At 41.6% G+C, this 144179-nt stretch overlaps 4 protein-coding genes, 1 long non-coding RNA gene and 4 other non-coding genes across 15 annotated transcripts; 8 read left to right on the top strand and 1 right to left on the bottom strand.

Annotated features, from left to right (window-relative positions):
- Nucleotides 1-1646: 1646 nt before the first annotated feature.
- On the top strand, nucleotides 1647-24653 carry LOC117400427 (nestin-like). 2 transcript variants are annotated; one of them, XM_034000382.3, is made up of 9 exons: nucleotides 1647-1996; nucleotides 12756-18512; nucleotides 19242-19517; nucleotides 20134-20219; nucleotides 20950-21033; nucleotides 22486-22632; nucleotides 22984-23115; nucleotides 23333-23455; nucleotides 24506-24653. In XM_034000382.3, the coding sequence occupies exons 1-9, from the start codon at nucleotides 1906-1908 to the stop codon at nucleotides 24518-24520; spliced, it is 6711 nt and encodes a 2236-aa protein (XP_033856273.2). In that variant the 5' UTR covers nucleotides 1647-1905; the 3' UTR covers nucleotides 24521-24653. The 2 variants fall into 2 exon arrangements, with proteins under 2 accessions (XP_033856273.2, XP_033856272.2); XM_034000381.3 differs by having other exon boundaries at nucleotides 20131-20219.
- Nucleotides 24654-34916: 10263 nt separating this feature from the next.
- On the top strand, nucleotides 34917-39651 carry LOC117399715 (uncharacterized). Of its 5 annotated transcripts, none has more exons than XR_004544140.2 (8): nucleotides 34917-35046; nucleotides 35900-35949; nucleotides 36574-36658; nucleotides 36764-36833; nucleotides 37039-37367; nucleotides 38238-38343; nucleotides 38809-38879; nucleotides 39490-39651. It is a non-coding gene; the product is annotated as an uncharacterized LOC117399715 (long non-coding RNA). The 5 variants fall into 5 exon arrangements; XR_004544139.2 differs by having other exon boundaries at nucleotides 34918-35046; nucleotides 37039-37287; XR_009328528.1 differs by lacking the exon at nucleotides 37039-37367 and adding an exon at nucleotides 36093-36282 and having other exon boundaries at nucleotides 34918-35046.
- On the top strand, nucleotides 36163-36299 carry LOC117400789 (small nucleolar RNA SNORA9). The gene has a single exon (XR_004544251.1). It is a non-coding gene; the product is annotated as a small nucleolar RNA SNORA9 (small nucleolar RNA).
- LOC117400788 (small nucleolar RNA SNORA9) lies at nucleotides 37168-37304 on the top strand. Its single transcript, XR_004544250.1, has one exon. It is a non-coding gene; the product is annotated as a small nucleolar RNA SNORA9 (small nucleolar RNA).
- LOC117400790 (small nucleolar RNA SNORA9) lies at nucleotides 38451-38585 on the top strand. Its single transcript, XR_004544252.1, has one exon. It is a non-coding gene; the product is annotated as a small nucleolar RNA SNORA9 (small nucleolar RNA).
- Nucleotides 39239-39373, top strand: LOC117400791 (small nucleolar RNA SNORA9). Its single transcript, XR_004544253.1, has one exon. It is a non-coding gene; the product is annotated as a small nucleolar RNA SNORA9 (small nucleolar RNA).
- Nucleotides 39652-42137: 2486 nt separating the features above from the next.
- Nucleotides 42138-53155, top strand: LOC117399979 (RNA-binding protein 43-like). The gene is made up of 4 exons (XM_033999443.3): nucleotides 42138-42271; nucleotides 43790-44009; nucleotides 45514-45611; nucleotides 48021-53155. Exons 2-4 carry the CDS (start codon nucleotides 43826-43828, stop codon nucleotides 49380-49382), a joined length of 1644 nt encoding a protein of 547 aa, XP_033855334.3. The 5' UTR covers nucleotides 42138-42271; nucleotides 43790-43825; the 3' UTR covers nucleotides 49383-53155.
- Nucleotides 53156-62892: 9737 nt separating this feature from the next.
- On the top strand, nucleotides 62893-134247 carry LOC117400541 (unconventional myosin-Ig-like). Its single transcript, XM_034000663.3, has 22 exons — nucleotides 62893-63049; nucleotides 67261-67469; nucleotides 72000-72093; nucleotides 72774-72939; nucleotides 74616-74669; nucleotides 75530-75733; nucleotides 76210-76416; nucleotides 76882-77027; nucleotides 77228-77342; nucleotides 77592-77762; nucleotides 81527-81597; nucleotides 85412-85486; nucleotides 88509-88641; nucleotides 92051-92217; nucleotides 93333-93540; nucleotides 94175-94398; nucleotides 94798-94942; nucleotides 96969-97073; nucleotides 97365-97478; nucleotides 99873-100030; nucleotides 131278-131443; nucleotides 131799-134247. Exons 1-21 carry the CDS (start codon nucleotides 62955-62957, stop codon nucleotides 131435-131437), a joined length of 3021 nt encoding a protein of 1006 aa, XP_033856554.3. The 5' UTR covers nucleotides 62893-62954; the 3' UTR covers nucleotides 131438-131443; nucleotides 131799-134247.
- Nucleotides 134248-137273: 3026 nt separating this feature from the next.
- LOC117399448 (cyclin-dependent kinase 5 activator 1-like) lies at nucleotides 137274-143254 on the bottom strand. Of its 2 annotated transcripts, XM_059022764.1 has the most exons (2): nucleotides 142370-143253; nucleotides 137274-141722 (listed from the first exon to the last, which is right to left on the bottom strand). In XM_059022764.1, the coding sequence occupies exon 2, from the start codon at nucleotides 141605-141607 to the stop codon at nucleotides 140843-140845; it is 765 nt and encodes a 254-aa protein (XP_058878747.1). In that variant the 5' UTR covers nucleotides 141608-141722; nucleotides 142370-143253; the 3' UTR covers nucleotides 137274-140842. The 2 variants fall into 2 exon arrangements, with proteins under 2 accessions (XP_058878747.1, XP_058878746.1); XM_059022763.1 differs by having other exon boundaries at nucleotides 137274-143254.
- Between the last annotated feature and the right edge of the window lie 925 nt (nucleotides 143255-144179).

Below are 144179 nucleotides of genomic sequence, written 5' to 3'. Positions count from 1 at the left end.
TTGTGCACATGTGTTTAAGGTTGCCAGGGAAGGGTTAATTGCCTTTTCTGTCAAAAGCAGTGCACATGCAGACTGTGTCTGATTGAATGATTAACAAGCAATCGAGGCCAGGCACAGCTGCATAAAACAGGCAAGGATCGCTCACTCTGGGTTGGAAGTTCAGGGAGGAAGAACGAGAAAAGTAAGAACTGAGATTAAAATAACAATTGCTACTCATGCTGGCTTTAAAACCAGCACGATACTTATTTTATTTAGTTTTGTGTTCTATCGTTTTGTTTCGTGTGTTCAGTGTTTGTTTTGTCAAAATATTTCATTTATAATCAATACGCGCACCAGCGCTTCCACCCACAGTACTGTTGTCTGTATTTCCTGGTCTGACAAGCCATCCGGGTGACACTTTTACATACAACACTAGTAGAAACACCTTTGTATACTACTATATAGAATACTACAGTCAATAGTCCTCATATATAATGAGCAATCTGCATATAGCAAGCAGAAATGTTACCAACATTAGTAAAAGGATGTGCGTTACATTCCTATAATTAAGGGTACTGTACTTGCACTTAACTTGAAATTGTATAAGCCATAATAATGAGATCTTACCTGTCCTGCACATCATTTTGCTGTATACAGTACATGTAGGTGTCAAATGAAATAAGCATGTGTTATTGCAAACATATATTTTCAATTTAAACTATGGTGTCTGGTACTGCACTTGACTAGAGAGAGCTCTCAATGTGTTTGCCTTGCTTTCAGGAAGTCAGGTCATTTCACCTCGGCAGTGTCTTCAGGGTCAAAAGCATGTCACTGGCCACATAGCATGTCAGTCAATTGTACTGTCCAGGTGAAATGACCACGGAAGTGCAAGACCAGCTGAAAATAAAGCAAGCTAACTGAGAACTAGTGTAGCACCAGATATCACATTTTAAAACAAAAATGCATGTTTATATGTTATTTATTTCAAAACTATTGAGACAGTTCTAGTAAAAGGTGCAATAAAAAGGCATATATATTTTTTTTTAACTTGAAAATGAATCCTAGTTGCTCAGAAGTATGGAACCAGAGAACTGGGTTCTAATGTCAACTCAGTGACTGACTAATTGCCCCCCTTTTCTAATTGCCCCTATTGATTAAAAAAACCTGGACCCAGTCCTCGTGGACACTGCACAAGTCCAGGGAGGCAGGGAGTGATGAACTTGGACATGTGCTGGGGAGTGGAAGTGGGGGTGGGGGTGCAAATCAAACTCTAACTACAAAGAAGGCCGCTTCTGACAGCAGCATACTGCAAGCAGCTGGTCTGCTTCCTAAGAGGGTAGTCGACTCCTGGTTGCTAGGAGAGGGAAGGGTTAAGGGAGGTGGATAACCAGAGTCAGGGGAGACATAGCAGGAGCTCTGCAGTATACTGTAGATGGGAAATGTAAGACATCACCCCATCTCTCTCTCTCTCTCTCTCTCTCTCTCTCTCTCTCTCTCTCTCTCTCTCTCTCTCTCTCTCTCTCCCTCCCCCCCTCTCTCTCTCTGCAGTGCTTAGCACACACCCGGCTTCATCCAGTATATATAAAAATCTGATGACATCATAGATCACGATCCAGCCTTCAGCCTCTCCTGCACAGCCTGGGAGATGCTCAGAGAGAGAGAGAGAGAGAGAGAGAGAGAGAGAGAGAGAATTACAAAGAATACTGCAGCTCCATCTCAGATTCCACACACAGACAGCAACGCAGCAGAAACTCAGTGGCAGCAAGACAGAGACAGACACAGAGACCTTGCCTTATAAATGTCTAGAAGCAGGCAGTGAACAAGGACCAGCTCCTAGTGCTGCTGCTGCTGCTGTGGCTCTATTTTTTATAGATACTCTTTTTATTTTGTATTCATCCATTGAGGTTTTTTTTGTGGGGGGGAACCATGCCAGGAGAGGCAGCCCAGAGCACAGCACCCTCACCGGGGCGATCAGGGCAGGAGGAGGAAGCTGAGAGAGGATGCATCCCTGGACCAGGTGAGTGAGGGAGAGAGGGGAGGGGACAGAGCTGCTGCCTGCCTGGCTCACAAGCTGAGTCAGGCCATAGAGTGGCCTTGAAACTAGGGAGAGTGAGAAAGGGAAAGGCTATAGAGGGAGGCAGGGGAAGAGAGAGCGGCAGGGGAAGAGAGGGAGGCAGGGGAAGAGAGGAAAGCACGGGAACAGAGGGAAGCAGGGGAAGAGAGGGAGGCAGGGGAAGACAGGGAGGCAGGGGAAGAGAGGGAGGCAGGGGAAGAGAGGGAAGCAGGGGAAGAGAGGGAGGCAGGGGAAGAGAGGAAAGCACGGGAAGAGAGGGAAGCAGGGGAAGAGAGGGGGGCAGGGGAAGAGAGGGAAGCAAGGGAAGAGAGGGAAGCAGGGGAAGACAGGGAGGCAGGGGAAGACAGGGAGGCAGAGGAAGAGAGGGAGGCAGGGGAAGGCTGGGCTGGCATTCTGGTGGGTTAGGAAGGGAGAGAGACTGGAAGAGGGCCAGGAAAGCATTAACAAACTTGCTGTACAGAGCTGCAGTTATTGATTTTTTCCTTTAAAAAGGAACATGAAACCAGAGTAGCAAGTGTAGACATGCTGTCTGTGAGTTCCAGTGGGCATGACACAGCATATACTGCAGAACTGTGATGATGTGCGTCACCTTCTGACATACTGAGTATCATTGTTCTGCTATTTGTTTTTTTGATGTATTTATTCATCATTTGGGAGGTTGAGAGGGGAAGAGTGTCCAAGAGATCTCTGGAAGAGAACCAGTGCTTCATGCAACCTGGTTGTTGCTGGTTGTTCTGGTGGTGGCTGAGGAAGGGGTTTGCGCTTACTGGTGTTGCAGTCCAGATGGTCATTGTAAGCCATGCCTCTGATTTGTCATAGCCAGGCCAGTGTAGCATGTTGCAGGTACATATTTGATTGTTTTTAAAACTGACATTGTGAAGCAGCTTCTCCAAGACTACATGAGGAGAGGCCCAGGTCTAATCCACTCACACTTCAAGTCCTGCCACGTGTGCAAAACAATAGTACATCATGAATCTTAATGGTCCTTCTATATAAATATATTGTACGGTATGTATGTATGGTAAGGTCATGCTATTTCCTATATGATGATCCACATTGGACAATACAGTGGCAGACGTTCCTGGTTCAAGATACTTTTAGTGTGAAGCAAGCTGCCATGGTACAGATATGACCAATCAGCTCATGTACTGTAACACCTCAGTTCATCTTACTGTAAATATCCTCAGTGACACAAGCCAGTGAAACCAGTTATTTGCAGTAATTTATTTAAAAGAAATAATAATAATCCCATAATTGCCTGACATGTCCCTCGGGGACCAAGTGTTAGATTAATGACAGAGCGGAGAGTTTTAAAATTTCAAAAATGTCTAATGCCTGAATTCGAACCTCGAGGCCATACTGCCTCCCAGTCCCTCAGCTCAAAGCAGTAGACCACACTGCTTCCCAGGCTCTTAGCTGTATTAACCACCAGACAATCTCATTTTATCATTAACAGCAATCTCCTCTACCCCACCAATGACATCACATTTCATTCATGTTGCTGATAGATTAGCTACCAACTTAGTTTTTCAATTAATTTGGTTATTTAAGTATATACATATACAGTGGCTGTATATAAGTATTCACCCCCCTTGGACTTTTTCATATTTTATTGTGTTACAACATGGAATCAAAATGGATTTAATTAGGAGTTTTTGCCACTGAGCAACACAAAAAAGTCCATAATGTCAAAGTAAAAAATAAATCTACAAATTGTTCTGAATTAATTACAAGTATAAAACAGAAAATACTTTTGAGAGCCACTGTATATATATATATATATATATATATATATATATATATATATAGCAAAGTGATTTGCTCCTACCTGTCATTAACCTGTCTAAACTTCAGCATCGCCCCTACAATTAAACAAGAAGTTGAAGCCCTATTGGGAGGGTGATAATGTTGCCTGTTAGGATCAGGAGGGACTCTGTTTTCAGCTTGCTTCGCTAGACAGTGAAAAACAAGAGCACACAAGGAGCATATTATTGCCTGCTGGGCACTGTGCAGTGGTGTAAAGATGACACATCTTTGTTGTTGCAGGTTCAGCTCTCTATCCTATCTGAGATGCTTTGTTTCATTCTGGGGGTGTTATTTCAACATCCCCACCTATTGTGAGTCCCTTTCTCATTGCAATGTAAAGTTGGTTCTGTTGGGTCCCCTATCCTAGAACATTCAGAACCACTGGAGTTCCAGTTGTAACAACATGGTGTTTCAAGGTGGGGGCTTTGTGAGGGTCACACACTTAACACACGGCCAGGTCTGCTGAGACATATCCCTCAGCAATACACTGCAATGGAGGTCAGGTTCTAGGAAATGGACCAATCACCTCCTCTCATTTGTAATGTTTCTTATGTTCTTATGTCTTCTCCACTTCTTTTGCATATGGTTCCTTATGAGTCTTGATTGGATTCTGGAGACCTGCTGTCAGGGAGGTGAAGACTGTGAAGAGGCTGTGTGTATGGGTCTCCTCTATTCTGTCAGGGTGGTGAAGTCTGTGAAGAGGCTGTGTGTGGGTCTTCTCTATTCTGTCAGTCCAGTAGCTGGGGATATTGGGACTCTTGTTGTTATACAGTGGTGACCAGAAGCATTAACACTCTCTGTTAATTTTAGTCCTACACCCCTGAATATCATTGTCCCCCGGAATATTGGATTTGAAGGACATTCAAATCCAATTTGCTGCATTGAATTGGTTGGTGAAAATAAGCGTTTTCAAGTGCTGAGCAGGGTATACTGATCTGTTGATGAAGTGGCAAAAATTTCCCCTTGACTTGTACAAAAAGCTTGACCATTCTAGGGAAAGTCGTCTAGAAGCTGTGATAAATCCAAACAAGGTCACATCAGATATTTATAAAGATGTACTGAAGACTTTTCTTTACATAGCAAATAATTGTTTGTTTTTACTTTGGACTAATGATATGTCTTTATTTGAATTGAAAGTTATGTCATTTGATAGTCAATAAAGTATTTATAAATAACTAGTGCCAGTACATGCAGACAGCTGCATGATTGATTGAGTATCTGAATCTAGAGACTGTAAGATTGCTTTGTACAGGCTGACACAATTGTGCTAATCAGGGTCTGTGAAACCATCACTAAATGCTCTCAGTTATAAAGAACCTTCAAAAGTAATTCCAGTGCATTCTTATAATTAACTGAGCAAAGCTGTGTTTATAAGACCTAGGGAGAGGTGGTCTGCACTACCTGCCAGCCTCCCAGCCAAACCTGCTGAGTTCAGCAGTCAATAGTTTGAATTCCAATTGCTGCTGCCTGAAAATGAACTCCTCAAATAAGGGAGGAGAGAGAGAGTTTCTGTGTGGTGCCTGAAACAAGAAAGCAGCTTTCTCTGCTATGGCTTCAGATATTATATAATCACTGCAATAAAAACAGCCCCTCCTGTCACAGACGTTTGAAATGTGCAGGTTTAGACATTTAAACCAGTGCTGTGTTAAACTTATAAAAAAAACTTTATTTTGCAGTCTGCTCTTTAGACAACTAAACATCACGATTAACACTGCTTTTGGAAAAATGTGGACTTTTGCACATTGAAACAACCGTAATTTTCAAATCTGTGTATAACACACGACTAAGCTGCCATGGATTACATCTCATACAACACAAACGTTTTGTTTAATGCACTCCTCTTGCATTCTAGCATACTAGTAGAATACTAAACCAAAGAGTACCGCACAGCTCCTATGTACTGCACATGCTGTATATAGAATGTAGAAATTCTTCAAAACATTTTTAAATGGTGCATGATATATTTTGAGTATTATGGTACACTATATCTATTTATCTCTATAGAGAATGGATTGTGCATGTATGCAGCTGTAGATTGCATAAGAAACCCATATTGTGGTGTCAAGGTAGTATCTCTCTTGTTCAGACTTGACTTGAAACAGCTGGTCCAGATAAGAGTCACATTTATACAGCAATGTGGACAGGCTGCAGCAGTGCACACTGAATACATCGTGGCTTGGGTGAATTATATAATGGACCCTTTCACAGACCAGTCTTAACAGCAGCAAAGACTGCCAACAGCACTTAGAAAGGAAAACAGTAGAAGAAAGAAAGAAAGAAAGAAAGAAAGAAAGAAAGAAAGAAAGAAAGAAAGCATTGATGCATTCAATTAACAAATACAACGGCTGTATTATTTAATAGTTTTTTGGCAACATTCAAACAATTAGTGACTTTTTTACCATATTTGCGAATGCCAAAACACACCAAAAAATAAGACCTAGGGAGCATTCAATAAAACTTTCCAAGGCGCTATGACTGTTTTTAATTAAAACTGGATCTTGAACACAAGTTTGCATTAGCATGGAAATAAGTGGATATGAATCTCGACTGGATTTTCTCAGCCTGGTCCCTGGTGGACAGATGGGCACACCGCTGACCTTGCACTCTCATTTGCTCTCAGACTTAGCTATCCTCCCATCCCAAAGCTGAGGCTCGTTGGAAAATGTGTGTGTGACAGTGAGGCTCCATGGAGCTGGTAGTTACTGTATTGCAGAATTATGAAGCAGGAATTATGACGTATCAATATACGATGTTCCTGTTGCTGTGTTGTTTGTGTTCTGCAGTTGTATTCTGTATTGCATGCACCTACTGCTACAGACTTCAGGCTCCACAGCTGCCAGTTCGACATCTTTAACTGCTGCTAGTTGCTAAGCAATGCCTTCTGTGATGCGATATGGCCTGCTTAATGGCAGCTGCTGTCATCATGCTGAGGGCAGCTCCAACACTGGTCCCTTGTGCCCCAACTGTTGTTAAAGCTACCCATCCCCCACCCCCAGGAGATAACCAAGGGAACAATTACATTCTCCCTAACATGCAAAATTAGTTTAAATGAACAAATTATGTTAGTGATGTGTAAAGCACAATTTGTATTCCGTCCCTAAACAATTTTATATCTCTAGGCCTGAGCTGCGTTTAAAGAGTATCAGGGTTCCGAAAAATACAGCATTACACGTCACCATGTGTTGCTACAACTGTTTAAATAAAGTACCTGTCATTTTTCTTTTCATTGTTAACATGCTGACAACTTTTTACACTTATAACTTTAAAGTCTGTTTCAAAGCTCTTTTCAAAATGGCATCTCTAGTGCACTTAAGTTTGAGATCTGTCCTCTAAATTACTAAAGGGTACAAAAAAACATAACAAGAAGTGCTCTAGCTTTTCTGTTCTGTACCATGGATCATTATTGTTTAACAATGTGGGCAATAATCCTTACATTATCAGTGCACTAGAGCGGCCATTTTAAAAAGAGCTTTGAAACAGACTTTAAAGTTATGTGTGTAAAAAGTTGTCAGCATGTTAACAATGAAAAGAAAAATGACAGGTACTTTATTTAAACAGTTGTAGCAACACGTGGTGACGTTAATTATCTTGCATCACCTTCCACAGTGCAGTATTAGCAGTGCAGCACTCTCTCTCCTCTCTCTCTCTCCTCTCTTTCTAGATCACCCTTTTCTGTTTCCTCTTTCACTCTTTCTCACACGCCTCTCCCCATCTCTTTTCATTTTCTAGCATCCCTTTCGCTCTTCATCACCTATTGCTGGTATTCTCATCTTCCCTCTCCCCTGCTACCCCATGCTCCTTGACACCCCCCACTGCCTCCCACTCTTGCTCTCTTCTTCTCTCCCCCTATACACCCCCACTCACTAAATCCCTCTCCCTCCTGTTTTTTAGTCTACCAAATCTCCCCCTGCTCTTTCTCTCCATTTCTACCCTCTACTCTGTCTCCCTCCCCCTAGTCCCCCCCCCACTAACTGTTCATGGTGCACTGCTCCCTCCCTGTCTCCTCCCCATCTCTCTTTTCTGCTTTCTCATGTGAGCTGACAGGTTCCCTGATCCCATTGAAAGCTGGTGACCCTGAGCTAATCTCCTATTTCTTCTCTCCTCTCTCCTCTCTTCTCCTCTCCTCTCTCCCCATCTCTCCTATATCCTCTCCTTTCTCCTCTTTTCTCCCCCTTCCTCTTTCTTCTCTCCTCTCTGCTCTCTCTCTCACTTTTCTCTCCACTCTCTCCTCAACCCCACACTTGCAACAAGACTTAGCTAGAGACTAACACATAACTTTCCAAAACCCTTCCCCATATCCCCTTAGGGCCATGGGTCTAATTGTGCAGCTCTCTCTGCTATGCTCCCCCCACCCCAGCAGATGTATTGAGGCCTCTAATCCGCACTTCCAATGAGGTGGGATGCTGCAATATACTCTCTTTCTTCTCCTCAAAAAAGATTAGCAGTTTCTCCTTATCCCCTTTCATGACGAATTCATATTCACAACAGTTTTTTTTCCATTAAGAAAGCAAAATATTGATGTTAAATAAGGATTATTTAAGAACTACATTAGGCACCTTACTTGGTTATTGCTTGCTCTATAGCATTAGCAGTTTTTTTCTTTGTTTTACAAAAAAGGGTACAAAGTGAGCATTACAGTAAAGGGTTTATAAATATGACTGTGTGTACAGTGCTGCACTGGAGGATGGGGTGGGACTCTGCTTGCTCACGCTGCTTCCCTGCTTGTTTAGTGCAAAGCAATTATGCAGTTTACAGTGCTTTCCCCATGTCTGCAATTTGCATTTACAGAGCTCTCTCTGTGCTTCACCATGCCTCTATCTGCTTTACCAAGCCTGCCTATGCTTGAACACTCTTTCTATACTCCACAGTACATTTTGTTAAGAACAGAGAATGTGTTGTCAAAAAAGCCGAGCCGAAAGTCTGCTACTGGCCACTAGAGACGTGCTATTGATCAATTTAAAGATAATTTCCTTGCTATTTTCAAAGGCATTGTAAGCAAATCAATGGCTTACATGAGATCCAGCTCCTTTGAACACTACATCCCCACAGTGATGAGTGTTGAGAAGGCATTATCCACACACAGGCTGCATGTGACTGTCATGCATTGCATTGAGCAATATCACAGGAAACATCACTCAGTATTACAAAGCTACCATAGAGTACACAGACGGATTTTCATTTTTTAATTGTATGAAAAATTATGAATTCATAAATACCAAAAAATATAAGCCACATTGTGTTTTTGTTCTTTTTTTTCTTATTTAATTAAAAAAATATATATATCTGAGTATTATTATTCTGCTTGGAGTAAAACCCCTGCATGAAATATATCATTTGCGTCTACATGAGTGATTGAGTGATTAATTATACAGCAGCAGTAACAATCATTCTTCACACTCATCGGTTGAAATGCGTTCTTTATGAATCTATATTATGGATATTTGATGACTGTGGAAGTGGAACTCTCTAAAGTCCCATCCTGACGGTTCATCATCATTTTCATGTCACTCCCTTCCCATTTTAAGAAGTAGCTTCAAATGCAATTCAGATAGATTTTCTGGGTTGTACAGTATACTGCAGAAACCCTAATACAAGTTTACCATACAGTCGTTTAGCAGTAGAAAGTAGAACAGCTCTACGTGTGTTGCTGAACTCTTTTTTTTAGCATTCATTTCATAAAGAAACTATCTGATTTTGTTGTTATTTTTAGTTTGTAATGCGGAAAGACAAGAAGTGAGATGTTTAGTTTCTGCAGTAGCAAGCTGCTGAACACAACATGTTACGAAGCACTGACTATTTGTTCTACGATGCACAGTAAAATACATTTTACAAAACAATTTTAAGGATTTGCTTCATGATTTTGTCAGGCTGGAAAAAGTATGGGCTTGTGCAGTGAAACACAGCACTGCTCGTTGTTGTGATGACTTGTCTGTGGCCTCGTACAGCATGGTTTACAATGAACCACCGTGGAGGAACCAATCATTAAGCAATAATACCTGACCCACATCAATGAAGTTATGGAACGAGGATTTTATTTCAGAAGTATTTTTATTTTTGATGGGGGGGAAAGGAATTATTTTCTTTGTGGTGCATAGAGATATTACTTCCAGCTTCTGTTGATGTCTCAGGTAGGTTATAACGGACTCCGTTTTTTTAGAGATTTCTGGAAGTTTTTCTGACTGATTACTGAATGGCAATGCTATGAACTGCCAATTCTATTCAGCCCTTGAGAAGTGACCTCTTAGTTTTCTTGGTCATTCCTCAATGGCAGAATCAAAGAGTTCATTGAAAATAATTTGGTGCAGTAACCCCTTAAGGGGCTCCTAAACTGCAAGAGAGAGAGAAGACAGGAGGTGAAATGACAGCTTGAGGACTGCAGATGACTCTCCAGACTGAATTACTGCCTGGTACTTTGCCCAGCCATCTGGTTTAGTTTTTTATAGTTCTTTTACTCTTTATGTTTCTCCTCCTCTCACTTCCCTGCTGGCTGGGCACCTGCAGGGCTGGCCTTTGTTCTCCAGAGGTCGATAGCTCGCCGACATCCGCTCTTGAGTTCAAGGGTGTAAAAGAGGACCATCGTAGTGTCGAAGGACGCTCACTGAACCTTCAGTTCTCCAGAGCTGCGTGGGGAATTGCTGCACTGAGAGGAAAAATAATGGACATTTCAAATTGTGGAGAAAATCGGGGGTAAAATAATTGGGCACATGAAATAAAAAAAGAGGTCGGCATGGGTACCCGGGACTTTTTCGGGTAATAATTTTAAAAAATGTTTTAAGTGCATGATACATATTTAAATACTATATAGTACACATACATTTAGTCCCTTCAGATCTGTAGATGTGTCTAGCCTTTTTAAGTAATGGAAACATCAAACTAATAATAATAATAATAATAATAATAATAATAATAATAATAATAATAATAATAATAATAATAATAATAATAATAATAATAATAATAATAATAATCTCCGTTTGGATACAGTTATTAATGTTGAATGTGCTACATGCTGTGGGATTCTTTGCGACTAGTGGCCGTATTCCGCTGTTGTTGTTTTAAAACATCCAAGCAAAGCAGCATTGTGTGGAATTTCTTTACCAAAGCAAGAAAAAACGGAATTTGCAAAATCTGCCAATGAAATATTTCATTCAAGGAGGAAGCACAAATGCTTTGCTAAAACATCTTCAAAACAAATATCCCATCCAACTTGGTGAGGCTGACATATTCGCTTCTAGAAACGAGCGGCACCATCAACTTTGGACTTTGGTAAAGGAAAGTTTATTATAATTATTTGTATGTATGTGTGTGTCAATTTCTGCACTTGTTTAATTATTCCTGCAGTTATAAAAAGACAATGTCGCTGTTCTGTGTTGCAACTTTTACGAAAACGTTTTCTTTTTTTATGTTTCTGTTCTGTTTTCTGGGGTACACCGCTCACAATAGTTTAGTTATTTGTTTGGTTATTTGTGTGTGTTCATCTTCGCCCTCCCGAGTCAGCGCAGGGGTGGTAGTGGTGAGCTGAGCTTAATAAAATAATTGGCGATTCCAAATTGGGAGAAAATAATAAAAACAATTGGCAACGACTAAATTTATTTAAAAAAAAAAGGGTACCCAGGGTAAAGGGTTTTGGGTCGGTCGGTCTCTCTCTCTCTCTCTCTCTCTCTCTCTCTCTCTCTCTCTCTCTCTCTCTCTCTCATAACGTCTACCATCAAGCTTGCAGTGGACACTAAATCTTTTGACCTTCCTAAACCAGCTTATAATTAACTCCAAGACAAGATAATAAAAATAGTGTGTTTTTTTTGGGCCTGTTCCCTGTGATGCTCAGTCCTTTAATGCACTGACATTTAGTTATTGCACATATTGGAAGACACAGCAGGGAGGAGAAATGGGAGGTAGTAAGGTTCTGGATGCCACCACCCAAGATATACAGAAAGTTGTTTTTCTTTCTGTTATGTAATTCCCCTCAAGAGCTGATTGTGAAAATAATGATGGAAAGAAAACAATATCTGTGATTCAGATTCAGAGTAATGAGTGAAGTATGCCTTTGTAATTAGAGCTGAGGCACTGGGACACAGTGCGATTTAGTAGTTAAAACTTAGGGACATGGAGACAATGTGGAATAATGGTTAAAGCTGAGGGACTGGAGGCAGTATTGTTGTGGCAGGACAGAAGCCCTGCTGCTGTAAATAGTGTGTGTGTGGGAATGTAAGATTGGCAGGGATGGGGTTACATCTGTCCGTGCCATGTGTGGCCATTCCTCAGTTAGGTATTTGGTGCTAAATGGGGAGTGGCCACATGTGTAAAAGGAACATCCCGCTCCAGGAACCTACTACACTACTAACCCTCACTGTACTTAGTTTGGGATTAAATCCCCTAAACTGACCTACTTTTGGGCTTCCGAAATCCTGGCATCTTCATGGTGACCGTCTCTTTCTGACGATCCCGGCTGGGCATAGCCTTCACAAGCACGTCTGGGAGGTGAGGGTTTCGTGTATTAGTTCTCTCCGTGGAGCGGACGCTCTCTTGCTTGATGTCAGCAAGCATGGTTTCGCTTAGCGCCCGCCTGTATAGCTATGGCGTTGCAATTGCCTTCACTACCAAGTTCTAAAAATCACACCCCAAACTCCCCCACCAGACAATGGATTTCTGGTTCCTATTATACATGTGGCCATTCCCCAATTAGCACCAATTAACTGACTGGAGAATGGCGACACCTGTGATTGCTTGCAGGGACAGATTTAACCCAATCCCTGCCAACCTTACATTCCCACACACACACTATTTAGAGCAACAGGGCTTCTGCCCTGCCACACAAATTAATTGTTTTAAAGCCTATTTTTTTCTTCTGTTTCTTTTGTCACATCTCTCTTACTTCCCTCTGTTTTCATCCTTGTAGACAAGTCCTGCCACACCTCCATTTCCTCCGCTTCAACCCCCAGCGACTGCGCTTCAACCCCCTCACCTCTCACTCCTTCCCAGCTCTCCCCGTCAGACAGCCCTGAATGTACCTCCCCCTTTGGCCCGAGGCTCCCCAGGAGACAGCAAAGTAGCTCAGGAGACCGACCCCAGCCAGAAGGAGCGAGCAATGACTGTGGCACTGATGTGAGGCCCAGCCCTGGAGCAGCATGCTCAGTGAACAAGTACACACAGGGACCCTGCAAGCATGGGTACCAGTCGGTCAAGATGGAGCGCATCAAAGTGCTCATTGGCACAGAGGTGGAAAGTGACTACAAGGAGCCAGAGACTCTAGACGCTAGAGTGGTGATGGGACAGGAAGCCTTGCTGAGAAACATAGAAGCACAAGTGGATGGCCGGATTGGCGGTTTGGGAGAAAAAGCAAAAAAGACTGAAGATGAAGGGTCTGCAGCCAACGAGTGCTCCCTGGGGGCCACAGCAACAAGCAACAAGGCAAGTGAGAGCCGAAAGAAAGAGGAAGAGGAAGAAGACACACAGCTCGACACAGGCCAAGAGCGTGACTCTGCTTCAGAGAAGTGTCTCCCAGCACATGATGAGGGACTGGTAAAGGAAATCCCACAGGAGTTGTCTGGCCTGGTTCAGGAATCTAAAGCCCCAGACTCTGCAGAGACAGATAGCCTAGACATTACTGCATCCCTTCCAGAAGATGAAGGGGAGACTGCCCAATCAGAATCACCACAAACTCAGGGTGAAGTGCCTTCCTTGTTGTTTTCAGAACCTTGCCGCACAAGCGGGTCCCAGGAAGCTGAACCACAGCGGATGGGTGTTACTCAAAGCCTGGAGCCTGACCTCTACTTTACTGCTCCGTCCACCCCCATCAAGATGGTCTACTACTCACACCTTAAGAACCACAGCTACTGTTCCACCAGCCCCAGCCCCCCTGCAGAGGAGCCCCCAGACCTCTCTGAAAGTGAGGGTCTCTGCTCTCCACCCACCTCCCCCTCTGGATCCTACATCACAGCCGAGGGCAGCAGTCGGACTTCATCTTGCAACTCTAACACCTCTCCTTCCTGCTCTCCAAACCTCATTGCTGAGGGAGAGCTGATGGAGGCCCCCACCTGTTACGTTGAATCTCTATCGGAGATTGGTGATGAAGAGAGACCCAACATGGACAAGGACCCCCTTGATCTCTTCAAACCTGGTGAGCCGCAGCTGGTGGAGAACATTGGCTTCATGGAGGAAGTTGTGAGCAGCCACAGAAGTAGCCGGGAGGTGGACAGAATAAAAAGGGAAACCTGCCGTCCTAGCTGGGTGACAGAAAGAGACAGAAATTCTCCCCAGAGGAGCAGTAGCAGCAGGAGTTCCTCTGAAGACGAATCAGAAGGTTCTCTGGAGACACCAGAGGAACTGGAGCCAAAGGAACTCACTGTGGACGAGGACCAAGACTTGGACTTGGAGGCTTGTGTTGCTGAACATTTCGCTGCCCTTAATGCACCTCTTAGTACAGAAGAAGACATTTCTCTAGAGTTGTCCTCTCCTTGCCCCTTTAGCCATCGATTAGCCACCATTGATGCCAGAAGCTTGACCCCAGCCACCTGCTCCTCTGAGATTTCTGATACAGAAAACAACAGCCCCCGTGGGGAGACTTTGTCCTCTGCCTCAGAATTCCCTGGCTTCTGTGTAGAGGAGATCATTGGAAGTGATTATATGATCCCTGCCTCATTGCTGCCCTTCCACGCCAACTTGGTCTTTCAGGTAGATTCCATGGAGATTACATTGTTCCCTACATCAGGAGAGCCAGGGAATGACATGGATGCCTACGCCGCAGGAGAAGAGGAGGGTGATGTAGACGAGGGGGAGGATGAAGGGGAAGATGAGGAGAAATGCAATGAGGACATCAATAAGGAAGACGCATCAGCATCCTTTGTGTACCAGGATGACACTGAGGAATCGTCAGACTCTGCATCCTACAACGAGGAAGAGGATGAAAGACTGCACAGCACTGAGAGACATGCTGTGATAGAAGAAAATGTCCCCGGCCCCAACAACCCTGCAGATTCAAAGGCACCCAAAGAGGACTCCTTAAACTCGAGGAGTAGAAGTGAGAGCGAGAGTGAGATGGAGATCTCCTCTGGCTTCTCTGACAATGGAGACGAACAGAAAGAGACCTGCACAGCTCCTAATTTGGTCCCTGGTGATGCCTTATCTCCCAAGAAAGTAGAAGAAATAGGCCAGGGGATAGAGCCTGGTTCTGCGACAGTGAAGCCAATCATGAACAATGAAGATCAAGAAGATGGCACAGGCGACAGGGAAGAAGAAGCACAAACATCATCTTTGGAGATGGAGACTGGAGAAAAATGTGCAGAAGTCTGTGTCTCCAGTGCTGAAGCTCCAGAGAGGTTAGCAGATGCAGCTTGCATTCAGGTGACCAAAAACCCTTTTCAGGTTAAAACACATCAATCAATTTTAACAGAACACAGTGAAATGAAGTTGCCTTCAGAAGAGTTGGTCCAAGCTCTAGAAAGCAGGGAACCTCCTGTTTCTGGAACAGAATGCCAGGTGTTAGAAAATGAAGTTGCTGCCTGTTGCGAAGAGATAGCCATTGAGGAAGTAAACACTTTAGAAGTAAAAAATTTTGATCAGCAAAATGCCAATAGCACAGAGGGCACTGAATTGAAAATAAACCTGGATGAAACTGCTACAAATGACCTCAATAAAGGAGTACCTCTGTTATCACACCCCAAAGATGATCAGAGATCAAGCAACATACCGGTCACTGTAATGTCAGAAATTCCTTCCAATATCACTAATAACCTGACTGTCATAGCATCTGATAACCTGACCCCAGAAGCTTCTCTGATCCAGGACAACCTGGCTGAAAACCAGCCTTGCACTGATGAAACCAGTTTGGGCCACCACTATGTATCCTATGATGCCTATAGCATGGTAGTAATTTCGCCAAAGAAAGAAAACTCTGAAACCAATCTCTCAGGAAAAGGTGCTTCTCTGGACTCGTGGGAGTCTGCAATCCCACTCCCCGCTGAACAGAGTTGTGAGTACGAGACAGAGAGCTTGTTGACATGTGAGATGACCTATCAGACACATACAGAGCCTACAGAGTCTCCAAACTTTGGTTCCATTGATGCTGCCACACATCAGGAGGGAAACACTGACCATAGTGTTGATTATAATGAACTTCAAGAAGAAGAGGTGGTACCCGATAATTCAAATTCCGAAACATGTGCCATGCAGTCCATTCTGTCTAACTGGAAATCTATTGAGGAGATATCTGAAGCAGGAGGAGGGGAAGATGGAAGCTCCCATTTTCTAGAGGATGAAGAAGACAACATTCATGGTGTTCAAGGTGCATCTCGCTGCAAGGCACTGCAAGCGACAGAAGTTAAGAAAGCTGAAGAGGAGAAATGCAAAAATGTCAGTTCAGAATACAGCTGTGCACTGAGCAAAGCTTCAGCTGGTCCTGAAAGCACAGGATTTTATATTCTTTCAAGGGATGAAAACAAAGAAGATGAAGCCTCTCCCACTTCAGGGCAGGAGAACCAGCTACTAGTTAGCCAGAAGGAATCTGTGATGAAGGTTATTGATCTTGTACCAGAACCTCTTGAAGTTGCAGGCAGGGATGGTGAAATTAGTCCTGAAACGCAGCCATCACAGGCTTTAGAAACAGCCCAGGAACTGGAAGAAAATAAAACAGTCTTTTCTGAATTTCCTCCAAAGCAAAGCTGTTCTGAGTCAGACCTTTCTGACACACAAGCAGCTGGACATAACATTGCAGCAGATGCACGTCAAGAGCAAATACCAGATGCCAAGCAATCAGCTGGAAGATGCTCCCTTAAGGAGGCTGTGGTTGATCAACCCGACCTAACTGAGGCTCCAATAGAAGCATATGTCAATAAAGATGATCAGTTATATCCACTAAACACTGAAGAATCTATTAAATCTGTTAAATCAGAAGCATCCTTCACTTTGGCTGGGGGTTCTTTTGGCTCTTTCAAACCCAGGCAAAACCCATGTGATAATAAAACTGATGAATCTGCTGTAAAAACGCCTGTTTCTGAAAGCATAGACACAGGGGAGAGCAGCATACAAAAGAGTGACTCTGGTTTTGAGAAAAAGGATATTAAACTAGTAAAGAGTGTTGCCCTCCTTCTGGAACAAGACATTGAACAAACAAACAGCAGTTCTGACTTTGTGAGAGAGGATACAGAAAAACCAAAGAGCGAAACTCCTCTTGACAAACAAGATTGTGGACCAGCAAAAGGAGACTCTAATCAGGAGACAGGAGATACAAAAGAAACAAAGAGTGGTCCTATATTTGAGGAGAAGATACAGGAACAATCACAGGCTGCTGTTTGCTTTGAACAAGAGGAAAAAGAGAACCCAAAGAATGAAAATCCCTTAACGAAACAAGATCCCGAAAATGCAAAAAGTGAAACTTACCTTGAGACAGTGGACAATAAACAAGCAAAGAGTGACTCTAGTTTTGACGAGCAGGAAAATGACCAAGCGAAGAATATTGCTCAACTGGAGAAAGCTGATAATGAAAAACTTAAGAGTGACACTCCCTATGGGAAACAAGACAAAGAACAAACTAAAAGTGATTCTCCCCTTGAGAATGAAGACATTGAACAAGGAAAGAGTGAAACTTCTTACAAAAATTATGAACAATCAAAGGATAACATTGTGTTCATGAAAACACGTGAAACTTGCTTTGAAGAGGAGCCTTATACACAGCAAGGAAAGAGTGATGCTTCCCTCAAGGAAGAGGATAACGGAAACACTAGTGAAGCAGTGAAATATCAGAGTGAGGAAGACCCAGGTCTTCAAAGCGATTCCATAGACACAGTTCCCAGCACTTCAAGCAGCATTTTGGATGCAGAAACCCACCTGGAGAGAAAAGATCAGGATCGAGAGGACTCTATGGTTCTGCAAGAGTCAGAGGAAGTAGCAGCAGATAGAGAAGTTGCCCTAGACAGGGAACTATCTGAATCTGCAGGAATAAACTACTCTGTAATTTACCAGTTGTCAACCAGTGAAGACCAGAATGACCACTTCTCTCGTGAGAGGTGTGGCAAGGTTGAACCATTTGATGGTGGCTATGTTACTGAGCAGCAGGGTGGGGTAGAAAAGATTTCAAAGACTTTAGAAGAGACATCTTACAATGAAGAATCACCAAACAAGGGAACCTCAGAGCTTGCTCAGCATAATAAACCTGACATCTTATTCAGAGCTGACATTTCTAAAAAACAGGCACATGGCAACAGAGAAGTAAAGTGGAATCTGGACGAAGGAGATGTTCAAGAAATCCCTCATCTAGAGGAAGCGATCCAGAGTTCATTCAATGCAGATAGTGCCACTGCAACAGCAGAGAAGCAGGATAACTTCAGCTCTGCACACCAGATCCACATAGAGGAGAGCCAAAGTGCTGATGAAGGATCAGATGAATTACCTAGAGCATTGCCTCTTCATTTCCCAGCAGATTTTTGCACCCCAATACAGGAACTCCAGTGCTCTCTCACTGCACTCACCCACACTGCTCCCTCCCACACTCCTTCACCTCCTGATACCCTGGCAGCTTCGCCTAACCAATCACATCCATCCGTGGACTCAGGGTCAGAACTAAGGGAGTCTGCTTTAGATACCGTCCAAGAGACACACCTGCCTGAAGATCTGGAGCATCATCTGCAGGAATCAGTGAACTCACAAAACAAGTCAAAAGGTATCTGTCTGTCTGTCTGTCTGTCTGTATGTCTGGTTTGCTGTATGTCTGAGTTTTTTATATGAATGCAACATAAGATGTTCAAAATGTGTTTACATACATAAAAATACACGATTGGTGTACATTGATGCAAATAATTTCCCTGTTTTCTGTGTAAATATTAGGGGTAATATTGGTGGATGGACAGGAAAACAGCACACTTGACTATTTGCTGTGAATGCTAAAAACTGTGTGACTGTGTAAAGCTACTGAAGTTAACTAGAGTCAGCACTACAGTATCTTAAAGAGACAGCCTCATATTGTAGTAAAATGAATTCATTATTTACACAAATGTATCTTTGGGATGTAAAGTCATGGATAAAGTCAGTATTTTAACATTATAGGCTGGACCACATTTCAGATGAAAATAGGTAAAAAAAACCTCTCTCTTTTGCAAAGGCTTGGACATTTTTGATAGAGACTGGTACATTTATTTTTAATAAAGAGCCTTGTATAAACTGTTTTTAGCAATGTAAATGTAGATAAGAGAAGATGCATATGCAAGCATGTTATTTCATATCATAATTAATGCATTCATTATTTTTGATGACAGCAAAAATGTCAATTGACACCTTATATTTTTATTCTGAAGGATTCTGTAAAATTTGTGGTTTGTGAATGACTATCATCAATGGCAGAAGCCTGATATCTCCATTTTGTTTCTAATCCAGTAAATCTGTTTCTTCTCAGCCAGTGCAAAGATGGAAAGTTTGGACCAAACAGACTATTGCACAGAGGAGCCACATGGCCACACCCAATCAAAGATTCCTCTGGAGTGCCGCATGGAGAAGCGCCTGGGATCCACCCAGACCGAGTCAAGCTCGTCCAGTGAGGCAGACCACCAGTTCCTCTGCAGGGACAGCCCCCAGGTCCTGCCGCAGAAACTACCTGCCAGTGTGGAGCAGCACAAGAGTGACAGAGGCTCTGCCAGACAGACTCGGTGGGATGTCTCCTTCAACCACAAAGGTAAATTGTCAATGTGTCTACAGGATAGAGCAAGGGGGAGATTTCATTAATCACATTTCCCATTCTTTAAATAATTATATGTTGCTGTCTTAGGTTTTATTTTGTTCAGGTCCCCTATTCCCTCTCATTAGCTTTTTGTATTTATGCACATGCTTATCATAAGATATTATAATCCCCCTTTTATTTGCAGGCGAGTACATTTTAATTCAGTTATTGTATATTAATTTAATCACTTTAATGTTTTCTGTACTGTATACAGTCTATGTGTTTGTCTTTCATCAGACGTAAAGGGGTTTACAGTATTCAGTAGTGCTAAAAATAACTTAACAAGAATGTCTTTCTCAATGTCAACATAAAAAACATTTATTAAAAAAAATGTCTAATTGTACATCTATCATCCTGCAGAGCTGCTTCTCTTATCCTTGGGCAGACAAACTTTAGCTTTAAAGAAGTTTTCGAAAAGCACACACAGTCAGCTGGGGTATTCGAAACAATGAATGTGAGACTAAGGCAAATGTGCTTTGCACAGAATAACTACAGTGAAAGAGTTATCTAAGGAGAAAACAGTGACTGGCATACCATATAAATGTGTTGGATTGATTCGTTCACCCAGCAGGCTCCTGCAATGATTCAGACAGTGATGGATCTGTGCCTGATCTAGAAGAACCTGAGATACAACCTCCTCGCCCCACACAGTCCCAGGTGAGTGCTGGGGTATTGAATACTCAAATGATGATGTTTTGCAATAGAAACATCCACTGTTATTGCATCTTATTAAAATAAACACTATTAAAATATTGGAGTGCCAACAATACGCTAGACAATGTGATACATTGCAACATAGGGTTACGTCTTTCAGATATTTCAGCACCATGAACAGTGCAATGACAGACATTGTATACTAATTATACTGAAGTACACTGTACCGAATTATCAGCACCATGGACAGCACACAGTCCCTGTATGGCTGGGCTCTGTGTAGCCTGCCTACTGCTTGTAGACACAAACAATACTGAGAGCTTTCATTTCTTACAGGGGGAAATAGAGGAATTGCTAGTTCAATGTGATAGATTCTACTTCTCTTTCCCTGCGATGTATTTCTTTATTGATTGCTTGTTTATTTATGTGTTTGTTTGTTTGAAAGACTTTTGAAATTACAGATGTTATCATTTTATTTATTTATTTATTTAATTTCAAAGTCGAATATAATATAACAGAGAACAATATTAAAAAAGGTGCCTGAGAAACGATGTATAGCCTTCACGTTCTGGAACGGAAAGACTGGAGTTTATAGATTACACCATCCATCCATTGTACAAGTCAGATAGTACAAGTAGAAGCATTCACATGTGCATGCCCTTATACAATGTTGTCAGACTTTGTGTGCATGTCGCCAGACTGTCCCTGACGTGCCCCCTCTCTCTCCATCCAGTCCCAGCTCTCACACTCCGTGGAGGCAGGAGACGAGTCCTTCAATAAAGCCAAGCAGAGCCGCAGTGAGAAAAAGGCACGCAAGGTGAGGCATGGACTATCACCAGACCCAGATATCTGGCACAATGCTTAAATCCTAATAAAAGCAAAGCAAAGTGTAATAATGCATAGTGAAAGCCTGGTAAATCACAGATAAACACTGTAAAGCCCATAGAGGTATGGTAAAGCATATTAAAAAGCATGGCAAAACATGGTAAAAATGGTAAATGCTTAGTATAACCAGAGGAAAAGCAAATGCTAATTTACAGTGATAACTTTTTTATAGGGAATGTTTATGAAGAGAACATGGCACAATTTTATTTATTTTATTAATTGAAACTTGGTGAATTCAGTTCTTGTTAATGCTGAGTGACAATAGCACTGGTGACAGTCATGCATGGGGCAATAGATTTTCGTCACTGCTCTAAATGTGATATTCTGGTATATACAGATAAATCTACAGTTTTTAACATTCCTATCTGTCAGGATGTGAGTGGTGCGGTAAGGATAACAATGTCCACAAAAGAAGGTGAATTTACAACGAGTCCTGTTTAATTAAATAACTATCCCTTCTACCAGCAATGGCATCGGGGATTAAACGGTGGGCTGGAAGTCTCAAAAATAATAAACAATAACTACAGTCCCAGGCTGCACAGCTGAGGGGGTGCTCAAGTGCAGGTGCAGGTGCTGGTGCTGAAACAGGTTGAGGTGAGGTGGCAGAGCAGGTGCTCCAGGTGGTAGTGATGGCTCCGAGGCTTCAGCTCCCAACCATTAATCGTCTACAAAAAATAAAACAACAGTGCTCAGGCTTCTTACTGTATCAGCGTAAGGGGCCGTACTCATGTAGCTGCGTCCCCTTTGTACTGCTAAACTCCTCCCTATCCAATCGCTGCACGCAACACAGCTGATGACATTAGATCTGTTCAGCAGTCTTACAGCTACGCCCTTTCACCAAGATGGCCGACTTCCGGTTCCGTCCTACCATCGCGTCGTCCCATCCCTGTGAAGGTGTACCACCAACCTTACTTAGTGCCCTTCCTGGTTGGGAGTTAGATTTACAGCTCAGATTCGTTCTCTCCCATTCACACTATCCAATGACATTTAATTGTGCATTACACCTTTCAAGTAGAAATACAGAACAAGTTTTATGAATACTGTTGTATATATCTAGAGAGAAATATACATACAAATGTTGTTATATGATCATGTAGTCTGTGAATAAATTACAGTATTTTAATTACTGCTGAGTATGGGAAGTTTGCATATATTTAAACCTAAAATGCACCCTGCCTACTGTGTGTTTGTCAAAATATTGATTGTATGAATTGAATGATTGATTGAATGAATACCAATGTCTTTATGTATAGCAGCCCTATATCAAAGGCAGTGATCTGAGAAAATATCCTAAGAGTGAGCATAGAGGAGTGGGTAGCAGTGTCAGAACAGCTGTATCAGACTGCTGGTTTCAAGGGCGGTGTTTTAACTCTCCTCTTCTCAGGCCATGTCCAAGCTGGGCCTGCGGCAGGTTCACGGCGTGACCCGCATCACCATTCGTAAATCCAAAAACATCCTGTTCGTCATCACCAAGCCTGACGTCTTCAAAAGTCCTGCATCTGACATCTACATCGTCTTTGGAGAGGCCAAGGTGAGGGGCCCTGAGCGCTCACAGCTGTCTGTGGGTGTCTGATTGTGCCTGTGTGACTGTGTGTGACTATGTGCATGTGATTATGTATGTGATCATGGTTGTAACTGTGTGTGTGTTTCTCAGTGTGACTGTACGTACATCTTGGTGACTGTGTATGTACATGTATATGCATGTCTGTGTGTGACTGTATGCATGACAATGTGTCTGTGTGTATGTGTGTGATTGTATGTGTGTTTGGGTGTGACTGTATGTTTGAATGTATTATTGTGACTGGGTGTGTAAGACTGCCTGTGTGTTTGTGTGAGTGTGTTTGTATCTTGTCTCTGAGTGTGCTGTGCTGTGTCTCTGTAGATAGAGGACCTATCGCAACAGGTGCACAAGGCAGCTGCAGAGAAGTTCAAGGTCCCAATGGAGCACTCGACCCTCATCACTGAGACCATGCCCACTCTGACCATCAAGGAGGAAAGCGAGGAGGAGGAGGAGGTAACGAAAGATCACCCAAACCAATAAAGTGGGGATTCTAAACTCTGTGTGAGAACAATGTTCTAACTGGAATCTCTGCTTCTCTCTCCTTCTCCCCCTCCCTCTCTCTCCCTCTCCTTCTCCCCCTCCCTCTCTCTCCCTCTCCTTCTCCCCCTCCCTCTCTCTCTCTCTCCTCTCCTTTTCCCCTTCCCTCTCTCCCTCTGTTTCTATCTCTCAGGTGGATGAGACGGGTCTGGAGATTCGTGATATCGAGCTGGTGATGGCTCAGGCTAATGTCTCCCGTGCAAAGGCAGTCAGAGCGCTGAGACACAACAAAAACGATATCGTCAATGCCATTATGGTACAACTTGATAACCTAATATTTATTTTTGTATGGAAGTATTATTTGAAATTTTTATTATTAATTTCTTAGCAGACGCCCTTATCCAGGATGACTTACAATTGTTACAAGATATCATATTATTTTTACATATAATTACCCATTTATACAGTTGGGTTTTTACTGGAGCAATCTAGGTAAAGTACCTTGCTCAAGGGTACAGCAGCAGTGTCCCCCACCTGGGATTGAACCCATGACCCTCCGGTCAAGAGTCCAGAGCCCTAACCACTACTCCACACTGCTAGTTGTTTAGTATCTGCCGGCTGGGTCTATGTTACACACTGACGGTACATACGATGATACTGTGCTGTACTCGTGATTCTGTTTTGGGAGTTATTCTTTCAGCACCAAGAAAGCGTGCTTGGGGAAGTGATTCGTTTTCTTTCGGTCCAAAACAACGATCATGATTGCAGCTTCCCTGTTTATTTTTTAAACATGTATTAAAACTAGTGATGGTGCTATCACAATCGTTCTTTTGAATATAATCATTATATAGATGTGGGCGGAACCTTGTATGATCGCTGGGTGTTTTTCATTGCTGTAGTACCTCGGAAAGTGCCTGCATTTCACTTCAGTTATTGGATGAGTGAGTGCAGAGTTAATGCTTGCCTTTTAAAAGCATTATTTTGTGCCTCGCAAAACTGGTTTTGTGCTTGGCACATAATTTCAAACATGGCAGGATCTCACAAATTGTAGGCCACACCTGCCAAATTGTACAATGCATACATTATATTTGTGCACAGCGCAAAACGGATTGTAGCACGCAAAAATAAATTTCGAATATGGCACATTTTGTGCATTTGCGTGTAACGGCCATTTGCGATGTGCATGATCCTCTGTGCAGTGTGCAAACCTTTCGAATATCTGGGCTGTGGTCTTTTCCTAAATCAAAGTAAAAAAAAAGATGTCTGTAAACAAAGCTGGTCCACAGCACAACACAACTACTGGAAGTTTTGTTATGAGAAGACCCTTGTTCCCCCTAACCCTCCCTCTCCCCCCTTGTCTTTGCAGGAGCTGACCATGTAGGCTTTCTGGAGGGTGAGGAGGCTATTTTTGTCCCTGCACAGTGACCCTCAGCTCATATATACTATAGAATGAACTGTATCGCTGCTACCTTGCATCCCTAATCCTGCTCAATAAAACTGTCTGTTATAACTAACCTGGCTCAGCGGTTTAACGTTTATTATACACCATTGCATCAGGTCTAACTTATCAGAACTTTCAATTGCAGTAGATTATCTCACAATATACATTACAGTACCAACAGAACCAATTTAATTTACAAACCAATACAATATACCATAACTACAGCGACTAAAGCAGAAGGGGGGGAAATTATATTTTTATTATTATTATTATTATTGTGACCTGAACTACCTCCTCCATTCACTACTTGGCCTCTCTCAAGCACAGACAAATGTGCTCGCTTAAGAAACTTTACGAATGAGAGGATACCATTCAGCCCATCGGATCTTGTCCGACTCTTAGTAGCTGGTTCATCCCAGGATTCTGCATCAACAACATGATTAGGTAAACGCTTCCATACCCTCAGCGCTCTCTGTGTAAATAAGTTTCTCATAGTCTCTGTCCTAGGTCTATGCTCACTTAATTTTCCAATTTGCCCTCGCTTGGGACTGGAAAATTGTGCCGGATTAGACAGTATGCTGGATTACATAATACTGATTTACGCGATGGGTATTATTTGGTTAGGGCTGTTTTGTATTGTACATATTATCTCTGAGACTGAATCTACTTCCTCTACAGGTTATACATTTATGGTATTTTGTCATGTATTATTTTTCAAGTACCAATTAGTTTGATGATAGCAGAATAACAGATATGCAAGTAAAATTCTATGCAAATTCCAACTTAATCTTGTCTAAGACTGAATGTCACTCTAAAGAGTGTCACATTAAACATATGAAACAGCATGATCCCGAAATTTGTATCTTTTTTTACTGCCAAGTGGGAATGTGGAATTAAGCCCATCTGACATTAATAAGCACAGTGGTTTAGGATTTGTCCAAGTTAACACTCAAATTTTATTACCAGTGGCAATTCTAGAGCATAGAACACAACATCATTATGGAGGGGTGCTCTTATTTTTTGGTCTAGTTTTTAGGGGGTCTACAGTGTTTCCCATATACCGTACAATAAAATGCTCCACAACGACAACTGTATATTAAAAAAAATAACAAACATGCAATGGCATAACCTGAAGCAAAACTCCATTGAAGTGAAAAAAAAGAAAAAAAACCCTGCAATTTAGGGAATTATGTAGTGCCTTGAACCCCCCTACTTTAGTATACACCTAGACACATATAGTATTTATTTGAAATTAACAGCAATAAAGAATAAAGTAAAATAAATATATAAATACCTTAAATTCTGGATGAGATTCAAGCTGATACAAGCTGGAGAAACTGACTTGGATTAGAGAAGCTGACTGACTGGACAAACTGACCTTGACTGGAGAAGCTGACAGTGACTGGAGAAGCTGTCAGTGACTGATATGTACACATTTAATTATGAAAACAAAATCTGATTATTACCTGTAGCTTACAACTAATAATACAAATGACCCATATACATTTTGGAAATGAGAAAAGCATTCAAGGTACTGATGTCTCATCAGTTTTGCCCCAACGGGTGACATTTAACGATTGCACTTATACTAAGAGTAAAAATATATCTGACTGTTTTACAAGCATTTTGTTAGGGCTAGTTTGACATTTGACAAATCTACTATACAAACATCAGGTTTTGTTAAAACCAGAGATCAATCTGATATGAATATCAGATTGTCGTCAGGTGTGGTGTGGGAAACAAAGTGAATGTCCAAACAGTATTTCTCCCAAAACGATCCGTGTTTTATTTTAACAAACAAAAGAATCCGCCCCTCTACCAGCAATGGTATTGGGGGATACACAGTGGGCTTCCAAACCCGAAATAATAATAATCCAAGGACTTTGTCTGTCGAGCATCCTCCGTGCACGAAAGTGTGCGTGCTCAACCCCGGGGGACCGTGGTGCGCGTGTGTGTTGTGCCGTGCAAGGAAGTGCCCAGGGTTGACGGCTGGGTGCTCACTCCTCCACTATAAAACACAAAAACATAAACGTAACAAAGCATAAACAATACAGGCTCCGGCCGTCTGTTACATTCTCAGCGCAAGGGGCTGTACTTGCATAGCTGCGTCCCCTTTGTACTACCCAACTCCTCCCTACAATCAGCTTGACGCCCCGGTGTAATAAATCGCTGCTTGGCCCACAGCTGATCGCATTTGAGTCGTTTCGTGTACTGACAGCTACGTGCCTCCACCAAGATGGCCGACATCCTGTTTCCGCCCACCGTCAAGTCGACCCATCTATGAGGAAGTGTACTACCAACATTATACAGCACCCGTTCTGATGGGGAGGGAGTTTTACAGTATCGATTCTTTCTCTCTTTATCACACAGATATAAGGGTTTGAATACGTTTTGGAGAATTATCTTTTGCATATCAACTACAGAAGACGTGGCACTGTTTTGCAGCATTTCAGTTTTTTCCTTGGTTAGAAGCACTCCCCCCCTCTGGTTCACATCTGAACCAGTTTCCCCTTTTTAAATACTGGGGATCATTTAGGAGGTCAATATCCTATACCATGCCATGCAATGTTCCCATTAAAGAGATGCTACTTCACAGCAGTCCAACCCTGTATCTTCAACCACACAGCCAGATCTTCCTCGTCACCATGCAGTGGAAGTGGTTTAGCTGTCATACGTCTGTTCCCAGAAGCAGCAGCAGCACTGAGACAGACTGCAAGACGAGCCCCAGGATATGGATGGCCTGGATACTGTACCAGTCCCAAATCTGTCATTGCAGGTTTCCATTCCTTTCACTCCACTGCTTCTTTCAAATGACTTTCTTTCTTTCTTTCTTTCTTTCTTTCTTTCTTTCTTTCCAGATTTAATAATGTTGTACAGTAAAATCTGAATTAGCAAGGTTTACAGCTCTGCTAGCTGTGTGTGGAAATATATTTTGGCCCATATTATTATTTGATATATTATGCACATAAGGAGAGGGCTTTTATGATTGTTTATTGTAAATACAAGTCTTGTGAAACAAAATGAATTGAATAAACTTGAATAAAATGCATTTACACTTAATACAATTACACACTGGAGCATACAGGCATTTTACTGTAAAGTGTATGGAACCCAAGCAAAAAAAGAATAGCATAGTGTGGTCCAGTGGTTAAAGTCCAGGGCTTGTATGCAGAAAGTCACTGGTTCAAATCCCATGTCTGCCACTGACTGACTCACTGTGTGACCCTGAGCAAGTCACTTAACCTTCTTGTGCTCCATCCTGTGGATGAGATGTTAAATCAATGTCCTATTGTAAGTGACTCTGCATATAATGCAGAGTTCACAGCCTACCTCTGTAAAGTGCTTTGCGCTGGTGGTCCACTCTGAAAGATGCTATATAAAGATGTTATTATTATTATTACCAAGCACTATGTACTGATACAGCAGCACTAAAACATGTATATATATATATATATATATATATATATATATATATATATATATATATATATATAAGGACGGAAGTGCCCATTCAAATCTGGTATGTTATACTGTTTTCTGTCTTTTTTAAATTAATTGATCATATTTTTCCAACATTAAGAAAATAGCATGTGAATATTTATCATATACAATACATTGGGTCTTGTACATGTTTTTACTTGTACAAATTTGCGGTGGACTTCTCATTTTGTCTTGTTCGTCGTGAATTTTGTTTTCTTTTTAGAGAAACTGATTTTCTATTTCCAGTCTAAGTCTGCAAATGTACCTCTGTTTGACAATAGGAAAACACATGACATCACAATTGATTGTTTGGAGAGTGGTGGGTGTGGTGTTTTGAAGTGTCAAGCACAAGCTAGTGTAGCTCTCGCTGTAGCGTTGCTGTTTAAGGGATAGCCACAGGATCAACTCATCTTCCTGACCGAAGCCCTGCCTGGACTAGGAGACCGTGAGTTTTTAACCAGCAGCCCTGCATCCTGTGATTTAAGCGTGCGGTTAGGAGTATACAGGGTCAAAAATTCCTGTAAGTATCTGGGTGCCAATCCATGGTTATCATGGAGTTTACGATGTCTGTGAAATGTACCCATTGCGGTGTAATATGTAGTTCCCCATGAAAACGTTTGCCTTATTGACGCACTACCTAGAACACTGCATTTAGGAACCTGGCAGCTTCCTGTAAGCGATTGAACACACTACATAGAACTGAAACCTATAAGAAAGACAACCAAAATAGGACACCTCCTGACAATCCCAGTAAGCTTTCAAGACGATTCAATAAAATGGTGTGGTCCACAGTTTCAAAAGCAGCACTTTGATCTAGGAGAATTAAAATGGAGAGAAAGCCCAAGTCAGATCTTATCAAAAGATCATTTACTACTCTAACAAGGGCTGTCTCTGTGCTATGTGCAGCACGAAATCCAGACTGACATTTTTTACATATGCTAATGATGAGCTAGAAATGTGTGTAATTGATTGGCAACAACTCTCTCTAGAATCTTAGCTAAAAATTGCAGATTTGAGAGTGGCCTATATATTTAAGATTTGGAGTCCAAGTTAGTTTTCTTTAGCAATGGCTTTACCTTAGCTACCTCAAGTGCTAAGGGAACTGTACCAGTGGAAAGTGATCTATTTATAATTTTTTAAATGTGAGTATTAATAACACACAAAATGTCTTTTAATAGTTTTATAGGAATGGGATCAAGAGCAGTGGGTCTCACAGGCAGGACTAGCTCTGTCAATTCTTGTAAGGTAATCAAGGAATAAACCTCTATAATAGCCTTAACGTGTCTAATTGGTACAATTATGGAAAAATCCTCCATAATAGAAGTCTGTAGAATCTATTGTCTAGAATTTTATTTTGAAAATAATTTAAGAAGTCATTGCAGCTATAAGAAGCCAATGTTACAGGGTGGGAGGATTAGGGGGAGAATTTATTAATGTATCTATGGAAGCAAAAGGAAATCTGGGATTGTTTTTATTGGTTTCAATTAGATTATAATAATATGATGATCCAGCCAATGCCAAAGCCTTCCTAGATTTCACCTGATGGCTTTTCCATGCAAAGTAATGAACATGCAGTTTAGTTTCCAATTTATGACCCTCACATTTCAATTAACAAGTGATATCATTAAACCAAGGAGAGCTTCTTCTAAAAGACACTCTCTGGAGCTACAGTATCTAAGACGCTAGTCAGGCAGGTGATGTAGGTGTTAACCAGCTCATCTAACGATAAAGTATGTGGCGATGAACTCAATGCCTCAGAAAACTTTACAGCAGGTGAAGAATTAACCTGAGTTTTAACTGTACGTTCCACACTCTTTGCAGTTAAAGGCGATTTAGCCTAAAAAAGAACAACAAAATGGTCAGAAATAGTGAGATCAATACTTACCAAATTTTGAACAACTAAGCCATGAGAAATTACTAGATCTAAAGTATGGCCACGATTATGAGTAGGACCTTTAGCATGCTGAACATGATCTAAGGAATCCAGTAACCTCAAAAATGCAGAAGAGTTAGAATTAGATTCAATGTCAACATGCATGTTAAAATCACCTAATAAAAGAAACCTTTCGTAATTGAGAGAAAATATAGATAAGAAATCATCAAATTCTGTCATGAGTAGCGAGTTTGAGTTAGCCTGACGATATATAGTTACATTATGAACAGGTAATAGCTTATTTAAAGTTAAAGTTAACAATTTAAAAGATGAATAACCTTCAACAATTTCCTGTTTATTTCTATGTTCAGTGCGGAAGACAGTAGAATTATTATTTTACCCATGACTTTCTCCCAATTTGGAATGCCCAATCGCTTTTCACCTCACCACACCAATTCTCCACACTACTCAGGAGACCCGAAGGTTCAGTGGGCATCCTCCGATCTCATGACCAAGCCAGCTTCCTTTTTCACCCAGGAACTCGAGAGCGGATGTCAATGAGCAACCGACCTCTGGAGGACAAAGGCCAGCCCTGCAGGTGTCCGCCTTTGAGTTCACCGGACGCCTGGCCAGCAGGACCCGCTGAAATAGTCCCTGACGATTTTGTCTCCCTAATCCACGGGAGCGCCAGAGCCAATGCGACATCCCCAGGGGTAAGATGCTTTAACTTTTATTTTTCATTCTTTCGGCGCAGTGTACACCACTTTAGATTAAAAATATAAATGAAGAATCTGAATCCTGAACAGTTAAACGAGGAGATAAAAAAAAGGTAATTAATATTTGTCAGTCAATGGTACCTGAGACCACCGCTTAGAGAAATTTGAACAAAGTTAAAACTTTAGACCTGGGGCAGTAATTATTCAGTTCACTATGAGAACAGCAAGGGACCTAGTATGGACGGCAGCTAACAGAAACAACTTTGTAAAGGACAACAAGCTGAGATTTGGAGAAAATCTTACATTGTCAGATAAAGCAGTCTGGAATCAACTATGGCCAGTGGTGGAGAATGCACACAAAGAAGGGGTAAAAAAGCATTTGTTGTTGGTGTAAAAGCATACAAAGAAATCGGCGTACGCATGATCACTTGAACTTATTCATAGGAGGCTGTGTGGTCCAGTGGTTAAAGAAAAGGGCTTGTAACCAGGAGGTCCCCGGTTCAAATCCCATCTCAGCCACTGACTTATTGTGCGACCCTGAGCAAGTCACTTAACCTCCTTGGGCTCCGTCTTTCAGGTGAGACGTAGTTGTAAGTGACTCTGCAGCTGATGCATAGTTCACACGCCCTAGTCTCTCTGTAAGTCGCCTTGGATAAAGGCGTCTGCTGAATAAACAAATAATAATAATAATAATATTCAGAACTTAAATTGTGTTAAATTGAGTTAAATATGCTAGACATAATAGGGATGTGACACATTTAGCAACCGGTTAATTGAGTAGTCTGTTTTAGTAGAGAAACCCCAATACACAGGTACACTTTATTTACAATTTCTGAATATGTTGATGTCTTTATCTGTTCTTTCTGTTAATGCTAGGGCTATTCGTAATTTAGTAAAAATATTTTTGAACAGTAATGCTGATCAAAACGGACGTTTGATTAATTTTAACAATTGATTTTAATCATGAACAATTTATACAAGCAAACAAGTATGCAACCAATATTAAGTCAAGGAACAAAATTTTCAGGAAGAAGTGATCAAAATTTTAAACAAATTCCCTGATGCTAAGATAATTTGGGGTGATGATTTTAACACTACTCCAAACAATATTTTGGATAAGTGGCCTCACAAAAATTTACCTAATGGAGAGCCTGCTGAAATTAATCATTTGTGTTTAGGTTTGTGGATTATAGATGTATGGAGATGCAAAATCATGGTGTAATAAAGACGTATCTAACCAACCACAAATTGATTTGCAGTTGATATCAAGAGTTTAAGAGAATTTGATTACAGTTGATAACAGTTATTGAACCCTTTATTCTTACTGATCATAAAGCTATACATTTAAAAAAAAGGAATCTATGTGTCTTCATACCGCTTAAAATGAGTAAGTTATTGGACCACAACGATACAGCCCCAGTATCCCGGACTGCACATACCATTACGCAGCCGCCCCCCCCCCAGTCCTTCTTGTCCACGAAAATGGTTACAAAGTGCCAGAGCCAACAGGGGGGGTGACGCTGCCGCTGTGGGGATCAGGACTGGCCTAGGGGCCCTTTCTTCACCACGCATTTGTTGCAATGCCTGCAATAGTCCACTACATCCCAGCGGCAGCGCCCCTAGTTGAAAGTGCTGCTGGATCTGCCGGAGGGTCTTTGCAACTCCAGGGTGCCGTGGTGGGCTTAGAGCACTGTTGGCTTCAGCGAGCGGTAAAACCACTTGCTACCTCACCTCCCAGTCCACCAGCTCCCACCACCACCATTGTGGGACGCCGTCCTGGATAGCCACACTGCAGCTCTTGACGGGTTACGTAGTACTACTGCTCTGCTCTGGGATCGGCTGAAGTAGGCCACTACTCACTCCCCATCTGAACACTGCTGGGACAGAACCACCCCTATCCCCTCATTGTTGGCATCTGTGTTGAGTAGGAAAGGGTATGCAGAATCAGCAGGCAGTAGCACGGGCGCCTGGGTCAGTGCTTGTCGCAGGCTGTCAAAAGCAGTTTGACATGCCTCAGTTCAGTTGAACGGCTCCTCTTTCTTCAGCAGCTGGTGCAGGGGGGCAGCGATGGTGGTAAAGCGGTCGATGAAGTGACAGTAATATGAAGCCAGCCCCAGGAACTGCAGGGATGGGCCAGTCCCAGATTGCAGTGATTTTATGCCTTCCTTGCCCATTCTGTGCCCCAGGAAGCTAACCTCCCGTTGCATCTACCGGCACTTGTCTGGGTGTAGCTTCAGGCTGGTTCTCTAGGTGGTGCAATACCTCATGCAGGAAGTGTAAAGCCTCGTCGAAGGTCAGCCGATGTGGTGGGATGCCGTTCAATGCCGCTCGTACATAGCAGACGCATTGTACAGGCCGAACAGCATCAACTTGAACTGCCATAGCCCTCGGCCGGTGGAGAAGCGGTCTTGGGACATGTTGTAGGTGCGAGTTCCACCTGCCAGTACCCACTTTTGAGTTCCAGCTGAATCATGATGACTTTTCAATGCGGGGCAAGGGGTAGGAGTCTTAGCTGTTCCAGGCAAAGCCCCTCACAGCTATGGTGTCAAACTCTGTTTACTGCCATGGGAGTGATGTCTTGGCTGGTAGGCTGGCGAGTTGCTAGCCCAAGTCAGCCTGACCGTGGGCTGGGGATGGCTGGTGGTGGAGCTCGTCGTCCTCTACAGGGTTGCCCCGAGGGGCTGGCTGGTTTGCCCTCCGCAGGGGCCACGCCCTTCTGTTGACAGCTGATAAACTACAGTGATTTTATCATTGAAGATAGCTTGATCTTATTTGCAGATTTTGAATTATTTGTAATACTGTGAATTAAAATAAATATGTGATATTACACTGAAGGATGTAATGACGGATCTTGGAATCAATATTTGCGAAAACAAATAAGAAGGAAGTAGATTAAACTTTCATCTCATTATAGAGAAAACTAAGAGAACATTTGATTCATGGTTGTGAAGGGATATATCCCTGTATGGACGTGTTCTGTTGTCAAAGACAGAAGGGTTATCTAGGTCAGTCTGTGCATCACTTTCTTTAGATGTTCCCCAGTCTGTAACAGCTGTGCTTAATAAGATGGTGTTTCATTTTACTGGAAAAATAAACCTCATTATTTAAAAAAGGATATCATCTGTAATAGACAAGAACAAGGAGGTCTCAATGCTCAAAATTTTAAAGACCTCAAATATTAGTTTTAAGATAAATTGAATTAAAAATGATATTAAAAATAAGAAAATCCTTCAGAACATGTCCTGAGCTATATCTTTCAAAGGGTTGGTGGTCTTGATTTTTTATTAAAATGTAATTCCTATCACTCTTGCTAATTTTCATAAGCAGACACTGCTCGCTTGGACTCTAGGTACAAACATAATTTTTCCCCACAATTACTTTATTTGGAATAACAAGGATATACAATATAAAAATAGATCTTTGTCCAAAGATGGTGTGAGAATAATATTTTGTTGGTGAGTGACTTACTAAATGATGATTGACAACTGTTACATTATTCTGCATTTTTTAAAACTTTCAAAATTCCAGTTACTGCTTTGCTATGGTCTTTGATGCAATTTCTAGAAGAGCTCCTTTAGTTTTAAGAAATAATAGATTTTGTAATACAGACAACTTATATTTAGGTGATGTACACATACTGCATCATACAAGAAGTGGTCCTACAATTCATTCTGCAAGTTCTTATTGGAATTCAATATTTGGTTAAATAGAAAGTTTGTCTCACCAATAAGGTTAAAGTTGTTCATAGGATCTACCCTGCAAAAACTGTACTGGCTAGATTTAAAATTGACATAGATTTCAATTGTGTGTTTTGTAATGCTGAAAACTAAACTGTATTTCATTAATTTTATTACTGTGATTATACAAAGATTGTTTGGAATGATATGCAGCATTATACAGGTATATGTTAGGTAAACAAATAAGATTTGGTGCTGTTGATGTTCTGCATTACTTTTTTAAAATGTATGACCTGAAACAGGATATGATGCACGTAATTAATCTATGTTGGTAAATACCATATTCATAAAACGAAATGGTTAGAACATAAACCAAACTTTATTTTGTTTAAAAAAAGATATGGAGCGAAAGATTGACAACATCAAGGTGCTTAATAACAAAAAAAGAGTTTTGTTTATGTAGCTCATTTGTTGTACAGAACTTGTATTCCGAAGAGATGAAAATCCTCTTTTGTGTAATATGTTCTTGTGTAGTGTACTTTCAACTATTGTAGTTATGGGCGGGCGCCCAAATCCACTGTGCGCATGAGACGGCATCAGCAAGCCACTGGACATGCGTGGAGTGACGTCATCAAAAGATAAAAGCTGCCTACGCTGAGACGAATTGTCTTTTACTGTTTTCTACCCGGAGCTGGCAGGCTGTGTGTGAGGCATATGGAGGTAAAGGAAACTTAATCTAAAATCATCCTCTTTATAGTGAAGCATTGCACGTTAAATAAACCAAGCTAGATATTAAAACAACCCATTGCTGATATGTAAACGCTCTTATTTTAGTATAGCCATTAAGGTTAAAAAATAAATCTGTGAAAACATTTTGTAAGCATTTGGGTTGATGAAAAAGTTTGGCAAAAGTTTAATCGTGACCAAATGTATTTTAGGAAGCGTATTGATTTACTTAAAAAAAGCAAGTATTAATATTTTATCTGGGTGACTGACTTAAAGTTTCCTTTAATTGTTCTGAAACACGGGACCTTATCCGAGTGAAATAATAATGTGCCAAATAAATGTCTCAACTACTGCAATACAGGCTAGGTAAGTTTAAATGTTGAATAAATGCAGATTTATAATTCAACATTTTCTAAAAATATGTTCTCGCATCTGTGTTTTAAATTGTTGGGTTTGCAGACAAGATTAAGAGCACGTGCATGTTTAGTCACGTTTGAGCCAGGGAGTGGGGGAGGGTACTCCTTTCCATGATGTCAAGAATATTATTTATTTCTTAGCAGACGCACTTATCCAGGGCGACTTACAATTGTTACAAGATATCACGTTATTTTTAGATACAATTACCCATTTATACACTTGGGTTTTACTGGCGCAATCTAGGTAAAGTACCTTGCTCAAGGGTACAGCAGCAGTGTCCCCCACCTGAGATTGAACCCACGACCTTCTGGTCAAGAGTCCAGAGCCCAAAGCACTACTCCACACTGCTGCCCAGAATACAAACTTGTAATATGAACCCAAGATGGTGCTAATGTTTGTTTAGTGAGCTTGTGTGTTTTTTTTCTTTCAGATGAAAATGAAAAAAACGGGGTTGATAATTAAAGTGGAGCTGGTCAACAGGTAAGTTTAGTCCTTTTTGCTTTGAGGTGTTTGCAAGCTAAATAACTGTACACTGATTTGAGAAGATCAGTTTCTTTTTTTTTGTTTTTCTTGCACTGATGCTACCCTGCGGTAACATTTTAAATTTGTCTTGTGGTTGGAAGACCTTGTGCGTGGGACTGGGTCTGTTTTTGATGTTCCTGCTCAGGTTTCCTCCCCTGGATGGACCTGTCCATGCAAGCCGTTCAGCGAGGCTGAGCCTGTCTGTGGCACTGTCCTTTCCTTGAGTGCTTGCTAGAGAAACACTGGGGTGGTTTGAGGCCTTGGCATGCCTGATCCGTGACAAGGTTATAGGTAAACCTCAGACATCACTTATTCCTAGATTGTCCGGTTGACACTAAGCTTTTTGAATAGGTCCCTTTCATGTCTGACCATCTTTGCCAAAGGCAAATATATTAAAAAATAAATAAAAAATTAAAAATTGGGAATAGGTAAATTAATAGACCAGGTATTTCAACAGTGACGCCTTGTGTGGTTGAACTTTATATTGGTTACTTCAACTCTTTCAACCCATGAATAGACATTTCACCCACTGAGTAGCTGCTGGGGTGACAACCAAAAACTAACCTGTGTTTTGTTTTCTAGCTTAAAATGGCCTGTCTGGGGCTGAATATTGCATTGAAGTTGCAGGGAACTGCATCACATACTGGAGCACAGTAATGTGCAGATGGTAATATTCATTAAATATATAACAAATGTGCTTACTTGGTTTGACTCATAAGTGTGCATCCCAGTTATTACTGTAGCTTCAAAACTGACTGAATCTCTTTTACAGGTTGATCTGTCCAGCAGGGGATGGTATATTGAAGCTGCTGTTAGCACCCCAATGCAGTAATGTGAAATAGGTAAGCTTTATCGTGCATGCCTGCTCAAAAGTGCTATGCGATTGCTATTTGCTTCAGTCACAACTTTAATTATGCATTTGTTTTAAGTTGTTGGGTTTTGCAGACTTAAATGTGTGCAGGCAGGCAGTTTTTTTTTTTTTTTAGCCCTTACACTTTTTTGCTTTGAGGAGTTTGACTAAATACCTCTTTTTTTTTTTTTTTCCAGGGTATAATTTCACAGATTTTTTACTTCCTTTCACTGTTGCCCTGCAATTTTTAAAATTTTGTATTGTGGCTGGAAGAACTCCAGCCACAATATTCCTGCTTAGTTTTCCTCCCCTGGATGGACCTGTGCATGCAAGCCGTTCAGCGAGGCTGAGCCTGTCTGTGGCACTGTCCTTTCCTTGAGTGCTTGCTAGAGAAACACTGGGGTGGTTTGAGGCCTTGGCATGCCTGATCCGTGACAAGGTTATAGGTAAACCTCAGACAACTTCTAAACTCCCCGGGTCAATTGCACTGAACTCTCAGTAGCTACTAACTTGCGATCATCTCGTAGTGAGTATGGAGGACAGGGCTAACAGTAATAGTCTGTAAGATAGTACTAATTGTAATGAAGTAAACCTCTTCATATAGTCTGCAGGTGTTTCCTGAGGTTTATTAAAATAACACATTTTGTAAGGACAACGCCGATAGTTCTTTACAAGTAGGAGGGACCAGAGGAAGTCCAGAATTAATTCTCCCCCACGCAATGACACTTTACCAAACAGGAAGGGAATGATCAGTATAACCCAGAGGTCTGTACTAAAAGTTCTCAAAGTTAGCACAGTGCATTTTTACATTGCAGTTGGTATTAAGATGGCAAGAGTTTGGGATTAACTGGAGATGATCCTTGGATAGTACCATACTACTAGCTAGTATGCGTTTTAGTCCCCAGATCCATACTCATTTCAAAAGTACATTGCAGTTGACACCCCTTGTTTAGGTGCGTTACTGACATGACACGGTGCCAGCTTCAGGACTGCTACATCTGCTCTGAACTGATTGCACTTGTATTATAGCATGAAAAAGTCCCCAGAGTCTGTAGGTTTACTATTAGTTCATGAAGCTATAGGGGAGGAATAGATTATTTAGCATGGATTTGATTGAACTCCTGATAATTTTGAAGGTATATGCTTGAGGGTAGTGAAACTTTCACTGTGTTCTGGACTATTGTGGGAATTACTGCATTCATGTCTTTATTTGCCTTTGTTAATTGGAGTAGCACAGCATTTAGTGTAATAAACCTAGATTTTTCAACACTGACACCTTGTGGCTGGACCTTATACAGGTTACTTCAATTCCTCTCAGCCTATGAATAGAAACTCAAGCCAAATGTGCTGCTGGGGTGCCTCAACCAGAAACTAACCTGTGTTTTTTGTTTCTTAGGTGGAAATGACCTCTGTCAGAAGTAGAGCTAAATATTGCATTCCAGTTGCTGGCAATCCGGTCTCTTACTGAAGCACACTGTTGTGAACAAGGTGCAGATCAACAGGTAATTAATTTCCACAATGTAATGAAACAAGCAGTCCTTTCTTAAGGAGCGGAGCTGGATAAATGCCTTCCCCGGTGAGGGGGCTGCAGGGACTATGGTAGCATTGTGTGCAAGCCGTTCAGCGAGGCTGAGCCTGTGTGGCACTGTCCTTTCCTTGAGTGCTTGCTAGAGTGACACTGGGGTGGTTTGAGGCCTTGGCATGCCTGATCCGTGACAAGGTTATAGGTAAACCTCAGACAACTTCTAAACTCCCTGGGTCAATTGCACTGAACTCGCAGTAGCTACTAACTGGAGATTGTCTGGTAGTTGGTACAAAGGATAGGGCTAACGATATTCTGCAAGATAGTATACCAATTGAAATGAACGCTACCTTTTCAGCAAGGTAGACGCTGTGTTGAAGCTGGTTTGTGTACATCCTTATGAGTTATTACTGTAGCTGCAAAACTGACTGAATCTCTTTTACAGGTTGATCTGTCCAGCAGGGGATGGTATATTGAAGCTGCTGCTAGCACCCCCAATGCAGTAATGTGAAATCGGTAAGCTTCATTGTGCATGCCTGCTCAAAAGTGCTATGCGATTGTCATTCACTTCAGTGACAATCTTATTTAACGCTCCAGATAAGATGGGTACTGGGTGTTTTACGCATTGAAAACAAATGGATTATGCCTGATTTACAATGAATGTGTAAAATATACATAGCTATTTTGCTGCACAGCTTGTTTGCATGTTATTAAGCTTCTTGTACTTTTTGCTTATTTGCCCACTAAATTTTTGGAAGGTAAATCTATATAATAAATACAATATTTTGTGTTTGTAGAGAGTTGGGATGCTTTTATATTGATATAGCAAGGTGATCAATAAGGAATACAATATTATTGATACTGTGCTGCAGACTGTGCAAGCCGTTCAGCGAGGCTGAGCCTGTGTGGCACTGTCCTTTCCTTGAGTGCTTGCTAGAGTGACAATGGGGTGGTTTGAGGCCTTGGCATGCCTGATCCTTGACAAGGTTATAGGTAAACCTCAGACAACAACCAAAGTAAGCAAGTATACAGTATCCAAACTCCAAAACAAAGTAGTTTGAGGAACCCTTAAACTAGTAAGGTATTGAGATATATAATTACACACACTTACATCTTCATTTTCCAGGATCGAACTGTGAGGACTGCGCACCCAGCCACATTGAGGATCACAGGACTTGCCAGTTCCCTTTATTGGGCTGAAGAGGGGAAGTAATGGGTGGTGTTGAAATCTAATTGCAATAAAAACACATGCACTGTATTTTTATAAGCCAATAAAGTTTTTATAGAATGTGTTTGGTTCTTTCTTTGTAGACAACGGACTACCTCCAGGACTGAATATAGTGTCTTGTTTTTTGGGGGGTGGGGGTCAGGATACTCTCTCTGCCCAGGACCCTGAGAGGGAGGATCGATCATAAGTCATAAAATTATGGGAGTTAAAGTACTACCCCTTTTTTTTATATAGATAGAAGTTGTACAGTTCTGTCTTTTGCAGAGGTTCTCAAAGGTTGAGTAATAAATCACCAAGTAGAGTGGTCTGTCTAAAATTGATACATCTGTGCATGGGGATTCACAGAAGGCTTTACCTGGAAACACTATTAAAACTAGGGATGCACCGAATCCAAGTGTTTGAGATTCGACTGAATACGAATCCATCTCAAAAGATTTGGTCGAATAGGAAGCTGCTGAATAAAAAACAGACTTGCGCCTACTAACAAGGGATGTGTGCAATCTATAGTTTTGAGACTTTTAGTTAATAGAGTAGTTATTACTGAATGGAAATAAGATTTTAGTTTGAAACTTACACGATTTACAGCTAACCCCCTCCCCCCCCACCACAGAAAGGTTTAGTGCCTAACTTTACTCCATAAAGTGTGATGTGACTGCTGTGTTGCTGTTTTTTTTTTTTGGGGGGGGGGGGGGATATGTTTACAAGCAAACGTGTTCTTGTTCTTAAATACCTGTTATTAAATACAACAGTTCCGTTCAATACGGGATTTGTGTCTTATTTAAAGAAGAACTGCACACATTGGAGGGATGTATTAAAATGGATGTGTGTTTGGGCGGATGTAGGATTCGGCCGAAACTGAATCGTGGATTTAGTGCATCCCTAATTAAAACAAGCTTGTCTTTAGAGGGAACTGTTGAAACTGATGCTATGAATGTGAAATAAATGTATGATTGATTCTAATAAAAAACGTAAAACACTTAAATAGTGAAGTACTGAAGTAAGACACCCACTGTAGAGGTGTATAACAGGCTACCCTATTGGACGCATCCTGCACCAGAACAGAAGTTTGCAGGTGGCACTGCAAGGAATGGTGAAGAGAAAAAAATAATTAAATCGTGGTAAAGTACAGTACAGTTTAGCGCAGCATTGCTATACTAAACCATAACTGTAAGTCGCCCTGGAGGGCGTCTGCTAAGAAATAAAAAAATAATAATGGTAAATCCAGGGTCAAACCATTGTATGCAAGCTGGACATTGTGGTGTCCAATCACGGTCATGGAGGGCGGTTCCACTTCTTTAACAAGTAAAATGAGACCATTAACTACTTCTAGTTCAAGTAAGCATTATAGAAAAGGGCTGGAACAAAGACCAGGAGTGGAAGAGCTGACTGGCACCTGTAACTCTTTATGGTTCGCCTAATGTTAAATATCGTGCCGGCGGCCTGGCCTTTTAAATCTTTTTACTCAGGCACTGTAAGAGACAGACCTCGCTGGCAGGGCACTGTTTGGAAGAGCAGTCGGCTACAAAACCAGGTCCTATTTGTGTTTCTCCGGTATATTGGACCATGTCATTAGAGAATGCGAGTGTTTTGCAGTTTTAATTCTCCGATGTAAGCTAGACCTACTTCGGTGCAGTAAACAAACATTTCCAGAGAAAATCTATACACAAGAAGAGAAATGGCGACGTCGAAAGCTTAAGGACCTATTTTCTGAGATATATATATATATATATATATATATATATATATATATATATATATATATATATATATATATTTATATATATATATTTATATATATATATATATATATATATATATATATATATATATATATATATTTGTGTGTGTGTGTGTGTGTGTGTGTGTGTGTGTGTGTGTGGATCAGATGCACGAGTCATGTCAGCTGTTAGGGTTAGGTTGCCATGGTTGCCACATTGCAGGGCTTTTAGCCAAATACTGTAGCTCCATCTTGCACCACATGATCAGGGTCCCCGGGACGAGTAAATTGAATGCGGTTTTTTTTTGTACACATTTTTTCAATTGTTCGTTTTTTTGTTGTTTTGTTTGGTTGCTTTTGGTCCCGTTTGTGTGTATGGCCATAATTCCTTTATTTGCTATCCAATTTGTTCAAACATTTTTTCCCCCATGTTCCCTACATCCTGAATTTTCATTGTACACTGTCAGATTTGAGCTGGCCATGCTAAAATTGTATAAACAATAAATAATGTATTTATTTTCTTCTAAAAAGCGTCTCTTTGTCTGTGGTTTTTGTTATCTGTGCTAAACAGAGTGGGTCTCAGACTATTTAACTTTTTTTATGAAGACTAGTGTGTGCACATTCATTTCATGTATGAGATGTACTGTAACCTTAGGCACAGACCTAACACAACAGTAAAAAAAAAAAAAAAAAAGGGGGGGGGCCGAAAATAGCCTGGGGCCTTCCCCTTACCTGAATGTGAAGTACTGTACATAGTAGCACGCTGGGCTGGAATCCCGAGCTCCGCCCCTAGGTTCTATTTATTAAAAAGTTCCGTGATGATGACGAATCGTGAGAGATTCAGTTTTACTTTCGTTTCTGTTCTGGTCATTTTACAAGGTGTAAAGTTCACGGGTTAAGAATTTTACTTTGAGGTTGTTGCCTATGAAAAGGGAGAGAACAATCCACAGCTCCTGACAAAAGGTAGACATTTTTAAGTTTCGAATTTTATTTTTGCGTGCTGGAGTTTGCATTTGACATACTGTAACTTGTGTTGTTTTTTGATGACAGACATTTTATTCATCAATACAACATATGTGTATAGTTTATTGTTTACTATTTCATTTAAACTAGATTGAAGTTTGATCCCGAGATATCGAAATTGAAAATAATGATAACTTCGATGCATAGTATAGTGGTACTACAGTGATATCCTTTTGTGGGGTTTTTAAAGAGAGGCTCACTCACGTCTATTATAATAAATAAGTACATAAATAAAAATGACAGACTGTGGTTTTGTTAGTCATTTCACTTCTTCTTCTTCTTCTTCTTCTTCTTCTTCTTCTTCTTCTTCTTCTTCTTCTTCTTCTTATATTTATACATGTTTTATTTCATATTAGAAGACACGAACGTTATTAATAGGGTCATACCGGTATGTCTTTCCACGGTCCAATATACTACTGCTTCTTTTGAAAAATAATCCAATAAATGATTGAGGAGATGCATCTTTAAAATAGACAGGTGCAGCCACACCTCATAAATATTAAGATATTAGCCCCATAATGCTGTTGTAAAATATTTTTTGTATACAGAAACACCAACATGTGTATGCATTTTTATTTTGCCTCCCTGAGATGGAACTTGCATGGTATTCATATTCCACTTGGTTGCTACTGAGTTTATTAGCAGGAGAATCACTGTTTAATTCACAGTCACAGTGGTCTGAAGGTTTTATGAAGGGAGGAAGTTACCCTTATACAACTTTACCATAGTAAAAGCATACCAAAGTGTAATAAAGCACAGGTAAGCATTGTAAAGGCCAGAGAGGTATGGCATGGCATATTAGAAAACAAACCATGGTAATCTAACCCTTATAAAAGTTTCCCATAGTAAAAGCACAGCAACGTGCAGTAAAGAATAGCGAGAGCATGGTAAAGCACAGGTAAGTATTGTAAAAGCGAGAGAGGTATAGTAAACCCATGGTAAACTATGGTAAACGTACTGCATAGTATAATAGTATTATCGTGGGAAAGGCATGGGAAAACTGTGCAAATTTACTGTGGTAATATTGAAGACAAATCAGAAATGTCTTTTTCTGGGTTCTGATGAAGTTCACAGAAGGCTAAACTATACATAGGATCTAGTTCACACAGGGATCATATTGTTTGTGTAAAGTTGCAGCTTTAAATACTGAGAAATCTTTAGATAGTCCTGCAACTAAGGCTGTAAGTCTCCGTTTAACTGATTCAATGTTTAAACCATTTGTGTAAACAGTCATTTACCATTAAGATTAACGCACCAATTTTCACTGAAATGTATACTGTACTACCTGATTTAGTATGTATAACTTGTATTTATTTCAAATATTTCATTGATTTTTACAAACAGTATTTAATTACGGTGGTTTACAATGTTAAAAAAATTGACACTATTGAAAAAAACTGGTCCTAAGATCCTGAGAAACAGCCTTGGAAAGTCACTATATCTGTGTTTGCTCTGTAGCCTCAAGCTGTGATCTGCAGCCGCAGTGGAAGGATCATGGCTGCAGACAGACGCACGCTCCAGGTCCTCCGGGTTCCCAGTGTCCTCCCTAATGATCGGATGATCGACAAGCTGCTGATTCACTTCCTGCGGCCCCGGAATGGGGGAGGGGAGGTCATGGAGGTGAGATACCCCACCGACACACCAGCAGAGGCGCTGGTCACCTTCGAGCAGGAGGAAGGTAAAGCACAACTGAGCTTCTTTTATTTCACTGCTTTCCCAGCTAATGTGTCTATATTGGTCCTGTGGTAGAAAATAAGGTAGAAGAACATTGGTCCTCTGCTCTACGGCAGTAGTGGACAACTCTGGTCGTTCTGATCCGCTCCAGTCTGGGTTGTTGTTCTAATCAAATCCTATAATAATGAATTGACCCACAACAGGTTCACTTACCCAATGTAGGACCTGCTTGGCATTAAGACCTGAACTGGAATTAAAAAACCCACAGGGTTAGAAACTCCCATTAGTGCTATACCCAGTCCTGATATTCACAACTCCCCTTCATTGGTATAGTATTGAAATGAGCAGTACGTTTAACCCTTTGCTGCCCTGGGTACGTTCCCATACCTGTTTAATGCCTATTTTCTCAATGTCAAATATATTGAACACTGGGCAGCAAAGGCTTAATATTAAAAGCATGGAGAACAGCACTGCAGAGAAGTTCTCTTTTGTGACCATGGAGCAAATGGTAGGACCACAGATCTGTTTATAGGAAAGATTGAAGCACATACTGAGCATACAATTGATTTTCTTTTTTACTGTTTTTGCTATAGGACTAAAGGATCGTTCACAGTGGTGCAGCGCGGGCGATATTTTTTTTTCGCTTCCCATTATAGTCTACCTGTGTGTTCACACAGGACGCGGGGAGAACTTTTTATTTGCTGCATTGCTATCAACCAATGAGAATACATAAGCAAGCTGGACTCGCTCAACCCCCCACACAAATGCATATAATGTATATAGGCTATGATTACTGTATAGGCTATGTAGCCTAGCTTCTACACACATGTCAGAAATGGCAGAAATGGCAAAACTGTTTCAATTCCTGAGTTTGTTTACCTATCCGCGTTCATTCTGATTATTTGTTTTGGCTACAGCGCGTCTGTCAACTCAACAAAGCCTGATAGGCTAGCGAATGTCAGTGCAGCGTGATACCATAAAAATGGGTGGTTGGATTTGCTGTCAATCAACCCAGTATTTTTTTTTTTTTGGATCAGCTGTTCGTACATTTAAAAAAAGGTGGTACAGTTATACAATGTAGTTAATGAAACTGTGAGCACGACTCCCTCCTCTCCCAAACCTCCTTTTTGACTGATCACAATTAACTAATACAGGGAGAGGATCACTCAGTGTGAACTACCACTGTGTCCGTTCGTAGTCCCTCTATCTATCTCATATAAACCAGACTTTATTATCACATTCTGAAATGTTCGCGCCGCTTCAATGTGAATGCAAAAAAATCCGCTTGCCGCTTGTGTTGCTGCATCTGCCACGCCGCGCCAGTGTGAACGACCCTTAACACGTCACAAATTGTGAAATATGGAGGGGAGCGAATTAATGAGAGTGTCCATGCTTTAGCACAGCAAACAATAACGTCTAACCACCAATGAACCAAACTTGTGCAATAATGAGGTAATACTGTAGTCTAGAGTGTTTCAGTTGGTCTCTCCTTCTGATCTCCCCTCCAGTTGCTGACAGGGTCCTGCGACGCTCTCAAGTTCTGGAGCTGCAGTCAGGGAAACACCCCCTGGAAGTCAGGAGAGTGGAGAGTGAGGAGAGAATAGAGGTGGGTGCCACTCATATAGCAACAGAATGAGTGTGCTGCTTTACTTGTCCATTGATCAGGACTTTTGATCCTGGTACCAGTTTTTAGTTTACCACTGTCATATAGAGAAATTAGATTCTGACTCCAACAAACCATGTCGTACAAAATCTGACCTGTAAAACTAATTTCACCATTGAAAAAGACATCTAGTCAAAACATTTGTCAAAGATACATATGCTGTTGTTATATGCATTGAACACATCTTTTTTATACATGGTGCCACTTTTATGTAAATGCATTACTCAAGCAATAGAACATGAAGAAGACTCGCCTTATGCAGTTAAATGTCCCAAGACGGAGGCAAGAGCATTTAACAGAACGAGAAGGGCCTTGCCAAATGGTAAAGCCCTCTAATGAGGGTTATATTGCTATTAGAAAATGACTCTGATAAAATAAATAACATTTCAAGTTTTTCAGCACTAGTTTTAGTTGCAAATTAATACAAACATTTCCCTCAATATTCCAAAAGTAAAGCGGTTTGCTCAGAATTCAATGTGCGCTCTGGTAGGCTTCAGGCTTCAATATCCCAGTTGAATCTCTGGGTTGTGTGCTGTATCTGTAAAGCTTTAAATTACCAGCAGTGAATGATGCTGCATCGTGGTGTATTTCCAATAGTCTGAATAATACTGTAACAATACAAAAAAAAGTCCAGGTACCTCGTACACAAAACAAACATGGTTTGTGAACTGTTTGTTTTTATCTACCTCTTAAAAAATGTAAAACATGGGCTCCCGAGTGGCGCATCCAGTAAAAGCACTCGCTAGAGTGCAGGATGCGCTCTATAGCCTGGACGTCGCCCATTCGAGTCCAGGCTATTCCACAGCCAACCGTGGACGGGAGCTACCAGGGGGCGGCGCTCAATTGGCCGAGTGTCGTCCGGGGGGAGGGAGGGTTAGGTCGGCCAGGGTGTCCTCGTCTCACCGCGCACCAGCGACCCCTGTAGTCTGGCCGGGCGCCTGCAGGCTTGCCTGTAAGCTGCCCAGAGCTGCGTGGTCCTCCAACGCTGTAGCTCTGAGGCGGCTGCACGGTGAGTCTGCAGAGTGTAAAGAAGTGGGTGGCTGGCGGCAACGCTTCGGAGGACAGCGTGTGTTCATCTTCGCCCCTCCCGAGTCAGCACAGGGGTGGTAGCGGTGAGCTGAGCCTAAAAATAATTGGGCATTTCAAATTGGGGGGAAAATAATAATAAAAAAACTAATTGGCAACGACTAAATTAAACAAAACAAAAAAAAAAAATGTAAAACATGTAAAAGAATAAAAGTACAAGTAACTTTTAAATTTTTTAATTAGGATTTGAGTAGAGGTTCGTGTATTTCAGTATTTATGTTACATTTAGATCATTTTTTGGTTCTTAACATCCTTATAACTTGCACGTCTTGCAAGCTATGAATACTGAACACTGATCTAAGTGCACATGGTTGCACACATTTACCGGTACCAGTAGTGGTGTATGGGATTTGCAGTTTGAAGAGCCTTGCAAGCAATAGAAATAATGATACAATGGACTACAATCCCAGGTACACACAGTGATAAAAACACTTGCATGTTAAAACATATACAGAAAAAACTTTTTTTAGTTATACATGTAGCTGACAACATTTTGATTTCTTATCAGTTTTTGAGGTCATGAAAGTCGCACAGGTGCTCCTAAAACAGAATGGATGGCCCTGTAATTAAAAATACAGTATCTAGTAGCCTATATGTGTTAATGCAGCCCATGCTCTTTGTTCAGTAGCTTGTTCACAGTGTGTTCATAAAGTTTATTCAAATCCTCCTGGCTTTGTTAGAGAAGAGAGTGCCTTTGTTGTTATGATATGCTGAAATAACATTGCTGAAAGTAGTCAGACTGGGTCCAGTTGTCTGATTTCTATAACCTGTCATTCAAACTGGAGGCTAGTTGCTATTGCTATTGTGGTTACTGTATTGTCGCTGACAGCAAACACTATTTTGTATTTGCTATACAAAATTTAAATACATAGACTTAATGTATAGGACAGCGAGGAAGCAGACTTAGTCCACATTGAAAGACTACATTCAGAGGGTATAATTTGGAGGGGTAAGAATTAAAGACATTGTCAGAGAAATATTAGAGGCAGGTGAATTGATTCATAAATGGAAATTACACCAACTGTGATACAGGTGATAGTAAACTGAGGATGAAACCAACATCCTCAGTCAAAATATTATAATGAGATGAGTTTAAGTTTTAAAGACTGGTTTCATGGTGCCAATGGAAATGTGGCATAAGAAACAGCTTGTGGAAATAGTAAAACAAGACACCCTGCTAAAGAGGTACATTAGCCTGGAGTCAGATTCTGTCTTGATGCACCTTCTCCATTCAAACACTAATAACCACATCTCAATTGTTGGCAGGTTGACATGCCCGTGAGGACGAACCTAAGTCTGGAGATGTTCCCAGACCAAGGCACGGTGAGAGAGCTTCTTGAGAAACACAGCTTCAGGGTGACTCAGCTGCAGGGAGGACACCCTGGGGAGCTGCAAATCGAGGGCTCCTTCACAGAGCTCAGGAAGCTGAGGACTGAACTCTACGCACTGCTGCCTGCTGCTCCCATAGATATCCGGGGCCCTCCAGCCAGCCGATACCTTCACACTGCAGATGGAGCGCAGGGGGCCAGACACTACAGGGTTAACGACTCAGGGACCGGGGCAATATCCAAAACTAAATTCTCAAATTCTCCGAGGGACAGGAATGATCCACACTCCAGGGGAGAGAGACGCACCAAAGCTCCGCTAGTCACCTTACCTTTGTCACCTCAAGCCAATAAAACCCCCAGGAAAGCCCAGAGAGTTTCGTTCAACATTGACAAGCATGTGCTGAAGTACGCCAAAGCTTTCCATAAGCAGGACATGTCAGAGATACTGGATAGCCACTGTGTGGAAATGAGCGAAGAGGAGAGTGATGAGATCAGTACTGTGATCTTAACTTCAGTGATCGGCCATGACAGCCCTGCAAGTATTTTAAAAGTAGCTAAGGAACTGCTGTCCAGTCTGTTATTTGAACTAGGACGTACTCTACGGACACAGAAAATTAATCTCTCTTCCTATGACAGTCAGCAACAAAGTCAGATTCTGGAGCGGTCCAATATGCTTGCAAATATTTACAAAGTTCTCGTGATCGGCCCTGACGGGGGGCGCATACAGCTGGTGGGACCTTCGACGGAGAGCCACGAGCTGAAGCTGAGGCTGCTGGGGCAGGCAGTTAATTCCTCAGTGGGGGAGCAGCTTGTCAGTAATCGTCAAGGACGCCGGATGGACAGAGGTGATGTCAGGCGCAGCTCTTCCCTCCCCCGACAACCGAGCAGAACGGACCTCAGGAGCCCCATGGAGGGCTCTCTCAGTGCCCAGCAGCAATCCCCTCAAAAGTACCAGCTGGAGCCAGTTGGATGTGGCAGGGCTGGAGGACACCTGGGTGTGACAAGGCTGGAGAAGGAGAAGGCAGGAAGCACACCCAGTCCCAACAATAAAGAGAAGAGCCTCCAGAGAAAAAGAGCCTCCTCAGAAACCAGGGGCAAGTCAAAGGAACGCCAGCAAGCCAGGATAGAGAGCAGTCGAGAAGCAAAAAGAGAGCCTCCGTCTGGGCAGGGAGGGCTGGGTGTCGAGAGTGACGTGAAATTAGTAAACCATAAACAAAATAAAAATATGCCAGCTTTGTTGAAAAACATGACCATTTTTAATGACAAACATTTGAAAATCTTTATGAGAAAGAAAAATTAAGAACATAAGAAAATTTACAAACGAGAGGAGCTTGTCCAGTTCCTAGTAGCTGGTTGATCTCAAAACTTTTTCATGTTGGTTATTAAAGGATCCAAGTGATTCAGCATGATTAGGTTGCCCATTCCATATCCTCACTGTGAAGAAGTGTCTCCTTCCTTCTAGTAATAATAATAATAATAATAATAATAATAATAATAATAATAATAATAATAATAATAATTTCCATACTCATGAAGAAGACATCTTACAGCAATGGAAATGGAAAAGGTCAACACACAATCAGAATAATGTTTCCTGGTCCCACTTGTCTACAAACAGAATGGAAATGAACGGAGCAGTTTCTGCAGGAACTGGACAGCACTGAACTGCAAGACAGGGAGTACTCTGACTGTCATTGTGGGGCAGCAAAGTCAGAAGAAGGTGTTGATGGTACCTGTCCATTTGGGGGAATGCTGTAGTTTGCTAGAAAAATACATGGACAGAGGGCAGCCAGTAACAACATTTAACCAGAATGTCATTTGCCCTAATGAGTGAAGGGTTCCAGTATGTCATAATGCAATATGTCGAAGGTATAGCATTGCTAGCATTCCATATTCCTTTATCTTAATTTCCTGATTGGGTTAATGTCAGCCCTTTTCTTTGAGTGATAGAATTCTTAATGTGTCAGGGGTGACTGGGTTCCAGCACATATTCTGAAGGTGTGCAGGCCCACAATGTTTTATTAAAGCAGACACTCTTATAAGCCCTGTTCACACTTGTATCGGAACAAAATTGGTCAAATTGGTTTTGGTTTAGAATACACCGATACGATACCACTTTCTGTCCTAACTCAATTTTCAACAGTATAAGACTGATACTGTTGCGATATACCTGTCCACATGAAAGCTGGTTTATATCGATACACTTACATCAGAGATATTCTGTATTACACCAAGATTCTCTATTGACAGTCAATGGAGCGGTGTCGGATTGAGCTGCTTTGAGCTTATTTTATCAATGTTTAAAAATATAAAAAACTTGTGAAATCTGTTTTACTATTGCCCAGGGTGTCTTGACGAAAAACATAACCTGTGATAATGCTGACATACCGTAATCTATATGAAAAATGCACTTTTCTGAACGCAGCACCAAAGATGGTGCATGCGCAGAAAACAGAGATGAGCGTTTCACAGTACCAGAGTGGACGGGTGCAATTATAAAACTTGGATTTACTGGTATTAGCCATCAGTTTCTACTACTGTAACTTATCTGTAAATATTAAAAAAACAATACATTTATTAAACAAGTATGGCAGGAGTAAAGGTGGATTTGAGAATATCATTGGTGCACCGATCCACCTGTCCACACTTCACTGTACCGGTACAAAACGTGTTCTTGTCTGGGTTTCATATCAATACAGTTATATTGGTACAATGCCGGTAACACAGACGTTGCAATATTGTTCTGCAACGATACCGGTATAAAAATGCAAGTGTGAACAGGGCTATAGACCAGTGACATAGGGCAGCAGTGTGGAGTAGCGGTAAGGGCTCTGGACTCTTGACCGGAGGGTCATGGGTTCAATCCCAGGTGGGGACACTGCTGCTGTACCCTTGAGCAAGGTACTTTACCTAAATTGCTCCAGTAAAAACCCAACTGTATAAATGGGTAATTGTATGTAAAAAAAAAAAAAAAAAAGTGATATCTTGTAACAATTGTAAGTCGCCCTGGATAAGGGCGTTGCTAAGAAATTAATAATAACATTAGCCTTGACCATTTTATGTGGCTTTAAGATACTAGCATCACATTTGGCATATAACTTCATAGAATAAGTTTTGAAAGACATATTGTTGAATATATTTTTTTTTGTATGTAATGCTATAGCGTGAATAACCAGATCTCATTTTAGAATCCATCTTGCATTTATTGAAATCAAATGACAGAATGACTTCAGTTCCCATTGCTGAATCACATATAAAGTTGGTTTATAAAAACAGCACTCTATCAGTGTTATATAGTTCCCCTCTGCGTGTTTATGGTTCTCTTGATCGTATGGATTATACACAGGGCTTCTGTTTTTCGGGTTTTATTAATTGTATTTTTCTGTGCTTATTTTTAGCTATTTTCGAGTTTTATGTAAATAGTTTTTTACGGGGCTTTCGTTTTTGATATACTGGAAATTAGTGTTTTCAGTTACTTTCCAAAATTCTTGAGCGTTTTTTATTTTTTTGTGTGTGTGTGTGTGTGTGTCAAAATATGTATAGTAACTCTACTTGCAACTTCTTTCCTTTGCTGTCTTCCACAACAGAATCCCTATGGTCACGGGCACATTCTCCTGGGGGTTTTGTGTGTAGGCATTTTTGTACATTTTGCCACAATTCTGTTTTAAATCCTTCGTGTCTTAACTGTAATACAGCTTTAAATCCCGCTAACAAGCCTTCATCCTGATTGTATTCTCGTTTTAAATCTCGCAAACGGAGTCTTCAGTAGAAACGTAGGAATGTGCTGTCACTCAGTAGTTGGGGCGGGTTTAAAGTATTCAGAACTAATCAATGATAGATACAAATCAGGAAGGCGGAACATTGCCCAGCTGCACAGGGACATGTATTTATTATTATTTTTGTAGTAGGTTTATTTTTTTAAATGTGAAAAGGGTAAAGTCAACGTGAATAGATTAACCATTCCCACAGTTTTTACGGTGTTTGCTGGTGCTTATTGACTATCCCCCGATTTAATTTTTTTGTATCAGGAGTGTTTTATCGGTTTTTATCAGTTAAAACCAAAAATCAGAAGCCCTAGTTATTCAATAGAAATCCACAGAACTCATTCGACAAAGCTAGCATTGCTTAACTGACTTCAGCATTCACACTTGCGTACCAATAACCTTGAAGTTGACCTCTGACCTAATGCGGCTGACTCTTCTGATTATTTCACCCATTGGGCCCTTTTCACAAAGCTTAAAGATCACAGTCTGTTTTTGATAAATACAATTTTCTAGAATTGTGTCAATAAAACCAAAAAAGCTTAGAAAAAAAGTATTGTTTAGTTGCACAGTTTTGTAAATTGATCTCATTTGCTTCTGTGTAAAGGCAGGAATTAATGTTTAAGAATAAAGATCCTTGTGTGTACTATATATTAGAATATGTAATCTCTGATAAAAAAAAAAACAGCAGTACAATGAAACAATAACATTCATAAACTCATATGAACAACTAGCAAACTGTCCAGATTGTGGTCTTCACTGCATTTCTCCTTTGATGTATTTAATACTTGTTAGTCTGGTATTTAAAAAACTTTAACATAGCACCTTATATCCATACTGGGTTCTTTCTTTACAAACATGTAATGACTGAAGCTCAATGATGGAGCATGACTGCTTCTTACAGAACAGCTTCTATGTGATCTATGTCCCTGACCACATTCCGGTGCCTCCTTAAGACTCACCTCTTCAAACAGCACCTGTAGAACTCCTCTGTTTGTATCCTGGGACACTATCACCCTTCATTTAAATGTGCTTTATTTTGCTCTTATCTGCCCCCTATTTTACTACATTTAATCCTGTACTTCAGAATACTGTAATCTGCCAAGTGTTTAACCTGTAGTATTTTGTATTTAATCATATCCTGATGTAACTATCACTATTATCTGCTGTATTATTGAATTGTGGTTTGTCACACTTGTACTTTGCTTGAACAAAAGTTATTGTATTTCTTGCTCTTATTGTATTACTTGTATTGTAACACTTAATGTATTTGCTTACGATTGTAAGTCGCCCTGGATAAGGGCGTCTGCTAAGAAATAAATAATAATAATATGTCACTATTATTATTATTATTATTATTATTATTATTATTATTATTATTATTATTATAATTATTGTTGGTGCACTGAGGAGCGATTCCATTCCATGGGATTCCCAGGTGGGAGAGCATTGTGACCACTACACCACGTACTCATTGTGGGACAGCATGCCTTTGTCAGTGAACGAGAAGAAAGTGGGTACCCTCTACAGCAGTGTTTAACTTCAGAGGCCACACGGGGGCAGCACCTGCCAGCATCTACAATCACAGTCACAGTGTTGACTGGGTCCATGCATTTCTAGATCCCGTGTTCAGATCAAGTCCAATACATGCTGCATGAAAAATACTGTACTACTGTTTACTGGTTTCAGGTTTAATAATATGAATCTAGAAAACAGGTTTAATGTGGATTTGTCTCCTGCCATGTACACCACATTGGGTAAAATCGGGTTCAGTTTTATTGTGTGCTTTCTTTAATACACGTAGTAAAAAACAGCCTGTCCTTGGTTACAATAGCTACACAGCATTAGTGAAAATGAACACTCCCACTAAAAAGGCTGTAATCCTGTTGAGGGGTTCCAGCAACAATATCAACCACAAGAGCAAAGTTTTTTTTTTTTATTTATTTTTTTTAATTTAGTCGTTGCCAATTAGTTTTTATTGTTTTCTCCCCAATTTGAAATGCCCAATTTTTTTTAGGCTCAGCTCACCGCTACCACCCCTGCGCTGACTCGGGAGGGGCGAAGATGAACACACGCTGTCCTCCGAAGCGTGTGCCGCCAGCCGCCCGCTTCTTTACACTCTGCGGACTCACCGTGCAGCCGCCTCAGAGCTACAGCGTCGGAGGACAACGCAGCTCTGGGCAGCTTACAGGCAAGTCCGCAGGCGCCCGGACAGACTACAGGGGTCGTTGGTGCGCGGTGAGCCGAGGACACCCTGGCTGACCTAACCCTCCCTCCCCCACCCCCCCTACAGGTAGGGTATCAGGTCAGGTCCCTTCACATCTAGCTATCACTTGGACATCAGAAAACCAAAGCGTGTTGAACCAGCTAATCGATTGTTTAATGCAGCCACCAGTAATAGCCTACCCAGATTTTACACACCATTTATCTTACATGTGGATGCCTCAAACCAAGGACTAGGTGCCGTACTATATAAGCGTCAGACTAGTTAGCTAAGAGTAATAGCTTAAGCTCCAGATCTCTCACTCCAGCAGAGAAAAATTATAACTTGCACTCTGGGAAGTTAGAGTTATTGGCATTAAAGTTGGCCATTACGGGCAAATTTAAAGCCTACCCAAACACTAATAAATCCGGTAAGACTGTTGCTGATAACATTTTAAATTACTTTGTTTTACGGTTTGGCTTCCCGAAACTACTTCATCATGACCAAGGGGGGGAATATGAGAACCAACTTTTCCACAGACTGGTCCTACTTCTTTTAGATTTAACCTCGTCACTACAAACATCATCAAGCAAAGTATACATGGTTTATATGTCATTGCTGTTAACCATTTTTAACTCTGCAGAGACATTAATATATATATATATATATATATATATATATATATATATATATATATATATATATACATACAGTTGTAGTCAAAAAGTTACAAAAAATATATTATTTATTACAGCAATTTTTAATACAAAAGTATTCATACCCTTTGATGCTATGATAGTATTGTCTATATAACAGGGTCAAGAATGCCTTGTTCACATTTATTTTACATTTCAATGTTATTATTTTTATAAAATTATTTTATTGATTTGATTAGTGCACGTTTTATGTTCTCTGACACTTTTTGATAATTGATTTGTATCACGTTATGTTGGCTTCTCCACCCGCTTCCCTATATTTGCCTTACAGATGGGATGGGCATACAGGGGTTTGTATGTCTGTGCAGGAGTGAGATCGCAGTGTTTGAAGTGTGGAACGATGAGTGCGAGAGACTGAAACGGACCAGAGCATCCCGACAATAAGTATTGGGCTGATGGTATGCCGATGTTGAATAATGAGCGCGAACGGCCCGAGTGTTTTTATCCTGTTTGGTAGTCGATTGGAGTTTAAGAAGTGCACAGAATAGGCTGTATTGCGATGCTGGTTTCTCTCTCGTTCTCTCTGTGTGTTCCCTCCCCTGGACGGACATTGTGTGTGTGGTGTGGATATTTGTACTTTCATTTTTTGTACCATGGTGTTCTTTTTAATATGACAGTTTTACTGTGTCTTTGAATGTGCATCTCCACTTTATTGCTGGGTAGCAGCGTTGTTGCATTTGCACTTTATTATTATTATTATTATTATTATTATTATTATTATTATTATTATTATTATTATTATTATTATTATTATTATTATTATTATTAATTTCTTAGCAGACGCCCTTATCCAGGGCGACTTACAATTGTTACAAGATATCACATTATTTTTACATACAATTACATTATTTTTTACACATTATTTTTACATACAATTACCCATTTATACAGTTGGGTTTTTACTGGAGCAATGTAAGTAAAGTACCTTGCTCAAGGGTACAGCAGCAATGTCTCCCACCTGGGATTGAACCCACAACCCTCCGGTCAAGAGTCCAGAGCCCTAACCACTACTCCACACTGCTGCCCTACATGACCTTTAATACATGACCTGATTTTCTTGGCGACCTTGTTCCTACATTTTTAGATCTGTTATCTGAATAAAAATAACCTAAAGGATCTTCTGTAATTTGTTCTGTGCCTTATCACACTGAACTGGTGTAGTCGCTTTACATCTTGTGATATTTTGGAATTAAAGGCAGGTGTGTGCTGCTTGTGCTGCGTCTGTACGCTACCTGTATCCCTGGGGAGGTGTTACATCTACAAGGTGCTAAAATTTCAATATGATAATGCAGAACCTAATTCTAGAAAATGCTGGATTGTAGGTGAACATTGTTAGAGAGTGTGGGAGGGTGTGGGAATTCACTGGACACAAGACAGAACTGTAGTTGAAGACGCCGTTGGTGCACAGATTTATTTACGCCACAGGTGGCACTGTAGCACTGTCTCTAGAGCACAACCCAATACCAGCAATTGTAAAAGGTTGGCTGTTTATTCTTGGTGCACACGCAGGTGCTCAAAATAATATTACAAATAAAAGGGGGCGAAAGTAAAAAGTAAAATAAAACACAATAAGAAAACTACAAATAAAAGGTGCTGCTCTTGCAGCGTTCCCCCATCGTTGCTACCCGCACAGCTCGGGTCTTCAGCCTGCACTTTGCTATTCCCTTACTATACTCTGTGGGGTTGCCCAGGGTTTCCCTGCTAAATACACATGTCCCGATTCGGGTATGTAAATATGGTTTTTCTTTTATTTTTTTCTTCTCCGGATTGGCTTTCTTCCTCAGCCTTGTTTGCCTGTCCCGTTTTGATTTCTCCAGTCCCTCACGACCAGGCTGTCACTGTTATTCTTCCTAAATTGGCAGGGCTGAGGAATAACAAAGCACAGTTTTTATAGGTCAGACACCCCCACAAGGCTACGCCTCCCGACCACTCAGAGAGAGGGAGAGAACACACCCTCATCCAACCTCTCTGTGTCATTGCCATGATTGACAGGCGGATCCTACAGGGCTCCAAACTCCTCCCCTACAGGATCATGCATATGCCAGATAGCCAGCACAGATCTCGCCCCGTTACAGAGTATAAAAGGGTTAGGGACAGGATGATTGCTGTCATTACCAATAAGTCAATACGGGAAAAGGTAAAGAGTTATCTGTAAATTATTTATTGTCATAAAGCTGGAGAAGGATACAAGAAGATTTCCAAGCATTTGAATATCCCAATTTCAACTATTGTTTCTATTATCAAGAAGTACAAGACTCATGTACTGTCACTCCCTCGGTCTGGAAGAAAGAAGGTTCTTTCACTAAGAACAAGTAGAAGGATTGTAAGGAAGGTTAATAACAATCCAAGACTGACTGCCAAAGATATTCAAATGAATTGGCTGCAAGTGGGACTAGGGTTTCCATTTCAACCATAGGTCGAGTATTGCATGGTGAAGGTCTCAATGGTCGCAGGCCAAGGAAAAAGCCACTCTTAGGAAAACGTCACAATCACTTAAATTTTGCAAAACGGCATTTAAATGATGGATATGAGTTCTGGTTAAAGGTTTTGTGGAGTGATGAACAAAAATCGAGCTACTTGGTCACACTGATAATGATTAAGTTTGGAGAAAGTCTGGTGAGGCGTACAAAGCAAATAACACCATACCTACTGTCAAGCATGGAGGTGGTAATATCCTTCTATGGATAGCTTCATGTGTTGAAACACCAGCCTTTCACCACTTTAAGCTTGGGTTAAAATCTCCACTAGGTCACACGTTTAGTAGTTCTTAATAGACAGTAGTCCGCCGTATAAAAATCCTCCCCCACAATCTGGTGGAAATGTTCATGAGAGAACCAGCACTGATAAGTAGCAAAGGCAATGGGTTTGTATTATTGAGGTGCATTACTGGATTATTCAGGTGCATTGGCCAAGATTTCAGAGGACCAGCTTTGTAAAGACAACATTGTAAAGACATCCCTGTCCACCTACAGCAGCAGATCAGCGCTTCCAGGGATGGCGCTCAGAAAACAGAAAAAAAAATAACGACATTTTTTGTTTCTGATGAGTACTGCTACCCTCCAACACCCTAATAAGTCAGTAAAAAGGTTATTTCATAAGCACAAGCAAGGAACAGTGAAAGAAAACACCAACCTGCAGCATATAGTAATTAATAAATGTAGTGGGCTCTGTTCATTTAAATCCAGTTTTTATGAATAAAATTAGGTAGTCATGAAACTGATCTTTATTTTTGTTAATGAAGCCATTGACGGTTTAGAAAGGTTACATCATGTTCATCAAACTTGATTTCATTGATAAAAAAGCAGTCTTTGAAAAAATATTCCTTAAAGCTTTGTGAATAAAGCTTGGTACTGTATGTTTAACAGTGATAAATAATGTTTTTAGTAGCATTTACGATCATCTATCACTGCCTGAGAGGAAGCACTAACACGCTCTTAGTTTAGAGATGTAAGCATTTAAAGTTTTAATATTCATGAGACCTGCATAACCAGCTGTATTTAATGTGTTGGTTAACTGTGGAATAAAATGAATTAACAGCTACACGGTGTAATGATCCAGAGATGGAAGTTTCATCTTCTTGATTAAGCAATGTTATTGTTCTGTAGTTGGTGAGCAGGCACTATTTAAATATGAAAATGCTGAAGTTCATGACAGTCTGGAGGGGGGGGGGGGGGGGGGGCGTCAGTGCCTCCAGTTGAGGTGAGTAGAAGCTTTTTCTCACAGCTGCCCACATGCTGATGATGATGGCTGGAAATGAACAGTGCAGACTCACTATGAGTCATTTCCTTTACGTGTCAAAATAGGCAGCGTTTCCTCTGTCAGAAAACCAACTGCGGTTAAAATGCAAAAAAAGGTGTATTGAATTGGAGAAGCAGGGTGTATGGGTGTAGCTAGACTGCACTGTAACTGCACTGCACCTGAGGTTTAACTGTGCTGCAGCTGAGCCTAGCCCCTAGCCTGCAATACTGATCTCAGATTGCAGTTTTGCTGCACTTGTGATTCATACCAGATTGCTATACTTACACAATACTGTAAGTTACACTTTTACATGTTTCTTATTAAAACTGAACTTAAAAAGCAACTTGCTATAAGTATGAACTATCAGAAATATCTGATATCTATTTCTGTTTCAGTCACCACATCCTGGTGACCTCCCTGTAGCCTTTATAGAGCTCTCAGAATCTTCTTTATCCAAGTACACCAGGTACACCCCAGTGTAACCATTAACCTGCTCTGATGCAACACTCTACTGCCATTAGTAAATCTAACAAATGCATCAGTACAATAGTACAGTGTAGTATTTCTTACACCCAAGTTCTAAGTGTTACATGGGTGGGGGCATCTCAGTTTGTTCACTCTAGTGTACCAGCTGTATTTAGGGACAATACTGAACAGAATGGGATCTAGAACGTGATTCGAAACAAAAATAATACATTTGTTGTGATATATTTCAGACCTGTAAGAAATTGCTCTCAACAGATAATCTGGTTAAGATTAATTTAACAAATAGCACGGTAAACCTGCATTCAGCAGTACTCCATCAATACACACTGAACTGTGGAAATGCAGTGGATTGTGAAACGTGTAACCCAGTAAGACAATGTGATATTGGATAACAATGAGATGGAATGTAATAAGAAAATTCAGAAACTAAATGGGCCCTAATGCTTAAGTGACCATACGTCCTGTTTTGGACGGGACAGTCCCATTTTTTGAACTCCAGTTCCAGTGTCCCAAGGACTTTTCTTGGGAAGCTCATATCATCTTGTTTTGTCCCTGAGCGTTGCCACGCCGGTTACAGAATATTGTGTTTTATTGTATTTTTATGCAGACTGCTATGTTACTACCATATATAACTTATAACAATACAATCACACTTGATGTGACTAAAGGGAAGGTTGAACGACCAGTAGCATTAAAAAGCGGCTGTACAATGCTGTGCAAATCTGGAGAATTACTGAAGAGTCAACATTCATATTTGCAACCAATCACAGAGAATTGTGGGTGGGTTTATCCACTGTTACTAAAACGAACTGGCAGCCATCCTCAGCTGAATCATCACTCTTGCTGCCTGAAGAGGTCAGACTAGGGTAGTCTGACATTAACGGCACATACAGGTACCATTGTATTGTGTGGGAATTATTCTCTTCATCCATGATATTTGTATATCTGCGTGCAAACAACTTTGCTTCTTGTGTAGTTATGGATGACAATTGCGGAAATCAACGCTGTCATGTCACATCACCGTGCCATGTTTACATACAACACAATGCACTGAAGCTTGTCGTGGTTTGTGCATCAAAAAAGCCCATCACAACAATAGGAGGGGCTGTAAAATGTGAGAAAAGTATATGGAAATATATTTCTATTGAAATCAGTCTAAATTCACTTTCACCACAGGTACACTCTAAAGCCCCTTTCACACTGGCATGCTCTACCCATGTCGGAACCTACCTGGGTCAGGACCCAGTGTCATGCGGGTTGGCTACGCGATTTCATACTGCTTTTGATAAAGCAGGGTTGACCTGAGTGACAGACGCAAGTACACAATGTGTGTATCAATGCCCAGGAAGCAGCTTGTTACAGACTCAGCCGCACGCTTTGGACCAATGGGAACACACACAGATAGGACCATCACAGGGGAGACACAGAACACGCACAAGCTGGCTGACACAGACAAGAGGAAAACAGAGCAGCGGTGGGAAATACAGAGCGAGGGAACACAATTACAGCAGGTAATACAGAGCAGGAATTACAATAGAAACAGGGAGAATACAGGGTGGAAAACAAATGCACAGATCATTACATCGCCCACACCTTAGTCGCTGCAGGGTGCAATGTAACACATGGCCGCAGTCAGCCAGCTCTCCTCTTAAAACATCAACCCAGGGCATTCCAGCCGTGACCATCCTAGCAGTGACCACATTGGGAATTCCAGCACCGGCGGGACCTCTCTCTCCGGGACTCAGGCTGGCAGCACCTCCCTCACCGACACAACAGCTGGAATATAGGGTGGAAAACAAATGCACAGATTTACATTGATAGTTGTTTACATTGATAGTTGAGTACTGTATATGATACAAATAGTTTAAAACAATTACAAAAAAATAATCAAGTCCTCATTTAATTTTACCTTTCTTCTTTAAAAATATCTAAATAAGCTGCCTTAGAGGCAGGATACATCTCTTTTTAATTTGGTGACCCTTTATTTTTATTTCTGTGTTAAATGTATTATTGAAGCAGTAGATTTTATCTTGCAAAGTTTAAGAAAAAAAATAGACAATGGATTACTCCTGTTTAAGAGTAATGCTATCTGCTGCATAAGTGTGATAGCTGTAAAAATGTATTTTATAAGCATTTTACTTTATCACTGCTATTAGTTTAAAAGAAGAAAAACAAGACATTCATAAAAAACATGTTTTTCCTTCAACAAAAGAGGCAAAGGTCAGGGCTTAAATTACTGGGGGACTGGGGGTGGGGTCAATCCCTTTAAGTTTCTCCAAATAGTTTTAATTCCAAAATGTCCTTTTTAACAAGTGTTAAGCCGACAGGAAAGAAACCTGTTAAAAACATGTTTATTGTATGATGACATTACCTGCCTTGTCTATGCAGTTTTTCAGTACAATGATACTTTTTTCAGTACCAATCAATGATAATGAGAAAACTTCTCCGTGCATTTTACATAGGCTAATGCTTATATTAAGGAAGATTAAATAGTATTCCTTTCGTAAGTAAAAAAGTGACAACATTTAATTTGATCAGAAAAGGAATATGATGGAATCTTATTACATCTTGATCCATGTCTCAGCCTATACTTTTTTTTTTTATTATTTGGAATTGGCAACTATTTATTCTCGTTTTCGCCCTAATTTGGAAAGCCCAGTTCTTTTTTTAATTTCAGTGTCGGCAGTGTAATAGCCTGGACTCGAACAGGTGACCTCCAGGCTATAGGGCGCATCCTGTACTCCACGCGGAGGGCCTTTACTGGATGCGCCACTTGGGAGCCCCCTCAGCTAAAATTAGCAAACAAATGAGACCCTTTCTCATTATCATTGATTGGTACCGAAAAATGGAAATGGACTACTTCAGAAGGAAATTCCTGTTTCTGTAATCAACAAAACTCAAAAAAGCTGATTATCTGTGAAAAGCTTATGGGTGAATAAGTGGGCTTCATTTATTGCACACAGTCAAAAGACAGGATATTTAACACATTTCATCACCTTTACGCTTTCCAACACATAATCTAAAATGTATAAATCTTGTTTAATAGTAGAACATGACAGAAAAAAAAAGATTTCCTAGTATCTATAAATCCAAGCAGAAAAGGGACTAGATTTGAAGCAGTAATCAGCAATAGTATAGATTTTTTTTGTGAATTGAGAATCTCAATTGAATTGCTATGTAATATAATAACTATACTTGTGTAGAAATGAAATTACAAAGACAATAAAATAATTTATTCACAAGAAAACGTTTTTGAAAGTAAAAGATTCCACTCTGAATATCACCACGAGTCTCTGCATTTACTTTCAATATGATATTAGATCAAACATTGCCAAAGTGAAAATAAAAACTCTACAGCTTCCCCATAGCTTGGACGCTAGGTCTTTTCATGATGTCCCAGTTTAAGGACTTAAAAATCTGGTCACCTTATGTTATGCTTCAATCTTTACTTTTAAATTGCTTTGCCATGTTTTGCCAAAATGTATGTTTTCACTATTCATTACCAGAATATGCTTTCGCCATGGTACAACACAAAGTAAATTCCAAGGGGAGAGGCATGGAGCTGCTCTCAAGTTCTACTGCAATACAGATCTTTACAAAGGAACCCTTAAACAGACATGAAACTATAAAGACAGTGACATGGAAGGACCGGGGGAGAAGACCTCCGATTGCCTATCTAGGAGCAGCTTCTGTCTCCAACCTCTAGGTCTTTTTTTTAATAAATATATACGTGACATGCTCTAGCCTGTTACCACAAACTACTGATACTAGCTCACTGCATAGCTCAGCCCAGATATCCCACAAACTTTCTGTTACACCACACCCACTCACACAACACAAGCAAGCCCATCGTCAGCCGGCACGCCAGCCCTGTGATCTCAACTGACAGGGCCCTCCACTGTCATTCGCTACAAACTGTCTTTCTGTCTGCCAGAGTACCAGTGTGCCAAAGCTGGGCAAGGGTAAGGATGGCGGAGCTAGAGAGCCTGGAGTTTGGGAAGTCAGACTTTGTCCTGCTGGATGAAGTGAACATGGAGCAGTTCCTTGACAATCTCAAGTTAAGGTAAGTGAAGTTCAGCTTTAAGTGTCTAGTGCTTTGGATTAGTGGAAACGGAGAGAGAAAGAGAGAGAAGGAGGGGGGTAAGGGTAGGGTAGAGGGAAGTAAAGGATAGAGGTAAAACATTAGAGAGAAAGAAAGTGGGTAAAGGAAACAGGAAAAAGAAAGAGGGAGTGAACAGTACCTTTCTGGTTTGACTTTGCCGCTCTCAGTGTCAGAGATGAAACTTCTTATTGTGACTAGTGGGTGCAGTAGCTGGATCTGGTGCTTTGAAATAGAATTGATAACTGATAAAGACTTCTGACTGAAATGTTTGTCAAACAATTTCACAGCCCCATACTCTACATAGTAAACACAGTTCTTTCATTTACCCTGATCAGCACTAATCTTGAACTACTTATCACATTAATCCTTGATATTTTACTCCAGTAACTCAAAACTATTTTCAACATTGAAGACATTGAGAAAGACTTATTTTCCACCTTTGGTGGTTTTATAGTTAAGGACGAATCATCAAGAAATCAGAGTTTTCTCTGCAGCTTTCTAAAGGGGGAAAATACCATTTCATTTGAATGAATTTGTAAATCTACCGCATATTCAACAGGTCATATCTCATATTTGTTTTATGTTATGATGAACTGTTGGATGCCATATTGAGGTAATGTGACTTTTTATGTTTCTGCAGTTTAAATGTAAACCTTGAAATAATGATATATATTCAAGTGAACTAAACAGAGGCAGATATAAATACTTTACACAGAAAACATATCAGTATGCATATACCCGTAATATTACATAATATCACCGTTAACAGAGAAGGACAGGGAAAAATGTCAGATCACACTGAGGGTCAAGGGAGCATTGATCGATTTTACCAGGAAATGCCACGACAACAGTCCCACGTTGCAAATATATCAGCAAAAGAGAGAGTAAAAGATTTCCTTGGACAGGTATTTGAAGACATTGACTTGTTTTGGTCATCGAGCATTACCCAGAGCATTACATGGTGCTTTCTATTGAACGACCGGCACGCCGAGAGCGCTTCGTAACGTTAGATAACATTCTGAGGCGCTTACTTGGTGGGCATTTCAAAATGGCGGAGGTACAATACCAGTGTGGCTGCTGTGGTGTAATTTCAAACATATTGGACTTTTTGACCAACATATCTGTATAGATTATTTTTCATTAAAAAATCAGATAGTTTATTTAAATTAACAGCGTAATTCATTTACTATTTTCCTATTAAACGAAGTGATTCCACAGCATCGCATGCAATCGAAACACTCGGCTTGTTATTGTTTGGAATATTTTCTTAACTGCATTTAAAAAGAAAAATAATGGATGAATAGCGCTGTGTTAAAGGTGAACTATATATATATAACGCTGTTTTTTTTATAGTTTTGCTATTTCCAAATAATAATACAAGAATACAGGCACAGCTCTGCGTCCTTTCTTGAGTCACAGTGCTCCATTGCTGGTGGGGAATACATAGTTATTTCGTGACTAGTGCAGTATTTGGAATTTGGAACAGCGACAGCTCCCAGTTGTTAGCCATCTACTAAATACAAATAAACAGTGATTAACAAAACAAATACAAAACGCTCACGGTTACTTTCGATTTAGCTCGTCCTTTACATGTCTTTCCATAACCATAACAAAGGAACAGATTGCACGGCCACATCCCCTGAAATACCTTCAATCACGCCCCCTTCTGTGGCGAGTCCCAATCATGTATCCACCAGTCCATGACTGACACATCGCCTACCGCATTAAGGTGATGACTTCTGGTATTGTGGCTCCGCCCCGTCCTGGATTACCGACTTCCAACTGCAGACTACACCGTTTACACAGTGCCCTCACAGGTCGGGAGGGAGATTGTTGACTAGGATTAATTCGCTCTCGATCACAATATTCACTTTGTACCCTGATGGCGATGGCTACTTTCAAGATGATAATCAATATATCCAACATGCTGAACTGTTTGAGGTGCATGACAGAGACTTGACTACCACAATCTCTGGGTCTCAATCCAATTGCAATGCATTCGTCATCGTGATCCTCTGTCCTCCTCTCTGCATGAATTATGTGAAATTAATGGATGGAATAGCATCCCTTGAGGCTCCTTCCAACACCCAACCCAATATTAGGTGCACATCCTAATAAAGTAGCCAAGTAGAGTATGTGTTCTGAGATAACCTAGTTATCTTCGGATGAGACTGGTCCTATTGTAAGTGCAGCAGCAGTTCTTGATTCATAGTTGACCCCCTAGTCTCTGTAAGTCGCTTTGGATAAAAGTGAATTAATGAAAGGCAGAGGGAAGAGTTTCTGCTTGTCCTCCACCTAGTCCTGTTTTTATAACTACCTTGTTGAGACTACCTCAGTCTAAAATCTGAACAGTGAGATGCATTAATTTCTCAGCATTTCTTTAAAGGTCTTTAATTGTTTAGTTATGAACATCATATTGTAATGATCCTTTATTAATTGGTTACTGTACCTAACATATCTAGTTGAGTTGCACCACCTACTAGGTTGTACACTTTGGAATATCTCAATTGCGAGAAGGGCAGATGTATCCAGAGTAACTAATGTGTGTTAACTAGCGGGCTGAGTAATAGAAGTACCTGACTTTGTAACATCTATGTTATAAAATGGAACACGCAATTACAATATACATGCTGTAGTCGCTCTAGATCAGTGGAGCTGCTGAATCAGGAGCTGTCTAGACATTTACAGCATCTGTGTGCATCTTGAGAACTTAACCTCCAATCGTGTGGCTGAACAGTAGGAACATTCATTAGAACGAGAAATATCAGGTCCTGGTGATTTCTTATTCCTGAGTTCTTATTCGTTTCTTCTAGCAATTGGTTGGGCTAATGAAAGTTATATCTCAGGAATTGGTAGATAAGATATACATATACACTGCAGTGTTCATGTTTTGTTATTCATGTTATGAGATGTCATCTTGTGCAGTATGGTTTCTGGCTGCTCAAACTGTGCAAAATGATTTATATTACAATAGGAGATTCCCTACACAAAAATCACAAAAATAAAGATTATACTCAGAAACTACTATTAAACATAAAACAATGTGTTTTTTTTCTACTTTAGAACTATACTGTGTGTTTGATGCAGGGAGTGACATCTATACACATAATATGATGTACTAGAATCTTGACAAATCCTTAACAATGTTTAGTTGGTTTCTCGTACAGGAATTTTAATGTTAACTGAGAATGCCATTAAGTAGGTTATTTCACTGAGCTCAGCTCACTTATTTAATGCACCCAGTATTATGTAGGGTCTGAATACTTTCTCAATGCAGTATTCATGCCCTTCATAATACCGCTGTTAAAGGGTGTGGCCTTTCCCTGTTTCACAGAGAGGAAGAGAATAGAGGACACTCATCAGTTCTGAGGGGGTTTTTGTGCAGTTTGCTTAGGGAATTGCAATTAATGCCTGTGTAAATGAGCGTAATTGTAGTTTGTTAATTGATGCTTGTTAACAGGGGTTAAATAGTGGGGGGTTACCTCTCCTGATAATGTGCAGCTTGCCAGTTTGGCCAAGGTTTGGAAAGGAGTGTGTGTGGATAGAAGCAACAAGCACTTCTAACACACTCCTCCTTGCCTGCTTCTTGTTATGTAATGCAATGCTAATCAACATAACTGTATTTATAATACTGTAATAGGAACAGCAGTTCTTTCTCCTCCCTCGCTTGTGAAATTCTGACACTTGCCATTTTTCTGATCCTAAACTGTCTTTCTCTCCTCCCATCACACTGGAATGACAATCTAATCAAACAAGGTTTGAGCACAAAATAAGCATGGCAGGAGTGTCAAGGGCACAGGGTGCTGAATGTTTAAGAATGTGCTGTAAGGTTGGGGAAAATAAACATTATGCTCTGGAAAGGGTTCACGAATGACAAATAAAACCTAAAACAGGATGGTTCCAAACCCAAGATAAAAACAAACACCACAACCTTAAAAAGGTTACTCCCTATATACAAGCATAGCAAAGTAATAAAGCATAGTAAAAGCATGTAAAGACAAGAGAGGTATAGCAAAGCATACAGATGGTAAACAGTGGTAAACTATGGTAAATGCATAGTATAACCATAGGGAAAATTACCTTGCATTACTGTGTCAAACCTATATAAGGGTAGCCCTGGAGTTGTTCTTTTTGCGGGTGTTGATGTGTGTGTGTGTGTGTGTCCTGCGCAGGTTTGAGAAGGGCCGGATCTACACCTACATTGGAGAGGTCGTGGTGTCGGTGAACCCCTACAAACAGATGGATATCTTCGGGAAGGAAGTGATTGAGTCGTACCAGGGTCGCGAGCTGTACGAGCGCCCGCCGCACCTCTATGCCATCGCAGACGCAGCCTACAAGGCCATGAAGAGGAGAGCCAAGGACACCTGCATCGTGATTTCCGGTGAGCTCTTCTTATTGATTACTGGAGGGTGTACTAACGTATACAGTTCTTTAGCGCCACCTACTGTACTCTGTGGGATATCTCTCAGTTGCAAGGAGGGCGGAGAGCTTTGTAGACGTGCCTCGGAAGTATACAAAGTAACGCGGGTTAACTAGTGGGATTAATAATAGACGTGCCTTACTCTGTGACGTGAACAGTATGTTATAGAAGGGAACTGTGGAACTAGCCTATGTATGGTCTTAAGTATTTGCATAAGAAACATAAGAAGCATAATAATATTTATGAACGTGGAGGCAATTCAGAAATAGAAAAGCATATGTGTATAAGTGGTTATAAACAATCTATAAATGTAATCTATAAACCCTCCTCCAGTCCTTCAGCTCTAACCATAAGCCGCACTTCCTCCCTCCCAGTTATTGAGCTAACCACTATGCCACACTGCCTCCCAGTCACTCTGCTCTAACTACTAGGTAATAACGTATTAATGATGTTATTAGCACTTAATTAGAAAACGTTTTCGCATCATCAGCCAATCAGCTTCCAGCTATAGCGGGGATTAGACAGTAGATGCTCGCTGGAACGTCACCGCATCACCTGTAAATCAAATGTAAAAACAAATATGCAAGTATTTTGACTTGCTGTATTGAAAGCTTAGTTCTATTGGACAGCATATACTAAACAAAGTCACAATTGGTCCAAATGTATTTTACTATCCACCAAAATTAACAATCAATACTTTGCACTGAGTAAAGCAACATGTCCAGTACAATGCTGCTCTATTCAGATATCTGGCACTATAAGCAGGTCTTACAAATAAAAAAAGGTATTTGTTGAATAAAGTTATTCGTTTTTTTTCTGTAATTATGAATGGGACATTCTTAAAACATTTCTCAGCGGAAGGGTACCTGACGAATCATTACAAGCTCAGGGTAAATGTAGGGTTTAAAGTGTTTTTTTTAAGAAAATAATGAAAAATTGTTCTCTAATAGCGATAGTGCCCACTCGATGAAGGTTCTACCATGTGGAAGTTGACCTTGACTTTCGTTAGCGCACTCGCCTTCGGCAAAGGGATGCAAACTCCCGGTAGGGCCTTCATCGACGGGCACTACCGCTTAAAGATTAAGATTAATGATAATGACACTCATAATTGCTATTACAAAACACTTTTGCCATCATATTGTGCTACAGCATTTCATAACAATTGTATATATTGTTGCATTATTCATATATAGAGCGGAACTCTAGAGTGTTGCCGAATTATGTTAAATTTACTGTTATCATCAAAAAAAAAAAAAAACACAATCAAGCTTCTAGCCCTACCTATGTTAAGAGTTTAAATGGACTGAGCCAACGTTCTCTAAAAATCAGCCCCTGCAGTAAACCCTTTTAATGTAATGCAACAGGAACTGAATGTTCATATTTTACACAGCATTTATTAACCATTTGTAATGCAGTAATGTTTTCCAAACGTTACTGGTTGCAGCATTAGATATATGTGAACAAGTACAACACTATAGTCTTAGAAAGTTTAAGGTTAAATTTCAAGTGAACGCAGGTGAGCGCCGTCCACTCACTTTTTTTTCACATTTTTTTTTATCTTCGTCAACCGTAAAACCGCCATCGTGTATTTTATGAACGTTAGAATATTTAAGTGTTACGACCATTAATATACGATGAAGAGGAGTGTAGGAGATTTTTTTGTTCCTGTCGGTAAGACGATAGTGACACAATCATATGCTTTTTGTATATTTTGTAAGCAACAGTAAAGTTATCATTTTTATACAACACGCCTCCGTTGTTTGTTTTTTTTTTGTTTTTTTTGTTCTCGGCTATTACTAAGCTTTTTTTTTTTTTTTTTTTTTTTTTTTAGTAATTTGTGATTTGCATAGCAGGATTTAGGGGACTTGTGTTTAACAGTAAGAGGTTCGTTGTTTTTTTTAATGTAGCAAGAAATATTGGTGTGTCCTCGTCCCTGTATTATGAATTGTGTTCTTTTAAGAACTGAACATTGTATTTGGGAGGATTTTTTTTGTTGGTATATTGTGTTCTGTATTCTGTCAAAGGATAACAGTATTATTTGTTTTACTCTTGTGTCCACACTGCTTTTAACATTATGTGGTAGTAGAATTACCTCTGCTGTCACTTTACAGTTAACTTGTATGAGATACTTACCAAACCAAACAGTATGTAAAATAATAGATTTTTTTAACGTTTAAACAGTTGCATAGTAATCATTATTGTTCAAATTGTTCCATGTTGGTGTATTGGATCAGATATAGCTTGCATTTTTAAAATTGATTAATTTTATTGATTTTGTTAATCCGGCCCTGTTTACATGGGATCAACTGGGTAGAGAAATAGTTAATCCGCCCTGAGTAGAGCTATAAATTTGATTAACAAAATAGGACTGTTACCAGGATCAGTAGGTCCTTGATGATGCGTATCCTGCTTCGTACTTTACACTCCACTCATTTTCTGTAGGTCTAATCCCGATTAAGCTTCTAAACACGCAATTACTATCGTACTTATAATCAAGTGGCATTCAACGCATTTCATAAGCTACATTTGCAAAAAAAAACAAAAAAAACTTTCTACTATCCATATGGGGCTTAAGATCGGCGGGAAGAATGGACGTTAAACCTGCCAAGCATTGTCTCCACAAATGGCATTGAAATGCAACGAAATCCTGTATTTTGGACCTTGGTGATACTGCAACAGGTTTTCTGCTTTTCTTGCAGACACTTTTTCAGAAGTTAAAAGACCACGCTTTCACTGAAAATGGACGGAAGGACTGGAAAAATCTAAAGAAAAAAAATTTCAGAAACATTTGTAATCTGGCACCACAAACAGCGTTCTGAAAGGTGGCATTTGTTCAAACACAGTCAAAGGAAGTAGGTTCTGACTGTAGCGTCACAGTTATCATATTCTTACAAAACGGTGGTGCGTGAAAACAGACAGTATGCTACGAAAATATTTTGCCACAAGTTCTGTAAAATCAGATTCGGATCAACAATTTCTATATCTAACAGCAATACGAATAAATGTAGACATTGTGAAGAAGATGTTCCAGGCAAGGGAATGAGCGAAAAGGATTCAGAGTTTTCGTCGGCTGCCTCCTGCAGCGGTAGGGGGCTCAGATCGGCGGGAAGAATTGACGTTAAACCAGCCAAGCATTGTCTCCTCCAATGACAGTGAAATGCAACTAAATCCTGTATCTATACTACACGTTTACATGAGCAAAAGAATTCCGATATTTTTCGGAAAACTAATTCTGATATCAAAAGTCATGTAAACACAGTTTTCGGAAAATGTACCGTAATATTCCTTAGGTCAGTTTTTGGAAAACAGCACCTAGAAATTTCCGATTCAATTCTGAAAACTAACAAAATGTATATCATGTAAACGCACTTTTCGGAAAACTTATTCTGATAGTGTACTGCACATGTGCAAACTTTGACCTTCATTCCTGCACGTGGTTTTAGAAAACAGAGAAAATAATAATAATCTGTAGTCAGTCTGCATGTAACCATTTGTCTAGTTAGGGATAAAGTTTTTCATGTAAAAAAACGCTTTGTCATGTAAACGTACTGAATTTCTGCGAGTGTTTGGCCGGGCAATTTTTTGGGGGAGGCTTGGCCTCCTTAAGCCTCTTATACCCGCCGCCTATGGGCTTAGCAAATAATAATGGTTTGAAATTCATAAAAATAATGCAATCAAGCTAGCTAGCAGGATCTACACCCTTGTTTTTCGTGACCTGTGCTGTTTCGATTTAAATCTCACTGCTGTTCCGAACATTGTGATGTTTCTGCCTGCTGTCTGGTACTGTTTGAAGAAGATTCCAAGTCCTTCTTACTACTAAACCGACGTTTGAAGAACCATGTGGTTGTAATGGGTTACTGCAAGTCATATAACAACTAATCAAACTGCAAGTCATTTAACAGTTACTCTCCCTGGCACCCTATTGTAGGTTTATATTACCTGTATATTTTGTATATTTTCAGTTGTATTTGATTTGTATTGGAAGGCTTTCATGAAGAGTCTGCACTTTTTTTTGCTGCATGCTTGTGAATGATAGTGTTCTCAATACATTGATTATTGTCCGATATACCACTAGGATATTGGTTGCTGATTACAGCTCTAGTTACTGCCTGCTAGACCCCTGTGTTCTATCAGTTTTATGACCTTTTATAACCACTCCACATCTGGTGCAGTCAGGTTAGTAGCACAATGTAGGTGCTTTACTTTTTGTTTCAATATAAACCATACCCTAATATAGCCTTGACACAAACCCGCAGTGAGAGGAAGTTGAGGTAAAGTGCAGCTTGTAGTCAGAACACACAGAGTGGTCTCTGTAGACAGCTACACCAACTGAAATTAAAAAAATGTACCTACATGGTAATGATGGACTACATTATCAAAGCTATTTATTGGTCACTGGTTGAGTAAACCATTCTCCACAGCAATCAGCTAATTGACTGTTGTATCATACTGTAAGGGCACCCCTGACTGTGGTTTGTTTTTCCGTTGCAGGTGAGAGTGGCGCTGGGAAAACAGAGGCCAGTAAATACATCATGCAGTACATTGCGGCCATCACTAACCCCAGCCAGAGGGCAGAGGTGGAAAGGTGAGGGCTCACACAGGCAGCTGACATCTAGGGTTTTCCAAGCAATTCTCTATAAACTAAAATGAAAAGACACTGTATATGAATGCTGCTTTCCAGTTCATTTACAATGAATGTCCATTATTGAGTGCCGACTAATGATAATCATGCGGGGCCTTCTGGCTGCATGATTATAGCTTGTCATGACCCATCCTATTACCTTTCCTTTATCTCATTGATATCTTTAAAAATTAATTTTGATAAACTTCCTTGACGGGATGCTACGAACCGCCTCCTCTGCACAGCGTCCAGTAATTGTGCCGTTTTAGTGACTCATATTCAACGTTTGTGTCCAATGATATTCTGCGTTCCGTGATCTAAGAGAGATGTAAGAGTCAATCACTTGAAACACACTTCAATTGACATGGATCTCTTTTTGCTATCTGAGATCACAATAGACATATGCAAATTTAGATTGTCAGCAAATAAAGCAAATTTTGATTTAAACTGAGAAAACTGTGGAAATGTCCAGCTTTTTCTTAGGTGCAAATAAGCCAAGCACATTGATGTTACAACAAACGTTTCAGCTAATCACACACATGTTTTGTGAGGTTATTGTTATACAAGTGCACAGGAATTCAACATGGAGGTGACTTTCAATCAATTCAGAATAACTGCATATCCTCTTTCTCTTGTTCCTGAAGCGTTAAGAATGTCCTGCTGAAGTCCAACTGTGTGCTAGAGGCATTTGGGAACGCCAAGACCAACCGGAACGATAACTCCAGTCGATTCGGGAAGTACATGGACATCAACTTCAACTTCAACGGAGACCCAACTGGAGGACACATCAACAACTATCTGCTGGAGAAGGTGGGGGAGGAGGAGGCGCTGTTTAGCCAGATCTTCTCCTCTGTAACCATTTTTAATGAACCAGTTCAGACCATGTAATGACTTGGCATCTCAGTCCATTGAATCGAATGGAGAGGCAAGAGCTAAGCAAGTTAACCCCTAGGTTCAAAGTCGAACTAGTCGAGAAGCAAGTACGTGTCTTATGCTGATGTTAGTATTATTATCTCATCAGCTGCTAGGAGATATATTATGACCAACAGAACAGGTTTTATTTTACACCTAAATTTAGCTTTGGAGGGTGAAAATGTTCTGAATTAAGTTTGTGAGGAACAGAAATCTATAAAGCTGTGGCATTCAATAGCAGAGTGTTAACAGAAGCTGCTTTGACAATGTTCAGTAAAGCTTGTTGTATTTCTAAAGGAAATAGCAGAGGTTATAATTCAGTATTAGTGAAGTGCTTCCATGCGTCCTGAAATTGTCTGTATGGAAAATTCAGACAACAATGCACAACCTTGCCTGACCAATCTTTAAGCAAACAGAATTTTGCTCATTTTCGATGCAGAGCACAGACAATGCATTCAGTCTGTGTTTTGACATTGTATTCCTTAAAAATGTTTTGATGCTCCACGTACCTGTTTTCCTCTACTTGTTTATCATGGAGCTCTACCACATTATGCACTGTTAATCTGTGCTGAGGTGTACCTTTCCCAGTAATTCTAATTGTATGGCATTTTCCACTTTTATTTTGCTAGTCTTTCTGACAAGTGTTTCAAGTCTTTGTACCAACCCTTGTCATAAATATGACTTAAAGATAAGTCATATTTCTGACAGGAATACATTACAATTATCTTGAATCAGTTCTTGTTTTTGTAGTACTCTTTAGATGCTGTTATAAAAATAGACAAGCCTGATGTAACTGGCAGTGTTGTGCGATTCAGTACAGCTGCTGACCCCTGCAGATGAGATGAGATTAAAAGCACTCTAATGTCTCATGGAAACCAACCTAGTTTTTTTGTACAATGGTTATCACTTTTTTTTAAATACTGCTAAAACGTTTACATTGGTTCATAAAAATATTAAAACATTGATGCCAGAACTCCATAATGGATGTGAAAGGACCAGATTGGTGTCCTCTGTCACACTGAAATTCACTGGGTTCCATCTGGGAATGCAGCTGAGAAGTTGTTTTTGTTGGTAACCAGCTGGGAATTGGAACACGGAATAATTTAATTCTTGCTGGTTAACTGGCACACAATGTATTTTATTCTGTAACAAAGAATGAAGTAGCTTCAAATGTAATGCCATCTGCCCAGTCATAAACATAATAATACACCAAAAAAAATAGGAAGTGGCTTAGTAATTTACTGTAAGTAGTTCATCTTTTTTTCTTGTGAAGGACTGTGTCATGATGAATGTATTTATCTCACAATACTATTTTCAATATTGTGCTTTTCTGCTGAACCTACATACAACACAGATAGGATATTGGCCATTTACACTGTGGAAAGGCATAGTAGCTGAAACATTGGCCAGTGAAGGCACAAACTGCTTTGTGGAGGAGATGAAAAGTTATTAATCTGAAATCATATGTTAGCATCAGGATATCATGTTACACTGAGATGGATAACTGGAATTAATATTCATGTGTCAAGCATTAGCTCCACGCTGTATATTTACTGTTTTTTTTGTGTTTCCAGTCTCGGGTCATCAAGCAGCAAGAAGGGGAGAGGAATTTTCACTCTTTCTACCAGGTACAGTTATTGGGGTGCCGAGAGCATCTTATAAGAATCTAGATGCACCCAATTGTGAAAAAGATGGAATTCCATCGAGGGGCTCAGGCAACAGGATAAACCATGAGAGGGAACTCTGAAACTGTGCAACATCACTAAAGTAGAGTAGTCATAGTAAACCCAGTCAGTGTTTACTCAAACTGCAGTAATTTGATGTAACTACTGCACAGCGGTCAAATGCATCAGTTTACTGTAGTTACTATAAAATAATACAGTAAGCATCACAGCATAAACACACAAACAAACAATAGTATGGTTGGTGCCACTTAATCGGGACACTGCTTAAATGGAACAGAACTCTGGGAGACGTTTTTTCCAATGCTATTTATGTTGTTTAATTAGGATGTCACTTTGTTTAATTGGGGTACAGTATGTTCAAATGATGAACGGTGATCGCTTTTCAGAGCAAGACAGGTTCACATAGCGCAGTGCAGTGATTAAGTGATTACGTGATTACACTGTGACTTGCGTAAAACCAGTGTGTTTTTTTTTTGCCTCACCTGTCATTTGTGAGTTGTCATGGCTGTTGACTCATGTTTTATGACTCCAATTAGAATTAAAAAAAAAAGTACAAAATATTTCTCTCTTGTGCATGTCGTAAATTATGACTATAAGTGTGACTAAGGTCGTCTCAAATCCTTCTTGTTTAATTGGGACAGCCGCTTATTCTGGATATTTTTACATCTCCCGAGGCGTCACGATAAAGTGTATAACAATAGTAAAAACAAAAAGCAGTAAATTGCTATATTTCCCCTCAAGCAGTATCACATATATGCAGTTTTGGCTCTATTGTCAATGTGTGTCTATATCGATCTCTGCAGCTGCTGCTGGGAGGATCAGAAGAGATGCTGAGGTCCCTGCACCTCAAGAAGGATATTGCAATGTACTGCTTCACCAGAGAGGGCTCTGGTGAAGCAGATGACAAGTCCAATCACAAAGCTGTGCTGAGTGCAATGAAGGTGATCGGGTTTAGCTCAGAGGAGATTGATTCTATCTACAAAATCCTAGCCATCATCTTGCATCTTGTAAGTGAATACACCCTGAGAGTTTCACCTTGACAGATTTGAACAACACTTCTGCATTTTACAATCTTATCCTTTGAATACAAAGTTTTTACCATGCTTACCACATGGTCTTACTACACTTTGCTATGCCTTTACCACAGTGGATCACAGTATTGCTCAGAAAATGAGTTTGTAACACATAGGAATGAGGTGGTAATGCTGGTCCTGTTCATTAACACACATATGGAATGTCCAAGTGAGCTCTGAGAATACTCTGCAATGATGTCTGTCAAACTGCTCAGATCCCCAGAAAATACCTTTTTTTGGTGAATGTATTATGCTTATGGTAATGCTTGCACTGTTTTTGAATGGGTTGTTTGTATTAATTCGTAACCCCTATAGAGAATGTGATATTTGTAACAAGCTACATGACATCACACCAAGATACCCTAAGACAGAAGGTCTGAATGAGTTTGTCTGCTTCTGCGTGTCTGCAGGGTAACCTGGTGTTTGACAGCGACGGGGACAGCGTGCTGGTGCACAGCGAGAACTCAGTGTGTCAGATCGCAGAGCTGGCATGCACGCAGCCAGACATGGTCAGGAAGACTCTGCTGTACCGCACCATGGCGACAGGAGGGGCGGAGGTTATCGACAAGGGACACAGCATTCAGGAGGCAAGCTTCGGGAGGGACGCCTTTGCCAAGGTAAGAGACTTCCAATAGGAGGAAATAGGAGGAAAGCTGAAATAATTTCTCTCTCAGCTTTATAACTGCAGGTTCGTCTATGCATACACATCTTTCCAGGCTATGGTGAGCAGTAATCTGGCTATAAAGGGAAATATTCATTTCATCTAAAAAATATTTAAATATCAAACTTCTGATTAACATCCAATCACTGTAATACCTTGTTGACATGACTCCTCTCACTACCCGATGACAGTCTTGAGTTGACATTCTTTTTTTGTGACATATGTGCATCAGGTGATACAAATCCTATATTTGCATCCTCAGACCTACAAAGGAAAACTGTGTCCATAAGGGAAAAATGGATGCGTTGTACATTGCATTAGTTTATCAAATTAATGCTGTTTCAGTTACATTGATTGTATTTTCCGGTGTGCTTGGAAACACGACCCTTGTTGACTGCTGAAATGTCGCTCTTGCCTGCAGGCACTCTATGAGCGGTTGTTCTGCTGGATAGTGAGCCGCATCAACACTGTGATCGAAGTGAAGGATTACAACCCCCTGCTGCATGGCAAGAACACTGTCATCGGAGTGCTCGACATCTACGGCTTTGAGATCTTCGACAACAACAGGTCCTGAGAGCAGGGCAGGGATGGGTTTACTAACTGACAGCACTAGAGCTGGAGACCTGTGTCTGTCTGTCTGTCTGTCTTGGGCAAGTAGGGGTTAAGTGCCTGAAGGTGTCTGTGTCCTGTCTGTCTGTCTAGACAGGAACGGGTTAAGTCTGACTGTTTTAACCCTTTCTCTTCACCTCGCTCTTTCCTCGCTGCAGTTTCGAACAGTTCTGTATCAATTACTGCAACGAGAAGCTGCAGCAGCTGTTCATCGAGCTGATCCTGAGACAGGAGCAGGAGGAGTACCAACGCGAGGGCATTGACTGGCAGCACGTGAGCACCATGGCCACCTGTTTTTAAATAATCACGTCTGACAACCTTAGTTTGTCAAGAAACAGTAGTTTTAAGAAATAAGCATTGTGCTCATTTATAGTTTCTTTAGTACACTACAGTTAGCCTCAACTATAGTATAGAGAAATTAAGATTTTAGACAAACAACTTCAGTATATTATCTTTAACTGCAGTTTTGGGCAGAAAAACATATTTACACTAAAGTAAGTTTTTTTTGTGCCTGTGTTTCAGATCGAGTACTTCAATAACCAGATCATCGTGGACCTGGTGGAACAGCCTCACAAGGGAATCATCTCCATCTTGGATGAGGCCTGTCTCAGTGTAGGGCATGTCACAGACACACTCTTCCTAGAGTCCATGGACAAGAAGCTCAGCAAGCACCCCCACTACACCAGCCGCAAGGTGAGGGAGAGAGGGGGAGAGGGGTAGAGAGGAGAGAGGGAGAAAGTAAGAGAGGGAGACAGGAAAGGGACTAGACTATAGATCAGAAGTTTGGTTCAGAGGTTCAGACCATGTTTGATAACTTTTCTGTTTGCCACTGTTTATTCCTGACTCCATCATCTCAGTCTCACTTAAAATATAATACCTTATTATAAATTGAGGATTTGTGACAGCCAAGTGGTTAAAACCTCACCTCTGTCCAGAAGAGGGTGGTGTTTCACTGCATCTCTCTCACTTGCTGTGAGGGAGTGTTCTCTTGCTAAATAAACCCCAGAGATCATTAGAAGGGAGTAATGACAAATCCTGTTTGTTACAGCAATAAATGTAAATATTGAGAAACTCACCTTGAGGCATGAACACACTCTCCTTTTATAGAAAGGGAAATTGTCAGCTGTTCATAGTGGTTAAGTCAATGTCGCTGTTTTACCAGCAGGGGGCACTCTCACATAAGAACACAGGATACATCAGATTATTCCTTGCAGCATGAAAACTTGTCTAGACACATATAAGACAGGGAACGCCAGTATATGTAGATGTGTTAACTAACTGCCAGCTATATTTGACATGCTTGAGTTGTTTGTCCAGAAATCATCAATACAGATACACACATCAGCGTAGTTTACTGCTATGAGAGACATCTGATTAAAGAGCAACATGGTAGAACTATGAAACACTGGATCACAGTTTATATTATGTATATTCTTCTTGTTGTGTAGATTCACTTTCTATATCATTTTCTGTTTCGGTTATCAACTTAGAAGTTTAAAACACGTATATGGTCACAGTAAAGCTGCTAGAAACATGTTTAAAATGTCAGAGTGTAACAATTGACCTGCATCCACTAGTGCCAGCGTTGCAGAGGGACACGTTCATCATTACCCTGTGGTGTACCAGCTGTACTGAGGGAGAAGACATTTTTGAGAGCTTTATAGTGGCCAAAGTGGTTCTTTAAACTGAGTTTTAAAGAGTCACCAGGATGTGATGACTGAAACACAAAAAGATATATACAAGTGATTCTAAGTAAGGAGAAGAAATACATAAGTTAAGATTAAAGACTGAAATCATGCCAATATGTGAAATACATCAGGATGTTAAAGCAGTGGTGTGCAAACTTTTTATATGCTGCCCCCCTTTTTAGCATATAATTTTCGCCCCCCCCCCCCCCCCCCCCGTCCCCCATCCCTGTCCCCCATCCCTGTCCCCCGACACACATATTAAAATGTTAGAACTTCCCTTCATATTTTAACAGGTGTTTTTTACAATTGTCGCCCCATACATGGTAGCCGGCATTTCAGCTCTGTTCACTGCAGTTTCACTCACACTCGCCACTTCAAACATCATTTCACCGGTTGTACAGGTCCTAGAGTGATCGTCAACAGCTCATTTGAAACTTGGACTAATTAGCTGTAATTTATGCATTTATTTAAAATGTTCTATCCTTTAAAAAAATATATATATATTTTACAGAACTGCCCCTTTAGTCATAGCCGTGCCCCCCCTTATTGACTTCCCCCACTTTGCGCACCGCTGTGTTAAAGCAACGAATGAACACTGTTACTAACCCTTCCATTGGTGGTTGAACAAATCAAGTTGGCCTAATAGCTGTATAAAAAGTTGAGAGTTTATCATATCAGAATGACCATTTGCATAATTGTTTTATATAATAAAATACATTTTACTGTTTATATGGAATCATCTGAATCAAAATGAATGACTAAACTTACAGTGATAGCCATGAATTTCCTTTTATATGGTTGATACCGTATCTGACCAGAGTGGGTGGTACTTCCTTGCTCTCTAACGTATCAAAGCCCTGAGATTTCACTAGAAAGGCATAGACAGGTCCTGACAATCCAATTTTGTACAGTCATAATAAAAAGTATCTTTAAAATCGTTGTTTTGCTGGCCAGACCGCTGCCTAATTGAGACCAATGGGGAATTTGTATTTGGAGCGTGCGTTCCGTCTTTATTAATTAGCATTCATGTTCACTGAGTAAATAAAGAGACTGCTGCTTCCTTTGGTATTCCCTGGAATCAGGCTGCTTCTCATAGGCACTGGAGCTCGCTAACTTGTCTCAGCGGTACAGAAATTAACACAACAAGACCCATTCAATTAACTGCAGATCATGGGGAAGTGCTTTGGAAAATAAGTTAATTCAACAAGCAGACAATTTAGATAAATGCATTCATGTAATTCATTTGTAAGCAAATCAAAATTAATTCTCATACGCTCAGTCATTCCCAGGAAGTGGGGAGTGGGGGTTATCTGTTCCTAAGGGCCACAACATTATGCTAATGAGAATTTATTTGTGCATCTGGTTTGTAGCTGTGCAGTGTTTTAATGCAGCAGCTTGCATCCCAGTGTGTTATCGGCTTCAGTTTTGCATGATTTTGCAGTACTGATTGATGTACAGCAGCAGCAGACAGACTGGTGCAGCTGTGATGGGAAAGCGATGCTAATGAGGGCTGTGCATTGTCTACTGCACGGATGCTGCAGCTAATTTGTTTTATCCTGCCTTTTATATTATCTAGCTTTAAGGGTTATTGCTGCTGCTGCAGACTGACAGTAGGTTGTTGTGTGAAACCTCAGGAGGATTTTAAATTAAAAACATGTATATGTCCTTCAGGACAGCTCAACGTCTCGAGTGCAGACGAGTAACATTTCTAGACGGCTTAAATGACTGTGCATACAGTCATGTGTATCTGCCACTGTCTGGCCAGGGCAATCTTGTGTAAAAGGGTGGAGGCTGGGCGCAAGCCGGTGACCGCCTGCACCGCAAGCGAGCGCCTTAACCACTATACAAAAGAGCCAGGCTCGTCTGCAATTGTGGTTATAGAGCTTTTAACCTCATCTCATCTCACCGACAGGGGACAGAATACAAAACGGCAGTGCATCACACAACGCTGGCCATTATACACTTGCAGATGAAAGATTCTCAAAGCTCTTTACATTCTTTTAGTAAAGAAAAATCACACAGGATAAAGTTACCAAACCAAAAGTAAACAAACCAGACATTTGATTCAGTTGCTTGTAAATTGTGTTAGAGTCTTATTTGTTTTTTTTCCTTGCATTTAAAATCAAGAATAACGAACAGCAAAGTTAATTTGTTTGTCTGCTATTAGCATTTTCATCTGGATAAAATAAAACATAATTTCAAGGAACAATAAAATACAACAAGTTAATGTAAATGAATCGGTTAAAAAAAAAAAAAAAAAAAAAAATCAACCCTGAAAGCTGCTCTCTAAAGCTGTAAAATGAAAGATATAAATCAGGAAAGAGCTTTGGATTTGAGCCATGGTGCTTCATGCAAACAGTCTCTTCTGCGGGCCAATCCGGGTACCAGCAGCAATATGCCCTGAAAGCTGGTGCTTGGATGCATAATGAAGCCATGAAACCACAAAGAAGCCCAGTTACCAGAAAGGCCAAGGTCTGAACATCCACATGAGGGAGATTTGAAGTGAGACTTGAGAATACTCCATTAAAATACAAGGTTGTTTCTTTTGTTTTAGGAGTGACTGCTAAAATTGGTGACAAAAAAGTTCTTAATGAGTGACTCTCGCTCCATATGAGTGAGACTTGACATGCCTGAGTTCCAATCACTCCAACGTTCCCCGAGTGATTCTGCAGTCCCATAGACATTGTGTTTTTGAAGCAGTTATCCATTGAAATGTACAGAGTAGATGGTTCTAATCCATAATCTATTCCTCTTCTCTGCTCTCCTCAGCTCTGTGCCACAGACAAGACCATGGAGTTCCTGCGAGACTTCAAGATCAAGCATTACGCTGGCAACGTCACGTGAGTGCCTTGTCCATAAAGATGTCTTACACTGGAAATGGGGGCTGTGGGGTAGCCTTTGTGGAGAGTCATACAAAGTTTACCAAAATCGTAGAGTATAGGACAGCACAGTGAAAGCATGGTAAAGACTTACACCTATTGCCAAATGTTTTGCATCACCTACACTTTTAGGATTGAAACGTAATTAAAACAAACCAAAAAAAAATTAAATTATATTTGATAAATAATTTAGACATTTTATTTATCATATAATCTACAAACGTATGTATAATAAAAATAGTACAGTATTTCATATTAGATTTTGAAATGTCACATTTTTCAATTTGTCAGTCAAGTATATGGAGAATTAAAAAGCGGCATGCAGTATAATATGTTAACGTAACATTATTCAGCAGGTTTCATTCGACTTTATGAAGCAAAATGAGTTAATTGTTTTGGTATGTTAACATACCTTTGTCAAAGTAAAGTGTGTTAAAGGCTATTAAAACCTGTAAGAGCACATGTAAAGTATATATATATATTTGTAAAGATAAAAATGAAATCACAAATAAAAAATATATATATATTCAGTCTTAAGAAACCCGCCATGCAAAGCTAGCAAACTTATTTATGGTATATTTTGCTAAAAATGTAACACAATAAAATATGTACAGCTATGGCCATCAAATCAAATACAGTCCCAATGTTCTTTGTGCCCCAGGGCCCCAAGAAGTCTTAATCCGCCTCTGTATAGGGTATTAACTGGTAGGGTTTAGAGTATTGACAGCTGGTAGAGTATAGAGCATCGACTGGTAGAGTATAGAGTGCTGACATGTAGAGTATTTGGCAGTACAGATCAGTGAGGGCGTTTTGAAGAGATATCTGTATTGATCATTTCTTATAGCTGGGGGCTGGAGCACTGTGGATGTGTACTGGGCTGTGAGTCACTCTGAGCTAAAAGAAACAACAGGTGTGACGCAGACTTTGAGAAAAACCAAGCAAATGTCAAGGCCGGTCTCGTTAATGCACAGAGGAAAAGAGCTTCTATTTCTGTACAATAGAGACATCTCAGGAAGAGAAATTAAAAGGATGATGATCCACTCAGCACTGTTGGAAATTACTGCAAACCGGAGATTTAAGTGGAACAGATTTGTCCCTCATGTTGACAGGCTTGGTGGATGATGTACTACACTGATTATTACAACTAGACACATCCCCCCACAAAGGGGAACACACTGCAAGTATAAGTGACTGTGATTGTTGTTCTCCTTCAGTCGTGTCCCATTTGTTGTTTTTCAGTCATGCTTTTTATTACTAAGAAATCATTAAGAGCAATTACAAGGTAATTAATTTAGATAACAATCAGTAAGCAAAACAAATGGATGAACCCACTTAACAGAACGATGCCAGGAAAGGATTCAATAGAAAGAAATACACAACCCAAAATAGTTTGATCAAAATAGGCAATAGAAATAGAACCTTGATTAGGGTATTAACTTTGGAAAGCTGGCTGTGCCATTAAGTACAACAGACATGACCTAATAGCAAGTTAATGGCCAATACTCAGGGGTTTTATTGTGATTAGAAATCAGTTGTTTATTTAAAACTAGACATTCCATTTGAATGTTCTATTGTACAGTCATCCATTGTGTGGGATTGCCCAGGAAAAGAGCTACCTGATTGGTGGAGGAAAGTTCTGAGGATTCTAATAAAGCACTCATTTCTTCTGCAGTGGTTGTTACCTGCTAGATAACTGACCACATGGACAGTTTGGTATTCTGAGCCATAGACAAGGGAACTCAGCAAAATAAAAGGTAAATTATCTACAGGGAATGACTGCTGCGAAGGGTATTTTTTAAATGAGGCGAGATACTGTTAGCCTTTAGAGGGGTCAACCTGTGGTATAATGACGTGTTCTGCTAGTAGGAATCTGATTGGCTGAGACAGTAGGCAAAGTTAATAGCAAATCTTAACAGACAAATCTTGGACTGTGACAGGATAGCGTCACAGCCAAGGCTGGTGAATGGCAGGAATTAGACCCAGAGACAGAAAGCTGCAGTTCAGCATGAATACACAGAACAAACAAAATAAAACACAGGAACAAACAACATATTGAAACAAACACAAATCACATGCAAATAAAGACTGCACTTAAACTATGCTATCTCCGTGCCTAATCTGCGAGCGCAACCTGCTGCTCTCAGTCTGTCCCCTGAACTAACTCCCAAACAAAAGATTTTGCTTCTCTTTTATAGCATGTGGCTGGGGCTTGACTGACCATCAATTATTCAATCAAGGCCCAGCCACATTCCACACATGTATTGGCAGGGATGGCATTAACCCCATCTCTGCCAAACTTAAATTCAAAATAATGAATATTTATTTAAACAGAAACAAACTATTTACATGTGCAGGGCTTCCGTCCTGCCACATGGACTTTTTTTATGTATTTGTACTTATTTCTATTTATATATTATCCCCGGGAAATATCATACTTTCCTGAACATTCACGGTCAAGATAGTCCTTGAATAATCCAGCAGGGGGAATTTAGTCTTTTACAGAATGTCTTTAAAGATAAAATTCACTTCAATTAAAATTCTACTTCTATTTTTACCTGTGTCCCACTTTGTGCAGCACCTTCCAGCACTGCCTCCGCTCTGGCGGTCTTGAGACCTACTTTTCTCCGGGTTAGAAAATCTACCTGATGGGAAACTTTAACCAAAGGCTCCTGACTGTCTGTCTGTCTGTCTGTCTGTATGCCACAGCACTGTCTAAGGGTCTAATAGTGAATTGTAATTTTTGTGAACAAGATTTTAATAGAGCACCTCCTGGAAAACTGAATATAGTATACAATAGATGCCAAATACCAGTGTTTTTAAGATTTGATCAAGAAGGAAATTCCTGATGCCGACAGTTTACCACCTCTAAATCTTTCAGGGAAATTTGCAGCAATGCTTATTCTGAAGAATGGCCCTGAGTCAGTAATTTAAGAGAGAAGCACCTGCCTACCAAAATCAGATCCGCTGTCGTGCCCATATTGACTGAAACCGACTTGCAAAAGGGAGATGCAGCTTTTATATATTAGAAAATACATTCCAGTGATGCAACGCACAGGTAGCAAGTGTTTCTAATATGTTGGTTGCTATTCAGTACATAGGCTGTTTGATGCATTGCATTCACCAGGAAGTATTTAGGGCAGAACAAAGTGTTTTGTTCCATTTGCTCAAATCACATTCTGCCTTTGCATGTTCTGAGATTTTTACAGGAAACCTCTTCTAAAATATACTGTCAAACATGTTGCAGCTGTACTACATTTGAACTCCTTTTAACATGAATGATACACCCCTGTTCCTTACTAAGCTTAATGTTACCAAGGTTGGTATTCTTTTCCTTGCTTCCCTTGTCTATATGTACTACAATTTACACCTCTTCTACTGGGTTGCATCTCAGTAAACTTGTAAATCAGGGCTGTTCTACTGATGGCTCTTGACCAAGGCTCATTATGGTTGCACAATATGGCTCTTTTGATATAAAGGTAAACTATTTCATTGAGGTCAGTGGGTTCCAAAAGAATACAAGATGAAAAATATCCGATTTCTTTGCTACTGTTTAGCCAGTCAGTTTTGGCAAACGACACCCGACTGAAGTTACAGTTAGAAGCGTTTACATTTTATTGAATTTGTGTTTGTGTTTTTCAGGCTCTTTTAAGACCCATCTGGTTGTCAGCATGGCTCTTTAACCCAACGCTCTGTTGTAAATAAAACTTATCAGAATTATAGTAGTGAAGCACCTGACTGCCTGCCCTGACTGCCCCCTCTCTGTGTGTCTCTGCAGGTACAGCGTGGAGGGATTCCTCGACAAGAACAAGGACCCTCTCTTCCAGGACTTCAAGCGCCTCATGTATAACAGGTCAGAGCCACATTCACACTCTCATAGAATGCCTTATAAATGTTTCCATAGTAACAACATATCAAAGTGTATACAGCACAGTGAAAGCATGGTAGAGCATAGGTAAGTGTTGTAAAGCCCAGACCGGTATAATACAGCATGTTAAAAACATGGTAAACTATGGTAAATGCATAGTATACCATGGGGAAAGCATTGCCTTTTCTGAACAGTTCCTTGGACAAATGATCTTTGTTTCCCAGACATCGGTCCTATATCATCCATAACTAAAACAGCACTCATTAGGTAAAACAAACACTGTTGTGAGACTAATGGAAGTCTTTGTGTGCTATTAGTCATATTTGTGCCAGGTAATCCTAAAAAAAAGCCCTCAGACCACCAGTTGAGCACCAGCATCTTCTAGAGATCAAATCTGACTTGATCGCTTTTAAAAGATCCTCATGCGATCCATAGCAGTTAACCTGTACTTCTGTATTTAAGACCTCCATTAAACCCGGTTGGCTACATCCTCTCAGGAGAAATGAGAAGATAGAGGCAGTGCATTTTTTAAAGAGACCACACTTGTTTTGTTGGAGATTGAACACTGTTAAAACCTTGTGAAAACAATGTTTTCACGAGGGGACATCTCATGACATAGGAGACAGTAAAATGAATACACCTTTCACTGAAGGCACTAAAAAGGTTAACTAACCTGTAATCAGATACAATTAGAAACCGTAACAAAAATTCAAACGTTGGCGTCCACTCCTTCTGCTGTAATTTTCTTCCTGCTCTTGCAATTTATAAAACCCAGTTTTAAATAATTTCATGTAAATGGAGCAGAATGATTAAAAGATGATTTTCTTTTTAAACCTTTCCATGGCAGGTTATACAGCTACCAGGGATACATTATTTAAAAGGTATTAGTTACACTCAAGTACAACATGTTCTGAAAGCAGTACCAGTAAACTGAGATTTCCAGCTCTTTCTAAGGAAAGCATCGGAGCAGACAGACAGAGAGAGAGGCGGTTGTGTGGCCTGGAGCAGATAGACAGAGAGGGGCTGTGTGACCAGGAGATAGCATCATTCTGTCACTCTGGACCACACACCTCTTTTCACAGCATCTTCTACAATGGGAAAATCTCACTGGGGCTTTTTAAGGTACCTAACCACGTCCTGTGTTATGGACCAGTATATCATCAATGTGACTACAGCACAGGATGTGATTCAATTTTTATTTATGCACATGAAAGAACAGTGTAGAAAACCACTACTATCGTGTTTTTACTTTCCACTGTTCATGGTGGAGTTTTCTGCAATAGAGGAGCAGTGTGCTCTGTGATTCCCAGCTGTGCTGCTATGTGAGCTGAGCAGATCTCAGGGTGCCTCAAATACTCATTTTTGGCATCTACAAAAAGCTGGTAAATTTCTAAAAATAAACACTAGAAAAGAGAAAAACAGCAGCACTAAATACAGACAGAAAATGAAACATCTTCCACAAATGTGTTTTAAAACCTTGGTTAACACTCCTTTAACTAACCATTAACAAATATCAGCCTGGTTCTGTGTCTCATGTTGCACGCAGGTAGGACACAGCCAGGTGTCAGTTAGATAACTGTCACTTTACGGAGCTGGAACGGGATTAGCTGTTTTCCAGGTCAAACCTTGCAGCCAAGGTTTCTAGATGAGAGGTGAGACATCTTAACGGCAGAAATATAATGCACCCTCAGGGCCAGTACGATCTTTCCATTCGAGAGTGCCTGTCTTTCTTTCTCACACAGACACAGGCACACACAGATACACACATGCACCGACACAGACACACACTCACACAGACACACACAGATGCTTCACTCACAGACGCACACACACTAGCACAGACACATATTCACACAGACACTCACACAGATAGACACTTACACACAGATACACACTCACACACACACACTCGCACAGACACACACTCACACAGACACACACACTCACACAGATACACACTCACAGAGACACATTCGCACAGACACACACTTGCACAGACACACTCGCACAGAAACAGACACTCACACAGACACTCACACAGATACTTCACTCACAGACACACACACTAACACATATTCACATAGACACTTACACAGATACATACTCACACAGATACACTCACACAATCACATACTCACACAGACACACAGATAGACACACACACACACAAACTCACATAGACACACACTCACACAATCACATACTCTCACAGACACGCACACTCACACAGACACGCACACACAGATACACACTCACAGACACACAGACACACACACACACACACACATAGGTTCACATCTGCTTTGTTCCTTAAGAGCAGTACCAAACCATCTTCAGTGGCAATGCAGGCAGGCAGTAGCACTACAATGGCAATGCAATGGCTCCCCACTAGGGGGCAGTGGGCGCATAAGGGCCGCTCCAATCACTGTTACAGTGTGGAGCATGGAGAGGACTCTGGAACTTGAGGAACTTGTGAGGTTGGGTGCCCCGCACCTCAGGTTAAATCTGTAGGTCTTGTAGGACCAAGCATGTCGAAGTGGAGTTGAGTGCTGAGTTCAGGAAGATGCTGTCATTAGTTGAGCTCCTCTGGAACTCTTCTTTGTAGTTTGGGTGCAGTCCAGTTGACAGGATCATTGCAATACCGTAGCATTCAATGGAGCGCCCTGGTGGAGAGCCATTGCATTGCATTGTCATCACCACAGTATGAGCTATTGGTAGCATGGTCCCAGAGTGGTGACAGTTAATCCATAGCAGCACCATGCTGACATATCATAACCAATGTTACCCCCTATCTGGATCCCTGTGCACAGTGTGTTCCAGAGCCACTCCGTGCAACACATTAAAGGTTAAAGGTATTGCTCCTGTGGGGTATTGACCCAAGATTAAGGAGCCTTGGAGTCTGTCTTCTCTCTCAGTCCTGAACTGGTCTAGTCCTGATTGTGTGCTTACGCTCCCCTTCTCTCTCTCTCTCTCTCTCCCCCCCCCCCCCCCCCCCCCCCACACACAGCTCGGACCCAGTGCTGCAGGAGATGTGGCCGGAGGGTCAGCTGAGCATCACTGAGGTGACCAAACGCCCGCTGACCGCTGCCGTGCTCTTCAAGAACTCCATGATCTCTTTAGTGGAGAACCTGGCCTGCAAGGTGAGCCCCAACTCCTACCCCAAGCTTCACTCCCAACCACACAGACACTCACACTGCACAGACTTACACACACTAACACACACATTTGTTTATACTGTTGCTTTAATTCCCATATAGTGTAGCTTTCCTATCCTAAACTCCAGAGGGGCCTGGTGGTATCAACACCATTTTGAAAGTTACTGGGTATAAAGAAAAATACTCCCACAGTTTTCTTTTAAATAATTTTCTATGTTCGAAACATATGTTTAAACATGTAAATCATAAGGTAGGTTTTGTCATGTTTTCCTACCTTGTTAGGACTTTTCTGACCTCATAAGCACTATAAATTAACCCACACAAACACCCTAATGCACACACTCACACAGACAGACCGGCACACACTCACACACACTTTCACATACATGCACACACACCAACTCCTCCGCTCCTTGCTTCCTTCCTGCTCCCTGTGTAAATAGAGTAGTGAGTGGTAAGTAGACAGATTGATGTTAAATTCTTCTCTGTAGCCTTGAAACTAGACTCTGTTGCTCCTGTGCTCCTCTCCTTACCCACATACCTCAGGAACTCCTTGTATCAAGTCTTATTGACTAAGATTGACTCACAGAGCTCATTGCTGCCTCCGAATGGGCTACACTTGCCCGGGATTGACACAGTTCATGCTGAATGGATGGGAAATTGCATGAAGCGAGCAGGACTCCTCAGCACCTAACCCCCCACCCTACCCTATCAGTCGCTCATCAGTAGAGACATGACAGTGTTCTGCAGCACAGTCTGATCTGCCTCTGAGAGCTGCACATTGACAATAAGAGGCAGTGAGAGGCTGCATTGCTCTGTCAGAAACCCTGCATTGCTGTGATAAAAATCACTCAGACAGTTCTCATTCTTGGATTCCCAAACGATCCATAACTATTAACAACCAATAGTGCTACATTTTGAAAAAAAACTTTTGAAAAAAAGAAGCTCAATAAGTTAAATGAAAAAAAGGTTAGGCTTGAAGTATTTTTCAGGGTGTTCAATGTAAATACAATGACTTACTTTTCGACTGAAAGTCCTTCTCAGTGTCTACAGCTGAAGATTCCCAAACCAGCTTGGAGCACCAAGATGTAAAACAGATCTGGATGAAGTAACAGAACTGGACAGAGCCCGCAGTGGGTTGATTGCAGGGAGCCCAGATGAGCTGCATCTGGCACTCTGTTTTAACCTACAGGGAGTGGCCAAAAAAATGGAAACACCAATGTAAAGTCACTTAATAGGGCGTTGGGCCGCTTTGTGGAGTTCTTGGCGGACTGTTTTTGATGAAACTGGGTGCTCGTGCCCCAGGTTGAAATTTGCAGTCAATTGATCTGCAGTTGCTCGCCTGTTTTGCCTTGCACTTCGAATTAATGCACGTATATCACGATCCTGGAGTATGCGCTTCTGCCCACTGTTGCCCTTTGCTGATGATGTCTTTCCCTCGGAGTTCCATGCCGACATCACCTTAGACACCGTTGCTCATGAAACATCAGCAAGTTGAGCTGTCTTGTTCACTGAAGCTCCTGCCAAATGCGCCCCAACAATCACCCCTCTTTCAAAGTCATTGAGGTCTCCTCTTGCAGCCATGCTAGCCATAATTATAGGCAACCAGGCCTGTCCAGCATTTTTATACATGACCCTAAGCATGCTGGGATGTTATTTGCTTAATTAACACATGAGCCACACCTGTGTGGAAGCCCTTGCTTTCAATATACTTGGTGTCCCTCATTTACACAGGTGTTTCCATTTTTTTGTCCACTACCTGTATATGCAGTATATTAAAAAAACAATCAGAGACTGCTGTGTCCTGCTTCCGCTCTGGGCTCTGGAACATTCTCTGGGGTCCCCTCCCCACATTACACCCACAACTACAACAAAAACGATAAAACTGTAAGGTTTTTAGAAATGTTCTGAAACTAGAAGCCATAGGGAGTGTGTTCCAGTAAGCTTGACATATTGACTGAACCCAGCAGTGAAGTACATAACGTGTATGTGTTTGTGATAGCAAAGTGCTATAAAGCATAGTGGAAGCTTTGTAAACCATAGGGTAGCATTATTAAGCCCAGAGCTCGTCGGAGTGTGCCTGCCTGATCTTCTCGATAAAGCCTGTGTCCCACAATGCCTTCCTGGAAAGTGCCCTGCCCTTTTTAAAGTTTTTGTGTTTCCTTGAATTATCTGCATTCACAGCACCGGTGCCCAGATTTGTCATATTTCTGTGGCTTCGCTGTGAATTCCCAGTCGCCCTACCTTCAACAGTTATTAATGGAAAAGCCCCAGAGAGGATAGGAAGCAGGTCGCTTGCTCCCCTCTGTCTTCTCTCCCCCTCCCCTCTATTCTTTCACTTCCTCTCCCTCTCCCCCCCCCCCCCCCCCCCCCCCCCCCCCCCCCCTGTCGCTCCGTGTTCTATTTCTGTTTCTGGGTCGACAGTGAAGGAAGGGAGACGAGGCACCTTGAAAGATCCTTGCTCCTGCGCTTCTGCCTTTAACTCCCTCCCTGCCTTGCTCTCATTTGCCAGTAAGACTGTACCCACAACTTCAGTTCTCAGGAACAGTGAAAGCTGTACACAGTAGAGCATAGAGCTGTTATGGATGACCAAGCTTCTGATCAAGGCCTTTGGTTATCAGTATAAAGTTCATGATGTATACAAGGGGTCTACTCAATTAATTTAACCCAGATCTGAACGCCGTCATTGTCTTGGTGAAAACCAACATAAATCAGTGTGTCTTTAGTCTTTTTAATGTATTTATGTCTTTGAAAGTAAGTAAAGTGCAGGGTTTAGCACAATTTTAATATTTAAACAATGGCTATATTTAGATCCACTCCTGTTTAGATCAATTCTATAGACCCCAAGATCTCAAACATAATATTTATAATATCAGAATAAACACTGGTGTATGCACTTATTAATTGTATATCCCAGTTGTAATACAGACCATTTGTTAGAGCAGGGTTCTACATCATAGGTTTTCCCCTGACCGTGTTTGGTTGGAAGCAGGCTGTTCCGTCCTGTCATATCTATACCCTATACCCAGTTCTTATTTTTACCTTCTGAATTATTTAAGAAATAACGTCCAAGACCCAAGGCACATGTTATAGCAAACAAGTATTTATTTTCATTTTGAAACATGCTACAGTATCTGCTAATACACTGGGTTAAAGAAGGTTCTCGGTTTGCTTGCTATCAGTAAATAGAAGTGCACAACATGGAAGATTTATAGAATTATTTTGTTAGCTACAAACATGTTAATTGCCTGCTTGTTTCAGCTTCCAGCCTTGTGTCAGGCTAAGTAAATAAACTTATTAAGCAAAGTTTACTTAGGAGTATGCTTGTAAATACGCGCCCCCTGGCACTCTGCAGTATGTTGTACCCCCTGGTATCCTGCCTGACCCCTCACAGGAGCCCTACTACGTGCGCTGCATGAAGCCCAATGAGGTGAAGTCTCCAGTTCAGTTTGATGAGCAGCGCTGTCGGCACCAGGTTGAGTACCTGGGCTTGCTGGAGAACGTGAGGGTGCGACGGGCCGGCTTTGCATACAGGCAGCCCTATGCCAGGTTCCTGCAGCGGTGAGTGCCACACTAAAAGCATAGCATAATAGTCTAATAGCGAAAGAAGGGTAAAGCATAGGTTTTCAAGGCAAAGCTCAGAAAGGTATGGCAAACCTTAGTAAACTATGGTAATTGCATAGTATAAAAATGGGCAAAAAGAATGGAAAAACTGCAAAATTGCAGTGTAAATTTAACATGGCATGCTTTTATAAGGGATGGACAGGGCAACAAGGTCCCCTGATGGCTTTATCATGTGTCTTCACCTTAAAGGGCAATTATGAAGTTACAATCATTTTGAGTGCTTTTCATTGCTGTTACTCAAATACTGTTTTGTTTATAAGTCAGTGTTATGGTGCTGTGACTATTAGTTCAATACTACAGAATTAAGATCCAGTATAATTAAGTGAAAAAAAAAAAAAGCCGCAACATTTTGGGTAATAGCAATAATAACAGCATGGAAGGAATGCAAACATCTGTGGAAAGTAAGGGAACTGTACAGATCTAAGAACATGTATTTTGAAGCTACTACCTCTTTAACACTTTATTCTAAAAGAAAAGTTCTTAGTTTATCCCTGGCATTTGTGTTGTGGTGATCCATGATCTGTTTCAGAATCATTAATCTGGTTAATGAGGAGTCAATGGCATGCCATGTGGGTGAGGGTACGGAATGGTTTGCAGTCATCATATTACTTCTGTTTTGTTAAATTTGATGGGTTTTAAATCGTAGGGTGTGACTTTTTGAGTAGCTATTCTCATAAAGATAAAAGCGTAATAACAATATTTAATTATATTTTATCCTGTATAATGGGCAGGATGAAAATTGAGATTTGTATCTTATGAACAAGCAGCACACAATTGGACCGTTTAGAAAAATGATAACTGAATTGTTAGCATTACAATATTAGAATATAAAGCCAGGTGTAAAGTGCTAAAGAAAAATCAGCTCCCAAATAGTCCCACACAGTTCCTGGCAGCATATTAAATAGTTGGTATGGTTCTGCAGATACACATGATTCAGCTTGGTGAACTGGTGTTTAAACATTCTGTACAAAACCATTGGAAAGTCCTATAGTGCATTATGTTCTAAACAATAATGTCTCCTCATATGTTGACCCTGTGTCACTGGCTGTTAGGTACAAGATGACCTGTGAGTACACCTGGCCCAATCACCTGATGAGGACGGACCGGGAGGCCGTGGAGGCCATCATCACAAAGCATGACTTCCAGGGCGACGTGGCATACGGGCTCTCCAAGGTGTTTCTGCGCACACCCCAGACCATCTTCACTCTGGAGAGCGAGAGAGCCACCCTTATCCCAATCATCGTCCTCTTCTTGCAGAAGGTAGGGGCTTTCCTCCATTCCTCCTTCTTTTGACCCCCCAGTCCCTCAACACTAATCACTAAACCACACTCTCTCCCTTCCAGTCCCTCAGCTCTCACTAGACCATGCAGCCTCCCAGTCCTTCAGCTCTAAGCACTAGAATACACTGCTTCCCTGTCCCTCAGCACGATCCATTAAACCACACTGTCTCCCTCCCAGTCCCTTAACTCTCACAACTAAACCACACTTCCTTCCTGCCACTCAACTCTAACCTCTAGACCACACTGCCTCCCAGTCCTTCAGCTTTAACCACTAGAACACTGCCTCCCAGTCCCTCAGCTCTAACCACTAGACCACACTGCCTCCCAGTCCCTCATCTTTAACCACTAGAACACTGTCTCCCAGTCCCTCAGCTCTAACCACTGGACCACACTATCTCCCAGTCCCTCAGCTCTAACCACTGGACCACACTATCTCCCAGTCCCTCAGCTCTAACCACTGGACCACACTATCTCCCAGTCCCTCAGCTCTAACCACTAGAGCACACTGCCTTCCTCCCTGCTCCCCACTGCCTAGTTATGCCCCTTGTAGTCAGGCTGGACTGGGAGCAGGTAGTCATAGACAGGCAGTGCTGATGTGCTGTGCTGTTTCTCAGGTGTGGCGTGGTGGCCTGGCACGGAAGCGCTGCCGTGGGATGCGGGCAGTCTATTGCATCATGAGCTGCTTCAAGCGGCACAAGGTAAAGGCTCACTTCAGAGAGGTGGAGAAGAGGTTTGCCAACGTGCGCAACATGAGTGACTACGGCAAGAGCATCGAGTGGCCCACTCCCCCGGCCGTGTTGATGCAGTTCCACGAGAACACCAAGTACCTGTTCTGCAGGTACACCCCTGACTGCTCTGTCTGCCTGTCTGTCTGTCAAGAATAGACACCTACCAGCTGTCCTGCTCCCCTCCACTCTGTCTGTCTGATGGTATAGACACCTACATATTGTTGCAGTAATTCTTGTGCAGATTTCTCTTTCTGTTTATCAGGAATAGAACTCTTTGTGCTACTAATGGAGAGTCACTTTCTGCAGGTATATTTGTGTCTGTCTCTGTCTCCCAATATTACAAGTGAGCTAAGTGCCAGGCCTGGTCAGTACTACTTCTTCTTGTGTTGTGAAGTGGTCTCACTCCTATGCTATCTGGATCTCTTTACTGTAGCTGTAGGAAATGCATAGCTGGGTAGAGTAAGAGTTTAATGGAAGCTCTCGCCCCCCCTACCCCTCTTCCTCCCAAGGTGGCGAGCTCGTCAGATCATCAAGAACATCCCCCCCTCCCACATGCCGGAGGTGCGCGCCAAGGTGGCGGCCATGGAGGTTCTGAGAGGGGAGAGGCTGGACTGGGGCTACAACAGGACCTGGGAGCGAGACTACCTTTCCAGCGTGAGAACACACTGACATTCACCTTCACTCACCCTCACTCATTCACCCTTACATACTCCCTGCACTCACTCCCTGCAGCTGTGGTCTGGAGAGTCCAAGACGCTTCCACCAAAAAAGATACCTACCGTCAATAGGGTATAGAGCAGCATGGTCAGCTAGAGCAGCAAGAAGGATGCAATGCGGTTTAGGGAGGATGAGAGGGTGACAGAAAAACTATTTTCACCTTAGGTTGTTAATGGCAGTTTGGAGCTGTGATCACAAGTCCTCCTTCTCCTGTCTGAAGCCTAGGCCATCTGTTTCAAACATGCACACACTCAGAGAACCAGGCTGAGCAGGCTGCAGTGCCCCAGGAGTACCCATTAGGGGGCGCTATGGTTAATCTGAACAGGTCACTTTATAGCATAGAAAGAGATTGTGAGGCAGGCTGTGTATAATCATAGTGTTCCTGATCCCAACCAGAAATTTAATAAGCCACTCATCTCTTGATATCTCTCCAGGTTGACTTGTTTAAGATTCACCTTCTGACCTCCAAAGCCAGTTGGAGACACACACCTGCCTACATTCCCGACCTTTTTTTCTTTTTTTACCAGGGATTGTTTTTCTAATACTACTAAAGAGAATCGGGCAGCCATAGAAACTATGTTTACCATCTTGAACATTTGGAGAGAAGGAGAGGAGAAGGGATGATAGAGGAGAGGGAGGGGAATGAGAGAGGAGAAGAGGTCAAAGAGGAGAACAGATGAGAGAGTAGGGGAGGAGAGGGGATGAGAGGAGAGGAGAGGAGAAGAGAAGGGATGATAGAGGAGAGGGGGGAATGAGAGGAGAAGGGATGAAAGAGGAGAACAGATGGGAGAGTAGGGGATGAGAGGAGAGACAGGAGAGGGGATGAGAGAGAGGAGAGGGGAAGAGAGGAGGGGAGGAGAGGAGAGGAGAAGGGATGATAGAGGAGAGGGAGAATGAGAGAGGATAAGGGATGAAAGAGGAGAACAGATGAGAATAGGGGATGAGAGGAGAGACAGGAGAGGGGATGAGAGAGGAGGGGATGAGAGGAGAGGAGAAGGGATGATAGAGGAGAGGGGGAATGAGAGGAAGGGATGAAAGGAGAACAGATGAGAGGAGAGGGGATGAGAGAGAGGAGAGGGGATGAGCGGTGAGGAGAGGATAATGGAGTGATTAGCGATGAGTCTCTTTACGAGATTCCAATGCCTTGTTCACCACATTTATGCAGTGATAGCTGCTCTGTGATTGGAAGTGTTATTAAGGCAATCTTATAATGAACAATTTGAAAAGAAACGTTCACTTATGAAACGTGCATCTCTCTTCAGTTGGTATGTAATGGTATAAAGTTTTGCCGATGGAGATAATGCAGTCTTTGGGCTTCAGTGCCTGAAAAGTAAAAGCACTGGTGCTCAAAGAGAGTCTTGTGAATGTGGTTCTCATCTAACAACAACCATGATCTGTCCTGTGTGAATCCTTAATACGTTTAATATTTAATAGGGGGATTCCATCAGATAATACAGCAACTTATTTCCAGGTTATATTGCGATATTTAAATTCAATAGTGCAGCTCCTAGAGTTGTTGGACACTACTTTGCTGGCTCTTTTTTTTCACTCTCCCCAGTCTGTGTGAGCTCAGCCTTCATTACTGAAAGAAGTCAGTGTTGAGAGAGAGAGAGAGAGAGAGAGAGAAAAAAAAAAACATCAAGTTTCTTATTATCAATTTATCTTCCCGGAACAGCAGGAGCTTCCCCCCCCCCCCCCCCCCGCAGATGGGTACGAACATTCCCGGAACCCTTCCTCACTCATGGCCTATTACTGTATGTCAACAGACTGTTTTAAATAGTGCCTTGTTATGCCAAAAGCATATAACAGTGCTTTCAAACACATTTAACACACATATTAAGTGTGCACCTCTTTCAACACTAAGTAACTTTACAGACTACCCAAGGAAAACTAAATAAATTGTTTCAGTCTTTTATAGCAGTGCACCACCAGTATGTTAATTATTGTTTGCTTGTTTTGCCAGGCGAAGGAGAACACGCAGATGTGCACCGAATTTGCGAAGGTGGCGAAGGAGCTGAAAAGCAAAGACAAGTACAACACTGTGCTCTTCTCCTGCCTGATCCGCAAGGTAGGAACACTCCACTGTCTGTACTGGTATTGCACTGCCACTGCATTCCAGAACACTGCATTCCACTGTCACAGCACTGGACTACACCCTTACCATCTAGACACACCCTTACTTTCTAGCTCCTTTACCATCTAAATTCACCATAACACACTACACTGTCATATCACTAGACTACACCCTTACCCTCTAGACTGATAGCTCTCTAGACTACACCCTTACCCACTACACCCGCAGTCACTACCCAGTACTGTCAGCTCTCTCATGCCAGTGCTCTGTCGCTCTGCTCCCCAGGTGAACCGCTTCAATAAGAGTAAGGACCGGGCTCTGCTCCTCACAGACAGGCACCTGTACAAGCTGGAACCACGCAAGCACTTTAAACTGCTGAAGAGCCTGCCGCTGGAGAGTGTGAGTGCCAGAGAGCCCTTCACTCTTTCTTATGTTTAATAGTAGCTCCTAAGTGAAATCATGTGTAGGGTGTCTCTTATTATATCAGAAATCATTTCACACACTTTGAGCAGTTAACTGCAATTTGCAGCCCTGCCCAAGTTGTCATCTCTTATATCATCAGCACTGTTGTATTTTATTTAAAGCACAGTATACACACTTCAGCTAAAACTGAATCGAAAATGCTTTTTTTTTAATAATAACAAAAACAAAATAAACACCTAGCTCCAATGAGCACTAACTAAACACAACACAGGAACCTCACTATAAAACAGGACAGCTAAGCTGTTTACCTGTAACACAAACCAAAACAAAATAAACACATATTTTTTTTTATTTTTATTTTTTTTAACGGTTGCACACACTCCCAACCGGGCTTTTCACTCTTCGCTCTTCAGCAGCTCCAAACAGACTGGCTGCTTTCTTTAAATACCCTGCACCTGGCTCAAATTTACAATGATAGCCAGGTGCAGGGGATAATTACTAATAAAACAATTAACAAATGTAATTAAACAAAACAATTAAATTAAACCAATTTTTTTCATGCACAGAGGATATTAACCCCCTCCCTGCTGTATTACTATATATATATATATATATATATATATATATATATATATATATATATATATATATAAGCAAGATATTTCAGTTTTTTATTTTTCTTAAAAATATTTCCCAACATAAAACCAATGTCACCTTACAATAATTGATTTTGGGTTTCAGTGTTTTAAAATAAAATATCAAACAGAACGAAATTTCAATGTACCATTTGTAATTCAGTAATATGAGAGAATTGGTCAAGGGCCTGAATACTTTTGCAAGGCACTGTATATATATATATATATATATATATATATATATATATATATATATATATATATATATATATATATATATGGGAAAGTTGCATGCTCTCATTGCTTGATTAAATAAACCGAATAAAAGCCTGAATTCAACAAATCTTTGCAGACATGCAGTGTCATGTGAACAACGAACAGAAATAACGTGTGTTACCTTACCACATTACTCAGTCCAAGATGACAGATGGGCCTAGCCGTGATGTCTGACCATCGCAAGTGGATTGCTTAACCAGCTTGTGCTGATCAGTCTCACCCAGCATCAAAACCCCCTTTGCGGCTATTATGCGGCAACATGTAGACCCCATGGTCAATGGGATGTGCGGCATCATCGTTGTGACACTGGCGCTGGTCAGTGGGTTAACATACAGGTTCATATAGGAAACAGTATTGTATGAAACACAAACTTCTTTGTTGTATGAAATTCCAAATATTATTATTATTATTATTATTATTATTATTATTATTATTATTATTATTATTATTATTTTTATCAATAGTAGGCATTTACAGCCCTATAGATTGTATTAGAACTCCCAAAGTTTACAGTCTTATTGTGTACAACTGTAAGATTATAAGGTTTACTATATACATGTCATGTGGGCATCTTAACTGACTTCACCACAGCACACAAACTGGCAGTTTAATAAAAATGCCAGATTTCAAAATATTACTGATGAAGACAGAGATGTGTTAGTTGAAAATCAGGAAAATGCTGCCTCAAGAAAAAAGACGTTGAGTGATATCAATGAAAATAGGAAAATTCATCAAATACCAGCACTGCAACTCGACAACATACTGGGAAAATGTATCCTGTCAGTGAGAAGTCAAAACTGAGAAGAATTTGAGCTGCACACCCTCTGTGGTATACTGGGAGGCATAGAAGGGTATTTAACGAGACACAAATATTATTATTATTATTATTATTATTTATTTCTTAGCAGCCACCCTTATCCAGGGTGACTTACAGTCGTAAACAAAAATACATTTCAAGAATCACAGTACAAGTAATAATACAATTAGGAGCAAGATAAAAATACAATGACTTTGGTTCTAGCAAGTACAAGTATAATAAAATACCATTCAATACCGGAGCAGATAACAGTGTCAGTGATAGTTACAGCAGGATATAATTAAATACAAAATACTACAGAATTTGAAAGTTCAATTTACTACGTAACCAAACAGACTTCAAAAAAACAAAATAAAGTTTAGTAGCAAAACAAAAGCATTAAAAAAACAAGGGAAGAAATAGTCATATGTGCTACTTTTTCTCGTCATTTATCTTCCCTCCAGAAGCCCTCGATACGATTACAGGTTTATTATGCACACTGTGGTGAAGTTCATCCCTTAAATCATTGTTATTATTATTATTATTTATTATTATTATTATTATTATTATTATTATTATTATTATTATTATTATTATCATCACTATTTTCCTTCCTGTATTAGAAGCAGCTCAGTGTGTGTGTGTGCTCTGCCGTCTCTGCAGGTGAACGGTGTGAGTGTGACCTGTAGCCGGGACCAGCTGGTGGTGTTCCACACGGTGCAGAAGGATGACATACTGACCTGTCTGCAGACAGTGCGAGGCTGTGAGAATGAGGACCGTGTCGGGGAGCTGCTGGGTGTGCTCGCTGACCACTTCAAACGGTCAGTCCTCTGCATCAATAATGTCTGCTTAGTTTTCTATGCAAAGGAGGGACTACCACACACACCTGCACATGCGCACACACACACACACACACACATACACACACTTACAGGCATTGCAGCTGAACAAGGGGAGCACTCTCTTTTACACTGTGGGTGGTAATCATACAGGATAAAACTCTCTATCTATATAAAAAAAAATCAGTAGTGATAAAGTTAGTAATACTAAGAGAAACTTAGAAAATTCAATGACAATGGTTGCAACCAAGTCTTTTTTTTAATGTCTTCAATGTGGAAATGAATTTTGATTCACATACTTATGTGGTCCCCACCCCCTCAAGTGCTAATGTGCGAAGGTTCTCTTAATGGTCCCATTTCAGAAGTTACAGCAGCAGTAAACTCAATGTCTTTCAACATTGAGGACAAACTCTTAAAACTTGTTATTTTTCTGTGTCTTGAATCAGACACTATTTAGAATGAACTAAATGCAGTTACAAAACACGCAAGGAGTAGCTACTACTACACACACAGAAGCTCTAGTCACTTACAGTAGTAGATGTATAGAGGTGTGGAACACACATTGCAAGTGCTGGGGAATGTGTCAGGTTTCAGATTTTCAGCTGAGGTCTGTGCTGAAGTTATCCCTGATTCTGTCAAATAACCACAGGTAAAGGACTACAAGGTGATACATCAGTTCAGTGAATCTGACCTTGAAAATGCAGGGATGTTCCAAATGCTTTGTCTCAAGGTCATGGTTAATAAACCACTCATCAAGAGAAGCTGGTTTTTGATTTGTGACAGTAATATTATTTTTACTAGGAATTGCTTTGAGCATTGATCTTTGATCTTTAACCTGCTCTGATTTCTGCCTGCTTTGAATCATGGGAGAATCTAGTCACTCACCGGAGACACAGCAATTAACTTTGGCGCAGTAAACCAGCATTCAGACTGCAGAGTTGTTGCTAAAGATTCTCTCCACATTTACTACAGTTTCAAAGTGGTTGTTTTTACAGGATAACAAAGGGGGCTCCTCTTCTACCCCGGGTCCTCTCAGGACAGTCAGGGGTGCGATCTCGGGCCACATGTCATCATTTGGACATTTAGAAATGTGTGAGTGATGCTGAGGCCATTGCCCTTAGAATGAGCTGGCTGAAGTGTGTGTTGATGGTGCCTGGAGCATGGAGCAAGCCATTGTGCTTAATTTGTTAAACAGCTTAGTTTAACACTGATGTGTCCTGATACAGTGTCAGAGGTCGGGGCACGTCTTGTGAGTTCTGTGGCTGTGTCATTAAGTGTATTACAACAGAGGCAATGAACAGTTATAAAGGTTTACTGGCAGTATCCCATAATATAAGAATAGCAAGGTGCAGTAATGCATAGTAAAAATATGGCAAAGTACTGGAGAGCATGGGAAACTCGTATTGTGCGCTGATGGGTTTGGTGCTTGTCCATCTGTCCGTCTGTCTGTCCCCAAGGCAAGTACATACACAGCAGAGGCTGAATTTAGTCTGTTAAAGGGGAGGTACCCCAACATCTCCCCTTTCCTGCAGGTATACACAATGTTGTCAACCCTCTGTTGAGAGGGAGCTCTTCAAACCAGACCGGTAATTTAATTGAGGATGCGTGAGCCAGGAACAGCTCGTTCAGCTGCACGTCTGTGCAGACAGATATAAATAGAACAGTTTCCAGCCTCTGTGCGACAACCGGCCTCACAGATCCTAATTGTTTTGTTTTTCTAAACCTTAATCCATAAATCCATTAATGCTGTTGAGAAATTCACAGACTGACATCACCGTCCATTAATAATTACTTCCGATTCCAGCTGCCTAGGAAACATTGCTGCTGTGCCTGGCTCTCAGGCCTCAGTCCTGCCTCCTCTACCTGTGCCCTGCTTGGTCTGAGTGCGTCGGCTGTGTCATTGCTGGGCCGTTTACCAGCACCTCATACAGTACTAATTACACTTATTTTAGACTGTTGAGAATCTTTCAGCCAATCAGAGTGAATGTTTTGCTTGCTTTAGTTCAGGATATTTCACAAAGTTCATCACAGCAACTGTAAAATACTGAGTTTCTACTGTGCTTTTTTTATATATATATATATATATATATATATATATAAAAGTAGTCATCGCCAATGGTTTTTACCCCGGTTTTTTCTCCAATTTGAAATGCCCAATTATAATTTTTTATCTCGGTTCACTGCTGCAACCTTTCCAGCGACTCGGGAAACAGAGGCTGAAACACGAAGGCGCCCTATCAGCCACAAGGGTCGCTGGTGCATGGTGAACCATGGATAGTCCTGCCGACCTAAGCCCTCCCTACCCGGGCGGAGCTCGGCCAATTGTGCGCCGCCGCCTAGGAACCCCCGGTCATGGTCAGCAATGACATAACCTGGATTCAAACCTGCGATCTCCAAGCTATAGGGCGCATCCTGCACTCCACGCGGAGCGCCTTTACTGGATGCCCCACTCAGGAGCCCCTTCTGTGATTTAATTCTCAAAAATCATACCGGAGGCCCCTTTCAGAATTTCCCTGCTTGTGTAAATAGTGAATGTAGGGTTGGCAGGGATGGGGTTAATTCTGTCCCTGCCAAAAAAGAGGCGAAATCCTTTGTGGGGCGAGGGAGTTAGGTGAGTGTAACTGTGTTTTGTTTGTATCTGTTCAGTGAAGGCGAATGCCCAGCCTGACAGCAGTGTTTGTGTACATTTGCTTGTTTTGTTTAAATCTTTCTTTTGGCCCTCGTGCCCTGATTATTTGTTTTTTGTTTATTAAATGTGCACTTTAGTGTTTAAACTGCAGCTTCCTTGTCTCTGAGTCTCTTTCCTGCCAATAACATCTGGGGCCACAGCGCTATCCTGTTATAACATCACAGTCAGCCATGTCCCTCACTTTTACTTGTGTTGCTACTCCCTCATACACAGACATTCAAAATTCTATTACCCTATATCAGCATCCTTCACGTACAAGCATCCCAGGGCAGATTACAAAAGTCTGGTCACCCGTTCCGAGTAGCTTATTGATCTCAGAACTTTGTCAAGTTGGGTCTTAAAGGAACCCAATGATTCAGCATCAACAACATGGCTAGGTAACCCATTCTATACCCACCACTCTCTGTGTATAGAACTCTCCTACCCTTTGTCCTAAGTCTCCAACTGTGTCCTCTGGTCCTAGTCTCTGTGCATGTCCAAGCTTTTTTTCACTGATGAACTGTTTGGTTGGCAAAGGTGAACTTGAAATGTTTCCGATAAGTGCATAAAAATGCGCTGTACTACAAGTGACATGAATAGAGTTCACAGCCATGCCTTTGATAAGACTCATAGCATTTCTTCATGTTAGTGGCATTATCAGAAACAAATGCAGTGATTTGTTCCCATTAAATACTGTACTCACAGAGAGTTCTGACAATTGACTGCGCTATAGTTGCTCCATCCGTTTTTTCTAGTAACACGGACTGTAGCAGTTTGACTGCTGGACAATTATTCTTGTGATCAATTTTTTAAACTAGGATATTCGTTACAAAACGCTCTCCATTGTCATTTCATCTACCATTATAGACAGCCATCCATCTTCAACAAACTCTAAAATTTTGCACCTTTGGGCTTGAAAAACGTTTGGCGGGCAGTGTTTTCTCAGCCAGGCAGCAGATGGTACGACTCCCAAGTTTTCTTTCAGAAAGTTTTTAATGGTAGGGTTATCTACTTTTTCCAGAGGTATCAAATATCACCCGATGAATGAAACTTTGATTAATCTTTTGCACATTGCTTTACTATAATGCGTGATGCTGATGTAGCTCTGGCAACCATAGTTGCTGTTTAAAACATCCTTTTTTCAGTGATTAACTTCTGTTTAACCAGAGCATAGCGAAAGGAAGCACAGTAAAAACGAAACATGTAGGAACAGTCTATCGAGAAGTGAGCATTTTTTTATAAGAGTAAATGTGAAATTATTACATAAAATATAGGTTTTTCTCCATGCCCTCCCAAGAAATGCACATTTCAGGTTTTGGCATGTTTTGACATGCTCATGATAGAATCGTAGCCCTACAGATGCAGTCTCCTCATCCAACAGGGGTCATTGTGGAGCACAATCCAGTGTTGTTGTTGTTTGTATTGATTTAAGTTTATGTTCCACCCTCCCCAGCTGCCAGACTGCTGTTTCCCCACACTGAGGGGTCAGGGGAGTAGGGGCTATTGAATCTGGACTAATTGAATCTGGACTAATTGAATCCCCCACGGTATTCCACCCAGCCCCCCGTGGCAATGGCCTCTTTGTCTGCACTGCAGTGTCTGTTGTCTTTGTGGAGCCCTGAATCCCAGCTTCAACTGCTGCGGTGACACAAGTTCACTCAATACACCCACAGACAATAGCACAGGTGGACCTTTAAAATAAAACTATATTTTATGTACAGATAAGAGGTGTATTTTCTCAACGTGAGTCTCATGCTAATTCTTCAGATATTTCCATCACTGTGAGGTCCTCAGGCTCTCAGAACACAGGCTGCATGAGATCAGTATTAATGAGTGTAGACAACTGCAAACTATTCAATTAAACAGATACCTCCCCTACAGCATATGTGCATGAGAAATGAGATCTATCAAAGGGAGGTCTTTGTGAATCTTGGTATGAGTTGTAGATCTACTATGCCACAAATCATCTTAACCAGAACATGTTTTATTTAAATATATTTAACAACATTACTTGTACTTAAACTAGGATCTGCTTTAGGTCTGGATCATACTTTTTCTTGTACCGAATAACAAAACACACGTTGCACACACCCACCCACCCATGCTGTATCGCTCACATTTAGCATCAGGTGATGTCACCGCTGAAGCAGGCCTGTACATGAAGGAAGCACATCACGCGTGGATGAGTGTGACTGCAGGGAGAGAAAGAGCTACTCATCTCATCAATACTGGGGAGCAGAGCGGGGATGGAAATAGCTCTGTACTCCATGCCTGGCCACAGGGGTAATTAAGAGAAAATGCTTTCCCTGTGTTTGAAATTAGATGTGCTGCTATTAGATGTGCTGCTATGCTGCTGCTACTCCTAGAATTAAGGAAAATGTATTGAAGCTGCATGGCTAATCAGAAGTTCATTCAAGAAGAAAAAACAACATTGCTTGTGTGAGCAATGGTTAGAAACCTTACAGCCACACTACACACCGGGCCAATTGTCCTGTGTTATTAAAACAACTATTCTTAAACACTCTATTTAAAGGACTGTGACAGGGTACACCCCGCCCCTGTGTGCAATTTGTATTATTTTGTATTATTATTATTTTAATGTATGATATGGTGTTGTTGTAAATGTTTAATTTGTCCCTCTTAAGGATCCTTACGTTGAGCAAGCACCACCCCCCAGCCTGTGTTCATACCTTATCAGTAGATGATCTTGAGTGTAGTAATGGCGCTGATACACTGTGACTGTGCTAACATGGCTTAAAGTTGTTGTTATAATAAAATACTTAAAAGATTCACCCGTTGTTTCTTTCCCAAGTTACTACATATTTTTGGCGACGAGGATACCTTTTTTTTTTTTTACTTTTGTCTGGAAACAAAAAAAGAAATCTGCATCGAAAGGAAAACAACAGCAGTATCCAAACTGAAGTCATGGCTACTTATGGAACAATCAGTGAGTTTGTGGAAGAACAGGAGGACTGGACCGAGTACAATGAAAGGTTAGAACATTTTTTCTGGCAAACGAGGTTATGGATGAAAGTAAAAAGCGTGCAATCCTTCTTAGTGTAATGAGGAATCTGGCCGCACCAGTCAAGCCAGGAGAAGTTCAGTTTAAGGAATTAGTGGAGCTTGTAAAAAATCACCACAACCCAAAACGTTCAGAGATTGTACAAAGGTTCAAGTTTCACAGTGGCTTTTGTAAGACAGAAGAATCCGTCTCAACGTTTCCCGAATTACGTCAATATTCAGAACACAGAGTTTTGAAATGTTTTGGATGATATGCTGCGTGACAGGCTGGTCTGTGGAATCAATGAAGATCGGATACAGCGGCGCTTGCTGTCAGAGTTAAGTTTTAAAAAGGCGTGAGAGATAGCTCAGGGAATGGAAACTGCAGCTAAAAATGCAGAAAGCGAATACAGTGCACTACGTGAGCAAGCGGGCAGACAACAAGAGGCCCAGTGCAGCGGCAAAGTGCTATAGGTGTGCTATAATTGTAACAAGAAGGGACACATTGCTAAGAAGTGCAGAGGCAAGATGGACAAAGCAAAGTCTGGACAGTTTAAGTCAAAGAAACCCCAGACAGCACACCATCTAGAGAGCAGAGTGCAAGAGGATGAGTGTTTCTATACTTTGTTTAACCTGAGTGAACACTATGCAGAGCTAAACGTATGCCAGTGTTAAGGTTAATAACAAAGAGTTAAAAATGGAGATTGATACAGGAGCCTCAGCATCTGTCATAAGCAAGCACACTAAAGCTTACAGAGACACGTGTCTTGCTGCGTACGTACACTGGATGTTGATGTAAAATACAAAAAACAGCAAGCCAGATTACCACTTCTAGTAGTTCAAGGTGAAGGCCCAAGCCTCCTGGGACGCAATTGGCTACAGAAAATACAGCTTGACTGGGGTGAAATAAAGCACATTCAGGCAACCAGGTACCATGATGCTCTGCAGAGTTATCAAGACATGTTCAAAGATGAGCTGGGCACATTTCTTGGGTAGACTGTTCAGTTATTTGTGGACTCTCAAGTTACACCCTGTTTTTTTAAACCCAGGCCAGTACCATATGCAATGAAGGACAAGGTGGAAAAAGAGCTGGACAGGTTGCAGCATGCAAGGATTATTGAACCTGTACAGTTTTCACGCTGGGCAGCTCCAGTTGTGCCAGTGCTCAAAAGTGACAGTGCTGTTCGCATTTAACGGAGATTATAAATTGACTATAAACCAAGCATCAAAGTTGGACGTTTACCCTTTGCCTCGCGTGGAGGATCTTTTTACCACACTAGCTGGAGGGAAATCTTTCACAAAGCTTGACATGAGCCATGCGTACCAGCATCTGTTACTGGATGAGGAGTCAAAACAGTTTGTTACCGTCAACACACCGTGGACTGTTCAAGTGCAATCGCTTACCGTTTGGAGTGTAGTCCGCACCAGCCATTTTTCAGAGGACAGTTGACAACCTCTTTCAAGGAATACCCCACATTGCTGTCTATTTAGACGATATCTTGATAACTGGAACCAGTGAAACAGAGCACCTGGACAATCTGGAGCAAGTGTTAAAGAGACTGTCTCAAGCAGGACTGAGATTAAAACTCAGCAAGTGCACCTTCCAAGCACCAAGCATGACTTACGTAGGGCACCAGATCACTGCCCAAGGTCTCTGCCCCATGGAAGATAAAGTGAGAGCTGACAAAGAAGCTCCACCACCAAGAAATGTCTCAGAACTAAAATCATTTATTGGTATGGTTAATTACTATGGGAAGTTTCTGCCTGATTTGTCCGACTATACTAGCGCCACTGTACCAGTTGTTGCACAAGCCCACTCCATGGCACTGGAGGACGGCTCAAGACAAGGCCTTCAACGAAGTCAAGGAACTGCTACAGTCAGCATGCTTACTTGTTCATTTTGACCAAAAGAAGGAGCTTATTCTATCCTGTGATGCCTCTCCCTATGGAGTTGGAGCCGTACTGCCTCATCTGATGGAAGATGGAGCTGAAAAGCCGTTGGTTTTGCATTACGTACGCTTACTGTGGCAGAGAAAGGCTACTCCCAGCTCGATAGGGGAGGCCTAGCAATTGTGTTTGGTCTGAGCTTATTTAATGAGGCAAAAGCCTTATCACCCATGGCTTCAGCATGAATTCAACGCTGGGCACTTACTTTATCAGCCTACCAGTATACAATTGTGTATAAGGCTGGCAAGGACAATGCTAACGGTGATGCCCTGAGTCGCTTGCCCCTTCCTGACAAACCTGCCTGTACACCGCTACCTGGGGATACCATATTCTTGATGGAACAACAGGCAGGGTCACCAGTGAATGCAAAGCAGATCAAGCTGTGGACAGAGCGGGATCCAGTGATGTCACGAGTAAAGAAATTAATTCTACAAGGTTGGCCAGATAACATAGAAAACAGTGATTTAAAGCCTTACTTTGTGAGTAAGGATGAGTTAAGCGTGCAGGATGGGTGCATATTGTGGGGGTCACGTGTAGAAGTGCCACCCCCAGGACGCACTCAAGTCTTGGTTGAACTGCACGAAACCCACCCTGGAATTTCACACATGAAAAGCATGACAAGTTATTGTGGATTCTTATTCAAAATGGATATTTGAAGATCTAGTATGCATTGATATATGTTTTCTATATATTATTTTGTACTCAAATTCTAAGATTCTCAATTCTCAACTTCAAATTCGAATTGATTTATTTAATAAATAAATAAATAAATAAAATACTGAGAGAATTATTTTCCTTCTGTCTCGTCAGTCAGCTGGTCAGGGTAACTTTCTTCAAACTCGATGTCCACACCACGCCAGTGCGAAAGTGCACTCCTTACATAATAAATACATTGTTCCTTTTTGTTTTGTAATTTTTGCTACTTGTTATATACAATGCTACATTTAATAAAACATTGACTACAACATCTAGTTTTTTCTACACTTATCGTCAATTTTGTAATACAAGTAAAAAGTGTGAATAAACACACCTACAGCAAAAGTACAGATGTGGGAAAAGCTTGCAAAGAGGAAAATGTACAATATGTGCTTGTTTCTTCTTCTAGTTTTAAAATGTTAAACTCAAGGTTTTTTCCATCGTCTCCCCTTACATCACATGACGTGCACATGTTAAAGGCACACTGTGCTGAAGGGGTGCACCATCTCACGGGATGCACTTTCACATGCTACACCAGGTTGGTGAAGGCAAAGGGCGATTACCCAGTATGTAATTCATAAGGTTGAAGTAAGGACAAATTGATAGAGTCGCCCCACTTCTGTTCTGTTTTTTTTAGTACTATGCTTTTAAAGCTTTACATCGATGACAAACTTGATCCACAGTTCTCTCAAATTTTTTCTGCCATCCTTTTAAACAGTTCTGCAAATCTCTGTTTCTTGTCATCAAGCTGTTTTACGACTTTAAAATCCTTAATAAAAGTGATGTCTCCTCATCAGACCACAAGTAGCTGCGTTTTCTGGCACGTGCCATCATGTTTACTGCTGTGAGTATTTGTTATTGTGCGTGTCTGTTGTGGGTTACTCTTCATAGTCGGAATATGCTGTTTACATGGCTTTATATTCCACTAGTATTCCTAATATGCAGAGGTGTAATATTCCTCTTCATATTCTGAATATGCTGTTTACATGGTGGAATATATATTCTGATTATTCAGTATTCTGAATACTAGTGGAATATTACTGGCCATGTAAGACTGTTTATTGTTATTATTGTTTTACAGCCTGGATGAGGTTAAAGTGCCCCATACAGATAAAATCGTGAGAATGCGTGGTCAACAGCAAGTGATTATTGACAAACTGGCTGTTGACCACGCGTATGAGAAAGCCTGTACTGAATGTGGTCGAGGGATAAACTAGGTAATTGATAGCCAGTTAATCCCTCAGCCACAATATAAAAACAAGCAGCTTTGGCTATACGGGGTTGTGTGTTCAGAGGCGGAACGAGAGACATGAGTCGTGAGGTAAAGAGAATTAACCATTTGCAGTCTAATTATTTTGACTCTGTCAGGTTGGTCAGGTCTTATTTAATATGAGGGGTACATTGCAAAAAAAAACTGTACAAAAAATTACATTATTGCTTTTGCTGAGTTAGAGTGATTTTAGAGCAATCACTCGGGTTCCAAACTTATTGTAAATCAATAAGACACCCCTAACAAAGAAAACAAGTGAAAAAAATAACAAAAAACAACTTTTCATCTATTTTATAACTTTTTATGAGGCGTTGGGGGTAACACTTTATATTAAGTTGCTGCTTATTAATGTTTTATAAATATTTTATAAATATATAATAGATGCTTAATAACTATGTTATAGGATGTTAATAAAACATTGTGACAGTTTCTAGCCAACTTTTCTACTTGGGATGCTTAACCATGCAATAGCCATAGATGGAATTATGTTTTTATAAAAGGGACAGTTTTCAGCCACCTATTGTACTTTAGGATGTTTAAACGTAATTCCCTCTATGGCTATTGCATGGTTATAAACCATTTGTAATGCTTTACTAACACTCTATAACACAGTTATTAAATATCTGTTATATTTTTTATAAAACATTAATAAGCAGCTCCTTAATATAAAGTGTTACCGGCGAGAGTAGAAAAAAATGCCCCAAACTTTACTAAATTATTTGTTTTGCTGAGTTAGTGATTTTTGAACAATCAGTCAGGTTCCAAACTTATTGTAAATCAATAAGACACCCATAACAAGAAAACAAGTGAAAAAAAAATAACCAAAACTATTTTTTATGTATTTTATAACTATTTGTGTAAGAACTGCAAAATACAAAAGTGCACAAATTTGAACCACCAACAATTATAGAAGAAATATAACTATGTACATGCTATTCACAGATGTATCTGTAAGTATCCAGTGTGTGACACCTATCTATCACAAAACTATCTGCGCTTACAGGTGCGCGTCTCCACCCCCACTCCACGTCAGGCTCGTCGTGATTTGCTTTCTTCATTTTCCTCCTCTGACTCGTCACTCGTGAAAAAAAATGAATTTCTATCTTCACTGGATTCTTAGAAATCTTCATCTAAATTACTTTCATAGTCACTGACTTCTTCCTCCATCATCTCTGCAAGTTCTTCAGGCTGCCATGTCATTCTCTGCTGTCTGCTTTCTCCAAGTCTGTCTTTGCGCTTCTCTGTTCAAAGAGTTCTTCTCCGGCGTTTGAAGAGATACTCGGCTGGTTCCGCCTTCTTTCTGATCAGAGATGATTGGGGAACACCCACTGTCGGCTTTCTCCTCTCAGAGCAGACACATGACCTGTTAAAACAGTTTTTTTTGCGATGTCGAACATCAGAATGGAACAGAATTTTTGCAATGTCGGACCACAAAGGGTTAAAATCAGAAAACAATTGCTACGCGTGCTGGTGTTACACCAGCACAACACTTGTTTGTTCCGTGTCTGTTTTGGCTTGTCTGTTTTGGCCACCGTGCCATTTTTGTTTTGTAAAGTGTTTTCATTTTGTTTAAACCTTTTATTTGTTATTATTATTATTAAACTCGCGCATCAGTGCTTCATACCCCAGTACTGTCTGTGTCCATTCTCCTTCCTGGTCTGACGTCACCCGCAAGCCATCTTGCCACAAGGACATACATATATTATATTAGTACACCACATATTGGTGGACCCCCTTGTGGTGCATTTGTATAGGACCTGTAGCAGAGTGTGGATTCCAGCTCTGCAGTATTTGGTGATCAATACTCATAAAGGGTTATATCAGTACCATATACTAAGACGTCTCCAGTCAGTGATGGATCAAATACTAACACTTACGAACACTAGATGAAATGTTAACCAGACTGTAACATTACGGAATCAGAGTAAAATGGTCTAAATGCAGGTTCATGCAGAAAAAAACATAGAATACTTGGAACACTGGTGGATGCTGAGGGCCGGCACCTCACCCAAGAAATCACAAAAGCACCAAGACCAAAGAATGTAGCAGAACTGAGATCATTTCTGGTCCTTTTTAACTACTATGGTCGATTCATGGCAAACCTCTCAACCATCTTACAATCCTCACATGCATTTCTAGAGACAAAACCTGGAGCTGGTCCAAGGAGTGTGATTCAACGTTTGTTAAATGCAAACAACAATTGCTCAAAAGCAGAGTTTAATGCACTGTGACACAAAGAAACTCCATTTATTGGAAAATGGGAAAGAGACCAATTACCTTTGCTTTGAGGACACTGAACAGCAGTGAAAAGAGGTATGCTGAGATTAGAAAGGAAGCATTGGCCATCATTTTTGGAGTAAAAAATATCACAAATACTTGGGTAACACTTTATATTAAGGTGCTGCTTATTAATGTTTTATAAATGTTTTATAAATATATAATAGATGCTTAATAACTATGGTATAGGGTGATAATAAAGCATTATATGTGGTTTATAACGATAGGTTGCGGATGCAACCCCGGTTCCCTGAAAGAGAAAATAACCATCAACATGAGATATTGCCGTCAGGCAGCACCGGTAGGCTGAGCTTTTATAGCAAAGCTGCCGATAGGCCCCCACGCCAGCTGCAGTGTAAGCCCGCCCCCCTGGGAGCTTACTTAACTGCGCGCGTGGGGATGCACTTCCTCTTTTGCTCTTCAGGCCGTGAAGGCTACCGGAGCGACCTCGCAGCTTGATGGTTATTTTCTCTTTCAGGGAACCGGGGTTGCATCCGCAACCTATCGTTCCCTTTCAAGTCGAAAATAACCATCAACATGGGATACAGTGTACCCTAGCTGTCGCGAGGGAGGATTCTCGGCAGTAGGACAGACTTACGTCATAACGCAACTGCGTAGGCAGTACATCTAGGCATATGCGGAGCTGCGCCTCAGCGTCTATGCTCATAATGACACCTGTCTTAAAGGTGGAACAGTCAACACCATGCTATCTACCACTCTATACGTCCGCATCCTGAGGCGTCATAGAGTGTAAAACAGATGCTCCAAACAGTGGAGCAGAGGAATCCAGTACATTTAACCTGTAAAACCTCATGAAAGTATGCGGCGTAGCCCAACTGGCTGCCGCGCAAATATCAGACACCGGCACCCCTCGAAAGAGGGCCCAGGATGTCGCCATACCCCTAGTAGAATGCGCCTTCAACTGCCCTGGTGGCGGAAGGCCTGCAGATTCATACGCTAATTTAATAGCATCCACTATCCAGTGGGAAAGGCGCTGTTTAGACAGCGGCTGACCCAAAGATCTAGAACCATGGCATATGAACAACTGTTCTGTCTGCCTCACAGTCCTTGTACGGTCAATATAACACCTCAATGCCCTCACGGGGCAGAGCATGTGTAACCGCTCTTCCTCTGGGGAAGAAAAAGGAGGAGGATGGAACGCCATCAACTCGACTGACTGGTTCATGTGGAACGGGGATATAACCTTTGGTAAAAAGGCCGGATTAGGGCGCATGGAGACCTTAGAACCGTCTCCTGCAAAACGAGTACAAGAAGGATGCACTGAAAGTGCATGTAACTCGCTCACGCGTTTTGCTGATACCACAGCCAGCAAAAATGCAGTCTTAATAGATATGAGCTTCATATCCACGCTGTGGAGAGGCTCAAATGGTGCCTTGGTAAGGGCTTCTAGCACCACATCAAGGCTCCAAGACGGTAAACTGGTCGTTCTTGGAGGCCGCAAGCGTCTTGCGCCTTTCAGAAACTGAGATGCCAAAAAATGGCAACCAGGTGATAAACCGTCAATGCGTACATGACAAGCCGAAATGGCGGCTAAATACACTTTAAGTGTAGAAGGAGATTTCCCTTCATCCAGCAGTTTCTGCAGAAACTGCAATATTACTGCCATAGGACAGGAGACTGGGTCGTGGCTCTCAGCCAGACACCAACTCTGAAACAACTGCCACTTATACGCATACTGCGACCTAGTAGAGGGCGCTCTCGCACTCTGGATGGTCGATATAACTGCAGTCGAAAGCCCTAAGGCTGACAGGCGCTCCCGCTCAGGGGCCAAGCCCATAACTGCATGAGTTTGGGGTTCGGATGCCAAAGCTCTCCTTGAGCTTGGGACAACAGGTCCGCCCGCAGAGGGAGCTCCCTCGGGCGGCCGTGCAGTAATTGCACTAGACTCGGGAACCATATTCTCCGAGGCCACCGAGGAGCGATCAGAATCACTGTCGCTCGCTCTACCCTGACCTTCTCCAAGAAGGCGGGGAGCATCGGAATCGGTGGAAAGGCATACAGGAGCCCTGGCGGCCATTCGTGAGCCAGTGCATCCACCCCCAGGGGGCTGTCGAGGTCCTTCACCGAGAACCATAGAGGACAGTGCGTGGTCTCTCGCGAAGCGAAGAGATCGACTTGCGCTGTGCCGAACCATTCCCAGATGCGCTCTACCACCCGAGGGTGAAGACGCCATTCGCCCGCAAGAGGACCTCCTCTGGACAGGAGATCCGCTGCGTAATTGACTCTGCCCGGCAGATGAACTGCACGCAGAGAGGCTAAACGCGGTTGAGCCCAGAGCAACAGCCGCGTTACCATCCGGTGAAGACCGGGGGACCGCAATCCGCCCTGGCGATTGATATACGCCACTACTGTGGTGTTGTCTGACCGCACTAACACGTGCTTGTCTAGAAGCACTGGCAAGAAGTGCCGAAGGGCGAGGTCCACTGCTCTGAGTTCCAGAGCGTTGATGTGGGCTGACCTCCAGGGTCCTGACCACACTCCACGGGTCCCTGTCCCGTTCCAGACTGCTCCCCAACCTTGGTTGGAAGCGTCGGTTGTGATAACTTCCCTTCGGAAGATGGGACCCAAGCGCACGCCCTGGCGGATGTTCGACTGAACTTTCCACCAGCGTAATGCCTCCCAGCAGGTTCGGGATACCCTCAACCTGCGGTGCTTGTCTCTCCGCGGGTGCAACGCGAAGGCATTGAACCAGGCCTGCAGAGGTCTCTGGTGTAGTAAGCCCAAAGGAAGGGCTTGCGAGGCGGCAGCCATCAACCCCAGCATGCGCTGACAGAGCTCCATGCTGACTGTTTCTCTCAACCTGAATAGGGAGAGACACCGCTCTAATGAGGCAACTCTTTGTGTCGATAGGGTCGCTTCCATGGACACTGAGTCCAGATGCAGACCCAAAAACTCGGTCTGTTGGCTGGGCACGAGGCGGCTCTTGTCTGGATTGACCTTCAGACCTAGCCGCTGGAGATGGTCTGTAACCATCACTGTGTGCTGTGCCAGCTGCTCCTTTGACTGCGCACAGACGAGCCAGTCGTCCAGATAGTTCAGCAGTCGGACGCCTTGAGCCCGCAAAGGAGCTAAAATGGCGTCCATACACTTCGAAAAGGTTCGAGGAGCTAGAGACAGGCCGAATGGCAGGACGCAAAACTCGTAGACCCTGCTCTGGAATGCGAATCGTAGATACTTCCTGTGACCCGGACAGATGGGAACGTGAAAGTACGCATCTGTCAGATCTATGGTGGTAAACCAGTCACCCTGCCGGACAGACTGGACAATGTGCCTGTGCGTGAGCATCTTGAACGACAACACCCGTAGGTATTTGTTCAGTACACGCAGGTCTAGAATAGGGCGGAGCCCGCCGTCCTTCTTTGGCACAAGGAAGTATTTGGAGTAGAACCCCTGGTCGGTCAGAGCAGGGTCTACTAGTTGAATGGCACGCTTCCTGAGCAATGCCTGTATTTCCACATTCAGAGCTGAGGACTGAACCACGTCCTTCACCACAGTTACCACCACCCCCCTGAAGGGGGGGGGTTTTAACCGGAACTGAAGGGTGTACCCGGTGAGTATAGTTTTGCGCACCCAGATATCGCTGGTGCATTGTTGCCAAAACAGAAGCTGTGGAACAGTATAGGGTTGGGTTAATGGCTGCCTGGTTTTCTCAGGGCTGCTTAGGCTTCGCTCGCTCACGAGGGGCCTGGCCAGCGCCACGAGGGCGTGGTCTGCCGCCTCCTCTAGGTCGCCACCCTGTGCGCTGCGGTCGTCCCCTTGGGATTTGGCCACGCGCTGCTGTATCCGCCAGGGAGGTCTTAGTACCCCCTGGACGCGGCTGGTGTTGCGGTGGTGCTCTACGCCACTGATGTTCTTGTGGGCGTTTGACCTGGAAAGGCCTACGCGGCCATATCGTAGCCAACTGCTGTGATGCCTCTCTAGCCTTAGCTGAGCTTTGCAACATCTCTTCCACCGCTGGGCCAAATGTGTGCCCCGGTGTAATTGGGGCATCCAACAAGGGAGCTTTGTCATGCTCCTGGACTCTCGCCTGCGAGAGCCAGAGCTGTCGTCTGGCCACCACCAGAGACGCGATGCTCCTGCCCTGGGCCCGCGCGTTAAGCTGGGCTAGCTTGACCAGCAGCTGGGCAACTAGCCCCAACTCTGCTCTCAGAGACACCGAAGGGTAGTCTGGGAGATCCTTTATTAGCGCAGCCTGATAAACTGAGAGGAGGCTGGCCAGATTGGACAGCCTAACTGCCTCTGTAGCCGCCGAATAGCCCTTCTTGAGGTGCACCTCGGTGATCCTGCACTGCTTGTTAGGACAGGTGGGGTCTTTCACCAACCCAGAGAGTGTTGGTGACTTCACCAACGCTGCGAACGCAGCGCCAACTGGCGGAAATGACGCCAGACCCGCTTCACTCGCACCTTGCATGGTAAAGGCAGCCGCCTTACGCGAGGTTGCCGGGGCGGAGGCTGGAGTTCCCCAAGTGGACTGCACCTCCTTAACAAAGTCTGGGAAGGCCGGAAGCGTCCTAGACTGCTGGCCCTGTGCCAAAGGCGACTCAAAAAGAGAGCGCCTAGGCTCTTCAGTGGCAGGCCATTCTAAGCCCAGGTGGCGAGTCGCCCGCTCTACTAGGGACCATAAAGAGTCATCCACGCCTACCTCCATCTCAGACTCTGAGTGGTGGGACGTGAGCTCTGCCTCCACACTATCCTCTCCGTGGAGAGGCTCACCCTCTGATGCATCTCGAGAGATAGCATCCACGTCCCATGCGTCCTGTTGCGCAACTGGAACGGACAGGGGTTGTGGTAGGATGATCGGCTGGTTGACAGCCGGTCTGACTGGCTCCTCTGCAGCCCGAGCTGTGGCCAGGGACATGAGCAACGATTGCTGCCCCATCATAAGGTCCATAAACTGAGACATCTTACTAGTAAGCTCAGTTACACCACCTCGCCTGTCGCGACGAGGAGAACGGGAACGTCCTCTCCTTCGGGGCGATCTAGAGCGGGATCTCGAGATCTGACGGGGGCGTTCGCCGCGAGGAGAAGGGCCTCGCCTTACAGAAAGGCTGTGGGAGCGGTCTCTCTTACGCCTAACGTCAGGAGATCGTTGACCAGGGGTAACCTGGGAAGGCGAACTCCTGGAAAAAGGCAGCTTCGCTGGCGGGGAAGCCAAAGAAGGCTGCGGGGCGGAAAGGGTGTGTGACGACCCAGATGAAGGGGAGCGATCCCCGACTGCTCTCCTCGCCCTACGACGCAGAGTGCGCGTCTGGAAACTTGCACATAACGTGCAAAAGGCTTTGTCTGCCAAAGCAGATGCCGCATGCTCCGGCCCCAGACAGGACACGCAGTCCTCATGCGGGTCATTAGCCGGTAACTTCGTCCCACAGGTGACACAGCGGTGAAATGACATGGTGCAGCACGTTGTATGCCCAAGCGTACCGTGCCAGTAATAGGAGCGCCGAGCGTTAAGCACTGAGCACCAAGCGAACAGCTTTAAGGTGCGTTGAGGCGCGTGCACCAAGCACTGAAGACAAACGTCGAGTGCGTGCACTAAGGCACTGAGCGTCGAGGTGCGTGCACCGAGGCACCGAGCACCGAGCGTCGAGGTACGTGCACCGAGGCACCGAGCGTCGAGGTGCGTGCACCAAGGCACCGAGCACCGAGCGTCGAGGTGCGTACACCGAGGCACCGAGCACCGAGCGTCGAGGTGCGTGCACCGAGCACCGAGCGTCGAGGTGCGTGCACCGAGCACCGAGCGTCGAGGTGCGTGCACCGAGGCACCGAGCACTGAGCGTCGAGGTGCGTGCACCGAGGCACCGAGCACCGAGCGTCGAGGTGCGTGCACCGAGGCACCGAGCACCGAGCGTCGAGGTGCGTGCACCGAGGCACCGAGCACCGAGCGTCGAGGTGCGTGCACCGAGGCACCGAGCACCGAGCGTCGAGGTGCGTGCACCGAGGCACCGAGCACCGAGCGTCGAGGTGCGTGCACCGAGCACCGAGCGTCGAGGTGCGTGCACCGAGGCACCGAGCACCGAGCGTCGAGGTGCGTGCACCGAGGCACCGAGCACCGAGCGTCGAGGTGCGTGCACCGAGGCACCGAGCACCGAGCGTCGAGGTGCGTGCACCGAGGCACCGAGCGTCGAGGTGCGTGCACCGAGGCACCGAGCACCGAGCGTCGAGGTGCGTGCACCGAGGCACCGAGCGTCGAGGTGCGTGCACCGAGCACCGAGCGTCGAGGTGCGTGCACCGAGGCACCGAGCGTCGAGGTGCGTGCACAGGTGCGTTGCGTGCACTGAGCCCAAGCACTACGCGCCGAAGCGCTACACCAGGCGCCTAAGCGCTGACACCGAAAGCGCCGGAGCGCGTGTACTGCACCAGACGATCCACGTCAGCTGACCCGCAAAGCGGAGACGCTATGTGCTCTAGTACTGTGTCTGAGTCTCGAAAGACAAGGTGTTGTGCTGCTTATAAGGGCAACAGTTAATGCACTTGGTGGTCGTCTTCCTTAGTACTGTATGGGAAAAAAACTTTTTTTTTTTTTTTTTTTTTGTTTTGTTTTGTTTGGACGCTGCAGCAGACACTACGTATAGTGTAGAACAGTGGGGCTATACTCAATAGCAGCCACGTGGCGGTAGAACGCGCCGCGGTGGGGGGGGAGACTGCAATGCAGGTCTGCACGCACACACACACACACACGCGCGGTCTAGCCTAAGCAAGACCGAGGCTGCAAAAATGCGCGTGGCCTAAGGCCAACGCAACACGCGTCCCAAACAATATACAAAAAAGAATATATATAACAATATATAAACACACAAAAAACCCAAATAATAAATATAATATAATTATATATTATAATAATAACAAAGAAAAGGAAGACGGGAGACCACGAAGACGCGATGCCGAAGCAAAGCGAAAGGAAAAATATATATATATTAACAAGAATATATAAATCCTAAAACACAGTAACTGAAATAAACTCAGAGAAGGGGTAATTAACCAGCTTCTCAAGCGTAAAGCTTATCGAGTACAATCAGTTAACAAGCTCGCTCTGTTATCTATTACCTACCGTACCAAGGCTGAAGACAAAAGAGGAAGTGCATCCCCACGCGCGCAGTTAAGTAAGCTCCCAGGGGGGCGGGCTTACACTGCAGCTGGCGTGGGGGCCTATCGGCAGCTTTGCTATAAAAGCTCAGCCTACCGGTGCTGCCTGACGGCAATATCTCATGTTGATGGTTATTTTCGACTTGAAAGGGAACCATGCAATAGCCATAGACGGAATTACAGTTTTATAAAGGGGACAGTTTTTAGCCACTTATTGTACTTTGGGATGTTTAAATGTAATTTCATCTATGGGAATTGCATGGTTATAAACCGTCTATAATGCTTTATTAACACTCTATAACATAGTTATCAAGCATCTATTATATATTTATAAAACATTAATAAGCAGAATCTTAATATACAGTGTTACCAATACTTGTATATTCATAAGTTCACCCTAGCGACTGATCACAAACCCTTGGTGACTATTTTGGTCCCAAAGACAGCTGTCCCTACCTTAGCAGCACTCCGCATGCAAGCAGGGCATTGGTCTTGCTAGCATACAGGGATGAAGCGAAGTACCGCTGCTCAGGGGATCATGGAAACACAGATGCGCTCTCCTGTTTACCCTGGCAAGAGATTTTCTTTTTCTCTTGCATGGATGAATTGCCCATCACAGCAAAAGATATTTCAGTTCTCTCCCCAGTGTGGCACTATGATGAACGGCTGGCCAAATCACGTGACTGATGAAGCCTTACAGCCTTATTTCATTAGATGAGAACAACTGTCAGCTGACCAAAGTTGTATCTTGTGGGGTTTGAGGGTGATTATACCGCCAAGCTATGGGAGCCCAGGGCTATTATAGTTTTGGGGGGCCTTCTTTGAGTGTTTAATTTCCTTTATTGCAGTGTTTCCCAATCCAGTCATGGAGACACACTAACTGTACAGGTTTTTATCCAACCAACACCTAATAATTTATTTTAAAATCTTCACTGCTTTACATTGCATTTAAAACACTCACATGTTCAACGTTAGAATTATATAATTTTTGAGAACTTGGAAAAAGCAAAAACCTGTATTGTTAGCGTGCCCCCAGGATGAGATTATTTCATTTTTAGTGATCTGATTGGCCAAATTTGTAAGTTTAATAATTAGAATTACAACAAATACTAAATTCAAATTAGTATGTGTGTTACAGTAAAAGTCAGCATATTGGCAAATCTTAAGATTTACCGGTAAATGTCGACATTTACCAAGCAAAATGGTAAGTGTCTGAAATAAACATGATAGCACCTTATTTCGGACATTAACCAGTAAATCTCAAGAATAACCACATGGCTTTGGCTAATGACTGAATGTCTCGCTTTCGCGTATTGTAAGGCTTCAGGAGTCCTGTGGAACTCCAAGTGTCACGTTTGTGTCATAACCAAAGTGTGATTTTCTGTTGAAAAAACAAAGGTCCTAAATCATTTAATTTAACAGAATGTTATTTTTCATCAAACTACTAAGTATTTGGAGTACAATATCCTTCAACACCACTGTGAATTGTTTTAAATGCAAATTTACCAGAATGTTGGTTGTTCTACATAAGTGGATCTCAATATTGTTCAGTACCATGTTGAATTGCTCAGTTGTGCATTACTATAAGCACATTAATGTTTATTTTGTTAATGGAAAATGTGTATGCAGAAATAAATACATTGTAAGACATTAATGATTATTTTGTTCATTGACAATTTATATGCAGGAATAAATACATTCTTCGATGATATACCTGCATTTACCAATACGCTTTGGTAAATCATAAGATTAACTGGTAAATGTCTGAAAAGCAATCTATTTCTTGATAATTTATTATTTGGTAAATGTTGACATTTACCAGTAAAACTGAAGATTGACCAGATTCTGACTTTTACTTTAACATGTGTACTAAATATTTGAAACTTGTATTAAATAGCCGAATGGCCTTCCAGACATGAACCTATATTGACCACTCTGGTACCCTTAGCTACACAGTGGGTGTGCTTGTGCACTGCTGAGTTCTGATCATTCTAATATACCTTAAGATAAAAATGTAGTAAGAAACTGGAAAATACAATTTTTATTGGGCTACTTTTGAGCTAGTATAGGCAACATAATACTGGGCTGTGTTTGGGCTGGTATTTGGTTGACAGTGTATTTTAATTTCTGGCAATCCTGCCTACACAGTGTCTCGAAGTGTAAGATTATTTTACAAGCTACAGTATACCCACTTTGAGGGTTGATAGTCCAGATTCACAGAGGCTGTTAGTTACAGCACAGATTGGAGAGAATAGCTTATTTTATTCTGCATTATATGTGAGATTGTGATAGCCTTATTAGCCTGTATTATATCTGAGGCAGTGCAGATAAGAGGGGTGGAAAGTGAAGGTGCAGTACTGTACAGTTTCTAAGCCATGCCCTGGGGAGTGAAGTGTTTGTGACATTGGGCTGCGCTTAGCTGTTGCAGTGCATTAGAAAGTTAAGTCTATGTCCCGGATTGATTAACAGTGACAGATCTCTTGCCAGGCTGCAATGCTGTAAATGCGATCTTCCTTGATCTGACTATCCTGAGAGTTCTGCAGGGGGTTAACCTTTCAGCTGCCACATTGCATCAGAGAGAAGCCAAGGACATCCTTTCTTCCTTCATCTCAGTTTAAACACATGCAGTTTCAGTCAATCCTCAGTGCAGTGCATCTGCAGTTTTACAGCACTGACTAATCACTAATTGTGATTTTACAATGCAGATACAATTTGGTGTGCTGCAGTCAAACTACTCACTGTTGCTTTTTTTAACTGACTGCACTTGAACTTGTTTTTCATATAAGCCCTAGTTAGCAATCTTTACATCTGTCTGCCTGTCTCTCAGTCTACTCTCATTATTTCACATTTAGTTCTGGGTCACTCGTTGTGCCCTTATCTTATTGTTTTTATGCGTATGGATCTTATCAGGTACCCCAAAATCCTCTATAGCTGTCATCGTCCCATCTCAGCCACCTATCCCCTATGCCCCCATGTGGGCCGATCAGTAGCTGTCACAGGGACACAGCGCTCTGTGCAGTCTGGGATAGATGCTATAGCTTGTCAGGCACCCCCAATCGCGCCTCTTTAAAAACCCCAAAGCATATATTTGTTTTTATCATTTATTTTTGGCCAACTAACATCTAACTGCTCTAGGTCTTATAACCTGCATGTGATACAGCGGTATAACACTCTGTATAACTTAATTTCCCATAAATTCCCACCCTCATCCTCTCTGTTTTTCCCTTCTCTCCCCCTCCATCTCTCCTGTTTTTCTCTCTTTCTCCCTCTCTCTCTCAGTAGGTTTACAGTATAGCTGAGCGGATTATGCCTGTGCTGGTTCAGCCCCTGCCTCATTTCAATATTAGTGCCCCACTAATCTCAATAAGCAGCTCACAGACCGTGATTGATGGCTGAAACGACATTACACAGAGCTGACATTCACCTCCAGTAACACTGTCACAATGATTCCCTTTAACAACTTTCTCAGCAGTATCCATTCACTCTTTACTGTTGCTGGTACTGTTACCCTGTTCTCTAAAAGCTTAATTCATTTATCCATAACTTTAAACACTCTGAACTTTGGAATAATGTCTTTTTATTGAAACATGAATCAAAATGTATTACAAAGTATCTTTTTAGTGCTATGTGTACTGTATATTTTAATAAATCCCTAATTGGGAGGGAGAGATCTCAGGGACTAGGAGGCAGTGTGGTCTAGTGGTTGGAGCAGAGGGACTGGTAGGGAGGGAGTGTGTCTCTAATGCTTAGAGCTGAGAAATAGGAGGAAGGCAGTTAGGCTCTAGTGCTTAGAGCTGAGAGACTGGGAGGGAGGGGGTGCGGTTCAGGAGTGACTGGGGGGAGAGTGAGGGAGGGAGGCAATGTGATCTTCCTCTCCAGTAAGTCTCTCCTCTTCAGTCGCTCCACTGTGCAGATGCTTTGTAGCCCTAGAGATGGTCGCTAGGCAACCACAGCAAAGCTCATTAAACAGCTCAGAATGAAATAATGAGAGAGGGAACAGAGAGAGAGGAAGAGGGGGGAGAGGAGGATGTGGAAGAGGATTGGTATTGTAGAAACAAAGAGAAAGGTAGAGGAGGACAATGTGGCAAAGTGAAAAAAATCATGTTTTGTGAGACTGGCATGAAGTAAATTATTTGACATCACTCATGAAACCTACAATTGCAAACACAGTGCACTTCCAGTTGTGTATTTGCTGCGGATGGCTGGGCACTGTACAGAATGTCAACCCTTCAACACAAAGTAATTTGAATGTAGGAGCAGCAAGGCCATTTTAATGGCGAGGAAACCTATCCTCAGACACTGATGGTAGGTCCCTATGATAGGACTCTGGGACTTTGCTGTCTATGGTTGAAGAGTGTTTTATGTGCTTCCATTTCCCCCATATTTACCAGCCCAGTGTCATTTGTGCTGCCCTGAAGGATCCTGTGCAATGCCACCGTGAATGAGATGGTAGAAGAGGACTGCTATATGGGCCAACCCAGGCTGGGTTACAGGAAGGAGTCAGAGTCACTGGTGGACGGACTTATGCTCAGAGTGCTTTGTAAAGTTTCCCATGCTTATACTGTGCACGCAAAGACCTGCTTTACAGCTTCCCAAGCTGTGGCTGTTTGTAACCAGTTTCAAGAAGTAGAGCAGAGTTCTAGTTTCTAGCTATGAGCTCAAGTCATTTGCACATACTGCTTCTTTTTTCTAAAACTCCTGATTCCTTCTGAGTGGAAAGCTGTGTCTTACTGGGAGCTCCCAATCCGAGACCCCCACTACTGGAGAGTACCAGGATAGTAATCATTGAGGCGGAGATGGCTTTTGCTGACATTTCCTTGCAAATTGCTCTGGAGATGATGTACAAAGGGATAGTTTTGCAAATTACAGGCCAGTCAGCTGCTGCAGAGATGGTTGTGCGAGTTGGGCAAGGAGGGGGAGGGGGTCACATGTGTATGGTGGTGTTGCAATATGATCATATCATACAGTACATAGTTACCAAGACCCTACTCTGATACCTAAAGGCAAGGCTCTCACAAACACTCCAGTGCACATACCACAAACCACAATGATTTCACAACAGCTATGGCCAAACGTTTTGCATCACCCTATGGAATTAAAAATTTTGCTTCATAGAATCGAATGAAACTTGCTGAATAATGTTACATTAACATAGTGAATTACATACTGCTTTGTAGTTTTCCATATACTTAATGGAAAACTGACAAAAATGTGACATTTCTAAATCTAACATGAAATACTGTATTACTACTATGGCTTCCGGTAGACTTTTGCGATATCATTTTGTAGTTTCTTTAATTAAATTAGTTAAACAAAGATCTAAATTATGTTCATATAACGTATTACTTCAACTTGGCGCCGCAGCGTTTATTATACGAGGGCAGCCTTTATTAATAATACTATGCTTTACAAACGCTGCAATATTTTATTAAATGATTTAAGGCATTTTAGAAACGGCGCCATGAGAGGCTCCGATCTGCAGCACTATACTCTTGTGTGTTTTTGGGGCTTGAATACAGTACATTTACTGACAGTTAACAAGAGCCTATTAGGTGGGAGTTGGGAGGTCAGGGGAGTACTGTATCAGCGAATCAGGAGTGTGTATTGATTGCTATGGGGCGGACAAGAAAAGAGAGAATGGTAGTTGAGTGTGATGCAGTTGTTTTTCTTAACAAAAAATATTACCTCTGAATATTGGTTTGATTTCTGTTAAAACTAAAATATATCCTACTCGGTTTTTTTTTTTTTCTCACTGTAATTTAGCTGCTTGTTTGTAATTTCTCTGTAAGAGAAACCAAAACTAAATCTTCTCATAGATAGTAAGCAAGTTATTATTTTTTGATATATATAATTGTACAGGACTGAGTAAAATTCCAATTGAATAAAAAACAAAACAACTAAACCCCCTACAAGAACATATCTTCAGCCAGCTTTCGGATAGTTTTTAGAGTGACCGGCGAAGTTCCTCTGAGTTTAAGTTTTCACCATCCAAGCTGACGACGAGGTAAACAGACAGCCCTTGTTTTATTCCCTGCTGTGTTGGCACTGAACTCTGCTGGGAAAAAATGGACGTGAAGGACTGCTGTGCTGTAAGTAGTTCATCTTGGGTTGCCTGTCGGGACTGTACTATAAAATAACATTTGCTTACTAAGGTTGGTGTACATTAGTTTTATATTACATGCTGGATTGAGGTTGAAGTCTCTTCGGGGGTGTCGTACATCGGCAGAGTTGCACGTTTCTTTATTTTTTGAGCAGGGGTAGAAAAAAAATACCTTTACGTTTCTTTATTGAGAGCGGCGTTTATTCGAGGGCGGCGTCTATTAAAAAGCTGATATCTGAGTGAGGCGTTAATTTGAAGTAATACGGTAGTTGTTTTTTCTAATGATGTCTCAATCCTAAAATTCTAGGTGATGCAGAACTTTTGGCCATAGCTGTATATGCTGTAGATCAAGCATTCTGCTGAATCACTCTTCCTGGTCTGATTAGGAAATTCTATTTCTGCTCGGGTGATACTAGCTGTGTCCTAGGTCCCTGCAGTCTTGACCCAGAGAAATCCCAAGCTTGTTTTTAAGACTGTACTTCATATTTGAGTACAGGCTTTTACTTCAATAAAACATTCATAGTACAGGCTTGAATCGTTACATTATCAGGATTTTCATAACTCATTTGTGGTTAACATCTTTTCATCTCTTCTCTATCATCCTCTATGATTTGTTTTTGCTTAGGTCATTGTCTGCCAAGATTACTAACTATTCAAGCAAAAAAGGCTTCTGGAAAAACTCCTTGAGGCTGATTCTTCTTAAGTGAGGTGGAAAGCAGTGGAGGGGCATTAGTACTGTTGCATGTTATTTTGTATGCACACATCCTGATAAATCAAGCAGCTCCTCAGCGCAGTCACTTTATAAAGCTCTGTGTCTGGTGTCTGGGAGTATGAGACAGGATTAGACACAAGCTGTTGATTTTTCCACACAGCTATAGGCACTGTTAGTATGTGTGTGTGTCACAAGGTTTCTGAGTCTGCTTGTTTTCATCTGTGTCATTATCATTAAGAAGGTCCCCTTGTAAAAGCTTACTGTGGTATTCTATGGTCAGCTCCAAGCCATGTGTAGTGAAGCATATTTTAGCACAGTCAAGTACATTGTGAAAGGAGTGAATTTACCAGAAATAGTTTAAAAAAGTACCAGTCCTGTATCGGGACTAGCACAACAAAACCACCTGTTTAGCTGCACCCACTGGAATAAAAAAATAATACTGACATCAGCATAAGACACATATTTATTTCTTAGCAGATGCCCTTATCCAGGGCTATTTACAATTGTTACAATATATCACATTATTTTTACATACAATTACCCATTTATACAGTTGGGTTTTTACTGGAGCAAGCTAGGTAAAGTACCTTTCTCACCTTTCTCACATACTTGCCTCTCAACTACAGAGCTTGCTTCTTAGAACTGTATGGTTCGTGTCATGGTTCGTGTCCTGCCCTTGCCTCTCAATTCAATTCATGAGATGCCAGGCCAGTACAACATCATATGTGATACGCACTGGTTTGTTACACTATACAGAGCAGTATTTGCTAAAATGTCTTTTAGGTCTACCTATGCGCACTGAGTTTTTTGAGGACACACTTTTGGACATCTGCTTTAATGATTCACTGGGGAGAGTCACATTATTACCTCGTAAGTAAACATCCCACCATGCTGTCCTTTAATTCTGACGGTGCCGTTAATTACTTTTACCCCAATTTCAGTGTAACTGTGATGTGTAGGGATACAGTAGGATGTGAGTTGTGATTGGGGTAGTTCAGTGTCCATAAATGAAATCCCCAGCTCATTTCTGTGAGGAAGGACTGAGCTCAGGTGCATCTTGAGCCCTTTTTTTATGGCCCAGTTCTGTCTGCACTTTTTTGTCGGTCGTAATGAATAATTCACAGCAGTGGAGCGAAGCGACTCGTCTTTGACAGACAGAGAGATTTATTAACAAGGAGAGCTAGGACTGGGACTGGGACATCTGTAGTGGTGACAAGCACCAAGAAATAACATCTTCAGCACTGATGTGACAGCTGTGGGGGGGGGGGGCTGAATCCCTCTCAGACTCACAGCTCACTTAGAGATAAGCCTTTTCTCCCTTTAAAAATCTCTCTCTCTCACACACACATATTTTTATTTAGTGGGTTAATCCACTGGCTGTTCAGTTCATGTGGTATAGGTGTGGTGTTCTCCACATCAGCACCACACTGTTGACTCCAGGACTGAAGGGCGGGGCTTCTGAGGTGATGCGGAACCATGAGGGGAGAGATTTATTCGAGATCTGATGGGCCGAGTACAGAGTAAAAGCAAGTTTAGAACATTGTGACAGGGTAGCATCACGGCCAAGCTGTTACTGGCAGGAAGAGAGACACAGAGAAAGCTGCAGTAAAGCACAATCACGCACATTTAATAACACAGATACAAACACTAAATAAAATACATTAACAAACAAAAAGGCACAAGGGCCAAAACAAAAAGTAACCCAGCACAGCAACACGCACCTCCACCAACACCGACATTTAACCTTTCCAACACCCATGATTCCCCTTCTTATACACCTGTGGCTGGAGCCTCATTAGCCATTAATCATTCAGTTATGGGCCCAGCCACATTCCCACGTGTTTTCTCCACACACACACAAACACACACACACACACACACACACACACACACACCTTATACCGGCAGGGCTTCTGCCTTGCCACAAACATGAAGGTAGGAAGCACTTTTTTACACAGAGAGTTATAAATGCATGGAACAGCCTACCAGGTGAAGCAGTATGATCTAAAACTGTGGGAACATTTAAAAAAAGACTAGATTGTGTGCTTTTAGATTAGTTTCCCCCAGTAAGGGTGAATGGTGTGCTAACAATGGATGAGCCTTGATGGGCCAAATGGCCTTTTCTCGTTCTCAAACATTTCCTTAGGTTCTTATATTCCATACAGTTATTACAAAAAAATCACCTTTCATTGGTTCAGAATTAATCTGAGCTAATTTTGCAATTCATTTTAATCCCAGATCCCTTCAGATGTAAAGGGGTTTACATGATTTGTTATATGTTTTTCTAATGTTGAGAACTGAATAAGTACACCTAAAGAGCACATCTTTCCCTTTCCCTTCCCCAGTCATGATTTTGCAATTGTTCTCAGTAGTTTCGAGTGCTGTTGCTGAAATACTTATTTTATTCTTCTTCGTATGACCTGGGAGGAAAGTGCTTTGTACTTCCTCAATGCTGTCTCTATAGCTACCTTGAGCACCCCTTGACCCCTCAGTGACTCTTCTACCTGATCACACTGGATGGTGCATTTGATTGTATAAAAACAGTGTTATGAAAACACTGATTACATTGACATGTCTTAAGGCTGCCACTCACCATTCAATTTTTCACTGGGCGACAAGATACTTTCGCAGAGACATGACCATACATACGAGAAGCGACGCAGAGGCGATGTGGCAGGTTTGAAAACTGCCAGATCTATACAACTGTTAAAAATTGCTATTGACATAACTATGCTCAAGACTGGTACATATTCGTCAACATGATGTGGAAATTATGAGTGTCTTTTCTGATGGTATTTCAACACATATGGCAATAAATCATACATACCAGGCTTAACCAGTTCCTTCGCAATGGACTCCCATATATATTGTCTTTCAAATCTGTATCTTTATAATTGTGATGACCTTTGTCATAACGCTCTAGGTATTTGTCCACGACAAGTATTATTGGTTCCTCCATTATTTTGGACACTGCTTCACCCTGCTAGACCACGTGCATTGAAGCTGTTCTCTGATTGCTCAATGCCTTAGTTGTCACGTGACAAATCGCAAAAAGTAGGATTCAATCCGATTTATTTTGCATTGCTCCAGTGTCACCCTGGTGCTGCTCCCGTGTCGTCTGTTGTGTCGCCTGTGGTGTAAAACATACTTCTCAAAAGTATAGGTTCTACTAATTTTGTTGCGTCGCGTCCGGTGGGTAACAGCCTTTACTATAGTTACAAAAAAACTCATTAAAAAAGAAAACAGTGAGGGTCGCAACTAAAAACTATAGAGACACTACTGGTAGCTATGGAGATTACTGGATTGAGAAAGCGCAAAAGAAACTGGGCTTTTCAAAACAGTTCAAGCAGTAGTATGTCACTGTCAAAAACATGTAAAAATAAAACTATGAAAATATGGGACCCAGAACTACCCAGAATCAAAACTAGGTAAGGGAAAATAAAAAGAAACCATTAATATGTGGCTTGAAGCTACTTTCTCTTTATACAAATCAATCCAGACAGCATGAGGGGTGTCTCAATGGCAAAGGTTCAATTAAACAGCAGATTTAATTATCTCCTATAAATAGACGGTTGGGAACAAAGAAAAATGAAAGATGTTCATGCAGAACATGACTAATCTCCAATAAAATCAATTAGTTTTTCTGCAGCCCAATGAGCCCTTTGTTTGCAGCAAGCTATCACACTGGTAATGAGTACGATCACCCCCCTGGGCATCATTTTTTGGGTCTTCCCATTAATCTTTAATTTCAAAGTGTTCCAGCCTTTAATTAGAGGTTCTTCTTGTTTCCCAGATTTTATTTGCACCTTGATTCTGTTTTTTCCTGCTACAGGTTCTTCTGCCCCTTGGAGACGAGGGATTGTCAGGATACTTGTAACAGAGGAAGTGAAGTCATAGCACCGTGGCAGGACAGTTGGGTAGGGGAGCTGGCGTGTGAGGTCAGAGAGGGTCACAGCCTAACTTAATAAGCGGCAGTACATGAAGGGTTGAGTTGTTCCTCTCACACACTGACAATGTGAAATGGAACAGGAATGGTCATTCTCCTCTGTCTGCATACAAAGCCCCCGAACTCCTAGTCCTCTAATCACAGAGCCGGTCTTCAGCTGACTATGTGACTCTGAGGGGGAAAGCAAATCGGGGGGGTTCCCTTTGCCTGTGCCCCGACACGCCACAGGGAGACAGAGACAGAACCTCGTTGGCAGTAAGTTCATGTGTAGTTCATCCTTAGACAGACTTCTGTAAGAGGATGGCCAGCAGGCTGCTAATGGAAACCACTGTTTAATCTGCATGACTAGTGTGAGGTAGTTAGGCTTGTGCTGAACAGTTCTAATTATTTAGGGAAGAATCCATAATTATACCTTTTATTTCTTACATAACAGTGTGTTATTCAACATGATAGGGTTAACAGATACTGTAGGCTAGGGTTGTACATTGTTATCCTACATTGAAGAACCAGACTTGGTTGATTGCAGAGCTACGTCTGGGTTTCTTTTCGGCACACAATGACTTCCCAACGATTTTGAGAGCCCAGTTGGCATTCCCAGTGCAAGTCAATCGAGAGCAGGTCACACTATTTCCCCAGTGATGTAGTGCAATGGTCAAAGCCACAGCTGACATCATTTCTGGGACTGAGATCAAAGCCACAGAGAGATTAGTGATTATACGATTACTGCTCCTTCCTGTCAGTCTGTCAACCCTTTTTTTATGCTTTCAGTCCTTTTGTTTTTTTTTTTGTTTTTTTTTTGCTTTCAGTATTTCGAAGTGCTTAGAAGTTGAATTTGTTGCTGTTGTTCTGGGTATTTTTAGGCAATATGATAATGCTTCAGTTGCATTGTGCTTGGGTCTAAGGGTTTCTAGTGTACCTCAATGTTAGTGTGAGGTGCTGCTTCCAGTCTATTTGACATTGTATTAAACATGTCCTTTCAGTTCTCTTCTGATCTTTGTATGTGTACCACAGCTCCCAGCAAATGTAATCCTCAATCAGATCCCTATGTCTGAGTCGCTCTGTGAAAATACAAAATATGGAAAATAACTTGAGAAAAACTTGTGTACTGAAATTTGCCGTACAGTACATTACAGGCCCCTGGTAAATCTGTTCTAAATTAACTGATGGCACTTCTGATCACAGCATGAATGTCTTACCTGTGAGTTTGTAGGTTTACTAATAGGAGGTGTTCATGCAGCTATAAGGGAGGAACCATTTATTTGACATTAAACTCCTGGCTCCTGGTCATTTCAATAATTTACTTAATTGAAGGTAGTTCTGAAACCCAGGATTGGGTGCAGCAGGGTTTGTGTGAATTTCAAGACAGGAAGTAATTCAACTCTATCTGTCTTAGTTTTTATACTGTAAATCAGTTTGTGTTTAGAGTTCACACTCATGAGACAGGACCAGATATACTGCTGTGTTCCTTGGGAATCCTTTCTGAAGAGGATCTGTGTTTGTGTGTTTCAGGTTAAAGACACCCCTGCAGGTGACAGTGCAACGCTCAGCTATCCAGTGCCACATGCGCGGGCGGCAGAAGTGCGTTACCGTGGAAACCAAGATCGGCCATAACCGACCAGACTTCTGCAAGAGCCGAGACGGCTTCACCCTGTACCTGCCGGGAAACTAATGGCAGGTGCGGCTGAGCATCAGTATGACACACAGACCCACTGCACACACCCAGGGAACCATTTAGGAACTGTGGGGGCTGCTTGTAGTGGAGTATAGTTCACTGTTCCTAGATAAAGGGATACTAATTTATTTCTTCGTATCTGTATGATTCTCTACAGTTGTTCTGATCATTATTTGCCATACTTACTACTATACTAACTGTTCTAGTAAAAGTGGTTTCTGAAAAGACTCCTGAAGTAAGGTGGGGTGTATAGTTCTGGTGTCATTCTGGTCTTTGTGCCATCTGTACCATAAATTACTTATTTTAATTAATTTAACCTCCTCCCGGGTCTTAATCTGATTCTTTTTTTTATTAATAGCTATATAACCTGAAGGACTCTGAACTTCGGGGCCTGGATTTGTACACTCATGCTATTGGTCAAGCACTGGGCTCTGAATCCTGTGCAACATGGATATGCTTCCCAAACTCACTTCAGAAAATCAGCCTTGAGGAATATTTTCAGGAATGCTGAAATAATTACTAATCACTGAAAGTAATGGTCTGTGCAGAAACAACAGTACGCAGCTGAAGAAAGGCTTTTGTCTGAAAGGTCCTTAAATAAATAATTATTTAATTATTTAAAACTTTTGTGTATATCCAAAAGAAAACTTTACTTTTTTGTACACTGCAGTTATACTTCTGTTCAAACATCTATCTATCTATCTATCTATACAGGGGTGAAATTCTGCCAGTACTCACCGGTACTCTGTACTGGGACTTATTTAATCTGCTTTTCATCCAACGTGGATGCATTCCATCCACTCACACAGTCCACCAGAGCATGTGAGTGGAGTGGAGCGTTCATAAACACCACTCCTCGCTCTCTTCCTCTTTGAAACCGCTCGCTCCAAGGCTTTTATTTCCCCAGTCCGCACCGCTCCGGTGTTTCTAATTCTGCAGCCAGCTCCACTCACACTCCGCTCCACTGCTAGTGTAAATCGCTTCCAAAATGTAGAGATGTGCGAACCGGTTTGAAATCGGGTACCCGGTTCCTGCTTTGGTATCGACAAACTGAATACAGGTATCAGGGTTCCGGTTCCAGTGAGTACTATTATGTTTTTATTAAAACTGCTTATTAAAACATACATTTCTGTCAAAAAATACATTTGATAACTATAATTGACATGTTCACACTTAGAAAAAAAAAGGTCTGCTAAATATTTATTACAGCGATAACGTGGTTTTTAATTATTATTATTTTTTATTTATATTTATTTCCTTGGAGAATAATTCTGTCTCACTTTTACAAGTGATGAAAACGCTTTGGGTAAAGTGAATCTTCTGCACCTCGAGGGGATCATTTGCCGGACAACCCCAAGCCGAACACGACACGATTTCAGCTAGCTAAAAAAGTAATTTAACCCCAAGCCAGTGGGGTCGTATTTCGGCTTGGGATCTAACATAAGATGACCCTTTTGTACATACCATGTGGTTAAAGATTTTTTTAATTGTATAAGCTTTGTGAAATTTGCAATTAACAAGGTTCATATACAAGCACACAATGGCTTGCGCTGTTGTAATAAAACTGTTACTGTGCAAATTTGAGATTATTGATTGTTTTGTTAACTTTAATTATACAGGGCGATTTCATAGATTGCACAATATTGTAGAAGCATCGCAAAAGCTGCATTGTTTATGGATCATATCTTATATCTACAGTGTCAAATATTTTTCCTTTGCAAAACATCTTTTGGAGCGGGCGTTGGAGCGGAAGCAGTGCCAGAGGCTTTTCATGCTCTCGCTCCGCTCGCATGCTCTTCAATCCACTAGCGCAACGTTTCTCAAATGCGCTTTCATTCAGCACAGTTCGTGTTGCTTGCATTCTGTTTCCTCATACTGCTTCTGTTTCTGTTAGCTGCTATTGGCCACCATTAACGTCAGTATAATCACTGCATGTTGATTGGCCGAGTTTTCATTCAGATCAGATTTAATTTTGGCATAAGTCACAAATCTCCGCCCATTTCGATTTGTGTCAGTGCTTATTCGTTGATCACCAAGAGAAGACCTTAGCAGTGCAACATGAAAACAGCGGTATGGAGTAATTATCAGTATTATGAAGTAATAATTATTTTCTTTAGCATGTCGGTGAAATTATCTGAAATATTCAACACAAACATTGCTGCACATGAATTTGAAAGCAAAAAGTCAGTGTTCGCATTAAATAACATAGTTTATAAATATTAGAAATAATTATCATAACGCATTTTGCCTTGCACCAATTTTAGCACATTGCCAGAATTTGCGCAACATTTTCTAAAATGGCAGGTGATGTGTGGGACAGTAGGGATTAACAATAACATAAAAAACAGGATCAAAGTGCAGCTTCAGATTTTGGTAAGCTAGTCAGATACAGATGTAGGTGTGCTTCACGCTTTTCAAACACAGGCCCAAATTGCAAGGTACATGTTAAGCATAGTGATCAACGTTGTATTTTGTTGTGATCCTAGTATTTTCTGTTATGAGGACTGTAATAAACGTAAACCAAAATGGTGAGGTGTTTTTTCTTTGTACAATGCCCCTTTTTCTAAATGTGAGTTTTCACTTGCGTCGATATCTAAAAAGAAAAAAGGCAGAGGTAAACCACAATAATGACATTACTTTATGAAAATGTGTCTTTTGCCACTTTGTTTCTTGTGCAGAAACCACAATAACAGGGATAACATTTTTTAAAAAGTCTACTTTTGTACTGTTTCTGCCAGAAAAAATATTTTTCTGGAATAGATCATGGTAATTAATCTACACAGAAACACAACAAGGATATCTTGAAACAAAACTCCCTCTATACAGCAGTTACTGCATAGTGTAATATTTCTTAATGCTTGTCATTTAAGGTTTATCTTAAGTGTTATATTACAGTACCTGACTGAGTGATACATGCAGAGTGATACATACCAATACTGGTAAATTAAAAATAACTAAAGAAACGGTGTACATTTCAGTGACAAATGGTTCAACTAGAAGTCTTTCTCCATGGTAGTATCTATTTAAAGTTATAAACTTGATCCTGCACAAATGCTGGGTCTACAGTTAAGATATCACACTGTCTGACTGATCTCAGCAGCTTATTATCCATGTAAAACCCAGAAAGGTTGTCTGTGGTAAATTGTGGTAAAAGCATGGTAAAACTGGAAAGTGGAAAGTTCCACTGCTGGAAAGGGTACGTCTAATTTCACTGTTTGTATTCAAGGATAATAAAAATCAATGTGGCTATGTGCAATTCAGATCTTGCAAAATATTACTTGAATATGACAGCAAAAAGTTTTTTGCTGAAAAAAGATGTACACTGCATGACACCCAGTTTATAGAAAGAAATCATATTATTAAAAGCCACAGTCATGGTATAATATTTTTGTTGAAGGTTAACTTTGCTATTTGGGGTTGTATTGTCTAGTCCAAAATAAGTATTATGCGAATTCATGTGGATCTTATGTTAATGTATGCCAATGGTAACAAGAGCATAGAACGTGACTAAGTTTAAAGTGCGTATGTTGGGATTATTATATTTGGGGACGTTTTGGGGCTGCGTCGATTGTAAAAACAACTCGACACTCTCGGGGTTGGAATGGCTGTGGTCAGGTCCAGTTCAGGTCGGTTTTTAAAATTAGGCCTCTACCGCCCAAGGTATACACATGCAAAACTAGTTCACCTAACCATCTTAAACTAGGTTCTCAAAGCAAAGCTGCTAATATCTTGGCACAGCTGGTGCAGGCGTGTCATTGACGTGCTGGTACTCAGGGCATAGACAGGCTAAGAGTCTGGTAGAGAATTCTTTCAGCTCAGTCTGTCCAGCTGGAGTGGGTGTGAGGATCAGCATGGGACAGGGCTGACCATCTGTACTGAGAGAAGGGGCAGCTCACCTCACTGCTCAACGCCCACCTCAGTCTGCTCCAGTGCAATGAAGGCAACACTAATAGTGTTTATTTCCCATTTTACCCTGCAAAACATGGCCTCTTCCAATGTGATTTTCAAGACAAAGAAAAACATTAAAACATTTCTATTGCTAAAACTGGCTTCAGAATAAATCTGCCCTGTACAGAGCTGACCCCCAGCTATTCTGGTGAAGAGTATATTTATTTTTGTATTTACAAAACGTACACACACTGTTGTCCATTGAGTAATGGTGTGTGTCTCATCATTCAAAAAACACAGCAAGACCATAAATAGTTTTAGAAACCTCATTAGAGTCGTTAGCTATAAACTACAACTGATGGGAAATAAGCCAATTAGGCAAATCAGTAGAATCAACTTAGGTGATCAAGCTGAATAGAAGCAAATTGTCAATTAGACTGCTGTAGACCAATTGATGAATTTTTAGTGTAGTAGATGCAGTTAATAAGCTAATAATGTTACTTTCACATACCTCGCTTTGCAGGGTCATCCTGTGAGGTAGGCAGAGTTAGTGCCCATCCTCTGTAGGTTACACCCTCCTGCAATAATGATGTGGAGGGAGCAACTGGTCACGGATAAATTTAGCAGTTGCTTATTGTTAACTACTTCTTATAATGTGATTTCACTTAACACAGCTTTCCTGTTAGTGCTAATTACTTTGGAGCCCTACCAGGGAAGACGAATGTTAATAAAACTAAACACCCTACTTCAAACAGCTGTGTGTGTAAAGGATATTGGGAAATGTCTTAATTGCATTCACAATAGCATCACTGTACTGTATTTTAGTGCTGTTTGGAGACTACAGATCATAGGATGCATTTCGAGCTGCCATAGTGCTCAAGCAAAAACGTGCACTATCCTTAAAGACAAAAGTAGAGATGTTGAAAGAGGTGGATAATGCACCACTGTACAAGAAAAAGAAAAATGTTGCTACAGATTTTAACAATTCCCACGATACAGTAATACAGGCTTGTGAACAGCAAACTGTGGATGCACCCTGGTGGTTCCATTAAAAGTGAAATAACTTCCATAGTAAATATTTCATTTTTGGCCGTCACTTGTAGGCAGAATTCCCATCCTGTGGCCCCTTGTCCTTTCCCTTATCTTGGTATCTCATGATTAAATATTATAAAACAGCACAGCAGTTGTATGAACCCTCTCAGGTTGTTGGTGGTGTCTTCCCTTTTATTTGCCTAGCAGCGAATTCGATACGAAAGTGTTGTGAATAAAACATGTCGATACATAAAATGTAACAATACTAAAGAATCAGATAACATTTCCCATGTGCTATGTGATTTTCATGCCTGAAATAAGTTGCGAAAAGGAACTTGGTGTGCAAGAGGCTCTGACGTGTGACCGACTGCTCTCACCTCTGAGGGGAAGAGAACAGATGAACATCTATCCCTGACCTCACAAGAGCTATCGCAATGATCTGTGTTGAGACACACATCAACTTTATTGCAGTCTTTTTCCTGATTGTCTAATCATTGCAGTCCTTTTCATTTCTAAGCCTTCTTGGGAAACCTGCATACAACAGCACACTACCTGGTGTGTTGTTTAGATATAAAATGCATTTACATTTTATTTTCAACTTTTTTAAATGTCTGCAATCATACTGCATGGTTCTGTTTCTCTAAACCTTGCACAAAAGTATTTTAAATTAAAGAAACAGATTCACTTTTTTTGTAAATAAACATCATTTGAAGAAGGTGAAACGTTACAAACAATATCGTTACAGTGTTAGAAGTATGTTCAGATTAGTTTTCTTGAAGCTTTAGTTTTACTCAGAAGAAGTTTGAGCTAGGAGTGCATCCTAGCTCAAACTTCATCATTATTTTAAAGTGTCACACCAGAGAGCCGAGTTCCTCAGCTGTGGGGTGGCTCTCAATAACAGCAAGGGACACGGTCATGTTTTGAAAGTTTATTCATTAATAATAATAAAAAAAAAATATTTGAATTGAAACTCAACAACATTAACAAAAAAAACTGTGACTTCATTTTTTTTATTCAAGTTTTCTTGACAAAGAATCCAGCAACTTTACAAAAGTCACTGTGTACGCTCATAGCTTCATCATCATCATCATCACAACTCAACACAGGTAACCCTGGAAACGAGACCCCAGTCTTGGTCACTCCAACTCCTACTGACAGAGCAAATTCATAGGCTGCCCACAACATTCACAACTGTGGATTGCTGTACGAGTGACAGCAATTGATCTTTATGGGAATCGGTGACCCCGGTGCATCTATAATCGAGCAGTGTCTGGGTTACTAAGTGGTCCCTAGAGCAACCTCCTGATCTAGGGAACAAATCAAGCGTTACGTTAAAAGAAGACAGCAGCAGGGATCACCAATCCCTAGAGGCTACAAACTGATAGAATGTTGCAATAAGGGATTTAAAAGACTGAAAAAGTTTGTTTTCAAAATAACTAACATTTAATGTTTCTGGCTTCCTAAAACTGCTGAGTGCAGCTTGATTTCATAACCGACTGTCACATAGCCAAATGGGTAAACACAACTCAAAAGAGGAAGTGACACAACAGGAAGAAAGAAAAACAAAATAACAGCCTCCAGTACTTGTGAAGTCACATGAGGTGTCACAAATTTAACACAGTTACAAGATTACACCCACAAAACATTTGTTTGACTTGCTTTCTTTTATATATAAACAAAAATGCATTTACGTTTTTAAAACAGCTCTGCATTGGTCAAAACGAGGATGAAATAAGTAAAGTGGATTTAATTAGTAAAGCCCCCGTCTGCTCTTTAGAACAGTACAAGAACGGGTAAAAACTTGAACCGTGCTCTCTCACATTCAAATTTTAATAGTACCGACAACAATATCTTCAAATCTTCCCCAAAAAAGGGAAGAACCGGTATTTTTTTTTTTCTTAAACAAACCCAACATTTAAATGTAATTTAAGCAGCAACAAAATCAGAACACTTATTAAATTTGCTGGCATGCACACTGTCACAGTAGCAAGACGTTGGAAGTTGTTTTCATTATACAGCAATGTATTTACACAGTACTTTTCGAACACGCACGCACACAGACACGCGTGTTCCCACGCACGCACACACTCGCTCACATGCATATAAAACTGTATTGATCAGTTATAATATAGCAGCAAACTCAAAGTCACCAAAACTCACAGAGCGATGGCAATTGCAGAGAAAATAACTGGTTTTTTTTTCAACAGCGCACTTATTAACGACAGAGGTGTCCCCCTCCTAGCTTTACAGTCTGGCTCGTAGCGTCAAACTCAGACCTCACATACAGAAACAGAGGGAGAGAGGCACACACACAGAGACTGCAGTACTCCTATTGTATTAATAACGCTCTAGTTTTTCCACAATACTGACCTTTTCTACTTGGTACAATGAAGGAGTTTGTTTCCCTGGCTGTTTCAGTTATAGCACAGAGCAACAGTTTTCCTCAGAGGATATCCTTCAGATAATACTAGGTTCACTGTACTAGGTTTATGTAACTGTTTAATGCTGTACTATTCACATATGTAAGATTTGATTACAGCTACAGACATAAATACTGTGGACGGAATCTAACCCTATAAAAAACTTATTGAAGACACCAGTAGATCTACCCAATATATTGATTAAAGTATTAATCACATCGATCAGTAGCATGCTAATGACTTGCCTGCTGCTCCAGTGCATTGGATTACTGTGGCACGGCTAGAAATTATCTTCTATTTCTAGATTAACACTGTTTACCTAAAACACATCTGTGCCTCTGCAGCTGCCAATTACAACAGCATAATTGTACAGTGTAAACACAGAGCTCTGCTGCACGGGTGTTAAACGAGACTGTCCAGTAAGATAACGGCAAACACAGGTCCTGGATTGAGCTACAGCAATGAAGCGAGGAACACTGACTCCCCTCTTCTGCATCTTGCTCTTTCTTTTAACCATTTACCATACTAACCATTTAATAGCTCAAAATGACAGCGGGTTCCATGTGGTGCCAATATGGATAGGCAAATACGATTTCAGAAATCCTAGTTATTACACAAGAAGCAAGGAGACTGTTACTGGCACACATGTATGCACACACCGCTCCAAAAAGAGAATGAACATGCGTGTGGTTTCTTTACTTTTTTTGCACTCTTTTTTTAAATAGAAATAATCTATCTGCAAGGCTAATTGAGAAGGCTTCCCTTCCAATCTATTTATGGCAGTGAGCTCCTAAACATGCCTTCATCTCTCTCTCTCTCTCTCTCTCTCTCTGTGCAAGAAAGATATCTATGTTGTTTTGCTAGCATCTCAGATGCATTTCAATATCTCAGACACATCATCAAAAGGCATTTTGGAAATGAAATACTGGAAAGTGAATCACCTATTTTAACCTAAAAGGATTAACACTATTGGTTCACAAGTGAAAAATATCTTGAGAATGAAAGGAGTGCTACTGACATGATAAAAGGGACAGCATATATTCTGCACTTAGAAATATATATACATGCAGTCACACATTCCTAAAGCATAATACAGCATGTATTGTATGCACATAATATATGAACACAGTATACATGCAGTATAATCATGTATATTTACATACTGTAGTGTATATAATAGTCAGTGCATAAACAAATAAATACGTACATAGTTAAACACAATAAATACTGCATTCCCACATATCTATACAAGACATGTGGCTTAACAGGCAACTACACATTTGAATGTTGAAAAACCAAAGAACACATTCTCCCATATACTTAGACCAACACATTGACATACATTCAATACACACACACACACACACACACATACAAAGAGGCTAGAGGTACATCATATGAGGCACCAAACCCCCACAGAAAAGCTGCCCCTTGTTTAAATTCCAGAACCCTAACAAGCCACCCTAAGAGAGAAGCAGATTTGCATTGGCCCAGCAGCAGAAAAGGTACTACAAGACCCAGGTAGTCTCCAATTCAAGTACAACCAGGCCATTTAAAGAGTGGGTGTAGGGGGGGGGGGGGGGGAGAACAGGGGGATAGGGTGGAATGGAAGGGACAGAAGGGAGGGAAGGAAAGCCCTTTAGACAATGCTGAGTGCTTGAAGTTGAAAACAAATTGTGTAGTGTAGAGGGGGTTGTCTAACTCAGCTTTTTTTAGTTGAACCTGGTGAATTCTGACCTCCTTTTATAGTAAAGTGTTGTGTAAAAGTAGCTTCATATGCACCATATAACAAATTAAAAATAAACAATAAACATACATTTTAAAAATAAATTATATATAAAGACATTTAACAAAATGTATGTGCCAAAGAAATGTTTGATCAGGATTCCAACACTACAGTGGAATATTAACTGGTAATATTAACACGTATACAGCTACTGAAAGCAAAGCTCCAGCAGCAGCCCAGCCTGATGACAAATCCAGGGAGTGCCCAGGCTAGACCTGGACAGGCCTAAACGGAGGCAGTGGGGGGGTCAGCGAGGTGGTGGTAGGGTGAGGGGGTTCACCGGTCCAGGGTGTGACTTAAGTCCTCGTGGCTGCCCTCGTTCTTGAGGTCAGCGAAGACCTGTGTGAAGTAGTGGGGATCTGCATTGATGCGAAGCATCTTGGCACTCATCGTGTTGATTATTTGCAGGCAGCGGTCCCAGAAGGCCTCCTTGTCGGATTCCACCAGGAAGGGCTTGAGAGGGTAGGAGATTTCATTGCCCATGTAGGAGTAAGACAGGTAGAGGCAGGTGAGCAGCGTGGCCTGCAGGTCATGCTCCGTGGCCACCAGGTCCCCATCGATGATGTCACGGCACAGCAGATACACGAAAACCACGTTGGCGGGCGTTACGAAGGCCTGGTCCTGCCAGCCTTGCAAAAGAAGCGAGCGGTCCACGCTGCGCAGCCACAGGATGGGATCAGTAGGAGACAGGTGCTTGAGCCGGTAGCACCGCCGGCACAGGAACTCACCCAGGCACTTGAGCAGCTCGCTGGTGGAGGCCTGGACTATCACGCGCTTGGGGGAGCCCCCTGAGGGGTAGTTAGTGCTAGAGGTGATGCTCTTGACAGAAGGGATCTTCCCATCTGTCCCCTGAAGCGGCGGCAGGGTCTGCCCCTCATAGGTGGAGAGGTTGGCACAGGACACAGACTTCTTTACATTCTCGTGGTTCAGGTGAGCCACATCCTTCTGGTAGTTGTTGTTGAGGGCACCGTTGCTCTTTTTGGAACCCCTTTTCTTGGTTGAGGCCACTAACCGTTTCCAGGTCAGGGCTGGGATGAACATGGAGTGCCGCTTGATGTTTCTCTCTTTCTGGCTTCCTAAGGGCTTGCTGCTTTGGACGCTCGGGTAGTGGCTAAGAGACCCCGAGCCCTCGTCATGGTAACTGGTCTTTCTGGAGCTGGGGGAGACAGATAAGACGGTGCCCATTTTTATAGTTTTTTTTTTTTTTTTTTTTAATGTATTTCCTTTTGGGTTGCTTTATGCAAAAAGGGAAGCGGGTTGTTTCTCAATTAAGTTGAAACAAACAAGCGAGAACAACCAGGCGGCTGCAGCTCAAAATTAATCACCGAAGTGTAAAGCAACAAGAGTTTTTTCATTAAGCGGTACAGCCGCCTTCTTTTTATCTACTCAAGTACAGTGTGCCGGTCCCGTTTCCATTCATAGAGCGCCGTTGCAGGATGAATAGTCAGTGCTGATAATAATATAGAGGACGTCAGAGCTGATTTTTTTCTGTAAATGTCGATAATTATTACAAGCTGTATTGATGTACATTCTAATGTGTGTAACAATAAGTGGAAGCGGTTGTATGAGAAGCGATAATAAGTGATAACTGATATCGATTTCCCTCTGGACCCTTGCTTCCAAAATACGGCTCCGCTGCTGATGCAGAAAAAAAAAAAAACCTTGACAGACACGGTCGCGCTATTGTGGTTTTAAATGTCTGCGTTGTTGTTGTTGTTGTTGTTGGAACTAATTGAAAAACACACACCAAAAAAACAGTTTTACCCAATTCCCAGTTCTGTTATTTATGAGCAACAAACGAACCTGTCCGCGTTCAAGAACCCGGCTTAATGTTCAGTCCTGGTGGATGTTCTTGCAAGTGTGTAATACTTCTGGCTGTCGTTGTTCACTTATTGAGAAATAAACCTTCACCCCGTCATAAAAACGTGTGTGATAAGCTGCCAGGTAGATAATGAGATGAATGGAGCTTGAAGGTGTTAAACACCAAACAGGTGCGAGTGATTCGGCCACTGATTTGCAATAGCCCTGTCTGCTGCCAACTGCGTCAATGCCCCTGCAGCCGATTTACACTCACTTTGTCCATCGTGGTTTAACAACGTGAGGGCATTCCACAAAAAATGCAGTTATGATTACTGCTTTATCACCGGGAGCAGAAAACAAAATATCCAACAAAAGGATGCTTAACGTGACCACCTGAATTTCCAAACCCCGATAGTCGAACCGCCTCCTTTGTAGGTCTCTCTCTCTCTTTTTCAGAAGTCGATGTCCTTTATTCTTTTCTCAAACATCTGCTGCTTCTAGTCCATATTGATGTATCAGAAAATCTGATATTAGTGAGTCGGATGTACGTTGTTTACAAAAATAGGGACTCGGAACGAAGACATAATATAGAGATCAGAAAGTGGTCGCTTGACAAACACAAAAAATCAAACTATTTTGTAATCCAGCATTAACTAAAATTAAAGATCTGTGGACGGAATATTCTCATAATAGTAGAAGGTTTGGGCACACTAGTCTAGCACACGTCTCAGTTGTCAACTGCAGCATCTGATGTGCTGGACATGAGGAGAAAGGAGAAATTACGGCGATCCTTCTCTCTCTCTCTCTCTGCAAATCCAGCGCTGCTCCTTGCTTTGAGCACCATCAGCCGCCCAGCGGCTAATCACAGACTGCAGGCTCCTCCTCAACCCGCAGCCACAGCATCTTCACAATCACAACACATGTACACAATCATAGCGGTAGGCCTACAGAAACACACACGCATTCATTTTATAGCGGAACTGACACACACACACAGTCAATATAGTGGTACCGACTCCCCCCCAAACCATTCACTATAGCAGTACTGACACACACAAACGAGCACATATAATACTGGGCACAAACAAAGTCACTAATAAACGTAATAGACACCTGTTTGAAAGAGAGCTGCAAGTTTATCAAATATCAATCTCAGTTCAAATTCAATACGGTATTCGAGCTGAGCAGTAGCAATGTAAAGAGTTCTGCAGTTGAATTACTGTACAGTATTGATGACAGGCACACAAATCTACCGATGCACCACACAACAGACACAAGATTAACACCCTGATCTAAACAACGACATCGCAATGGTCTGATGTTGTATCGCTATTGCTTTGTGCTTTGTATTGATAGAGCAGAAAATCATACTTGAAAATGAGGGGAACGCAGACGCCCAGTGACCAGACGTCCCGGTTTAGCCGGGAAATCTTTAAAAAGTCCCGGTTTTCAGTCACTTCATGTAGCGCAACACACTCAGATAACTTTTGTCAAAATAACGTAAACAACCGCTTAGTTTATGGCACCTGCAGTGAAAGCAAAATAGAAAAAAAACAAGCTAGGGCACTCAAGAACATTATTTTTTATAAAATAATTATTTTATAGTGCAGCAGTGTGGAGTAGTGGTTAGGGCTTTGGACTCTTGACCTGAGGGTCGTGGTTTCAGTCCCAGATGGAGAACACTGCTGCTGTACCCTTGAGGAAGGTACTTTACATAGATTGCTCCAGTAAAAACCCAACTGTATAAATGGATAATTGTATGTAAAAAGAATGTGATTTTTTGTAGCAATTGTAAGTCGCCCTTGATAAGGGC

This window comes from Acipenser ruthenus, chromosome 4 (genome assembly GCF_902713425.1).
Source record: "Acipenser ruthenus chromosome 4, fAciRut3.2 maternal haplotype, whole genome shotgun sequence".
Lineage (NCBI taxonomy): Eukaryota > Metazoa > Chordata > Actinopteri > Acipenseriformes > Acipenseridae > Acipenser > Acipenser ruthenus.
The sequence above is the reverse complement of the archived record's forward strand: the minus strand, read 5'-3'. Positions and strand labels throughout refer to the sequence as shown.

Bases quoted from the DNA above. Each gene is read 5' to 3' on its own strand.
- LOC117400427 (XM_034000381.3), top strand. From the start codon at position 1,906: ATGCCAGGAGAGGCAGCCCAGAGCACAGCACCCTCACCGGGGCGATCA. The intron at 19,518-20,130 runs GTAAATTGTCAA...TCGTTCACCCAG, and splicing joins TGTCTCCTTCAACCACAAAG to CAGGCTCCTGCAATGATTCA. The intron at 22,633-22,983 runs GTGAGGGGCCCT...GTGTCTCTGTAG, and splicing joins TCGTCTTTGGAGAGGCCAAG to ATAGAGGACCTATCGCAACA.
- LOC117399979 (XM_033999443.3), top strand. From the start codon at position 43,826: ATGGCTGCAGACAGACGCACGCTCCAGGTCCTCCGGGTTCCCAGTGTC. The intron at 44,010-45,513 runs GTAAAGCACAAC...TCTCCCCTCCAG, and splicing joins CACCTTCGAGCAGGAGGAAG to TTGCTGACAGGGTCCTGCGA. The intron at 45,612-48,020 runs GTGGGTGCCACT...AATTGTTGGCAG, and splicing joins AGAGTGAGGAGAGAATAGAG to GTTGACATGCCCGTGAGGAC.
- LOC117400541 (XM_034000663.3), top strand. From the start codon at position 62,955: ATGGCGGAGCTAGAGAGCCTGGAGTTTGGGAAGTCAGACTTTGTCCTG. The intron at 67,470-71,999 runs GTGAGCTCTTCT...TTTCCGTTGCAG, and splicing joins CACCTGCATCGTGATTTCCG to GTGAGAGTGGCGCTGGGAAA. The intron at 88,642-92,050 runs GTGAGCCCCAAC...GACCCCTCACAG, and splicing joins TGGAGAACCTGGCCTGCAAG to GAGCCCTACTACGTGCGCTG.
- LOC117399448 (XM_059022763.1), bottom strand. From the start codon at position 141,751: ATGGGCACCGTCTTATCTGTCTCCCCCAGCTCCAGAAAGACCAGTTAC.